General features: G+C 44.0%; 1 protein-coding gene across 1 annotated transcript; it reads right to left on the bottom strand.

Annotated features, from left to right (window-relative positions):
* Nucleotides 1-22665: 22665 nt before the first annotated feature.
* Nucleotides 22666-100480, bottom strand: CCDC50 (coiled-coil domain containing 50). Its single transcript, XM_043997599.1, is given in 13 exon segments — nucleotides 22666-23445; nucleotides 25386-25492; nucleotides 31502-31565; nucleotides 31568-31580; nucleotides 34855-34959; nucleotides 35056-35100; nucleotides 35649-35764; nucleotides 38399-38935; nucleotides 42410-42527; nucleotides 52490-52580; nucleotides 57073-57202; nucleotides 57949-58011; nucleotides 99937-100480. Coding segments are annotated over 13 exon segments (1458 nt in total). The 5' UTR covers nucleotides 99986-100480; the 3' UTR covers nucleotides 22666-23425.
* Between the last annotated feature and the right edge of the window lie 43699 nt (nucleotides 100481-144179).

The raw sequence follows: 144179 nt of genomic DNA on the forward strand, positions 1-144179 counted from the left end.
TGATTCTCCCCTTGTCATTAGAATCTTCTCATTTTTCTTCATTACTTCCTTTTCTAATGACTTTTTATCATCTCAGCTGAGTTCCTTTGCTACATTCTAGTCCATAAAATCTTAATTAACCTTTCTCTAAAACACCCTTTGTAACAAATTGTCCTAACACTTGGGTTGCTTGGCAAACATTACTTTCTTCTCCTCCTCTATCATGAAGTGGATATTTACCTGAAATATTGCTATTGTTTCTACTTTACCAACTAATTCTTTCTTATTAGTCAATACTTGGTCAGCTAAAAAGTCAGTCAACAAGAATTTACTAAGCACTGACTAGGTGCTAAGCAACAAAGAATACTAAAAACATCGTCTCTGCTCTCAATGAGCTAGTTATACAGACGGAGACAAAATGCAAATAACTATGTGTGTATATGATATGTTCATGATATATACAGTGTAAACAGGTTATCAAAGGAAGAAGGCAATTGGTCTGCAGGTGAAGAAAGGCTTCTAGCAGAAGGTGAGATTTGAGCTGAGTTCACGGAATCCAAGGAAACCAGGAGATAGAGAGGAGGAGAAAGAGCATCCCAGGCTTAAATGAAAATTCACAGATTCTGCAAATGGAGTGTTCTATGTGAAAAGCAGCAAGGATGCCAGTGCTACAGGATTGCACAGTGTGTAGAGGGAAGCGAGATACAAGAATACTGGGAATGTATGAGAGGCTAACTTCTGAGTTGTTTTAAAAGCTGAAGAGAAGACTTTCTATTTAATACTGCAAGTAAGAGGGAGCCACTGAAGTCTGTTGAGTAGGAGGGAGATTGGCATTGTTAGTCCTGCACTTCAGGGAAAATTTTGTGGCAGCTGAGTGGAAGATGATGTGGAGTGGGCAGAGATTGAGTCAAGGAGACTGATCAGAAGGCTATCCCAGTAGTCCAGGCAAGAAGTGTTGAGGACATCAGGGAGAGGGCAATGTGAGTGGAAAGAAGTAGATTAATATGTGAGAAGTAATGAAGCTAGACACCAAGGTTGTGAGCCTGGGTGACTGGAAAGATGGTAATCATGCCCATGACAGTGATAGTGAGGTTTGGACAAAAAGAGATCATGGAGGGAAAGTGCCTTTGATTCTAGACATGAACTATGACATCTGAGAGTCATCTGTACCCAGCTGATCACTGAAAACTTGAGAGCTGTTGAGATCATCAAGTGAGAGAGTATAGAAGCACAAGAGATGATGCCTCTGGACAGAGGCTTAGGGGGCACCAATTAGTGGACATGACCTGTATGAGGGTCCAGCACAGGTGACTGAGGAGGAACAGTCAATCAGGCAGGAGAAGAAAGAGGAAAGAGCTGTGACCCAACCTATAGAGGAGAGAGTATCCAGGGGAAGAGTGTGATTGACAGTCTCAGGTTACAGATAGGTCAAGAAGTATGAACACACTGCCAAGTCTCCAGTTCCATGCTTATGAAGTCAAATGAATCTTCTTGTATTGACAATGCTAGATGAACACATTTAAACTGATACTTTATACACATGTATCTAGTTAGTAATAATGATATGATGCTAATAGTAATAATCATAAAGACAATTAACATTTATACAGTACTTTAATGTTTGCAAAGCACTTTCATATATAATATTATTTCAGCCTCACAACAACCCTATGGTGTAGCTGCAAATATTATCCCTAGTGTAGAGATAAGGAAACTAAGGCAGATAGAAGTTAAGTGGCATGCGCAGGGTGACATAGATGGTAAATGTTTCAGGCAGTAGTCAAACTCAGTTTTGCTGACCCCAAGTCCAATAATGCAGTATGTCATTACCAGCTCTCATTATAATTCCCTGTGAATTTCTGATTTTTTGCTTCTTCTTTTCTTTTTCTTCTGTTGTCTACCTTGCTCTTTGTTTTTAGGCTTGTCAAATATTTGGGGGTAGCTTTTTCCTCCCCTCTCCATTTGCATTTTAGATATGCATTGACTACCTATACAAGACTCCAGGCAACAACATTTTATGGGTCTTTAGTGGATTCCTTCCTACCCTGTCCAATAACTCAACATTCCATTTAGCAGGGATTCAGAAAGTCTTATCCTCAGATCATCTTCACAGGCAGTGGGTTAACTCCCCTCATATGCATTTCTCTTGTATCCCTTAACTTCAAGTAGAAGTAGTGATGAAAATACCACATCTAAAACAGACTCTTCTGGTTTTGGTGTTTGGTTTCTTTCCGCATGTTTTCCCCATGAATTTGAAACACTCAGCCATATTTCACCGTTCTTTTTCTTGACATTTTTTGTCCACCTCTCCTCCCACTAATCACCAGAGGTAGGTAGTGGCTATGACTAGTCTTGGAAGGCTTTTGGCCATTTTCCACATCCATGCCAGAAGAATATGGTCATCTTGCCTGTCTTTCCATCAGGTTGCTTGTCTCTTCTTCTGACCATTCTCTTACCTAATGGCAACTTGGTTCACACTATCAGTTCTTGAAGCAAAGACATGGTTGATCCAGAGTTTATCCAGTACAGAAAGAGCCTTAGACCTAGAGACATGTAAGACACGCCTACTTGCATGTCCCATGTCTCTGCATGCCTATATTTATACATTTCATACATGTCTTTCTTCCTTTCCCTCTTGAAGTTCCATTCTTTACTCTCCAGGCTGATGACACTATTGATGATTCTCCTACTGCTTCACATTCCTTTTCCTTTCTTCCTCCTTGAAGTGTCCTTTCTATTTAACCCCCCAAAAAACTTTCTCCCCAAAAATCTGGAGAGAAGAAATGTGTTCCTTATACTTTGTGTAATCTTAGTTATTGTGTGTTACCAGCAGAGACTCAAATATAGCACACTCTCTTCAGGTCATTACTGAAAATACTCCTGGTTTTTCTTAAGTTTCTCCATCACTGCCCCATCCCCTAGCAAAAGCCATGATCCATTAACAAAATTTGTAGTAGTTCTCTTTGGTTAAACTTTGTGACTAAGTGTTTTGGTAAACTGCCTTTTTTGAAAGATGTGAAACACAAATATAACAAGACTCATTCACATTTTTTTTTCACTTTAACACTGTTCTCCATATACTACTTTTTATTTCCTTGGAAGCTGGACTTTCCCATAAGCAGACCAGGCAGAAGTATACCAAACAATATGAAATGCAATTGGGTAACAGCTATTCCTAACTCATTCCCCCTACCCTTTAACTACCTCCCTTTACTTCCCTAAATACTAGACTTCCTCAGGCCAGTAGTCTACTGAGTAGGTGGACCCAGGATACAGTGACTCATGTCAGACTAGAGTAAGAAGCTTGTAGGAACCAGAGTCGCATAATCTTAGAACTGAAAGCAACCTCAGGAGCCATAATCCAACCATTATCTGACCCAAAGTCCCAGGTAGAGTGAATAAATGAAAACAAGTAACCAGTTTGCAACATGAAGGTGAAGTGCACACTAATGGGGGCTCTTCTGGAGGATTCTTGGACCCAGAACTAACAACAATAACAATAAAGCCAAAACAACAACGTTAACAATGACAACAACCCATTCACAGAATATTGTGCAATGTGCTGTGGAGATCAAGCATTTGTAATTTTACCCTCCAAAGTGCCATTTAATAAATTTGAGACAGGTTTAATTACCCCTACTTGAAAGATCAGGAAATCAAGTCTAAGAGTCATGAAATCATTTGCCTATGGTCACACATCCATAATTGACAAAGCTAGACTGGAAATCCATAGCTTTTCATTATAAATATAGTGCTATTCCCAATGTATCTGGCTGCATTTCTAAATAAAATGTATCTGATTTCATATCCTATGACAGCTTTTTACTTAGACCTTGCAGCTGCAAGCCATTAATCACAAATATTTTGTAACTTTCCTTATGGGTTTCCTTAAAAACCACACATTTATTTTACTGTTTGTAATGATCTCCTCCCTTTTACTGAATGATGCAATTATAGTAAGGATTACATTGAAAATTTTCCTCCAATACCCAAATGTTCTTGTAAAATTCAGCTGGAAGGCTGTGATAACTATATCCTACAACTTTTCGGAAGACAGTACTATCTTCTCCAAGTTACTTCACAGTCATGGGCCAAAGGAAAGGGCCAGGCCTCCCTAGCTAACCTCCCCCATAGTAACTGGAATATGTAGCCCATTTAGGTCCATCCAACTTTAGCATAGTTTGTCCCCGCAGTTGTGAAATGACACCAAAAAACCCCAATAAAAATGCTTTCCCCCTTAGGTACACTTTTAACTGATCACTTTTTCTCTGTAGTCTAAACCAAACTCTGATGCTCCCATTCATAAGAGGCTCCCAGTTACATAAGGAGAACTCCAGTTAATGCTATCTGGCTATGGGGTGCCTGGAGCCCACATCTCTACACCAGTCCATAGACCCATAGAGTTAGAAGGAGACTGCAAGGGCAATTTGCCCAATTTTCCAACAACAATGGCAGAATCTGCTTCTTATTAGTCCTAGAAGGTGGCCATCCTGCCTCTATTTGAACATTTCTGATGGTTTGTAATTCACTACCTCATGACGCAGCAATCTATTCTGGCTTTTGATAGCTAGGATTGTTTAAAAGTCCTTTATTGTAATAAGCAAAAAAGAACTCCCTTTGAGTTGAATCCATTCATCCAATGTTGTTCAAGAGAAAGAACACTGAATTTAAAGTCATAGAATCTGAGTTCAAATTCCAGATTTTCTAATTACTGCCACATAAAATCTTAGACAAGTCACTTAACTTCTCTGGGCCTGTTTGCCCACCTGTAAAATGAAAGGGTTGGACTAGGTGACCTTTCATATCTCCTTGAGCTCCACATTTCTGGTCCTCTGATGCAGTTCTGCCCCCCACCCCCAAGCTATACAGGAGAAGTCAAATTTTTCACATGATAGTTTTTCAAATAATTGAAGGACTTGTTCAGTCATTTTTTCTTTGTGTCACATATGCACCTTTTTCCAGCTGTCCTTGTGCCATGCTTTACAGATTTCTCAGCATCCTTGCTGGCCTCCTCTGGAGGTATAACAGTTTGTGCAAGTGGTATCCAGAATGGCTTGAAATACTCTGACTTGGTCTGAAAAAGGATTTTCTGTAGTTTCTCGACCCAGAGCCCAGAGAGGTATCAAATTAGAGATCCTAGAAGAAACAATCTGTGTTTGCCTTTCTTTGTATCTGTGATGCTTAGCTCAGTGCTTGGAATTTGGCAAGAACTAAATGTGTTATTATTGATATTGATTGTAGGTATGGACTGAAGTGAATCCCGAGACTTAGTTTCAACCAGCTCTTCAAATGAACTAAAGTAAGATGGATAGAATGATTCTGAATTCCTTCTAGGAATGCTAGTCCCATTAGGAAGATTTCAGATAGCTTTTCCATTTCGGTCCAGGCACATTCAGGTTCAATTACTCTTCATGAAGTCAGTAGTATCCATTTTAACACACCCATTTTACACATGGGGGAGATGGCATACTACCCAGATTCATGCAGTTAGCAGGCATCCAAAGATAAACTCAAACCAAACTCAAATTTGTGTGGACTTTAAGCAGTTCTGGGCATGACTGGTTTGGCCCTAGGACACCTCTGAAACTAGCAAAAGGCAGACCTGTACTTTAGGAAAATCACCTTGGTTGGTTTTGAGGAGGATTGAAGTGATAAGTCTGAAGTCATTGAGAACAATTAGGAAGCTATTGTAACAGTCCAGGTGAGAAGGGATGAGGCCCTGAGACAAGATGGAGGCTGTGTGAGTGGAGAGGAGGGAACAAAGAGGAGATAAGGAAAAGGGCAGCGTAGAAAAGGAATAATTAAAACAAAAAAACTGAACACTGACTGGATAGTTAGGAGGGAGGGAGAGAGGAAAGAGAAAAATAAAAAAGATTGAGGACTTAGGAGGACCTTGATATTGTGAAACTGGGTGACTGAAAGGATTGTGGAGCCATAGCAGCAGCAGCAGCAGCAAAAACAACAACACAAAATACTGAATGTAAATGTCTCTCATTTTTTCCCAACTACTGTGTCCTGGCAACCCACCAGGGCTCTCTTCAGGATCCTTGATTTCTAAAATCTAGCTCCTCCATCCCTGCCTCCTGAAAGTTTCCAGAAAGTGTCCAGCACACTAGAGATTCTGAGAATTGTTAGCTACCAGGGAGGGAAGTAACCAATGCTCCATGAAGACATCTGGAGGAATCCAACTGGACTTTTTTTCCTCAGCCTATTGATTTGATTTTCTTTGGACTTGGGGTGTGTTTGTCTTTAAGGATGGGCTTTGGGTATACCATGAGGTCTTATCTCAAGTGTTTTTATTTAATTCTCATTTGATGGCAAGGAGTCACTTTTCCTTGGCCTGCTCCAAACCAAGAAAGATGGAAAAGGTTCAAGAGAAGCAAAAACTTTCCATGTCTCTTGTCTGGGATTTCATTTCCCTTTGATTCCCTGATGCAGCACCATTCATTCATTCATTCATTCATTCATTCATTCATTCATTCATTCATTCATTCATTTTACTCTTTCACTGATCCATTCATTCAATACTTAAGCAATTATCAAACATCTACTAGGTCCCAGATGTGCTGTTAGGTGTCCTCAATGTCCTTATCTATCCAGATAAAAGATCTTGGAGACAACAAGGTTAAGGCATCATGTACAAAGGAATGTTTAAGCTGAACTTCAAAGGAAGCTGGGAACAAGATGGAGACAACAAGGAAACCAGGAAGAAGCCTGTGCAAGGTCACAGAGAGGGAAATGGAATGTCTTATTGAGGAATAGAACAAAAAGGCTCCTTTGTTTGTTCCATAGAGTTTGTGCAAACTGAGACCTGGGAAAGATGCTAGCTTAAAAAGGTCAAGGCCTCCCATTCCATCCAAGGCCATCTCCAGTCATCCTGATGTATATCATGCCACTGGACCCAGATGGCTCTGGAGGAGAGAGTAAGGCTGGTGACTTCCCTCAGCCCCACCTCACTTCAATCCAATTCAGTGCAAGTCATGACATCACCTCCATGCCACAGTCCTCTTAGAGAAAGAACAAATAACAGAGTCTGTGACATGCAATCATGGATTGAAAATCTGAAAAGGTAGGCTAGAGTAATTTGTGAATTGGTCCAGAGACTTGACAGAGGAATTTGTAGGGGCAACAGCGAGTCCCTGAAGCTTCTTGTCCCAGAAAGAGACATGACAAGAGCTGTGCTTTAGGAATGTCATTTTGGCAGGGGTGGAAAAGATGGATTGAAGTCTTGTCCATGTACTCCATAAATGCCATCTTTTGCCCTGCTTTAGTTGGCCAACTAGCTCAAGTCCATTTGGAAGTAGGTGGGTCCAAACCATAAAGAATTTCCTAGGGCGTTCAGGGATTGTGCCATTGGTGCTTTCATTATCATCATTATCATCCCATCTACATTTTCTTTGTCAATTAAGAGTGCATTTGGCATCAGTCCTTGGATGAGCCTACCGCAAGGGAGAAACCCAAGCTTCAGACAATCTTGTGTTGGTTCTAGCTGGAAACTCAAATAACAGACCTGAGACTTTGGTGAGGATGGTGAATGAAATCAATGCTCAATTTTCCTCATGTGTATCATGGGCTTTGTTGATCACCATGCAACTTGGCACCTAGACAGCCATCCTCCCTGGTATCTAACACACCTTGGGGTCATTTCCCCTAAGAGAACATACTCCTAGGAATGTTCTTCCACTAGCTGACCTACTGCTCCAACTCCCCTAAAATAAATTGTCAGTGATATGAGAGAAACAGAGATAGACAGGGGGAGAGGGAGGAGAGTGAGAGAAGGGGAGGGGGGAGGAAGGAAGGGAGAAAGAGAGAGGAAAAAGAGGAGGGAGAGGGACATATGGATGTTTGGTCACTTAAAATAAAGGGGAGCACAGAATCATTATAGCAAAATCCTTCATTTAGTAGATAGTTAACTGAAGTTCACAACAAGAAAATGCCTTGCCCCAAATCGGCACCAGATTAAATAGTAATGCCAGGATTCAGAATGCACGTACTATCCCCCTGCATCAAGATAAACAGATTATTCAGAGTCATAATGTATGCACAGTATTTCCTTGGGGGGTAGAATAGGGTAACATCCATCATACAATACTAATACTTTGTTTGCAGGAGCTAGGTGGCACAGTGGATAGAGGACCAGGTCTGGAGTCAGCAAAATCTGAGTCCATATCCAGCCTCAGACACTTACTTGCTGCGTTACCCTGGACAAGTCACTTAACCTCGTTTGCTTCAACTTTCTCATCTCTAATATGAACTGGAGGTGAAAATGGCAAGCCACTACAGTATCTTTGCCAAGAAAACTCCAGATGGGATAAGGAAGGGTTGGACATGATTGAACAACAACAACAAGTATACATTGTTTCTTCTAGAATTCTAGATTTTCATGTTCTAGAATTTTGTGAAATCACAGACTCACACATATTAAACTTACAGGCCACTTTAAATCCCAAAATGTGTTCTTTTTTAAAATAAAAGTATTTTATTATTTTCAGTTACATGTAGAGATAGTTTTCAACATTTGTTTATATATGATTTCCAATTTCAAATTTTTCTCCCCCCCTTCCCTAGACAGCAGGTAATCTGATATAGGTTATATATACACATAATAACATTAAACATATTTCTGCATTAGTCATGTTATAAGAGAAGAATCAGAGCAAAAAGGAAAAATCTCAAAACAGAAAAACACTACCACCAAAAACAAAAGAAATAGTATGGTCCAATCAGCATCCATATTCCACAGTTCCTTTTTTTTTCTGGATTTGGAGAGCCTTTTCCATCATGAGACCTTTGGAACTTTCCTGTACAGTTGGATTGGTGAGAAGAATCTAGTCTATCACAGTTGATCAACACATAATGTTGATGATACTGTATATAATGTTCTGTTTCTGCTCATCTCACTCAACATCAGTTGATGCAAGTCCTTACAGGTTTCGCTGAACTCCTCCTGCTCATTGTTTCTTGCAGCACAATAGAATTCCATTACATTCATATACCACAACTTGTTCAGCCATTCCCCAATTGATGGACATCCCCTCAATTTCCAATTTCTTTCCAAAATGTGTTCTTAACTTGTAATAGCTACCCCATTCTATACTTATGGAGCTGATTTTTTAAAAAAATCCATTTGTAGGGCTTTTTTACTCTGATCGTTCCCTGAGAGATATTCAAATAAATAATTGGGTTTTATTTCACATTGGAAGCACAGTATCACCTGATGAGCCCAAGTGAAGTTTGCTGTCTGAAGGAAATACTAGAATCTCCATGAAGGTCCCCCTCCCCAAGTGCTTGACATCCAAATACCAGAGACAAGATGTCAAATGCAAATTCATTTCCATATGCTTGAAGTAAAGGAAACCAAAATGTGATTCATTTTTATTCCTCATCCATCACAGATAGACACCTTTATATAGAATCAAACCCAACCTAGAAATGGAATAAGATCAGCTGGTGCCCAACAGAGAGGGCATAACAATGAATTACAGAACATCTATAGGATGTGTAACTTTCAGGATGGATTATTATCGATACAGAACTTTCATAGCCCTCACTGCTCTTTTAGTTAATCATTACAATACCCAATCAGGTTTTTTGTTTTTTTTTTTGGAGGGGTGACAATGAAGATTAAGTGACTTGCCCATGGTTATGCAGCTAGTAAGTGTCAAGTGTGTTTTTCTTTTTTTTTTTTTTTAACACTTTTCAATTTAAGTAGGAAACACTACTCCCTCCACAATGTAGCTTTCAGTGTTAGCTATATGTATATGTAGGTAGATGGGCATAGATACAGGTAACACTGAAAGATGCATGTGCATGTGTGTGTGTGTGTGAATGATATATTTATATATACATACATATACATATACATACACATGTACATACACATACATATATACATATGTGTGAGTGTATATATATATATATATATATATATATATATATATTCTTAGTATAGTTAAAGACTTCATTTCTCTTCCCTATCACTGCTTACTTCAAAATCCAGTTTGATGTTTAAAAGCTAAATGAACTCATCAGCATGGTGTGTTGTCCAGCATTTTTTTGTTTTTTTGGGACTAGACTTGTGATTTCTTTAGTTGAAGAAACTCCAGAGGGTAAAAAGAAAAAGAGACTCAATTCCTCTCCTGGACAAATGTAGATCAGCATGTGCTCTGCACCTAAAACCTTATCAAGTTATTTGAGACACAGAGAAGGGAATCAGCTTGACCAGATCCCAACAAGTACCAAGTGACAGCAGATCTGGGATTAGAATTAGCATTTGGTGGCTCCCATTCTAGTCTGTTTTCCAGTGCACTATAAAACCACATCACTGTAAATTTGAATTTTTCAACTTTCTAGAACTTTTTCTCACTTCCCCCACAAAAGCAAACAATGTCCTAAGACAGGTATCTAAGCTGCATGCATTTAGAGATGATGGTGATTTTCCAGTGAACCAGGGGTACATAAAAAAATTACATAAATAACATAAGGCAGAAGCATGTTTGACTTTCCATTCTGTGTGGTCCAGATTCAGAGAATTATAAGAAATCGAGTCTCCTCTATTTCCAAACCTGGTATCCACCCAATCCCAGTTGAGCTTCTTCTTGCCAATCTTCCAATAGACTGTGCTTTACTGACCTGGTTCAGAAACCTAGTTACTTCTCATTATTGGCATTTGGGAAAAACTCAAGGAATCTGAGAAACTTCCAACTTCATATAAGATGGATGATAGCCTAACCAAATCATCTCAAAATATTCCTCCTTAGTGACCATAAATAAGAAGCTGACATTTACAGAATCTTTTACATTTTCCTTTTTAACTGGCAAACACGTCAATGGCTGATATTTATAACTACAAGCTGTGCGATTTCTACCCATTTTTCTGTCTCTATGTAACCATTTCATAAGGTCTGTATTTCTGTTTTTCTTAGCATTCAGGTAAATTTCTGCACAACTCTCCCAGTGACCTTGGTAGAAAAGGAAACCCAAAAAAGAAACATCCATCTCACTGGGAAATGTAATATTTACATCCCTGCCACCAGGACTCTTTGTCTAAGATCCCTGCCTATAAATATATTTGTAGTGGCTCTTGTAGACTTGAGACTTTGAACAAAGGTCCAAAAGAGGGAAGAGCTATTTGTGTTGTAACAATATAGTAATGATAAATACAGGGAAAAGAAGAAGGAAGTAGCTCCTCCAAGCCACAAGAGAGCTCCGGCAGCCCTAACAGGTCACTTCTGTTAGGCAAAGAAGTGTCAAGGACTTTGATGGATGGTGGTGACCTTTTTTTTTCCATGCCAAGGAAGCATAGGACAGATTATCTGCTTGGCTTGATGCCTTAAGGGAACGAATTAAATTCCCTGTTGCTCCCAGAGTTTCACTGGAAAAAATGCCTTTTCTGTATTAATAACTAGTGGTTCCAATACTTAATTGGAGCTATGGTTTATGACCATCAATCAATGGTGCATCACTTTTCCAGGCACTTATTGATCAAATGAAGGATAGTTTTGGGTAGAAATATGGAATGTATGAGTTTGGGAGGGATATAAAGACTGTCCACTCCAACTCTCATATTTTTATAGGTCAGGATTCTCAGGCACTAAGGGGATGTGAGATGTCCAAAGCCAGGCAGCTGCTTAGTAGAAGAGCCAGTTTTCCTGACTCTAGTCTAATAGACTTTCCATCAAAACATGTTGTTTCTTGCACCATTAGTTAATATTTTGAACTGATTCACATTTTCTTTTTTTTCCTTTTTTTTTAGTGAGGCAATTGGGGTTAAGTGACTTGCCCAGGGTCACACAGTTAGTAAGTGTTAAGTGTCTGAGGCCAGATTTGAACTCAGGTCCTCCTGACTCCAGGGCTGGTGCTCTATCCACTGCAACACCTAGCTGCCCCTGATTCACCTTTTCAACAATTATCTTCCTTTTTTCTCAATTCTTATAATTCTTGGATTTTTTGTTTTATGTGACACTGCCAGTTACCCCCTCCTCCTGGATGCTCTCTTTTCTTTGGGATTGTGTGACACAGTTCCCACCTGCTTCTCCTCCTACCCATCTGTACAGCCACTCCTTTGATTCACCATCCATATTGAAGTCTGTCACTCTGAGTAGACTCGAATGCTCTGCTTGGGGTCTTCTTTTTTTGCTCATGCTATTTGTCTTGGTGATCTTATTGGCCCTCATAGACTCAGTTATGAGCTTTATTCAAATAACTGCCAGATCTCAAAGTCTAGGTCTAATCTCTCTTCTAAACTGCAATTCAATACTACCAGCTATCTATCAGGCATTTTGAACTCCTCTCCTACAGATATGTAAACTCAAATTGTTGAAAACAAGAACTCATTGTCTTTTCATTCAAATATTTTCCTTCCTGATTTCCCTGATTCTGTAGAGTGTAAGTGGCAGCTCTTGAAACCTGAGTCATTATTCAATTCTTCATTTTCCTTCATTCCCAAAATCCAGTTAGTTGCCAAATCTTGTTGATTCTATCCCAGAGTAGCTCTCATTTTTTTTCTCTTCTCTCTGCTGACACAATCATTGCTCTAGTACAAACCCTTATCATCTCTCTCTGGACTATCCAAAAGTCTTTTAATCGGGCTCTCTGCTCCAGTCTCTGTCCTCTTTGATTCATTCCTCTACAGAGATGCCAGTGTAATGCTCCTAAAATACAAGTCTGATCCTGCATTTCATCTACTCAAGACAGACCAGTAACTCTCTCTTGCCTCTAGGAAAACAAAACAAAACAAAACAAAACAAAACAAAACAAAACAAAACAACACATCCTCTCTTTATCTGTTTAAGGTACTTCTCAACCCATCCTCACATTGCTAGCTTAATATAGGTTATTGTCTTCCACACATGCTAGTACCCAATTAAATTGACTTGCTATTTTCTAAACATAGTCTATCTCAGATCTTTATGCCTTTGCACAGCCACGGCCATGCCTGGTAATTCTCTTTCTTCTCACTTTCACTTTTCACCTTTCCAAGGGTCCTTCCCTTCCTAATTCATTCACTAACCCTCTCACCATAGCATCTCTTCTAAAACTTTTCATCCTTCTCAAAGCTCCCATCACTCCCTCTTCCATTTTCCTCTCAGCTGAAAATTTTGACTTATATTTCATTGGGAAATAAATGAAGTATTTGCTGAAACTTTTGTTTTCTTCCCGCCTTTGTCAACTCACATGTCCCAGATGACTGCTTCTGCTATCTCTTCTTTTCATTCATTGGGATCATATGATGAGGTTGCTCTTCTCCTTGACAAAGCAAACCTTTTTGCACACTGCAAGTGATTCCATTCTATCCCATATTATCTGTACCTTCCATTGTTTCCCTGTCTATTGGCTGCTTCCTTACTGAATAGAAACATGTCTGTGTCTCTCATCCTCAAGAAACCTTCTTTTCATCCAATTCATCCCTGCTGAATATCATTTTTCTATTTCTCTTGTCTTTGTGACAAATACTCAAGAAGCAGGTCTCTGAAATAGTGTTCTCCACTTTGTTTGCTTTCAATCTGTACTTGTCTCTCTACAGTCTGGCTTCTGACCTCATCATTCATATAGAACTGTTCTCTCTAAAGTCATTAATTATCAAATGCATTGACCTTTTCTAAATCCTCATCTTTCTTGACAGCACTTCAACCTTTGACACTATTAAGGCCATCTTTCTAAAGTGCCACCATGACCATATCTCCCACCACGCCCTTTGGGATAAACCCCAGCATCTGTTTATCATCTCATGAGCACATATACAATCCTGTGACATCTAAAGCCCTTCATAGCTTGAGCCGCTCCTCCTCTTCCCCTTCCCCCCGCCCCCGTCCCTTCCTTGACAACCCAGTGAAATTGACTTCCATTCTGGTTCCCTACCGAGATGTTCCATCTCCTGACTGGAGATTTTCACTGGCTCTCCTGCATTCCAGGAGTTCTCTCCCTCATCTCTGCTTCCCTGGATTCCTTTGAGCACTAACTAAAATCTTATCTGCTACAGGAACCCTTTCTGGACGTGAATTCATTCTAGTGCCTTCCATCTGTTGCCCTTTCTATAGCTTGTTTGTAGAGTTATTTACTTGTTGTCTCCCCGACTGCATTGCAAGTTACTAGAGGGCAAAAACTGTTTTTTGTTTTGTTTTGTTGTTTTTTTGCCCTTTTTTGTGTTTCCAGTGATTGCTACTTTGTTAGGAATATAGCAGGGGCTTAATAAATGTTTATTGAGCAATTGACCTTCTTTCCAAGATGAGCAGAATTGTTATATCTGCTTGAGGTTTTCCTATGTCCTTTCAGCTAATTTTATCTCCCCCTGTCTATTTTCTTTGTATATTTATTTACCTACTTGTAATTGTTGTATTTATTTCTATGTGTACATATTATTGGCCCAACCAGAATACAAGATTCTCGAACAAAGGACTTGTTTCAGTTTTTTTTGAGCCCCGAACAAAGAGGGCCTTCATTTTTTTTTTTTTGGCTTTTTTTTCCCCCTAGGGCCCAACACTGAGTCTGGCACATTGAGACTGATAAATGTGTATTGATTGATTCATTTATAATTCATATCATTGCTTTGGACCAATCTACACAAAAACATCCCATAAGATTTTCGTAAATTTAGACACACACACACACACACACACACACACACACACACCATCCCCAAAGAGAAGTCTAACACTCCAGTATAATAACCAAAATAGCAATATTTGATTGGGTGCATCCTATGTTCTTGGTGATAGGATATAATTATATGGTTCTTTACTCGAAGGCAGATAGTGAGTATGGCATGGTGGATGGAAAAGTGGACTTGATGACAAGAAAGCCTGGATTCAAATCTCTTTTGTCACTAGTTATGTGTTCCTGGGCAAGTCACTTAGCCTATCAATTTTCTCCTTTTTAAAATGGGGATAACAACATTTAATTCTTAGGATTGTTATAAAATGGTGCTTATTATAATAGGGATATGGGGGCTCTTGCCAAAAGAAAGGTGGTCTGCCAAACACACTTTCTCCCCTAGATTCAATTGTCTGCATCTGCATCTGAATCCTTGGGCATAAGTCTTTCAGGGGGCAGTCTCCAATAAGATATTCCAATCTCCAGTCTTAATACTTTGGATTCAATATAAACAAGAAAAAAAATAAGTAAAGAGGATGATTCGAACTTGAAGTCAACTGGTTTGGATCATTTTAAACACCATGCAATGTAAGTCAGTTTGATGAGATCTGAGTTAAACACAACCATAACTTTTAATCAAGTTTTCACGCAAAAGGTGAAATTTTCCTTCTTTAAAGTGATGGTTAGGTCAAAAATGGCTAATGTTCCTAACACTACTTTGCTGTTGGATCTTAGTTCATGCCTTGAATGCCAGATAAGCTCATCTTGGGATGTGGTAGGAACATTACTCCAAAGGGGGAAAAACAAAACAAAACAAACAAAACCAAAACTTTACAAAGATGTTTGATCATCATTGTCCCCCTCTATGTTAAAGGAACTCATTTTAACATGAAATGAAAAGGAGATAATATAACAAATATCCTGCAAGTCTTAAATTCTGGCGGTTTTTCAAACAATGCTACCTGCTTGCTTACCCTGACCATCATAAAACTCTGATGCCATGGCCCTCGACTCATCTAGGAAAGCTTTAATGTTATCTTAGCCAGAACCAAGTTTCACACCAGTTCCTCTCAATGTCTGAAATGCATGTCCCCTCCCTTTCCACCTCTAGTTTCCTGAGATTGTCTCCCCTTATTCACTATATACTTCTTGAGAACAAGGACAATATTACTTCTAGTACTTGTATCCCCTGTACTTAGCACATTGTCTGGCACATGGTAAGTAGTTGAATGTTTTGACATTAGGTTAGTTATGACTCATGAAAAGTAAATGAATCAGAAATATTTGACATTTTAATTGACTCAGAACAATTGTTGGCATCACTAGGTCAGCATGATTGATATTATCATTCCTCCATAACAGTCTTATCTTTATCAAAACAAAGGCATAAAACAATTATTATATAAAGAAAAGTCAAACAAAACTTTGATAGTAATCTCTGCATCCTTGAACAATTATTGCAGATGAATTATGATCTGATCTGATGAGAGGAGGGCAGACTTGGTTGAATTTGGGGAAACTGTACAGAACTTCCAGGGGTCCCTGATTCTTCCTAATTAGCAACCATGCTTAAAAAATAAAGGGGTGTGTGTGTGCGTGTGTGTGTGTGTGTGCCGGTGATATGACTGGGGAATATGATATAACACCAACTATGAAACTTGAAAAATCTCAGATGACCCAAAGGAAAATGGCAAGGTGTGTGATGGGCACAAATAGGCTAGCAGTGTTACTAATAATGCTGCTTGCACAAAATGGATTTTAAGGGATACCATTTGAGAGGTATGAGGGTTAGCTGACTCTTCCTGTGGCCAATGAGAATTACACAGCTATCTCACGTGACACTGGTACCATGCAATGATGAGACCTAGAAGACTTACTGCCTGTTGTATGGATCATATTGGGAGGATCTATAGGAGGACATGATATGAAAAGGCATGGATAGCTCTTAATCTACACTAATGTAGGGAGGACTATGTAGATGAAATGATGGATCCATTGAAGTGTAGAATATCAAGTCTCCTACTACGTTCATCCCAAGTCTTCTACTTCTGCAATACTCATGAATAAACAAAGGAAATATGGAGACCAGTGCAGTGGCTAATGAAAAGGACAACTTTATTGAGAGGAGCGCAAGACTGTTCACCCCAGGAAACAAAGCAGGCTGGTCTACATACATATGACCCTTTGGTTCAAAACATTATTCATTAAATTCAATGTCAGACTTCATTTTTTTTTTTTAAAGACGTGACCGGTTGAGAGAGATTGCATAGATGAGTTATTGTAAGTGTGCAATTTACAGTGAGTGAAGCCCCAAATTCAAACAAAGATAAAATAGGATGTTGAACAAAACTTTGTCACCCAGCCATCCAGGAGACATCTGGTCAGAGTTACAAATACAACAGCAAGAATTTTCCTGTTAACATCTCAGCAAGGAAATGGCCAGTATGTGGTATAGGACAACCAGCTTGCTGGTCACAGTCCTATGCAGGAGTGAATGGAAGGAGGTGAATCCATACCTGCCAGCAGGTAAAAAGACAACTCAAAGCCAGTCACTCATCGCTGCTTCTCTGAAAGATACCCATATGTGTCAATAAAAGACAAATTTTACCTATAGGTAAAAATATAGTTTGGGATAACTCTATTGAACATCCCTAACATAGTTCCTGCATATTCCCTGTGGCCCTGCTAAGGACTAGCAAATCTATTATACAATGCTGCCCATTGTGTTGGTGCTTAGAGTGACTACTGAGGCCTCAGGGTACCACGTCATCAGATTTTAAATATTTCAACATCCTAAAATTTCATGGAGGACCTTTAACATCACCAAACTATTTATAAACATCTTTTCACAGTGTCTATAGTGAGTCGTTTCAGGTCAAGGTGCTTGTGGGCCTGAGAAGACACAAATCTGAGTAATAGATGAGCATCACAGTTTCTAAGAATGCCTGCCCAGTGCTTCCCCATTCCCCCATTTACAATACCTCAGAGCTAAAACTTACAGTTACTCCATGAGGGAACAACTTTTCAATAGAAGGCATTAGACCCATGCTCATCTCCAAACCCCCTCTCTAGGAATCTTTATTTGAAAAAGCTGTTCCCTGTGGCATTTCCAACACCCCTTCAAGGCTTCGGATTTTGGAAATGAAAACTTATTCAAAAGTTTCACCAGCAGGCAATAAGCTTTAACTAATGCCATGTGGGATGTGCTGTGATTACCGAAATAGGTAATTTGGCTTCTGCTTTCAAAGGGCCAAAGTGACAGCTTCAGGAGTCTGGGAGAACCAGGTCATGAGGAATAGGGAAAGAAGTCTGCAGTTAAAAGTCCCCTCTGAGGATGCTGGGCAACTGAAATCCTGATATTCCATGCAGTAACAAAATCACTCCTACAGGCTGTGTCAAAACGTCTCCTTCCTAATATGCATCCCCTTCGTGCCACTTTTGTCTTTCTAGAAATGTGGCAGCTCTGAAAACCTCCATGATTAGCCCATCTAGTCATTCAATGCATCTGCCCACCACAAAAAAAAAAAAAATCCAGATTACCAGGAGACAATGTTCAATGTGCATTACCTTAAGTGAGCTCCTTAATAGCAGTCACATGTCAAGGTGAGACTAGGGGCATGGATACTCCTTGCCTTACATGGTTTAGGGCTAAGACCTGTGTAAAGCAAAGCTCCAGATGGTTTTCCAAACTGCTCTATGAGTTCCCAATCATTCAACCACAATGATGATTCTGGCCAGGCAATGCTACTGGGTGGCATTCATAGAACACTGAGGTGAGCAGTACTTATTACACACATTTTACTGGGTGAAAGTGATTATTTACATAGTTGTATTTTTGGTGGAACCAATAGAACCTTTCCCAACAAACTCAGGTTCACTGGATCTGAGAAAAAGTTTGGCTAGTTTTTGCCTATGGAGAATAATGGTTGGGGCCTTCTTTATATTCACAATTCTTCCATTTGAAATAAAATGAGTTCATTCATTCCCATCTCCCTGGGGTAAGTAAGAAGTCAACAAAAAGGACAAAAGTAAACTAAAGAGAGTCCAATCAAAACTTAATTATTCAGGGGCCAATTGTCTGGACTGTGAGAGACTCAGGCCACTGAACCAATGTAACTCTTGAAGGTATCACTGCATTCATTCATTTTATATTTTCTTACTGTGTACATGTATTTCCTCAGTGGAACATAAACCCCTCAAGGGCAGGGGCTGTTTTACTTTTACCTTTGAATCCTCAGTGCCAAGAACAATGACCACTACCTATGAGCCCCTTAATAATTATGTATCCAATGTGATTGAATTACTCCCTCTAAGGGATCTTTGTTCATTGGACAAATAATTCAAGAGATCAACAAATGAAATGAATGGGGATGAACTACACAACAGTACAATTTGTAACATGCTTGCAGCTCCAAGGAGGAAGAAGATGTCCTAAGTAATGGAGGGGCTGGCCCCTCTGCCCTCCAAGAGCATGGATGATGGAGAGCTGGCTGGGGCTCACAGTTAAGAAGCTAAGTTTGACTGAGAAGTCAAACGAATTTAAGGCAATACTGCTCTTCAGAGACACCGCTCTTTCTTTGTCTTAAAGTGCAACTTTCGTCAGAAAAGTGACTCTTTTGAAGAGTGTCTTGGTTTCCTCTCCCTGGTTGACTTCTCTAGACCTCTATTTGACCATTTCAGAGGACTAGACTTGATTGGCAGTACCAAGGAGAGCCTTAGATTTAAACATTTCTCTATATCTCTAACAGTTTCCCATGACATCAGAAAGAGGAATTTAGCTGACACTCTGCTTGTTGCAGCATTAACAGGACAGGGCCCCGTCAAGCTCCCCTTTGGCATAGGGCCCAGAGGAAGAAAGAAATATGCTGGTGTCAATAAAAGGGAAGCAAATATGGCTTCATGACCTGCAGGCACCACTGGAGACACAGGAAAGGAGAATCACTTTCCATAGTCACTTTTCTGACACTAAGTAGACAAAATAAAGAAATAAAAGTCATCTGGTCCTAAATGGGTTTACTCGTTTTGTAGGGACACCAGTTAATTATCTGTGTATAAATAAAAAAAGGCATTAAGATAAAAGAGCAGCATCCAAGGAAACTCAACATCACCCTTTCCCTTGTTCTATTTCCTGTATGTTTGCTGCCCAGAATTGACCCATTTCCTTCTTGGACTTCATCCTGCTTTGTTTCTCAATTGAAAAAAAAGAGAGAGAAAAAACAAAAAACATCGAGAGACCCCTGTATAATGGGGTTTCACTATAGTACACTGGGGACTTTAAACAGCCATTACTAGTGGGATTTCCCTTTTTATAAATTATCATGGAAACAGGAATAACCTTCCCAAAGCCAAGTGACATAGAGGCAACAGTGGGGAAAAATCAAGCCCCTAAATATAAAACATAAACACAGAAAGGAGAATACCTCCATAAGCAGGTTCTGAAATAAAACATTTGGCACAGGATTCAATGTACAGGAGGTCTTCCAATACTATTTTTTTAAAAAAAGGATGAGGAGGAGGAGGAAGAAGAGGAGGAAGAGGAGGATGAGGAAGAAGAGGAAGGAGAGGAGGAGGAAGAGGAAGAGGAGAAGGAAGAGGAAGAAGAAGACGACGACGATGACGATGATGTCAACAATGACTGGCTACTTGGCTATTTTGGTTCCTGGTGAAACATCCCAAACTGGCAAATCCCTAAATGTGGGAAGCTATGAACAATCATCAGTAGCCAGTATTCGGAAGCCATTGGGAGTTTTCTCCACTGCCATAGAGATGCCACAACTGATGGCAGACCAAGATGGTAGCTGTGATCCAGGAGAGGGAGCTCTTCCTGGACTATCTTGGGGGCCCTTCCTTTTCCACAGAATAACATATGTATGTGCACCACAGAGAAAGGAACCTCAGAATTCAAGGTCTAAATTTCTAATTTCCTTCCCATTGATTGTGCAGCAATTCTTTGGCCCCAGAACAGGGGGGAACAGTATTGAGAAGGATATCATTTCTTTCTTTCTTTATTTTAAGACCTAAATGGTGAACTCCCTGCTTTTCTATCCCAGGAACCATCCTCCTAGTTAATATGCAGGGCTTACAATGATTCACTAGAATGAGGTCTCATTTAGCAGGAAGAATGTTAACAGTAAGCCCAGTACTTCACCATAAACCCTACCCCGACCCTGGACACACACTTACATTTGGGGAGAACCAGCAAGCCAAGTTCCTGCACCAAGAAGACAGGAAATCAGAGGGAAGCAATATTCAAAGCTCCCGAGACCAAGGGACAAAAGTGGAGGGGCTCCAGTTTAGAGCACTCCACTTGAATCACAGAATTAAAGCATAAAATTATTTGCCTATAGAAGTTAGCTTTTCAAATGTCCCAGGGAGGGGCAGCAGAGCAAAAGAAATACTTGCTATCTCATGATAAAATACTTTACAACAAAAGGCTGATGGACTGACTCACTGCCCTGGGTTTGGAACAGAGCACAGAAGCTTTTGGTGGTTCTTAACATCACAAGGAGTCTAGCCTACAGGGGAAAGGGGGTGAGTGGGTAGGATTTAACTGGATGGGCTTTAGTATTTAATTCATTTCTTGAAAGAAAAATGAAAAGCCCCTCCTTTAAACAGTTACATATAACAGGCAAAGAGGTTAATGTGTGTTTAAAACGCCTAGCATTGTACATTGCTCTAAAGAGATGCTAAACTGGTCAGCCACCAAAGGGAAAACTGTACTTTGGGTCCAATCCCCGTTTCCAACAGCTGAGCCATGAGCAGAATCCCTGGGGTGTCCGAGGTGCTGAGTTCTTCATGACACAAGCCTCCCCTGCTGACACTTCATGAAACTAAATACAACTGGAGGATATAAGACAGAGGCCAAAGAAAAAGATTTTCCTCAGGAAAATGTGACTCTTCCATAAGGTGATAAAAATAAACATTCATAAATTTTAAAAAATGCAGCTGATATAATTTGCCAAATTATGAATGGAAAAAAAAAAACAAAAAAAATATTGCATATTTTGTCCTTTAAAATCACTGTGACTAGCTGCTTCCAGAACATGGACATGAACCACTGGATAGGTAAAATAACATGTAGATAGCTAGAGCTTGACAGTTTCTATGTTTAGGGAGCAGCAGCCTCACTGCAGGTAACTCAGAACTTGGCAGGTTCCATTTTCCTTTTTGCCTTCAAATTCTTTCTCTGCTAATTCATTGATGTTATCTCCAAAGACATCAACTTTCTCCTAGTTCCATAAGTAATCACCCTTCTTGCTTCTCTACTTTCAGTATAGGTTTTTCCTCCCTGTCCACCAATCGCCCAACTGGGCCTCAAACTTAGGACTTATTGACACTTTTGACCTTCATGTAGAATGAAAGACTGCTCTGACTGGGGGAGAAAGCACCAAATTACTGTGGCCTCCAAGTTATATTTCATCCAGTGACTTCTCTGGTGTGTCTGGAGAGCACTTGATAACATACAGGGTCCATACCACCAAGAGAAAAACGCCCAAACAACCAGGACTGATGAGCAACTAAACATTTGGCCATTTTCCATTTCCACTAAACAAGCGTGGAAGGAAGATAGGAGCTTCCACGAGAGTAGTGTCAAGTCTGGAAGACTGGCTTTCTCTAGGGCATCAATTAGTTTCTTTTTTCTGAGGAAGAGGTATCCTAAGAGGGTTGTTTTTGAGTAGTTAGTTTATCCAGACTATTTCCTTAGGTACTGACAAGACTTAGAAGCCAACATGAGTGGGAAGGTTGGACTGGTCTTGATCATCTTTGAGCACATGTGGAAAGCAGCCACTGTTGCCCAAAGAGGGCAATGAGGAAGGCCCCTGTTACAGAGATAGAGCTACCTCTCACTAGCTAAGGAAGATTGCATTCCTGAGATAAGAAGAAAGCACGTGCCACTTTAATCAACTTATGTTAAGTTGATCCAGGAGGAGGAAAAAATAAACAGAAAAGTATTTGGGGGGGGTTGATGGAGCTTCCCCCCATCTCTCCTCTTCCGATTTACCACACTTGGTTTATTAGGAAACAGCAAATTTATGTGGTACTAGGTGATATACATCAATTTTTCATTGCTTCTGTGTTTAATATGGCCCAAAATAATGCATGGTTTGTACGGTCTGTGTAAGGGCTAGCAAATCCAAGGGGCTTGAGCTCTGCCCACAAAGAATACACCAAGCTCAATTCTTTAGGAAGTGATGTCCCGGGAACCCGGGTTAGGATTGGAGCTCTGTGGATTTTTCCTATTGGGCTAGAACTGGGGTTATATACATAGCATGAATTTCTCTGCTTTCTGTTATTCCAGAGGGAAAGATTCCGATTGTGCCATTAGACAATTCATTTGTCCTTTTGTCCCTTTGGATGTTATGCTTTTTTGGTTTGTTCTATACTTCATGAAGGAGATGCAGCTTCTTGCAGACCAGAGTAAAACATCATCTCTCACAATGTCATCCAGTGCAAAAATAACTGAAATGATTTCTTCAGGAGTTTTATCTGTGTGGCTGCAGCCAAGGCCTCCTTCAATAAAATTTTGGGGCATCAAAGCCTACTCTTCCCTCTGCTAGTGTGGACCCAAATGGGATTTCAAGGATCTCTGAAACTGACCCCTCGCCCCCAGGACGCAGCTGCATTGAGGCAGTAGCACAGCTCTTCAGATTATCATACTGCCCAAGCGAGTTGGGAATTAGAACCTTTGAAATGAACAAATACTTTGAATGGCTAGAGGGGCATTGAGAGGAGAAAGTCTGGCAATGTGAATTAGAAAAAAAACCAAAACAAAACAAAACAAAATAAGGAAGGCATCGATAGAATCCAGTAACATTTGACTACAGGAGTCACATTCAACGTCCATTCTCTGTCTTTACTGCTTGGAACGGTGACCTAGAAAGAGAAATGGAAGAAAAAAGTAGTGACAAATCCTTGGGCTACAACCTTCCAGACAGTTCATTATTTAGGTCCTGAGCTAATGAGAACATTTATTACTTTCTGATTTTTAGTTGATCTGTTCATGAGCCTTTAATAAGTAACCAAAGAGGGTCAGCTAGGTGGCACAGTGATAAAGCACTGGCCCTGGATTCAGGACGTACCTGAGTTTAAATTGGCACAGACACTGGGACACTTACTAACTGTGTGACTCTGGGCTCATTGCCCTGTGAAAAGAAAAGAAAAGCAGGGGCAGCTGGGTGGTGCAGTGGATATAGCACTGGCCCTTGGAGTCAGTAGGACCTGAGTTCAAAATCTGGCCTCAGACACTTTACACTTACTGGCTGTGTGACCCTGGGCAAGTCACTTAAACCCCTATTGCCTCACCAAAAAAGAAAAAGAAAAAAAAAAAGAAGAGAAGAGAAAAGACAAGACAAGACAAGACAAGAAAAGAAAAGAAAATGAAGAAAAAAAGTAGCAACCAAAGGACCATTGATTTAGAACTAGAAGGAACCTTAATGGTCATTTGGTCCACCCCCCCCAACCCCCACCCCAGTTTTCAAATGGAGGAAACTGAGACTCAGAAAGGGTAAGTTATTTGCTTAAGATCACACAAATAGTAAGTGGCAAAGCCAGCATGTGAGCCCAGAGTCTTTCACTTAGGTCCTTCATAATTCTTTTAATGACTTTAAATGTCTCTTTTGAAACCAATGTCCCTTGCCCTCTTTTGGGGGAGGGGGATTACTCTGGTGACACCTATGACTCTGAGTGCTGAAATGCTACCACCCTCAAAGTCTTGAGATCTCTCAAAATATTCTGGGCAGGTGAGTGTCAACTGCAACACATCACACTCAATGAACCAATGGTGATGAAGGTCAAGCTGTCATAAATAGAGGATTTGGGTGAAAAGATGGGCTGGAACAATCCTCAGAATGTCAGAAGGAAATGAAGAAGACCCACTACTCTCCCTCTTGGGGAGAAGCCTGGTGGAACTGATGGGAGGACAGACATGGACAAGCTGTACAATGTACCTGGGTCCCCATGGGTGTGAATGGAGATCTCCTGATGGGCAAGTAGGAAAAAGTCAAGGCCTGCATCATTTGAGGCCATCTTGACACTGCTGAGCTTATGGGGACACTGACTTAGGGAAAGCTTATGGGAAATAATCACAAGTAGAATGGGGAGAGAGGTGGGGAAGGAAGCCGGCCCATTGCCGGAAGACTCTAAGGGGAGCCTGGATGGATCCTTGTGCAGGGATGGGCTGGACAATTTTGTCTCTGGGCTCCCTTTCCATACTGTGATCCTGGCTTCTATTGAACAGATTTACTTTGTGTTAAATACTCAAGTAGCCAGTGTAGACGAGAGAGGTCTATGTGAATAAATGGGAAAAATAAGACACTCTCCACCCCCCCCCCGCCCCTGCCCCCCCCCCCCCGCCCCCAAAGTCCAGGGTCCCCTAGTTTTTCACCACTCCCCACAGGTAGCTAGATGGTGTGGTTGGATTTGAGGGCTTGGTCAGAAAGACCTGGCTTCAAATCCAGCCTCGGATATTTACTCGCTGTGTGACCTTAAACAAGTCACTTCAGCTCTGTTTGCCTCAGTTACATCAACCGTCAAATGAGAGTAATACTAGCACTACCTCTCAGAGTTCTTGTTAGGGTCTTGTAAAGCACTTAGCATGATGGCTGGCACATAGTAGGTACTATAAAAATGCTTATTCCCTTCCCCCAAAGGACACTAGCACTAAAAAGTTCCATTGCAAACTTCAGAATGCTGAGCTAGGCTATGATCTTAGGTGGAAAATCGCCCCTGACAACCCAGCTGCCTCACCGCCGATGGCTTCCCAGGGTCTAGAGTTACTGGGGGCACCGCAAAGTAGCCTTACTTCCTGCTCATACCTTTATGAGATGACTCAGATTTGGAAAATGGCCGTGCGGAACTATGCTGGTTTGTGAAATGCGTGTAGTCGGAGTCCTCAGCGTCCATCAAGGTTGGGGGTGGAGGCCTGAAAGAGAAACCATGATTACACATGGCCAGGGGTCCAGTGGGGATGGAAGCTCCAAGCCTTATGGGAGATCACACGGCTGTGTGCAGCCATGTGGGAGCCAAGCCAGGGACCGAGGTTTTATTCTCAGCTCTGTCCCTAAGTGGTCATGGAGGGAGCCAGAAACAGTTACTCTACCACACTAGGAATGAAGGAAGTGGGAGATAAAGACAACGTACTAGGCCACAGGCTCCTGGGGCCTTCAGACCAACTCATCTCCATTTCCCAAGGTGGAGCACTCTCCTTGGCTGTCCTCCTCCCTGTTTGCAACACTCTCCTCCCTCATCTCGGCCTCCTCGCTTCCTTCACGTCCCAGCTAAACTCCCACTTTCCAGAAGAAGCTCTTTGGAATTCCTTGAATTTCTAGAGCCTTCTCTGATTATTACAAGTCCATATGGCACATACTTTGGACGTGGCTGTACGCGTGTTGTCACCCCCATTAGACCCTGAGTTGCTTGGGGCAGGGCTTGGCTTTTGCCTTTCTTTGCATTCCCAGTTCTTCCTACAGTTCTTGGTGCATACATACTGCCATGCTTGGTCCATGTTTATTAACGGATCTGAATTGGAAACCTGAGGGGCCTAGAGAAAAGAACGAGGGAGTTCTAAGCTGAAATTATTTTCTGGGGATTATGCCTATGGTGTATTCTGAGTAGATGGCTTTCCAAATGTCCATCACAATGTTCCAATGTACTTTCCCCTTCCAGCTCCTCAGCATTTTAAAAAAAAAGAGGGGGCAGCTAGGGGGTGCAATAGATAAAGCACCAGCCCTGGATTCAGGAAGACCTGAGTTCAAATCTGGCCTCAGATATTTGACATTTACTAGCTGTGGGACCCTGTGCAGGGTAGGACAATGAATATTACCAGTGATGTCAGCAAAAACTAATGGGGATGGGCAGCTAGATGGCACAGTGGATAAAGCACTGGCCTTGGATTCAGGAGGACCTGAGTTCAAATTCGGCCTCAGACACTTGACATTTACTAGCTGTGTGACCCTGGGCAAGTCACTTAACTCCCTTTGCCCTGCAAAACAAACAAACACACAAACAAACAAAAATACCTAATGGGGATGTCCAATATGTCACCTGTTTGGGATTGTCCACATGGCTGGTACTAAAATAATGTGAGCATGGGGCGAATTAGGAAATATGTCTCACAGGAACCACCGCCTTACTCTGGCCCAACCAGGGCCTCTGTTTTTGAAAGGATTTTATAACTTAGAAAGAGAATAATATTTTAGCAAGAAGGATTAAATGTGGCAAGTTCAAATCTAGAGAATGAAGGAGACAAAGAAGGGGACGAGGAAAAGGATGGGAGAAAAGAAGGGAAGAAAGTGGAGTGGAGGAGAGAAAGAAAAGAAGATATGAACGTGGAAAGGAGAAAATTAGGAGAAATGAAGGATCGGAGGAAGCAAGCCCAATCTTGGTGGACAAGATGAGTGCGCCGTGTTGTCCACTAGGTGGCAGTGCAGGGCTTTAATTCAAGGAAGGCAGCGCGTCCTTGACATACATTAGAAAGTTTCCTTTTCTCCCCTTTCCTTGACCGCCTGCTGTGATTTTAATGAGTTCCCGTGGAGGGTCTTCGGTAGCCGACTAAAACTGAAGCCCAATCTCAGGGTCAAAGCATGCCCCCGCTGTGATCTGTGTCACGCATTTGCCATCCAGGACAAGGCACTGAGGCAGCCATAAAAGAAACCCGATGTGGGCTCCTTTCCTGGACCTCCTGGAAATGGCCCTTTGGGGGCAAACACTTTCCGCATCAGTTTCTCAAATGTCCATTTTTCTTAATGAACCATTTCTGCACCATTCTAACCTTTAAAAATGCCACAGCACAAACAGCAAAAATACTGGAGAAGGAGGCCAGGGGTGAGCCCACGGATGGATGCCTGTGCGCTGGGGCTCCTCATTCTTTCCCAGGCTCACTTTAGACCCGGAAGGGGAATATTTAACTTCAAGAAAGGTTCTGCACGCATCAGAAATACCGATCCTTTAATTCCTTAAAGGGCCGTGCAAAGAAGCCTGGATGTGGGGGCAGCTAGATGGCGCAGTGGTTAAAGCACCGGCCCTGGATTCAGGAGGACCTGAGTTCAAATCCGGCCTCAGACACTTGACATTTACAAGCTGTGTGACCGTGGGCAAGTCACTTAACCCCCATTGCCTAAAAAAATAAAATAAAAAAATAAAAGAAGCCTGGATGCAACATCTTAGGCCTGAGTCGAAGTTGCCTGTGTTAGCCTTGGCCACATCACTCTACTTTCTCTTGGCGTCCCCAGTTTCCTTATCCGTAAAATGAGAGGCTTGGACTAGGTGACCTCCAAGGTGTTTTTCAGCACCTTTAGACCCCTATGAAAATACAGCCATTGGCTTCACTCTGGGAGGATTCCTTCAACGGCAAAGGCCGGCACAATACATTTCTTAGGAATATTGTGGGAGCATGAAAGCTAATGAGAGGAGGGGATGGCCCAGGAGCTCAGATGAAAGGCTTCTTGTTACTGTTGTTTTCCTAATTACTGAGTTTGGGGGATTTATTCAACTTTCCAAAGAGGTTGTTTTGTTAATTTCCTGAGAAAGAGTGGGAAGCGCTGAACCAGATGGAAGAATTGGATTTGTGACCCAAGAAGTCCCCAGCCTGATTCCTTCCCAGATGGAAGAAAAAAATGGGGAGGGAGGCAAGCCCAGATCTTTCCAACCATTGCTTGGCACTAGTGTTTCTACCCATAAGGCCTCACAATCTTTTGTTGACAGGATAATGGTGCAAGCGTGCACTTCAGCCACCGGCCAGAAGCTGGAAACCCTGGTGCTGATTCCCCAAAAGCTTCACTGGAAACAGTGCAGAAAGTTCATTGTCATTTGAAGTCCTTGATAACTCAGACTGGACACATGGAGGTTTAGAGATGGCATTTCAGAGATGCCATGCTCTCTGTGCTGGGAAGGTGAACTTTAATTCAGGATCACCGTACATTTGACCTGGACCATTGCAAGAGTCTCCGATCAGTCTCGAGTCTCTCCTCTGACCAGTCCATTGTGCCTGACTGTTCTGAGGCAGAGGCCTCGCCATGCCCTTGCCCTACTCAGCAATCCTCACTGGCGCCCTCTCACTCCTAGGAGAGTGGCTTCTTTGGTCTGGTTCCCATCTACATGTCTATGTTTGTTTCACGTAGTCTGAATTCTGACTAACCTGCCTGATGGCCTGTCCTTCACATGTGATAGTTCACCTTTCATCACTGCACCTTTGCCCAGGCTGCCCTAGTGCCCAGAATGTGCTCCCTTCTCCCCTCCACCTCCTGGCTTCCTTCAAGTTTCAGCTGAGGTGCCACGCCCAAGGGAAGCCTGTTGTGTGGCCCCCAGTTGTTCTTGTTCTCCTTCCAGCTCTCCCAGGAAATATCTGTGTGGACTTGTCCCTGGAGATGTTTCCAAATTTAACCTCCATGAGGTTTCTCCTCCACTTCTGCCACTGCCCTGGCATCGATTTCATTGTTTCTGGACATTCCTGGATAACGCCCGGTCCCATCTTCCAGTGCTCACAAGCACTGCCCAGGCCCCGAGAGGGTCATGAAACCAGGGTGTGGCAGCTGGGACACCTAGAACCCGGGCCAGGTCTATTCACAAGGCCCTGGGGGTTTGCTGAATCGTTATCACTGGCCAGAGGTTTTACTTTCTTCATCTACTCAAACTTGGTTTACTTTTATCTCTGGTTTCTGAAATGAGGACACCCCAACATGATAAGAACGTAGCTGCCTTCGATGTCTACATACAACGCTGATATGCGTAACATAAATATGGGGCAGAGTAGATAGGGCCAGTCTCTTGGGCAGGAGGCCCTGAGTTCAAGACCCAACACCTGACCAGAGGTAAGCCATGGAACCTATTGTTGAGGTGAATGGCTCCCAAGGTTCTAGGTACAGGACATTTCCTGTATGAGACAAGGGGAGATGAAAATCAGGGTCAGGAGCAGGACAATTCAGGTGAGTGCTGGCTCATCTACCCCCTGTGGTGGAGCTGCCTTTAAACAAACACTCCTGGGCCATGGCCCAACCTCTGCTCTCAAACAGAAGGTTTTCATCAAGACCCTGAGGAGCCAACATCCCTTCTCTTTGGTACTGCTCATGTCTTACAGATTTCAAGATGTGTCATTAACACCGTATTAACTCAGTCCAGGATTTGCATTATTCAGAGTATTTCAGAGTATGATTTGTGTCACTTTGGGTCTCATTTCTCCTTAATACCTTGCCTTCACCCATCCCAGTCCCTATTTTTTTTTCCTTCCAGAAGGCAACAGAAAGCGTTACAGAGAGTCTGAATACAGATCACTTCACTGACTCCTGAAAAGCGCGGTCCCTCCATCCCTGCTCCCATCCACTCTGGCCCTCATAGAAAGAAAGGCAGTTCAGAACAGCCAGAAGTGAGGAAGAAAAACCCATCCTTTTAAGACAGAAAGACTTGTCAGCCACTGAGCCTTGGGCAGACAGATGGATACAGACACTTGAGCCCAAATGCCAGGAAACTCGAGAACACACAAGAGATTTGATGCTCTGGGGGATATCCCTGGGGAAAACAGTTTGGTTTCTTTCCCCAGGGCTCTACTGTCAATTCAGTTCACCTTACTGGAAGGTCAAAGGCACAACCTTTCCCACATCAAATTTTCAGAGATCTGAAATGTCCCTGCTTTGGCCTGATACTCCAAACCCAGAATGCTGCCTATTTAAGCTATAATGCTTCAAGACTGAAGCTGAGACAGATGGCCCATCCTCAGCAGCTCCCAAACTAACAGATGTGATTTGCCGAGTCATCATCTGGGATCTGTGAATGATGTCAGAGAAAAAAGAGATGTACAGAAAGCTGGGGAACTTTAAGTAGATTGACCTTCAAAAAATGGGAAGACAATGGAGGGCTGTGAGCTTGACTGAGATGCCTGGCAAAGTTCTCAAAGGCATCATTAAAGGAAGGGTCAGAGAAGATTTAGGAAAGGAAACAGTAATCACAAGGAGACCTGAGGGCTCCCTCTGGAATGGGTCAGGCCGACTACAACCAATTTCCCTTTTAGACCAGAATTTCTAAGCTGGTAGCTCAGGGATTGACAGCTCTAGCTAAAATTTTAGCAATGGGCATGATGAAGGCTTGGCTGATATTCTTAAGCAAAAGAGGCCTGTACTTAACAGTAACTTCAACTTAGAAGGAGCTGCATAGGCAGAGTCATATAGATCCACATTTGCTCCTAAGCTGATTCAAAAGCTGGCAAAGGTGGGGCACTAGGTGGCGCAGTGGATAGAGCACCAGCCCTGGAGTCAGGAGAACCTGAGTTCAAATCCGGCCTCAGACACTTTGACACTTACTAGCTGTGTGACCCTGGGCAAGTCACTTAACCTCATTGCCCTACAAAAAAAAAAGATACAAGCCAGAGTTGTTTAATGAAGGGTATAAAAATTGGGGGTAATTTAGGGGGAATTTGGTGGTAGCTAGGTGGTACAATGAATAGAGTGCCAGGAAGACTCATCTTAGGGTTTGAATCTGATCTCAGAAACTTACTAGCTGTGTGACCCTGAGCAAGTCACTTACTCTGTTTGCCTCAGTTTCCTCATCTGTAAAATGAGTTAGAGAAAGAATGGCAAAGTGCTCCAGTATCTTTGCCAAGAAATACTCGAAAACGTAGTCACAAAGAGTCAGATGTGACTGCAAAACAACTGAACATCACAACAAAAGGAGGATTTTGTAGCCTCTTGCCCAAGCTATCTGCATCCTTATATTCAGCGCACACATACACATTCTGGCTAGAGCACATGACACTACCCCTAACCCCCTCATGTAAAGTGTATGTGTGATTTCCCCAAACTGTGTTTTCAACCACAAGCCTTTTCCTCTCCTTTCTCAGGGCCACCTCTCCAGACTCCAGACAACATCTTCCCACTGTAAACACTTCCAAAGCCAAGGTCGAAACCCCTACTTTCCCATCCTGTATTCACGCAGTCATCTTAACCGGGCTGGCTTCTCACTCTTAGACCAGGGAGTTTCATGGGTCTCTCTTGACTTTGCCTTGTTGCTTCTGTTGTTTTGGACTAGGGAAAAAAAAAAGGCAAAAGTTAGCTTTGCTTAAGAAAATTACATGATGATAGAATGTATTTTTTTCAAAATAGTCTGACATGAGTAATATGGAAATAGGTTTAATGTGATTGTGCATATATAGCCTATATTAGATTGCTTGCTCTCTTGGGGAGGGAGAAACTTCCTAAAACTTGTAAAAAAAAAAATCCCAGTCTTTTGATGATAAAATTTCATAGTCAAAAAGGGATCTTAGGCATTTAGGCACACAAACAGACTAGACTTGGAGTCAGGAAGATATGGAGTTTGAATTCACCCTTAGATACTTACTAGCCTTTGACCTTGAACAAATTACTTAATCTCTCTGCGTCTCAGTTTCCTTAACTGTAAAATATGTTCCCCACTTTCCTGTGCTGTTTGAAAGGATAAAATGAGACATGTGTGAAGTGCTTCACTAACCTTGCATCACTATATCAGTGATAGCGACCATTTCTAGAGAGCTAAGATTCTTGAAGCACTTTACATATACTACCTTATTTGATCCTCAGAAACTTACTAGCTGTGTGACCCTGAGCAAGTCACACAGAGAGAGCTGCTATTATTCCCATTTTTTGTGTTGTTGAGTTGTTTCAGTCATGTCTGAATCTTTGTGACTCCATTTTGGACTTTTGTTGGCAAAGATACCAGTTCAAATTACAGATGGATAAACTAAGGCAAACAGGGTTAAGTGACTTGGCCAGGGTCACATAACTTTTAAGTGTCTGAGGCTGGTTTGAACTCAGGTTTTGCTGACTCTAGGTCTAATATTTTGTCCACAAAATCAATTAGCAGCAGATATGAGAGGACAGCAAAGGAAGGAAGAAGGGGTTATGAAGAACTTTTAAAAGGTAAAGAACTTTAAATTTTTTTTTTTTTTTAGTGAGGCAATTGGGGGTTTAGTGACTTGCCCAGAGTCACACAGCTAGTAAGTGTTAAGTGTCTGAGGCTGGACTTGAACTCAGGTACTCCTGACTCCAGGGCCGGTGCTCTATCCACTGCGCCACCCTAGCTGCCCCAAGAACTTTAAATTTGATCAAGAGGTATTGAAGTTTACTGAACAGGGTCAGGGTGGGGGTTGACTTGGTCTAACCCACACTTTAGAGGAAAGACTTGAGGCCAAGAGACCCAGTCCAGGTGTGAAGGGATAAAGGCCTACACTGGGGCAATTGTAGCATCCGAGGAGAGAAGGGTCCTACACAGAAAAGGCTACAAAGGTAGGAATGACAGGCCTTGACAAGGGACTGGATGTGGGTGGGAAAGAGTGAAGAGCCAATAATGACTTCTAGGTTTCAAGCCCGAGTACTTGGGAAGATGGTGGCACCCTCAAAATCCACAGGGAAATGAGGGAGAGGAGAGACTTTGAGGGGAAAGAACGTGACTTCGGTTTGGAATTGGTGATGTCTTTGGGATGCCCGCTTGTAGCGACCCTCTGAAGACATGAACCTGAAGGTCAGGAGAAAGGCGAGGGTTGGCCAAGTGGCTAGTGAGAAAGTCATCTGCCTAGAGATGATGGGAGCTGATGAAATCCCCAAGGGAAACTGTGCCTAGGAACAAGAGAAGACGGTCTAGGACAGAGGGTCCATAGCCACAGATGAATGTCCTACAAAGCAGTTGGAGAAGGAGCTGTCAGACAGGTATGAAGAGAGCCAAAAGGAGCCTGATTGAAACCTAGACCTTCGAGGAGGTCAACTTGGTTCAACTGTGAAAATGGCTAAAATTTACTAAGAAGGGAGTCAGCCAAAGGAAATACAACTACTTAGCCCAGAAATGCCTTGTTTGTTTGTAATGATCCCGTGACTTTTTTTTTTTTTTTTGCTGGGCAATTGGGGTTAAGTGACTTGCCCAGGGTCATACAGCTAGTAACTGTCAAGTGTCTGAGGCCGGATTTGAACTCAGGTCCTCCTGACTCCAGGGCCAGTGCTCTATCTACTGTGCCACCTAGCTGCCCCAGGAACAACACATTGTAAGACACGTCATTCGCAAGCAAATTAAATAGAGGGGCTGGAGGAGAGAGACCCTCTTCACTCTGGCACCTTCTCCCTGTGAATCAGCCCTTGTTAACTGTGTACACAGCTCACTTGTCTGCATGGTGCCTCCTTGATTGGACTGTGAGCTCCTTGGAGGTACGGACTCTTTTGCACACCCCCCCCCCCCCCCCGCCGCCTTTTTGTATCCCCAGTGCTTATCACAGCACCTGGCATACAGTAGGCACTAAATAAATGTTTATTGAGTGACTGTGTCTCTTTAAGGTTGCCTTCAACAAGATACAATGTATAACTGAACAGCTGCCTGTTCTTTCTCTTCCTGTGACTGGACTAAGAGAAGAATGGAAGGTCCTAGAGAGAGGAAGCATGGGATCATGGGTGGGCCAAGAACTGGCCTTGGGATAGGAAGCCCTGTCCTGGAATCCTTCCTGATGCCTCTGGATGCCTGGGCAAGTCACCTCCCTCCTCCAAGTCTACTTCCTCATCTGCAGAATGGGGTTCAGCCTGGCTGAGCTGCATCTCCCCAAGTTTGGAGGATCACATCAGAGAAACGATATGAAGAACTAGATATGGGGGGTCCTCTTATCAACAGGAGATACCCCCTGATCCCACAGCTCCCAGCAGCCCTCCCTCCACGCTGGTACTCCTTTTGTGCAGTTATCTATACACAGGTTCTTTCCCCCCTGAGGACAGGAGTCATTTCCTGGCCTCTTTGTATCCCCATGCCTAACACAGAATCGTGGCTACACAGGTGGATGAGTTGATTGGTTGATGAATGCATTGTCTGCCATAACAGCATAGAAGGTCCTTGGGGGTGAGGAATGTTTCACTTTTAATTCTTGTGCTTAGAACATTGCCTGGCCCACAGTAGGTACTTATTGTGATGTGTGTGTGTGTGTGTGTGTGTGTGTGTGTGTGTGTGTGTGTGTGTGTTTGGTTTGGTTTTTTTTGTTTGTTTGGGTTGTTTTGTTTTGTGGGGAAATGAATAACTTGCCCGGGGTCACACATCTAGTAAGTGTCAAGTGTCTGAAGCAGGATTTGAACTCAGGTTCTCCTGAATCCAGGGCCAATGCTTTATCCACTGCACTGCCATCTAGCTGCCCCACAAAGTAGGTACTTATTGATCAAGTAGCCATTGATCCTTTGATAACTTTGGTCCCCAGGATATGAATGTGAAGAGCTTGTGTCTCAAAAGGGCCCTGTTCTTTTGACGGAAGGAAGCCCCTTTGGGGTGGTGGCTCTACTGAAGAACACTGGGTAAAGTTACCTTCCAGTCTGGGTCCTGCTTCCTCTTTTCCAAGGAGGACTTCTCACGTTCCTTTGCCTTCTTGTAGGCTTTCTTCTCTTCAGCCATGAGCATTCGGGCAATCTCCTAGAAGACAAAGTCAGGCATGGCTGGGAGAGGCCACCCCAGCCCGAGTCAGGGCCAGGCATCTCTTAGTTCTCACTGGAGCCTTGAGTACCTTACCTCATCCTGTGCTACTTGGGCTGCTCTCTTGTCCACCTGATTAGCCTGAAAGGGAAGGAAATGTGAAAGTGAAGTGATACTGGGCAGCCGCATGGCTCAGGGAGGACTCCAGAGGACGAAAGACTCCCTGGCCAGATTTGGAGAAGTTGAGGTTTCAGAGGATTGAGGTCAGTATCTAAGGTCCCTACAGTCACAGGGAGAATTGGATGGATAACTTTCCCTGTCCTAGAATCTATTATCAAATCAGAAACATGGGATAACGGTGTGTAAGTGACAGCAGGATGCTGCTGTAATCGGGAAATGGAGCAAGGGAGGGCACCTGGGGGAGGGAGGGGCCACCACCTTTAATGCTCATCTTCTATTGACTTACCCAGATGTAAGAAGAAAGCAAGTGTCTCCCCTCCCCCACAATGCACACTTGCAAGCATGAGCGCGCGCGCGCGTGCGCACGCACACACACACACACACACACACACACACACACAAGCACGCCACCCACCTCCACCCCCATTACAACATGGGACATCTCATTTCACTGAGGTTAGGCAAAGATAGAGTGCACCCAGTGCTTGTCAGTCTCTGTTTCTGCTCACCATGAGTTCTTCTTCCTGAAGCTTCCTGGCAATTTCTGCATCATACAATTCCTGGTCCCTGTGGGTCACGCGCGCCTGTGTATGGATGGCTTCTTTTGTTCCCCTCGGCTTCATTCCTAGAAAAACTCAATGCAGTCAGTCAGTCTGCTCATTTCCCAAGCAGTGTGCAAAGTGAAGATGAGGACATCTCCCCAGAGCACCTGGTATTCCTGGCACTGTCTACAATGCCTGTCTTTTCTCAGCACTAGCACCAGGCCAGTTCTAGCTGGTTGCTCCAAACAAGCACGTAGAAGGGCAGACCCACATCATATTCATATTTACAGAATGCCCATAGACCTGCCTGGAACTACTTGCAAGGGGCCCACTTGGAAAATCCCCCTCTCACATTCTTTCTTAATGAGCTTGAAAGCTGCTGACAGTCACAACTGGGACATTCATTCTAGCCATTATAACCCATCTAGAAATGGGAAGTGAGGAAAGAAGTGGAAAAAATGAAAGCGATCATAAGAAGAGGGAGTTAGGGAAGAGAAACTTAGTAGAATATTTCCAAACTTCCAAAAGACCAGGGGAATTTATTTAATCTACCATGCCTCAGGGGAAAATAGTGAATCCCTGTTAGACGGGAAGTTTCCAATGTAGGCAACACAAAGTGCTTCAGACAGAAGTGAAAAACCAAATGGTTGATTAGGCTACGAAATCTGGACCCTTCTTAAGTATGACACAGCTAAGGACACCTCCTCCTTGTTAGGCTTTGCTCAAGTGCCCCTTCTCCAAGAGGCTTTTCCTAATCCCATTCCCAGCCCTGGGTTGCTATTGTTCTTCCTCCAAATTACTTTGTATCTGCTTTCTATATGTAGTATGCAATGTGCTGCATCTTCCTTCTTTTCTTGGTCACTGGACTAGAAGAAGAATGGAAGCTCTTGGAAAGAGGGAGAATGGAATTGCCAATGGCTGAAGGGCTGGCCCTCAAACAAGAAACCCTGGGTTCTTTTCTGTGTACATGTAAAATGTAACCTCTTCGTGTACAGGGCCTATTTTGGTTTTGGTTTTTGTATTCCCAGAACCTTTTAGAGGCAGCTTGGAATACTGGAGAGAGCTGACCTGAGAGGCAGGAAGAGTTATCTGGGTTCAAATCTTCCTTCTGACACTTTGTGGACTATGTGATCCAGAGTAAGTCACTTAACTCTTTGGTTCCTGGAACCAACTTTGAACTCTCCATTATAGAAGTATAACTCATCTGCCCTGGTGAAGGAAGTCAACTCTTCCTCTTTTTCTTCCTCCTCCTCCTCCTCACATATAGTGAGATAACAGATTTGAGCAAAGATTTCAGAATGAAAGTCCCCAGTCCCTAGCATGGTACCGGGCACCTAGGTGGCACTTCATCACTTCTTGAATGGTATAAATTCACTTATGTTGCAATGTCAAAAGGGATCATGAGCCAAAGCACTTTTCAGGCCATCCTTCAATCCTGCCCTGGACATTGGGAGCTCCTTCAGCAGGTCACTGCCCCTTCCACCAGAGGCAGGGAGGGCAACCCCCAGTATCTTTCCCCTATGAGATTTCTGCTCAGGTTTGACAATAGGCTTAGGCTAGTGCACACCATTGGGGTTAGAGATGGCAGAGACTTGGGTTCAAATCACACCTCTGATACTTATTGGCAAGTCACTCGGCTGTTTCCTCTTTTTTAAAAAATATGCTAAGCCATCTCCAGTAAAGTTAAGGGGGAGGTCCGCAATGGACTATTTGACCAAGTGCATTTCTGGGGCCCAGAACTCACCAAAACAAAATCAATGGATGCCAAGAGGAAGGTGATTTAATCACAGTAAATACTACTACAGTGAAACAACATGGCAGCCAAGGCTGCCCCACTAGAGCAATGAGCTCTCTATCCACTATACCACACTGCCTCTCCTAAGCTATAATATCCTACTTTGGTATCTTAAGTCATTTCACCAATAACCTTCCAACTTCAGCTCTTTTTCTTTCCTCTCCTACATGACATAAACCTGCACACACCTAATTCCTGTTAGGAAAAGGCCCCTCCCAGATATATCCACCCCCAGTGGAATACAGACTTGATTGATGCCACTGGCACAGGAACAATACCCGAATGCCAGGTGCATGTAGGTTACTGGATCCAGAGCCTTGCCCAGCCCCAGCATCAGCTCTAGTCCCTGGCCAGCCTAGAGTCCATCAGCTGATGCCAACAAGCTAGAATTCTAATAGCCTCACAGACTCTCAGAGGCGAATGGTGCCTCCTAGACCATCCAAGATGCCATGCTGGGCTCCTGCTCCTGGGCACTAGTCCTAGTTTGACCATCTCTGTGAGGTTATCTCCGTCTGAAGCCAAGAAAGGAGAAACACAAAGGGTTTATTTGTTTGTTCTGGGGAAGAAGGGGTTTAACCTCACACAAGAATCCACTGAACAGCTCCAGAAGTGCCCCTGGCATAGGCCCCTCCCAGGCTGTGCCCTTGGCATGGTGTCCCAAGCAAGATATCGGGGCTTCTTCTGTGGAAGGAGAAGGTAAAAGACAGAAATCCTTTCTAGCTCCTCTTTCCCCATCTAAGTTCACTTCTAAGACAAGAAAGGTCAGTGTGATGATATAAGTAACCTTAAAATGAATTTGATCCCAGCAATGCTTTCAAAGCCAGGACCGTACAAACATAGAAACCTCTGCCATAGTCACCTACTCCCTATATCAGCTAATGTCAGGGTAAACTGAGGCTTCCAGTTTCTACTCCTCCATTACCTGTTTCATTGAAATAGTGCCTGTCCTCACTCTGGGAAGAGAGAGGCATCCTGGTCCTGTGACCTTCCCCTTTATCTCTCGATTCCCCCATCCCATGGTCTCTCTTATGCCTTTCTTCTTTCCTATGAGACCCTGGCTTCTGGGACCACTTAGGCGAGAGTCGGTCTTGGTGTTGGGTTCGAGGGCCGTCAGCATGCCTCACAGAGCCATGGCCAACGTTGTAGTCCCAATCATCAGACTCGGTGCTCAGAAAAACCTCCCCACTGATCTTGGGAAGGGGAGATTTGGGGAGTCTCTCATGGCCAGAGGGCTTCCTTTCCTGGGGTTCCCAGCTAGGCTGGGATTCGTCCCTTGTCTTGCTAAGCCTGAGGGATGACACAGAATTCTCCACGAAGTACTGTTGCTTGCATTCCTCCATGTCTTCTGAGGGCCTGTTAGGTCGGTCCTTCCTGCGCCTCACAGGCCTGTCTTCTGGGTGCCTTCGAGACTTTGGGGGTTCAGAACCCAGCTCCCTGTTCCTCCTTGACCTTGGAGGGTCTGAGTGTGGAGGAGGGAGGTATGACAAAGAGAGAAGCAAGTTAGCTCAATGTTAGCACACTGGAGCAGCCTACACCATGTCACACAATAGGGTGGGGAGGGTCCCTACTTCACATGCGACAGAAGGGAGGAGATGCTTCACTGAGGTGACACATCAACCAAAAGCTCGCAAGGCTATCGGGGCAGAATGAAGGCCATGAGCATTTGCAGTTTGCAGATAGAAGGTCGGAGAACAATGTGGGGAAAGCACACGGGACAGTGATGCGAGAATGAGTGACAGAGCCAGGGGCTCCGCTGGGGCTTTGGAGAGCAGACTGGGGTGGACTAAGCTGTCGGATTTTTTTTTTTTCTGTTGGCTCTGACTTGTGGTTTCATTGCTTTAGAAAACAACCAATGAGGAAACACCCTCCAGCAAGGCAGGGAACACCTGCCCTGTCCAGTAAAGAGCTAAAGAGTTGCCGACGGCACAGTCACAGGGCCAGTATGGGGGAATCTCCGCCATTGGGGCACCAACATGTGCTCTGTATCCACTATACCACACTGCCCCTCCTAAATTATACTATACGACTTCGGTAACTTTCTCCAAAGTCCATTTACCAATAACCTTCCAACTTCATCTCTTTGTCTCTCTTCTCCTACATGCACATAAAGCTGCACACACCTAATCCCTGTTAGGAAAAGGACCCTCATAGGTACATCCACCCTTCATTGGTCATTCCAATGCACAACTCATCCTAGGCCAGATGAGAATAGATCTACTCACAGAGCCCTCCAACAGGGAGGAGGCTACATTCTGTGCCCCAAAGAGGGCATATTTTCTGTGCTTCCAACACATGAGAGAAGGGCTAGAGAAATGAGGATGAACTGAGGAGGAGTATGGAATTCTGGGAGTAGGGCTGATGGGATAGGAAATCCCAACCAGACTTACTGGGAATGTCAGAGGAAACATCATTGTAATTGACTAAAAGCTAATAAAAGTTTCCTAGATTAAACGTGTCTCTTAAGCATGTGCATATTTAAAAGTCTTGTCAATATTCTCAGTATTTTTTCTCTTCAAACTCACACCACTGATAGAATTTGAATGATGCTTGATCACATATTAATTTTACAAATCATATTTCCTTTTCCTAAACAGGCTGAGAAGGTAGTGTGGGATGGTGGATAAAGAAAGCCTCAGTCAGGACCATGTTGGATGGCTTTTTGAGTCCTGCCTGACACACACGTCCATGCATATATACACATCTTTATATTTGCATTTGGAAATTTGAGATGCATGTCATTTGGGCATCAATATGTGTGTATGCATATACATACGCAAGTGCAAAGATGTATCACTGTTAATGTATCCACACATGTGACAACTCCTTGGGAGCTAGCCTCCCCAAGGAATAGTCTAGGAGTGGATCCCAAACTAAGCACTCTATAATTGGTGTCAATTGGGCAGATGGTGTCTGGACAATTCCCAATTCGAATACAATCTGCAAATGCTCATTGTGGAAGGAGGCTGATGCATTCCTTGTAATATGCTGATCCAGCGGAAGGAAAAGGCATCTTGGGAGATGGTTAGTCAATTAACCAAGCAAGGCGCAAATCAAACTAAGCCAAGAAGCCAGAGAAAGCAGCCAGGGGAGCTGGGGAGGTGTTGGAAAGGGCTGATCCCAAGGAAGTAAAGAGATCTTGGTGGGAAGATGAGCTCCCTCCCAGGAAGGCGGGCTGGCCTTGATCTAAGGCCAGGAAATTAGGACACCACGATCAGAGACAGGGTCTCATTTCCTGAGCAGGAACATGGCTGAGGACAGAATGCCTGGGAGACCAGTGGAATCAAAAATGTCCCAGATTTGCAGAGAGAGGACCTGGATTCCAATGTCAGCTGTGCTCACTAGCTGCATGACCCTAATGAGCCACTTAGCATCCCTAGGCCAGGGTTCTCTCTCTCTCTCTCTCTCTGTCTCTCTGTCTCTCTGTCTCTGTCTCTCTCTCTCTCTCTCTCTCACACACACACACACACACACACACACACACACACACACACACACACACACACACACACACACACACACACTGAGAGGATTAGACCCAATGGTCTCTGGACCCAGCTCTCTTACTTCCTCTCTCAATGTTATCTCACTGTTCATTTTCTTCAGGTTTCCCTTCTGCACAAGGGGATCTGAGAGGCAGCAGCACCTAGGGGATGGACTTTTGGTTTATTTTCAGGAAGACCTGGATCTCGACCCTATGCCAAGGCCCCTCTGGCCTGTGTGCTCCTGGGTAAGGGGTTCGATGCCCCAGCTCTCAGTCTTCCCCTCTGTAAAAAGAGGAGGTTGGATAAGATGGGCTCAAAGGTTCCTTCCAGCTCCAGAGACAGAATCATATGATGCTCACTATCAACTCAGGGAGTCAGGTCACTTTTCTGGGCCTCAGTTCCACATCTGAAAAACAGGGGCATTAATGGGCCGAACCTCACAAGGCTGTGTGTGAATCTCAAGGGAGGATGGATTAAGTGCAATGAGCACTTTAAAGCATCATATACATGAACACTATCATTATCATTAAAGAAAGATGTTTGATGTGCATTTGCAAAGCCCTCAGGGATCCTTAGACATAAGCCTTATTAAGTACCATCTGTGTGCTTGCATTCTCTGGGTGCCCAGTGCTTGCCACCCCACAGTAGAGGAAGGGACTTTCCCAGCAGGAACTCAAGGAAGTCTGTTCCTGGGGACGGACGGAGCCCTGCAGGTCCACCTGGAAGTGCTGGACCATTCCAACCTCTCCTTCCCCAACACGCATGTCAGAGAAAGAGAGTCCCACCACCAGCACACGACAAGGAAGAAAGTAAGCACCCTCGGGTGCCTCAGCTCCCTCCACCAGAAAACTGCTTATTTTTGATTAAACATCAGAGATCATCAGAAATGAAAAAAGATCGCCGACTGGATCTCACAGGAAATCATCAAACCAGATCCATCTAATGCATCGGTATTATAGAGGAAGCTGCTGCCCTCCACATGCTAGTGCACGCCTCATTAATTCCATCTTGGTGTTTAATCAGCATGGAGCACATGGGAGAAAGCTTCTGGAAAGGTCAACCCCCCCCCCCTCCACACACACACACAACTCACCATTCCCGGTCCAGGCCCTATGTAACATGCTCAAAATAGGAGTCATATCCAAGGAGGGAGGAGGGGGAGGGGGAGGGAAGGAGGGCAGGAATGAAGGATGGACAATGGTCAGCATCCAGCCCACCGAAGGCTGCTGTGGGCAAAGTCTCATCTAGTGCTCTGGTCAACCACTAGGAGCACTGGTCCAGTCATTGGATTCAGACCAAATGCAGCCTTACAGCTCTGGGGAACCCAGGGCAGGGGAGGGACAGGCCTTTCCCAGGTCCTGAGGCCCCTTTACAGGCCGCCCAAACAAGAAGGGGTAGCTGCTGGTCATGCCCCTAGGAGGAGGAATCACCCGTCCCCTGGGGACCATTACCTCCATTGGCCAGGTAGTAGTTGTCATCATAAGCGTTGGGCCCTGAGGACTCTGGGGAGCGCTTCTTTCGCCTTTTCTCTTCTTGTAACTCTCTCTCTTGCAACAGACGCGCAATGTCCTGGAGAAGGGAGGGAAAGAAAAGAGAAAGCTGCTGTCACCCCAACTCTTCTTGTTTACAGGGTACCCAGAGGTGCTCCCAGGCCTGTCCGGTATAGAGGGTTCAAGTATTATTCCCATTTTTTAGATGAGAAAACTGAGGACAATAAAGTGAAATAGCAAAAAGGGGCATTTATCTAGAGCTTCAATTCTGAAACACACACAAAACCACACATATATGTACATATATGTACTATGTGTATGCATGCACGCATGTACATAGACATAGATTTGTGTATATACACACATATGTCTGTATATAATCTCATTCGAGCCTTGCAATCCCAATGGTAGGTAGGCCTAGCCCATGTTACAGGTGAAGATGCTGGAGATCAGCAGAAACATCAACTTTATTGAGAGCTTTCATATTTGCAAAGCACTTTACACATATTATCCCTGCTGCCCATCATCACAACCCCAAATTACAGGCTTGGATTGTGAGGTTCAGAGAGGTCCAAGGTCCGAAGTTCTGTCAGTAGGAATCTGAGCCAGCTCTTCCTGTCTCCAAGAGAACATGACAGCTGCTGTCCTACGCGGCTTCCTCTCCCTAGTCACGCAAGCCCACAATCTGGCACGGAGGAGGCACAGTGCCAGGTGGGGGAGATGCCAATACAAGGAAAGAAGCGGTCTCTCTTGGCAGGGAGTGATGTTGCAGGGGAGCTGTTATTCAGCCCCTTCACTCACACCTGACTCTCCATGACCCTAGATGGAATGTTCTTATCAAAGATGCTGGAGGGGTTTGCCATTTCCTTCTGCAGCTCGTTTCACAGATGAAGAAACTGAGGTAAACAGGATTAAGTGACTTGCCCAGGGTCACCCAGCTCATAAATGTCTGAGGCCGAATTTGAACTGTGGTCTTCCTGACTCCAGGCCTGGTGTTCTATTCACTGCACCACCCAGCTGCCCTTAAAGGAGAGACAAGTATATCTGGCCTAAATACCAAGTCAATAAGTACAAACAGAGAGGGCACAGGCATTGGGAGGGGGGGTCAGGAAAGGTTTCCTAGCAGAGACAGGCCAGAGCTCCATCTGAAAGGAAGGGAGGACTCTGTAAGATAGAAGGGAGGAGAGAGCATCTTCCAGGAAGCGGGATGCCCAAGACAAAGGTGTGGCAGTGGGACCTGGGGAGTCCCATATACAAAGCAGAGAAGGTAACAAGAGGGACAATGCCCATTGAGGAAGGAAAGAGAGCTTGGAATCGGGTTGTGTGAAGCTGCAGCTGTTATAAAGGAGTTTCCATTTTAACCCAGAGGCAACTGTCTGAGCCGGGGAGTCCCATGATCTGGCCTTGGCAGCAATGAGCACAATGGCCTGGGACAGAGGAGACTCGGGCAAGGAGAACAGGACGGGAGACGATGAGGCCTTGAACCAAAGCGGTGGCTGCAAGGGGAGACGTGGCCGGGTGTCACATGACGTGGAAGGAGAAAGGGCAGATGCGACACCTGACATGAAGAAGAATGAGAATCAAGGACAGAAAACACTGCGATTCTGAGGGAGGAGGGGACGGGCGGGCGGGGGGCAGAGGACGAGTTCTGCTTTCACCATGTTGGCTTTGGGATGTCCATGGGACATCTACAGTGCCGTGTACCATCGGTAGTCGGCAATCTGGAGAGGAAGCTCAGGGGAGCCCATTACAAAGTCCATCATCTGTACAAACATCTGTGCTGTGTTCCATCCCTTCACCCGGGTCTCCTCCTTCACTCTCGCTGGAGTTTGGCGGCCACCATTGCATTCTACATGTCCATTTTTTTTCCTGTAGGCCTTTCCTGTAGCCACCATCTTATAAACAAGAGCTCTGTCACTCTCCACCTGTGTTCCAGGCACAAGCAGAATGCCTCGTCTGCCATGGATGCTTTATCAATCTTGTTGAGCTGAATTCTTATAATATCTCCATGGGAGGAAAAATGGGGAAAATGATGAAAATGATACGATGGTCATTGTGCCCACACCGGCCTCTCTGTCATGGACACTTCCCAGGGCTCCTGGTCCTATCCTTTGGGGCCAAGAAAAACAAATGAAAGTTCCTTTTCCTGGGACAGCCCATGAAAGACTTGGACATGGTTAGCACACCCTCCTCACCCCTTTCCCCAAACATACACAATTCTTTGAACCAACCCTCCTGTGGGATAGTCCAGGCCCTCTGGTGTATTCCCAAGAGTCATGGCGTCACAGGTCTAGAGGGCATTTGGTCCAACTACTCTATTTTACAAATGAAGAAATGGACAGAAGGAAGGTGAGTGACTTGACCAAGGTCCCACAACTAGTGAGTGGCAAAGGGAAGATCTGAAATTGAGTCCCAGTGGGAATCCGCTAAAACTTTTTGCTAGTCACATGACTGTAATGGAGTCCTTTAGCTTTTCTCAGCCTTATTCTTCCCCTCTGTTAAATGGGAATATAATTGATGTAGTCAGCCGGCATACACCCCCTCAGCCAGAGAAAGCTCTGCCTTCAGGGTGTCACGACTGGCACGGACTTGGCCAGACCTCAAGTCCTCTGCCCAGTCACACTGAAAAGATTCGAGGGCTCAGGAACTGAGGGAAATTTTGTACAAATGGTTTTTGTTTCTCTAAGCGAAACCAGGGCTTAATTCAACAAAGAAACAGAAATGTGTGTGAGTGAGATAGCAAAAACAAGGGAGAAAATCCCGACACTTTGCCAAAATAAGCAAATCTAAACCATGGGAAAAGGTCACGGGGAAACTGAAGGATTTGGTGCCTCCAGCTCGGCTCTGCTGCCCTCTTTGCTCCTCCTGAGGCTGTGCCAATGTGGCCAGCTCACCTCCTGGCTACTGAGAATAACTGGGCCAAGGACCCAGAGCTGCCAGTGAAGCCCAGCCATCACAGTGCTGGTGCAGGGGCAGTACAAGAGAGGCATTTCAACAGGACACAGCTGCTGGATGACTAGCTGTCCTAGCTCAAGCATCCCAGACCTTCACAAGACCTTTCTTCATACCTCAGCTGACAGCCCTCCCCCCCAAAAAAAACAAAAAATATCTCACTTAGATGTTTATATCCTTGTAATTCTCCAGGGCATCTCCTCTCAGAGACTGTGAGTCTCCAATGGTGGTGGGGACTCTTTTCTTTCCAAGTGCCTAGCACAGGGTCTGGCATAGAATGGGTAATTTACAAATGTTTCTTGATTTAAATGGCAGATTGGTTTCATGACCAGTGGCTGAATGATTGGGGAGAAAGGTAAAGAATCTCTGAAAGAAGAGATGCCCCAAGGCCTTGGGCTTTCTGGAGATGCCAGTTCTCTCAGAAGCTCAGAGGAAAAGAGTCCAACACAGGACAGTGCCTGGCACATCAGAAGGCCCTGACAGGGGCTTTTTTGCCTGCTGACAAACATGTCCATGACATCTGTGACGCCCAACATTGTCTTCCACCATGGCTTAGGGAGATCTCTGCAGTAGATCTGACCCACTGGGCTTCCTCAGCCGTGGCCAGGGAATATCTGATTTGGAAGGAAGAACATCTGTGGCTAAGGCAGTCCTTGAACAGAGATGCAGCCCTGACAAGCGGTCGCTCAGTCTCTAACGGAAGCCCTCCTGTGAAAGGGAGCTCGTTACCTGGAGAGGCAGCCCCGATCCTTAGCAAGTCTTTACTCCAACAACAATGAAATATCTCAGCCCTTTGACTGATGCAGCCAGTGAGCAATGGTAACTTCCAAAGACTCCTGCTGAGACTCACTTACTGACTTTCAGGAGAGGAATAGAGCAAAGCAAACCTTCTCAGTTATGGACAATGTTCTGGCTGGGAGAGATTCATGGAAAGAAGGATGGGATCTAACGTGGGAGTTAGCAAGAGCTAACAATTATGTCCAAACAAGGAAACAATATTGAGAATCTTTTAAAATGTTTTCATGATCATTGGAGGAGAAATGGAGTAGCCAATAAAAGAGAGTATGCCTCAAAACCAGGAAGACCCTATTTCTCTTACTCATGCTGGGGGTGAGACCCTGGGCAAATCACTGCATAGGAGCTGCTACTCTTCATTGGTAGATGGAGTTTACTTGTCTGGGAGTTCCCAAGACCAGTGGAATCACAGGTCTGTCCTCGTGTTCCCTATATCAAAATGAAATTTCCCTTCCAATATGTCACCCACAGATCCTTGGTATGATCTTTGGGGACCCATAGAACAAATAGAATGCTTTTTTCCCCATGAAAACCCACACATGCTCAGAGACGGCTATCAGATTCCATTTCTCCCCTCCCCCCCAAAAAAAGAGCCAAGTTTTCTCTTCTCCACATTGAACAGATCCATTTCCTTCCAGCTCTCTTCACAGAACAATGAGGTTGGGAAGACAGAGGATAAAGAAAGCCATGTCGAGATTCAGGAGGAGTTGGGTTCGAATCTAACTTCTAACACATACAAGATGTAGGAACCAGAAAAATCCCTTAGCCCCTTGGAATCTCAATTTCTTCATCTTTAAAAGGGAGACATAATCCCAAGTACTACTTAGAGATTCAAATGAACTAACAATGTACGTCAAGTGCTTTGTCCACCTTAAGCCACTAAAGAAAGACAAGTTACAATTACTATCACCCTGGCTTCTCTCCTCTGGACACTTTCCAGCCCCAAAATCATGGGATCCAGAAGTGAACTCTGGCTGAGGTCAGCCCAGGCCATCACCTCCCTGGGCTCCAATTGGTGCTGCTGATTATAGAGCAAGGAGAAGTGAAACAGCCTGGTGCTTGTGGAATGGAGTGTCTGGGTATTATGGGAGGAATCAATGGGTAAGGAATCCTGATGGGAGCTTGGGGTGGGGGGTGGGGATGTGGAGCAATGGGAAAAGTTTCTTAGATTTTCTGTGCTTTTTTTAAAGAAAGAATAAGTACATTGAAACCATTGGGGGGTGGGCAACCTTTAATCAAACTAACCAATAACTGAGGGGGGCACCTGGTGTGGAAGAGCCCCGCCCTTTTCTTCCTGGTCCCCAAGCTCTTCAGGTGTTGTTTTTGTTTTGGTGAATCAGGGCCAGCTGGGGTGTTACTGCCAAGGACAGAGCAAGGGGATGCTGGCTGGCTCCTTCTGAATGGCAGAAAAAACATTCGGGAGCTTCTCTGTGACCTGGCTCATGAGTCAGCTTTCCTCTGCCCTACTCCCAGCAATCTGTTCACAGCCAGAGTCTTGCATTATATTTCACAAAGGAGTCAGGAGGGAAGCATACATGTGCACGTACATACATGTATGCACATGCACGCACACACACACAGCCTTTGGGCCATTCTGTATGATGTGTGCTCCGTACTTGTGTAGGTGTGTGTATGTGTATATATAGGCATATGTAGATCCTGTTAATTCCTGCGGACTTCCACATTACCCCCTTGTAACAAATACCTCCTGCTCAGAACCCCCCCCCCCCCCAGCACATTGGCTAGGCCTACATACCCCCTTCCACACACATACACACATCAGGTGTCCCAAAGGCCTTACTGAAGTTTTTTAAACTTTAATCATTTCAAAAGGGCAAATGCTACAGAAGTACAACAAACACCCGAGAGGCTCATTATTAAAATGTTTAAAAGATTCCGTTCTTATCACAATTCCACAGAAGCTCCACCTTGTGATATACATCTCTACTCCATTTTCAAGCACCCTAGAAACTTTCCCAGCTGCTGCTCAGGGATCTAAAAGATGGCCTTCAGATCCTGCAGATGGACACGGGAGCATTCGGACTTGACACCACAAGAAAGCACCTGCCAGTGACAGATCGAGTGCCTGAGGTGCCAAGCAAGGAGCCCCCTCCTCTACCAAGCCACTCGTCTGAGGAGATGTCATCCAGAAGCTGTCACAAACATGTCGCGTTGTAACAGTGTCCAGTCTTCTTCAAATGAAGACTAAATGTTTATTATTCCAAATTCACAAAAGTGCTTAAGTTAAAAGGAAATGAAAGTAGATGTTCAAATGATATTTTAAGTTTGTAGCACTTAGAGCTCTGAAGTGATTAAAGCTTCCATCTGCACTAAGTCTTTGGGGATAGAAATAGTGCATGTAGATGGCTGTGTGTGCATGCACAAAGGTATGTGTAGCCCAGCATGGCTGCTTACTGACAGTACTTTCTCCAAACTAAGCGAGCTCCACAGAATTTGTTCCTTCATCGGTTGAGTTCAGAGGGTTGTGCCACATAACCATTCATTTCCCTTGGGGCTCCAAGTAGCTCTAACTTAGCTTGCTCATACATGCAGACTAGGGCTGCCAGGGCCCAGGAAGTGCGCTGTTCTCCAGACAGTGGCCTTCCCAACACTGGTCCCGTGCTGCAGTAGCTGTCTTCCTTTCATGTACTTCTGAGACAATGACCCACTCTGGGGATGATAAGGGGCCAGAACAGATGCTTCTAGAATACTGGCTGGGGGTGGGGGGCGGGGCTGTGCTAAGAGGTCTGGGAGGGTCATCAGTCTGGCCAGAAAGACACCAAGGTTTGGGACCCAAGCACCAGGCCCAGTGTTGTGAAGGACACGGTCTCTCTCCCAGATCAAGAAAATCAACAGGCATTGGTTAAAACACCTACTGTGTGCTAAGTGCTAGGGGGCCAAAGAGCAAGACCACACCCATCTCCACACACTCAAGGAGCTTCCCTTCTAACAAGTGAGATGAGAGAGCAGTGGTTCGAAGCCAGGGACCCTGTTGGTGAGCCGGTGCAACCTAATGGATCCCTTCTGAAAATATGGTTGTTAAGAGCAGAAAATGTGAATCAGAGGGTAACAAAGGAAAATTGGATTAAAATGTCGGTGTATCTACATCTATATGTGCATATCGAGGCATGTGCACTCATATACTGACATACACACACATAGACATATGTGTGCACACATACCCCCTAGCACAGCCTGCCAGAGTCGATCTCAGTTGTGTGCCCCCAGGAGGAACACTGTAAGTGCTAATTAGGTGAATGCATGTTTCCAGGGCTCAGCGTCTGTCCCCTCACCACGGGCAGTGTGACCGCAGGACTCAGCCCAGGGCATTAGGAACCCATAGGTCTTTGCCTCCCATCCCCTCTTCCAGACCCATGACAGGAGTGACCTCACTGTCAGGACAGGATATCCAGGAGATGAACCAGCTGTGGGGGATTTCTAAAACCGCTTGCCATGATGATCCTCCTTTCTCTGAGCTTAGGGCATAGGTTAGACACAAAGTGCATGTGATGCACCAACCTAAGCCAGGTCATTGTGGACATAGGAAGGATGAAACTGAGACTCAGGAAAGAGGAGGCTGGCCCTGGGTGGGGGTGGGGGCTCAATTTCCACCTCCCTTTCGAGTCTTCACCCTGGGCTCGCCTCCATGCATTTCAGGATTCAATTCCATTGGCTTCCTTGCTGTCCTTTGTACAAAGCACGCTATCCCTCATCTCCAACCCTCACGCTTGGGACGCTCTTCCTCCTCACCCCCATCTCCTGGCTTCCTTGGCTCCCCTGATTGTCCTTGTGCAGTGTCCTTCCCATGCCCCAGCCCTCTGAGCCTGCCTGCCATTTAGGCTGCATGTAGCTTCTATGTACAGTGACGCACATATTGTCTCCTCCAGGAGAATCTGGGCTCCTCAGGTTCAGGGATCAGGTTTGTGCCTTTTTGTTTTTTTTAATATATCTCCAAAGCTTAGTATAGCCCCTGGCATACAGGCAGCAGTTAATAGATGCTTGTTGAATGACTTAGCTAATGACCTTAAAAGGTGACAAGAGCATTAGCACTTAGCTGGTCCAAGGTTGCACCTTTTCTAATTCTATCTCCTAAGTCCTCTCACATCCATTTCTTCCTCCTCACTCCTGCCATAAGCCCTGACATTCACCTACATTATTGCATCAGCCTGGAAAAAGCTCTGGCTCTCCAGAGGACCCGAGTTCAAATCCTGCCTGCGAGACCAGAGAGTTTACAAGGCCATAGATAGAGACTGATCCAAACAAAAGTCTTCAGGCCCAAGTTCCTCATGCACCCCTCTGGGGGAGAAAAGGGGGGGGGGATTGAGGAGGGAACAGGATTGGTGGGAGGGAGGGCCTGATGGGGGGGAGGATTGATGGGGGAGGGGGATTGAGGTAGAAGGAAGCTGATGGGGGAAATCAATGGCTGAGGGGAAAGGGGGGGTGAGCTGCTTATTTCATGCCAAGTTGTAAGGGATGACATGGGAATGGGGCAATGGTTGGGAGGAGCCAGGGCCTGTAGTAGGCATTAAGTCTCATCTCATTTATAGGCAGTGGTCAAGTGGGCTTCCTTCTCCCCCTCTCAGCCCAGTTAAGGGTCTACCAGCCGATGCACTCCCCCCGAAAAGGAGAGTAAGTGTGGATCTCTCCCATCCTCTTCCTGCTGAAATAATACACACAGCCCCTCCCCCCGCACATCACTAGGACACTGGGCGAATTGATGGAATCACGGCTTCTCGCCTGGTATTTTGAATGACTGGCCTTCCTGTCTCCCAAACACAACCACTTCTTTCACTGCCAGGCTGAGGCCCGGGTACAATCTCAGGAGAAGGAAGGCCACACTTCCTTTCACAGAAAGCTGCCTTGTACTGATAAAAGAAAGGAGCCAGAATAATGCAGAGCATCTAAAGAAGCACCTCCCAGTCACCAGCACATGAACAGCCTAACTCACTTCATCCCTAAAAGCCAAGCGTGTCGTCCTACTGGCTGCGCTGCTGACCTCCAGCCTCCTATGGGCATACGGACCCAAGGGGCATCCTTCAAGGGGAGAGGTGAGGGGAGCTGCCTGGGCAACACAGGGACTGAAGAAATAAAGGAGCCACCACAAAGCCCAGGCCAGTCAGGAGGAGAGGGAGGCCTCAGACATCCTCTGGTCCAGAAAGATCGACCTTGAGGAAAATGAGCAGCAAGGCCCAGTGAGACCACAAGAGCAACATGGACCACAGCGATGATAGTGCAGAGTAGAAGCACAGAACTGCTAGACGGCTTTCATACAAAGATCGCATTTTATCCTCACAAGAGCCCTAGCAGGTGGGTATTATCATTACCCCATTCTACAGATGAGAAAACTGAAGCAGAGGGAGCTAATCTGTGTCTGAGGCAGGATTTGAACTCGGGTCTTTCTGACTCCAGGCCCAGTGTACTCCCCACTGAGCTGCCCTAGTAATGGAAGTCCTCATACAGTGACTGAATAACCCCTTTTCTGGAATGTTGTCACATTTGAAATAGAAAACCCCGGATTTCCCCTCTCTTCCATTGTTTGATTCATCTGATTTGCTTTCTCAGGTGGCACAGCAGAAGAGCCCTGAGTTCAAATGCTGCCTCTGCCACTTACAACCCGTGTGCCCTTGGCTGAAACCTCAGTTTCCTCCTGTGTAAAATGAGGTGCTTGCCCTCAAGGCTTCGAAGGTCCTTTCCAACTCCAGAAGCAGGAACCCCGCTCAGAGCAGGGGATGTGGGGGGCAGAAGGAACAGCTGCTGAGTGGCTACAAATGGGCACAGGGCCTCTGTGTGGGCAGATCTGCCTGGTAGCCAGCCTGAAGACAAGGGCAAAGAGAATCATGCCACGGGGCAGCTGGAGACCTCTTCCAGATCCAGAGCTAGCTCTGGGCTCTTTACGGTCATTTCACATTTCTAACAACCCTTCCACCCCCAAACAAACAGGGATCAGAGGCAGACTGTCTGCCTGCCTGGCTTGGGTTCTTCAGGATGGAAGCATGAAGGGACAGAGGAAATATTGGGGTGACCCCTACCCAGCCTGGCCTTGCCCAACGACTCCCCTCTGTGTCCCCTGAGAACAAGTCACAGGCACACAGTATGGCCCAAGAGCTGAGCTGCAGCAGCCCCCGGGAGCTGGGCAGAGGCGACTTCTTCATGCCTCCTCCCAAATTAGGAGAGGTGGCCGATCCTTCTGCCACTGCATAGGAGCCATCAGCCCCCGATTGCCACCTCACACCCCAGGCCATCAGTCCCCTGCCCCCATCGGCCCTCCGGCCTGCACCCCAGCCCTGGCAGTACCTCATCCTTCTCCTCTTGAAGGCGCCTGCGTTCAGCCTCAATGACCAGCTTCACTTGGATTTCCTGAGCAATTTCGCAGTCCTGCTGTTCCCTAAGATGCAGAACAGAGACAAAGCCACGTGACTCAGAAAGAGCCGAAGCACTTGACCCTCCTGGCCCTCTGCCCTCTGTCTGCCCAGGATGGGGGCCTGTTCTCCGGGGGCCCAGGCCTTTGCCAACCAGGCCCTGGAGATCAAGCCCCGGTGCGGGGGCTCTCCAACAACTGCGTTCTCCACACATGGCTAAGATCAGCGAGGGTCCCACGGGTTAGACGGCACGTAAGGTTTGAGAAACACTGTATAAACAGGACCTCCTTGTCCCTACAACGAGCCTATGGTGTAGGTGCTATTGTCGCCTTTTACAGAGGAGGAAACTGACGCAGAGCGGAGTTAGGTGACTGGCTCAGGGCGACACAGCCAGGAAGCATCTCAAGTGAAACTAGAGCATAGGCCTTCCTCACTCCCAGGCCAGCCCTCCATATACTGGGTGCCATCTGGCTGTCTAGGTGCTTACCCAAGGGACTGGGGGTGGGGAAACCAACCAACAGGAACAAGACGGGCATCTGTCTGAGCTCCCTGGCTGTGTGGCACCTGCGGTGGACACAAGAGGGAAAAGAGGCAGGCCCGGCCAATCCATTTCCTTCCTCTGCCTCACTCCCTGCCCCACCCTTAGCTATGTCTAAGAACCCAGACTGGTCATGGGCAAGAAGAGTGAGTCAAGTCTGAGCATCCTGTGGAAGGAGAGCCCAGGGCGGTACCGAGTGGTCAGCAGATGTACTGGCAGCCCAGGCCTCCAGGTGGGCTGAGAGGGGAGCCTCCCCATCTCTGGGAGGAGTGGCCTCTCCCCAGGGCTCCCACTCATAATGCCCACATGAGGCACAGATGGAAAAGAAAGCAGGAGCCAGACTCTGAAGGTTACACACCACAGTGACCAGCCCATCTGTACGTTGGGTTTTCATTCGGTTGGATCAGAAGATTTAAGAAATGCCTCCTTGGGGAGAAGGCACGAAGCAAAGGGAGTATGGGGGACACGGGGCGGGGGGGGCTGCTAGGGAGCCAAAGAGGCCTGCCCTCTGGTCCTGCCCCTGCCACCCTCCAGAGCATGTGCCAGTCTGCATCCCTGGAAGGAGTTTGCACCAAAAACTATAATGGAGACTCTCCTGGAGAAAGCACGACCAAAGGGACCCAGGGCCTTCCCTCAAGGGGATGCCATTCTCATGGGCCAGAACCCACAGAGGGGGGTAGGAGGAGATGGCAAGTGAAGACGTGAGGAATTTCAGGCAGGCGTTGCTGGGCCACACCAAGGGAGGGAGATGAGGAGGGAGCAGGGTGTAGGGAGAGCAGGCCCAAGAGGCACCAGAAACAAAGTGAGTTCTTAAAGGCTGGAGGGGAGAGGAGGGCTCCCAGGCCCGGGCACAGGCTGCAGAGATACAGAGCACTGAAAAATGCAGGGAAGGCCAGGTAGCAGCGGCTCCTACCGCCTGGCGGAGAGCACAAAGGCAAATGACCGGAAACAAGGCTAGGAAGCAAGTGTGACGCCTAATTAGGGTCACACTTGATCTGAGGGCTGAAGGCAGGCAGGGAAGTGGAGAAAACTTCATAGAGGTCGGAGAATTACACCTGGAACCTCAAAAGACATATCCCAAACACAGAGAACAATGTCTGCAAAGGCAGAGGGGGCGGTTGGGGGAAGTGGTCAGCGGATCAGATAGCAAGACCACACACCGCATGAGAAGCTGAAGTGGTCAAAGTTTGGCGAAGATCCGGGGGAGGGACTGAACACCAAGACAGGGTGATTATGCCAGTGTTCAAGGAGCCCATGGTGGACTGACCAGAGGACTGAGTTAATACGTGGATCAGTTGCCTAAGGCAACCAGAGCATTTCCCCCTTTTACTTTACAGAATGACAGCGTCCCAGAGGGAGCAGGGACCAAAGGGACCCAAGACGCTATTAGAGGATGTGGTGACTACCTGGGAGACCTTGGACCAGTCACTTAAACAAGCTGAGCCCCAGTTTCTTCATCTGTAAAATGAGGGAGTTGGCTTAGATGTCCTTTAAAGTCCCTTCAAGTTCCCAAGCTAGGATCTATGAAATGAAATACCTGAAAAAGTCTTTCTGACAAGAGGTCATCCCACCTTGAAAAGAGAGACCCCAGGGAGTGGAAGCCATTCATTCCTTCAGAAGCAGCCCATTGCACTCTGGTATAGCTTTAATTGGTAGATTTTTTTTCCCTTGAAACAAAGAATGACTTTTCCTTCTTCCCTCTTCCCCCACTGCTCTGACCCTGTCCTTTGGGGCCATGCACAAACAAGTTTCATCTCTATTCTAAGTGAGATTATAAAGCTAATTCATTTTTTTTAAACCAAGGCAGAGAAAAACTGAAAATTTCTATCACTGTGCGTTGGGTCCCTGCCTCTGCTCAATGGGTTTCCTAACAAGGAACGGATTGCTCAACCTCCAGGCAAAACGAGAGGGATGGAGCCGGGAGAGGCCTGGACGCCCAGACAGCCGGCCGCTGGAACTTGGCTGCTGAAAACAACCCATCTGGATTTGGACCTAGTTCATGTTCCAGCTGCTCTCAATTGGTTTCTTTGTCCCTCCCATAAGCTTGCAGGGAGCACGGGCAGGGAGCACAGGCTGGGTGTGTTGGCCTTCCCTGAGGGAAAAGGGTCATTGCAGGCCCCAGCTGGAGCAGCTCACTGACCTCAACTCTTGTGAATGACCATGGTTCCTACCCATGTCCCAGAAGAGACACAACACTCAGGGGATTAAGTGACAAATGATATATTTCGAAAGACCAGAAGTTAGCTGTGTTTCATGCAAACTTCAAGAGACCTGAAGTGAGCAGTATAGGTCCCTGAATCTGGGGTCTATATCCAGCCAGTCCCAGCTGCCCTGAAAGTGAGGCATCGGCATCCAGATAATGTCACCAATGAGCTCAGCTTCCAACTGGATTTTCTTCAGTGAATTATTTATAGAAGTCACAACAAATTCCACTTAAATAAAGGCATTTTATTTCTCAAATCTCTGTCTCCCTATTTACAATCTAGGAAAAGGGAGGATGAGCATCTTCATGGAAGAATGAGTGTTGATGGTCTTTTGTCCTCTTCTTAACAAAAGGAAAGGAAGGGAAGGGAAAGAAAGGAAAGGAAAAGAGAAAGGGGAAGGGGAAGCAGAAGGGAAGGGAAAAGGAAAAGGGAAAAAAAGAAAAGAAATGGAAAGGAAAAAGACAGAACCTTGCCTCGTGATTTGAGCACGAGTCTAGCCCAACAAGGACTTCATGGTCTTTGGTCTCCTATTCCCAAGTCATTCATGGGCAACAGTTTTGTCCTCCCAGAATCAGGGCACACCTCAGTGGGATGAGGAAGAGAATCCCCACAGTGACATCACAAGTGGAGGTCACTGAGTCTCTTCTAGAAGACTTCGAATTGCAAGAAGCCCAGCCCCTCCCAAGGTGGCCCATGAGCCCCCAGGGAACAGTTCTGTTGTCTGTTTGGTCGCCACTTCTGCCCCTGCTGAAATCAAGCTTTGCTGCTTCACCCTAATGCTCCTGGTCCTTTCTTGTAGGGCCAAATAAACCCATCTTAGCCCTCACCCACATATTAACCCTTCAAAATCTAGAGGCAGTTAAAATGCCCTCTCTATGCCTTCTATTTGATTCGTATTTGGAGGACTGCTGTGTACAAGGTGGAGCATCTCTGTACTGGATCTGCGAACCTGAACCCATGTGCAGAGCAGGGGAAATCCCCCAGCTCAGTTCTCATTCACTATGGGTCCTTGAACAAATAACTTCTAAATGCTTCCCTCATCTATAACATGGTTCGACTCAGAGGAGCCCTCCATTTCCTTCCAACACTAACATTCAGAGTCAACAGGCACGAGTTGCAAAGAGATAAATTCAAATGTCATGTAGAAAAAAAGCCTCCTAACAAGGAGAGATGTCCCAAAGAGAGATAGTGAGCTCCCCATTCTTGCAGGTCTTCCAGCAGAGGCGTAGAGTCCAAAGCATTCTTGTTTACGAACTAGATGGTTGCTGAACGCCCATCCAACTCTGTAGCCCTGTGGTCCAGACAAGGGGAATGTGGGTGCAAAGAGCTCCAGTTTAGACTCCTCCTGTTGGTCATTTCTAGGCTCAGAGCTCTGTAAGACCTGGGGTTTGAACATGACAGTGTCTCTAAGTTCCCTCTTGCTTGTGACATTCCAGGATTCTATAAATCCTGGAAAACTTGGGCTCCAGTCCAGCCTCTGGCATATACGAGCTGCTCTCTGTAAAGTGGGATAATAACTTGTACTGCCCACTTATGGGATGGGTGTGTGTGTGTGTGTGTGTGTGTGTGTGAAGCACTTCACAAATATCTAAGCACTAGGGAGTCAGTCATTTTTGTTGTTGTTTGTTGTTATTATTATTATTATTCCTCCTCTTAGGAAAACGATCCTAAGATGGCAGTAGCTGGAAAGGCTCAGGTTGGTGTCTGCAGGAGCTGGATGGAGGGGAAGGGACGGGGCAAAGGTCAGAGCCTGCAGGACTCAGGGACCCGACTCACAGGTCTTTGTAGCGTTTCTGGATCTGGGCTCGGGCCTTCAGGTCCTCCTCTTCCTGGAGCTGCTTGGCCACCTGCAGATCATACTGAACCAGGCGGTTTCGCTGCACGTTGGACGCCAAGTGATGTTCGACTGAAAGAAGACAGTGAGAGGTCAGGGGTCAGCGAGGCCCTGCCCACCCTAAACCGCATCATCAACTCTTTGCATTTCTGGTGGAATTTTATTTTTTATTTGGAGCAGACCTCGAATTTCATTGGTGTGGAGAACTCCCAGGGAGAAAAGAGCTTTTGCCAACTCAGACTTATGCATGCCCTACACTCTGTTCAGATACAAAACAATGAAGGATGGCAAATTCCAAGAAACTATTTAGGTCTATGAGACACCATTGCATTTGGGTAAGATTCTCTCTAGAATGACACTCATGGTCACACAAAAGTCAAGGAGACAGGAAAAGGACAATGAGGATAAAGCCAGTGTCCTTGGCAATAACCCATCAACATCTGCTCTGAGTGGGGGGCAGGGTCCCCCCAAAGCCTTGTACCCCCAGACCATCTTTACAGCCCCTATTCTTACAATACAGGGCCCATAAGGGGATATTCCAATTTTCTTTCTTTCTCCCCATTTATTCCCTACATAATGTTCCCCGCAAGGTCCCAGTGGGTCTCTTTGCTCCTAATCATTAACATCTTATTTCTTCTCTCCAAGGACTAGTTGGCCCCAAGGGTCAATATTCACACACACACACACACACACACACACACACACACCCCTTCCATGGCCCCATCTGTGAACTACCAGCACTGGGACGGTCTTGGGCTTCTGGAAGCGTGATTGACTGAAGGCCACAAAGACAGAAGGCGGCCTGTGCTACAACTCACTTTCTTGTTCTTGGAGATTGTGCGCCAGCGTGTGGTCCTCTAACACAGCAAAGTCCCGGCAAACTGTTGGAGAGAGAAACACAGGGAGAGAATGATCACTTGATGTGGTCAGAGGTCACGCAGAGGAATGAAGCCTTACATCCTTTATTAAAGATGGTGGGCAGCTGGCATCCTTGCCTGGTACACTGGATCCTAGAGCTGGAGATGGAAGGTCCCCAGAGGCCAATGGTCTAACCCCCTCACTTTACACATCAGCAGACAGGCCTTTAGAGGGGCAATGACTTGCCCACAGTCACTCATGCACCAAGAGGCCATGTGGGGATTCAGCCACATCCTTGGACACTTGAATGAGAACTCTTCCCACTTTGTCACTCAATGTCACCAATTATGGATTGTCAGCAGCCTTCTCTATTCTTAACAAAGGGATTTACCTAAGAGAGACATGTTGGCAGGCTTACAGTCCACGAATTACCGGCTCCAGAATCCCTAGCCCTTTGTCCAGCTCCTTCTTGCACTGCCCCCAGTGGTGGCAAACCCAAAGATGGATGGAAAAGCAGCCTGGAGCAGCATCCCACACACATTCTTGGTTCTAGAAAGCGCCTGCCCTTCCAGTATGGAAGGTCATTCCAATGTCAAGGATGTCACCACGGCAGAGGAAGCTACAAAGAAGATAGGGCACTGACAGCAGCAACTTGTGAGTGCTAGCAGTCTGACTTGCATCAAGAAAATGCTTCTGGTAGTCATTGTCCCTGCTAGCCAGCCAATGAGCATTTATTAAGCACCCACTTTGAGCCAAGCTACATGACAAACCCCAGGGATTAACCAAACAAAAATGAAGCATTTTAGAGGGAAGAAAACTCTGTGCTCATTTGTCCTTTGCACCGTCATTCCTATCATTCCCTTTTCCACTCATTGACCACCACCAACCTGCCTCAAACACTCTTCTCAGTCATGCTATTATGTGTCTTAATGGCAATCCCAACAAGGATAATGGTTGACATTGACCGGGAGTGTTGGGGTCCACAAAGCACCTGCCAGCCACCATCTCATGTGAACCTGGCCAACAGCCTTTGAAATCCAAGCTAGAGGCTTGATTATCCCTACTTTACAGATATGGAAACTGAGGCTCAGCAAGATGAGGTGATTCTCTCTTGGCCACACAGGCAGCAAGCATCATTGACAGTATTGAAAGCCAGGACTCTCTTGATATCATGAGTGTCCTTGCCATGAGCACATCTCTCCGACCTACAAAGCCTGTAAGCACCAACGAAGCAGGTCCAGCTGCTTGCCAGCTCGGAGCATAAGCACGGGACCCCTTCCTCCTCTCATATAAATGTAACCAGGCAATTTTGTTAGCCTGCAGGTGGCAGAGAAGGTGGCATTGGTGAAGGGAGCTTCATCATCTAGAGAGTTTGCTACAGGAAATCGCCCACCGAGTCTTCTTTCTATTTACATGTATATGCATGTAATGTGTTTGTATTTACTACATGTGTGCCTGCATGTTGAGTGTACATGTGTGCATTGTGTGAATATGCATATCACCATGTGTGTGTAGGTGTGTAGGTGTGTGCGTGTGAATGTATATGTGTGTATGTTTATGGTATATGTGTTTGCATATGTGTGAGTACATGCAAGTGTATTTGTGTGTGAATTATGGGTGTGCACACATGCATATATGTATGTGTGAGTTTGGGTATGTGAATGTGTGTATATTTGTGTCTGTGTGCATATGTGTAAAATTTATAAAGGCCCAGTTGAAAGGCCAGGCAGCTTATAAAAAAATGGCTATCTTCATATTCTAAGCAGATTCTGATCAAATGAAAATGTCCTCCAAATGTCACAGAACCAGGAAGGAGAGTCAATCTCAGATTTGAAAATGACTCAGTGGTAACATTTAGAACCCTTAAGAGATAATTTCATGTTTTATAGAAATGCCCCCCTTTTTTCAACCATGTATCCCAGCCCACCACCCCCACCCCAGCCTAGGCTTCCCCCTCCTCCCTTCTTCCTCCTCTTCCCTGTTCCATCCTTTCTTCCTTTCCTTTGCTCAACTACACACATTTGTAAACCTCAAGCATCATACAGAGATTGGGGTTCTCTGAAACTCTATCAGAGGTACCAGAACTTACTCACCAAACACCACAAGCCTTCCCTGGGTTAACAATGAGGCCAAACCACAATCAGCACTGGTTCCTTCACAACTGATGCACAGAGAGATCACACTATGGCAGGAGCTCATGGCTCAGAGACTGAGATTGAAGGGAGGTCATCACAACTAACTCTTTCACTTGGAAAAGAATAATCATCTCACATGCAAAGCTCTGACAGTTAATCTACTAGATGCACTGCAAAATATGTTCTTCCCTTGTCCCATATAAACAGAGGTCAAAGTCTTAAGATTTTGAGAAGCAGAGAAAAAGAAGGAAATGACAGATTTCAATGGAATTAGAACAGAAATCACCTTACAGACCCCACTTAATTCCATGGTGTGAATAAATGATTTCCTAAAACCCAGTATAGATAAAACGGGTGTCTTACTGGGTTTGAGACACTATATTTAAAAATAACTGTGATACAGAAGTGAAAAGATATCAAGGTTTTTAAGTCCATGAGGGGATTATTTTTTTGTTTTGTTTTGTTTTTGTTTTTTGTTTTTTCCTGTAGACTGAATCCATATTGCCAGGTGTCCGATAATCCATCTGGTGTAAAAGTCAAAGTCAAGTCAGAGAATGATGCCCTGAGACAGAGAAGCACCTGGACCTTCCCAAGTTTAGGGTGTGTATCTGTGTGTGTGCATGTATGTGTATGCATGTGCATATATGTGCATGCACACACACACCTCTAATTCAGAAAGCTCTGTACCCTATCCCCCACATTCCTCTCTAAATCTGATAAAACATGGGAGGCAGGGCAAGGCTACAATTGGGTCTAGATATTTTGAATGATGCCCTGACATTATCTGTGGGAAGGTGGTCCCCAGGAGCCCAAGAGAACAGCATGTGGCACCTAAAAGTCCCTCTGGGAACAGGTGACACGTGGGGACATCCAGGGAACAGAAGTTGATCACTTCATGTTACATATGTGAGAATCGGAACACCACCACCTTGCTGAGAAAGACATCCTGAAAAGAAAACATGTGACTTAGCATCCAGAAGCTGCCTGGCATCCAGTATTCACTGCCTGTTAGTCATGCCAATCAATGCTATCAGCCAATTAGCTTGGAGCTGTGGAGGACGGCCCTGCTTCCTGTTTCACAGGGGGCTTCTGGAAGAAGCCGAAGGGGATCACTCCTCTTTTGGTTTGGGAACTGGCTGGCAGGGGGAGACAGATTCTCTCTCTTAGATAGCTAGGTGAAGGCGGCTTTTCCTCTCTCTCTCTCTCTCTCTCTCTCTCTCTCTCTCTCTCTCTCTCTCTCTCTCTCTCTCTCTCTCTCTCTCTCCTAACCCCTAATATATTTTAACAAATGTTTAATGCCCGAAGACTGGTGCTAAAGCTTCTAATTTAAGGCAACCACTCATTAGATTGTAAACACAGTCAGAATTTTAGGCTTGACACAGAGGAGGAAAAGAAGGACCAGAGAGGTTCCCGTTGTGTTCACTTGTCCCCCGGTAGATTGTAAGCTCCTTGAAAGCAGGGGCTGCCTTTCATATTTTTACTCCCAGACCTGAGAATAGTGGCTGGCACACAGCAGAGCTTTCATAAATGCTTACTGACTTTTCTCAATCACATAAATAAGTAGAAGAGATAAGATTCAAGTGCCGGTCATCTAACTCCAAATCCAAAAGCCTAATTCCATTATAAACCCAATAAGGAGGAAGGCGTAAGTTGGGTAACTGGCCCAAAGTCCTTCTGAAAGACTTGTAAGCATTGCTCTTCTGAGTCGGCCATTAGGATGGAGCTAAGGTCAAGGTGGAAGAGAGTTGTTGGACAAGAGTGAGGAGGGGCAGCAGCACTGGAGTAGAGGGAAGGAAGGGTGCGGGGCCAGCCCAGAGAGTCAGGTTCACCAAGCAGACACTTTGGAAGCACCAAGTCTGAGGATATAAAGTCCTTGTCACTGAATTCTGGTGGCTTACAAGCTCATAGTAAGCCTGAGCTAGACTGAGATTAAAGGGCCAGATGGAAGCCGCAAGATCCCAAAGATTAGCCATGTCAGGGGAAGATGCATTGGGGTGAGGAGAAGCTTAGGGCAGGGAGACCAAGAAGGAGGCTATTGCAATGGATCAGCCAAGAGACAGTGAAGAGCCTGAACTCGGGGGGAGGCCCTGAGAGGAGAGGCAAGGAGAGAGGTGAGAATGCTGTGGAGGCAGAAACAAGCTCTGGTGATTGTCTGGGTAAGGGAAAGAAAGAAGTTTGGAGTGACGACGAGATTGACCGACTGCCTGAGTGACTGATGGTACAAGGGTGGTGGCACCCTAAGCAACAATGGGGAGGTTCAAAAGAGGGATGAGTTGGCTGCAGAGAGGGTTTTTCTTTGGACCTGCTGATTGTGGGATGGCTACAGGACAGGCCCATGCAAACTGTCCAGAAGACCATTGGTGATGTGACGTGGGAGCTGGGGAGACAGAATAAAGATGGATGCCTGAATCTGCCAGTCATCTGCGTAGAGATGCAACCATGGGAGCAGATGATGTTAGAGGAAAAGTTCCTGCCTATGTGGGTGGTTGGAAAGAATGACCTTTAGGGTTCTTTCCATTTCAGCGGCTCATATTCTGCAAAACCACAAAAGCTACCATGAAGCTGGGCTTCACAACCTGGGTCAGAGTATCATTGGCTCATTCCCCAGCCCCCTCTGGGCCCAATCACAGGTCTGCATCTTTGTCTGTGGGCATGACTGATCTAATACAAGTGTGAGAAGATTCAGATAACCAGGCATATCTAACGATGGGGAACCCTCGACTAAAACTGCAGATAACACTCCCAAGAATGGCCCCGTCGGACCTTTGCTCCCCTTATCTGCCCTTCCCCATTCCAGACGGATACTTAGACTTCAGATGAAGGTGAGAGAGCTTGAGAGAGCATGCACGTGTGCACACACATTCTCAGACACACACACACCCCTTGCACATGAAAAGCAATGCACAATCATCGATCTCTGATTATTTCACATCTGACACAACACTGGCAGTATGGCTCACCCCATCCCATGACTCCCTGTCTCTCTGTATCTCTCTGTTTCTGCCTCGGTCTGTCTGTCTCTGTCTCTGTCTGTCTCTGTCTGTCTCTGTCTCTCTCTCTGTCTATCTCTGGCTCTCTGGCTCTCTGGCTCTCGCTCACTCTCCCTCTGTCTTTGTCTCTGTCTCTGTCTCTCTGTTTCTGCCTCTGTCTGTCTCTGTCTCTCTCTCTGCAGGCCATTCATGCCCTCCCAAGCGGGCTTGTGACTCAGCTAAATAACTGACTTCCACCCTGTTATTTACAGGCTTCAGTAACATGCTTCCCTCCCACCCAGAAAGCCCTTGAACCCTCAAAATATAAACAATGGGTTCTTCTTTTCCGGCCTTGAAAGCCAAAGTGACCAATGCATCACCGAGCATGGATCAGGACCTGCTGTGGGACAGGCCCCGGGTGGGTGCTAATCACCAAGTCATGGTGGACCAGCTCTGCCCTCCAGGGACTTCTTTTCTTTGGGGGAAAGAACATCCATGTAAAGACAGTCTCCCTACAAAGTCAATGACAGATGACCTGGTTAGCAGGTGAAGCCTCCACCGAAGCACCAAGACAGGAGAAGAAACAACAGAGAGGAGGGAAGGAGAGAGGACCAATAAATCGGTCAGTTTGGCTGGGCCACAGAACGAGGGGTCATGAGCCTGGAGAAGCTGGCTGAAGCTGGGCCTCATGAAGGACAGTAAATGTCAAACAGAAGAATCCAGAGGCCATAGGGAGCCACTAGTGGTGTATGAGCAGGGGAGGGCCAATTTCCTCCATGGCTGTGGGGAGGGTGAACTGGAAAGGGAGGTGATTGAAATAAAGAGCCCAAACCAGGAGGCTATCCCAGCGGTCTTTGTGAGAAGGGCTGAGAACCTGAATTAGGCCCTCCCCCACTGTGTGAGAGGAGAAGAGATGGATACTGGACATGGGATAGAGAGAGGCACAGCAACTGTTTTGGTTCTGGGAGTCAATGGAGAGGGGGGGGGAACAGGGGAAGGGAAGAGGGAGGGAAGGCTCTGAGGTTGGGAACTGGGGGGTGGGGATCACAGGGCCCTCAACAGGAAGAAAGAAGGGTGGTGCCTACTCTGCATAGCTCTGAGCTAGGCACTGGGGACTCAGAGCAATGCTACAGGGGCACAGATTCCAGAGGAAGAAGCCGCTACTGAGTAGGAACAGTGGGAGAGGCCTCGTGTGTGGCAGAGGTGGAGCCCAAGCTGGGCTTTGAAAGAAGCTGGGCCCCGAGGGGCACCAACGAGGATCCTGACCCTTAAAGCCAGGCTTGGGCCGCCTCTGCCTTCCTCTCCATTAGAACCTCTTGGGAGGTCTGGGAGCCTGTAAACTCTGCCTCAGCACACCTTCGCCTTTGCCGCTCTGGGCTGGATGAAAGGCTTCGCATCCACTCACTCAATCATGCTGCGGGCACGTGGTGCTCTGCAGAGCGCTCAGGGTTTAGCTATTTTTGTCTGAGTCTGAAGTGGGGAAGTAGGGGTGCACTGGGGGGGGGAGGACGAGGGGGAGCAGAGGGAGCTATGGAGCTCGAAGCCGAGGATGAAGTTTGGATCCCAGGTCGGTTCCTTCCATTGGCCTGACCTTGGGGTCAATCACACTGGGCCTTTCTGAGTCTCTACTTTCTTACCTACAGAACTAGAGACTGGCTGGGACCCTTGCTAAGGGGACTGCCCCCAAGCCGAGGCTAGGGCATGAAGGGGGGAGAAGAGGATGGTTGCTCCCCAAACTTCTGGAATGCAAGTCGGCTTTGCAGGGGCACCAGGAAGCAGGGCCAGAGGTCAAGTGGCCAGAGCTTGAGTTCTGTCTCTTTACAAATCTCTAATGCCATCACTTTTATTGGGTCTGAATGGGGAAAAGGCCACTTGAGCTGCTGGGGATGTACAAAGAAAAGCCAGAGGAAGCCTCAGAGCCTCCTAATAACAGGATCTTCAGCAGATTCAGAAAAAGGCAGAAAACGAGGTTCCGGGGAAGATCCCAGATAGACCCTGGGCCTGTCTGCTGTGCCAGATCCCCGCCTCCCTCCAGCAGAGAAGTCAAACCAGCCCATACCCCACAGGACGCACCTCGCCTCCCCTTCTGGTGCAGAGATCGGCTGGGAAGCCCAAGGGCCTAGGCCGGGCACACCAGGCTCACTAGAGGCCCAGGACAACCTTAACAAGAGATTACAGGACCCTCTCAGTGGACCTCCCAAGCTCAGTGATCTCTTCTGCTAACTGAATCAGACTGCAGGTTAGACAACCACAAGGCTCCTCTGCATCTTATGTGACCAGCTCCTGACAGAGGCAGAGGCAAAAACAGAGAAGATTTTCCTACTTTAGGTAGATGGGGAGGAAAAGGAGAGCAAACCAAGTACATCCAAACGCCTTTCTCTGAAAAGAACTTTCAAAACATATTGAATGGGGACAGCTAGGTGGTGCAGTGGATAGAGCACTGGCCCTGGAGTCAGGAGGACCTGAGTTCAAATCCAGCCTCATACAATTAACACTTACTAGCTGTGTGACCCTGGGCAAGTCACTTAACCCCGATTGCCTCACCAAAAAAACAAACAAAAAAACCAAAACAAAACACATATTGAGTGGATGAAAGCCTCTGGCACACTGGGGGTACTCCCTGCAATGGGCCCATGGGCTGACAAGGAGAGGAAGCACGCAGGATGGCAAGCTCGCAGGCAGAGCTGGGTCAGGAGCTCGAACTTAGAGAACATCCAGATGGAAGAGATGAAACAGCACCATTTGACTTGAGTTTGAGTTTTTTTAATTAGAGATTTAAGAAATCTCATGATTCTGTGAAGAAACAGGAAGAGGAGAACCTTGCTTTTCCTGACCTTTCCCCCTGCCCCCTCAGGCAGTCCCTGGGGCTCAACATTTAGTGACTAAAGTTTTGGACTTGGCCAATGGGAAATCCTTCCAATTCTACCAGGCAGATATAGCCCACAATAATCCCCTGCCTGATTGGCCAAGGGGGGCCCAAAAGAGGATGCTGCCCTTAGCCCAGCTCAGCCAATGCTTTCAAAACAGAAAAAAAAAAAAATGATGGGGAGGGGGAGGGGGAGAAGTGGGGCAGTGTCTATAGAATTTCTGTCAACAGGAAATTGTTAGAGAACACAGACCTCCCACAAATAACAATAGTGCCAGGAGGCCTCCAAGTGGAAGCGAAGAATACAGGGAAGAAGGAAAGGGGAGCAAGTTAAGGTACCCCGGATTTCTGCTAAGTAGCTAGATTATGCCTCCTGGGTCATCACAGCCCTAAAGCCTGATTGGTCAAAAAGCTCAGTCCAGAGTCACAGCACATGGGCTTGACACAGAGAGGGTAGTTTCAGACTGGTGTCCTTGCACTGGCTGTGTGACCTTGCTTAAGTCACTTTGTTTCACTGGACCTGTCTCCTCATCTGTAAGAGAGGTTTGGACTAAGTGACCCTTGAGATCCATCAAACTCCTTTATTTTAGAATCAGGGAATTCTAAGTTAGAAGGGTTATAGGCATTTGTAACAATCCTAAAAGGATCCCCCATCTCAGTATACCTGAGAGGTGGTCACCTGCCCTCAAATGAGAAGGAAGCCCTTTATCCCAGTGGGGACGTCTTCCTGGGGCCTGCATTTTGGCAAGCTTCCCAAGCAAGCCAAGCTTTATTCCCCTCATGGTTCTTCTGACTTTTCAGGCTTCAGCCCTCTCCTCCCCGCCCTCACTTCCCCATCACTCAGCTAGGAAGTGTCTAAGACCATGTTTGAAATCAGGCTCAGCCCTCTTGCCACTTCACCAGTGTCAAATGTTGCAAAGTCATGAAGGTAGGACCAGCCAGCAAGGCCAGGCTGGCTGGAAGAGAGTAGAGCCTTCAGTCTCACCTCTTGTCAGCTGTGCCCCTTCACAGCCCTGTGCCCCTTCACAGCCCTGTGCCCCTTCGCAGCCCTGTGCCCCTTCGCAGCCCTGTGCCCCTTCGCACCCCTGTGCCCCTTCACAGCCCTGTGCCCCTTCACAGCCCTGTGCCCCTTCACACCCCTGTACCCCTTCACACCCCTGTACCCCTTCACACCCCTGTGCCCCTTCACAGCCCTGTGCCCCTTCACACCCCTGTGCCCCTTCACACCCCTGTGCCCCTTCACACCCCTGTGCACCCGGAACATCCCTAGAGCTCATCTACGAGTCAGAAAAGCGTTGGTTGGCTTTGTAGAAGGAGTCTCCACACTGGGAGTCCCCCAAAGTCTTGAGGCCACAGGGCATCTTTGACTTTGAATGTGCTGGATCACTGGGCTCTGAAGTGTTTGGTGCTCAGGTCAAACAGACAACTACTTTAACAAACCACAAGATAATGTCTAGGAAGACAGAAGGCTGAGTCAAAGATCTCCTTGTTTCAGGGTAAAGCCCCATGGGATGGTGGGTAGGGGAAGAAAAAGGGGCAGGGGGGAAGGACACCATTGGGCTTCTCAGAAGCCTCGGATCAAGATAAAGCTTAGAAAGGAAACGGATGACGATCTCTGCCTGAATGACAACATGGAGGCTTCCAGCACAAAGAAGGGGAATGGGGGGTGGGGGGAAAGGCCAAGGGGAGCTCGGGGGCTACAGGCTTCCCTGAGACCTTCCCACCTAGAAGAGAAGGAGCCCATGCCCTTTGCTTGCTTTTTCTCAAAGGGTGGTCTGGTTGAGTCAGACCTTGGGTTCAAATCTTACCTATTTGGGCCCTCAGGAACTCGATTTCTTTTGTAAAATCGGGGGAGAGAGAGTTAATGGTATTTTAAGTCCCCCCCAGCTCTAAACTGATGATTCACATGAACTGTTGGGTTGTGTTTTTTTTTTTGGGGGGGGGGGAGTTGTGAGTTTGTCTTTCCTTCCATGAGAGCCCACACCTGAGGGTCAGAGGCCTCCAAGGCCTGCACAGAGGCAGCTCTGGGTCCAGTTTTTCACTGGCTGCCCGGCTTCCTCTTCCTGGCTCTGCCAGGGGCTAGGTTCCTACCTCACTTCAGGTGAGAAGTTAGACAGATCACATTAGATTAACAGAGCTAGGCCACAGGGCTGGAGGGTGAACGCTCAGCTCTCTCTAGCTTAATGAGCTGGAGGGGCCAAAGGCCTCCTTACCAAAGACATCAAACCAAGCATTAGCTACATGGAAAGGAATTCAGTCCCAGGAGAGGAGGCTGCTATTGGCTGAATCTGCTCCAGCTGGGGTGGTTTCATGGGCCTGTGAGCACAGAAACCTTCTCTAATGTGCTCCCCACCCCCTCCTTTCCTAAAGTCCTTGTTTGGTGCCTCAGTGGAGCTCGTGGGGGATGTCTTCAGCTCTTGGAGGTTCAGTCAGGGAAGAACTTTGGCCCCCAGTGAGGGGCCAGCCTGACAGAGCCTGGATGTCATCATTCTGAGGGGGGCTGCCATGGCCAGCTCAGCAAAATCATTGTCTGGGCTGGTAAGAAGACATCATTTCTGTTTGGTCCTCAGCTAAGAGAAAAATGTGCAGTTCATAGAACCTCAGTGAGCTCTAGGAGGACAGGGACTGATTGATTTCTGTTCTGATAAGACAACTAGCAAGTAGTGGTTGTGGTAGGAGCCACTGTAGAAGCTTAACAAGATTAGGAAGTCCTTTTTACATAGTCCTAGATTTAGAGCTGAAAGGGACCTTACAGGCCATTGGAATAGAATATAAACTATGACCAGATTTACTTTATTTATGTATTTCTTTATTTTTTCAGGGCAATGAGGGTTAAGTGACTTGCCCAGGGTCACACAGCTAGTAAGTGTCAAGTGTCTGAGGCTGCGTTGGAACTCAGGTCCTCCTGAATCCTGGACCAGTGCTTTATCCTCAGTGCCACCTAGCTGCCCCCAAGATTAGGAAGTCCTAACACACAGTGGCTGCATTGGGGTAATGAGTTTATTAGTGGGGCAGCTTTTAGGTGGCACAGTGGATAGAAGATCTGAGTTCAAATTTAGCCTCAGACACTTACTAGCTGTGTGATTCCTAAGCAAATCATTTAACCTCTGTTTGCCCCATTTTCCTCATCTTTAAGATGGGGATAAAGATAGCACCTATGGAGTTGTTGTGAAGATGAAATGAGCTAAGAATTGTAAAGTGCTTAAGCACAGAGACTGGCACAAAGTTTTGTTCAGTTGGTTTTTTTTGTTTGTTTGTTTGTTTTTTCAGTCTTAACCTCATTTGAGTTTTCTTGGCAAAGATACTGGAGTGGGTGATCTTTTTTCTTTTTTTCCCTGGCTCATTTTACAGAAAAGGAAACTGAGGCAAACAGTTAAGTGACTTGCCTGGGGTCACACAGTCAGTGTCTGAGACTGGATTTGAACTCATGAAGAGGAATCTTACTAATTCCAAACCCAGAATTATATCCCTTGCATCACTTAGTTGCCCCCCTACCCCCCAAAACCACCCCCTCCCACTGGCAAATTAGTAAGCACTAATTATTATTAGCCCTGAAAGAGGTCAAGAATAGGGATGACCAGGTGGCAGGGGCATATTTCATTTTACTTGTTTGTCTTTCAAAAGAGTTGGGGAACGTTGGACCGAATGTTCCTTTCCAGTTCTCAAATCCCAGGGTTCTAAGTAGACAATTGACAGCACACATTGACATGAATACAGAAAGAGCTGCATTCCCTTCATAAATGCTCTAATTCAGATCTGAGCTCTAAGAGGGATTCAGACCCCAGTTAATGGATAACTTAAGACTTGAGTCTTCATGAATACAAGTCAGGGCCTAGGTTCTCATACCCACATCAATCAGCACTGATAACAGGAACATAAAGAGGCAGGTCATGGAGCCCTTAACTATAACAATGATACACAGACAGGGGATAGAAATTCTAACTGATAAATGAAACCAGGCATGGGAATGAAAAGGTGACATGCGCAGAAAAGGCCAAATTTGTCCCCAGATTCACCTTATGACGTGTAAACCCCCCAAAACCACCTCCACGGAAAAAGGTACCCACTTTGGTGGTTGGCTTAGGACCCCAGGAACTCCCAATTAGGATAGGCCCTCCCCCGTATCTGCCTAGGGTGGAAATTATTATCATGAGGAGGACAGGCCTTCCCCGGTCCCTCCCTAGGGTTGAAATTATTATAATGAGGACAGGCCCTCCCCAGTACCTCCCTAGGGTGGAGATTATTATAGTGAGACTGGTAATCAATCTATCCATACTATAAATATAACAATCTTTTCTTTCCTTATTCAAGAGATACCTTTCCACTTTTCTGGTTCTCTCCCTGTGGTCACTCAGAGTATTGCAATAAAACTTGGGAAACCGAGTTACTGAGTCTTGTCATTGTTTTGAGATGACTCACGATCAATTTGACCCTAATTCCATTCCACATCAAGACCACAAAAGAAACCAAAGTTTAGTGACAATGAAGTTGCTTTTGTTTTTTCTCTGCAAGATTATGGGTCCCTGAAATCTATGCACAGACTCCCTTCCTGGAGCCCCTGCTCTAGCCCAACCCCTTCATTCCAAAGATAGAGACACTGACATTTAAAGGGAATAAATTCCTCACCCACACCTGCATGGGCTGGTAGCTAAGTAAACACTGAGTCCAGGCAATCTGCCTCCAGCCCCATGGTCTGTTCACCAAAACCTATAGATTCCTCATCTATTCAGGTTGCCCTCCTCTAAAAAGTCCTTGCGGGCTCCCCATGGCCTTTCAGAGAGAAAAGGGTATAAGGAAAAGCATCCATGGCACAAGATAGCTTTGGAATAGCTCATTAATGTATGAAATTATGAAATGAGAAGATGTGCCCAGTCCTTGGGTACTCACTGGGAAGAACATGGTGGCAGTGGGGAGTGAGGCTCCAATCACATTTTTTTAAGTTCATTCATTCATTCATTCATTTACTTATTTATCTATTTATTTAGTTAGTCTATTTAAAATTTTATTTTTCCAAATTACATGTAAAAAGAAATTTTGACATCAATTTCCCAATCACATTTTAATAAGGCATAGAGTGTATAGGGGTAAACAGGCACAGAAAGTGCAGAAAAGAGGTACAGAGGCAGATGATGTGAGGACATAGATGGGCTGGTGAAGGAAGACGGGCAGTGGGAGGAAAGAGGATGGGGAGAGGATGTCCCATGTCCCTGAGGATTAGAATTGGGAGCACTCAAGCAGCATAGACCCTTAGGAGATAGAAGAGGGCTAGGGAGAAGGGGTATGAGTTTGGGGTCACATTTTATATGGTTTGGGGGAGAAGAGACTAAATCTTCTCTGTGCCACCTTGGAGTTAGTTCATTAACATCCAAATCATGTCAAAGTTGTTAGTAGAACTTTAAAGTTAGCATGTCATCCCAAAGTTATTAGCAACAGTTGGTGTTCTGCTGGACACACTGTGGCTGACCAGAGCTTATCTGAGATTTACATATCATAGAACCAAAAGCCCCTGACAAGAAGGGCTTCCCCCGATTCAACACATAGTCTCAGGAAGTGATTTTTGGTTATATATGATACTGTTCGCAAATCATGTTCCTTTGATCTTGGAGATTGTAGGTAGGTGACTTTAGGGTTTTCATTGCCTGCTGTTGTTACTTTATTCTGGCTACTTATAAATGGCCTTAATATACCAACTAGGAGGGGGTGATGAAGCAGTGAAAAGGCTGCCCTAACAAAATACAATTTTTGAAAACAGTTAAGCAAGCCTGCCTAAAAGCAAAATTGCAATGGATAACAGAGGCCATTTCCTCCATTTTCAGCTTATAGATAGCTCAGAAGAAGAATGTGTGTTTTAATTTGATACTTTTAGAGCTCATCTGCCATATTGGAATCATTTGCTGCCTCTTAGCCCTGTCTTTATTAACATGATTGGAGTCTTGGTGTAGAATGTTCTCTTGGCTCTGCTTTCTTCACTTAGCATCATTCCATACCGAGCATGTTAAAACAAAACATAAGTCAACCCATGTTTTCCTGAAGTCTTCATATCTGCCATTCCATGCCCCGCAATAACCATCCATCACACATATGTTCACCCAGTCCCCAGTTGTCGGCCACATGCTTTGTCTGAAGCTCAGCAATTGCAAGTAGAACTGTCAGGAATGTCTGATCATGCAGACATAGGGGCCTTTTCTTGTCAGTCATTTTCCAGGCATAGAGTTTCAGTGGTGAGATCTCAGGGTCAAAGCAAATAAAGGGTTTTGATTTTCTTGCATGATTTAAAGTTGTTTTCAAGACCAGATCCAACAGTGAATTGCCTGCTTGTCTTCCCACTACCCTTCACATGCAGATTTTTCCATTAGAGATGGTGAGGTATAGTGGATAGACATGTGGTCTCAGAGTCCGAAAGACGCAGGTTCAAGGCTTATCTGGGATTCTTACTCATTATTCCTTTTTGGGAAATCGGTGGTCTAGCCATAGCAGTCAACACTCCATTTACCACCTCCATGCTTTTGCACCCTCTATCTGCCAAGTCTGGAATGCACTTGGCTCCTTTGAAGATGTATCCCATCTATGTATTACTTACATGCCTAGGATTGTTTGCTCCCTTAGTTAGAATGTGAATGCATTGAAAACAGGAACTTTTAAGAAAGAAACAACAACAACAAAAAACACACATTTGTTTGGTACTTTTTGCATTTAGCACAGACCCTGCCAGGAGGAAGTGCCTAATAAAGGCTGGTTGATTCCTTGATTGATACTGGCTGAGTGACTCTGGGCAAGTCATTTAACTACAGAATGGTCCAGGCAACTTTCTCAATCTCAGACTAAGAGAGCTCTGTAAACATGCTGATAGCATGCTGTGAACATGCATTCTATGTATAGGAAATCAAATAGTTTGGGACAGATGGACAGATAGACAGACAGATAAAAAGAGGAATAAACAAATTAGTAAATAAATGGATGAAATGAAGACTGAGAAAGTGGGTCTAAATCATAGATGAACAGAAACCAGCCTGTCTTTGTAATAGTTACATTTTCATAATGAGCATCTACACCTCAGAAATCTGCCAATGCTACATACACATCCCATCATGAATTTTTGGTCTGTTGATGTCTAGAATTTAGAAAGTCGGAGAGAGAGCCTGTTGTTAAACATTTACTGGCAAAAAAAAAAAAAAACCAACAACCCAAAACACACATTTACTGGCCCATGCCTTGTATAAATAGTTTTTTTTTTTTTTAATATCACCCTCTAGTTTTCCCAGTTATTGGACAAAAAGTCTCTTCCCAAGAGATATGATGAGGCCTTGCCCCTTCCTCTTCTTATCAGAGGTGGGGGACTATGGGTTTGGATCACCACACAGTATCTGAGGGAATGCATCCCTTTATGAGAGAGGATAGGTACAATTGGAAATAAAATTTAGAGGAGAAAAATATTGATTGCTCTCCAGCCATGTGTGGTCTTGGGTTGGGTGTAAACTAGTCTGCACAAGTTTTGATTTTATCTTACCTATTTGATTTTTTCCATTATGCAACATTTCCTTTTTGTTTTTAAAACAGTCCCACACAGCTTTAAAATATCATTTAAAATGTAATAATGACATACCTCCCATTGTTTTAAAAGTTCTATTATGTCACTCACTGTGTTGAACTGAAAGCCTTTTTTTTTTTTTTTGGTGAGGCAATTGGGGTTAAGTGACTTGCCCAGGGTCACACAGCTAGTAAGTGTTAAGTGTCTGAGGCCAGATTTGAACTCAGGTCCTCCTGACTCCAGGGCCGGCACTCTATCCACTGCACCACCTAGTTGCCCCATTTTTTAAAAAATACACTCACAAAAGGCATTGTGGATACCAAGCATTGGAAAGAATACATATAGAAAAAATACCTTTTATGCCCAAGGAGAATTAAGGAGAAAGGGAGGAAAGACCAGAAACACAATACATACTTTAACATCTCCAAAGTTCATCAATGTTTTGTTTTGTTTTGTTTTGTTTTTGTTTTTTTAAATAATACAAGAGGTTATCATGATGGAGAGTATTTTTGTTTGTTTGTTTTTCTCCAAAGGAACAGCTGGTCAAAACTGAGTGTCAATTTCAGGGAGATGCCAGTGTTGGAGGCATTAGCCACAGCCTCCTTCCTGATTGACATCAGCATTCCTAGAGGTGTCCCTTGGCTGTTATCCAGTCCCAGAAGAGCAGAGCCAAAGTCCAGATGATCAAGGATCTGGGTGTTTGAATGCTTTGAGCGGGAGTTTTCATGCAGCAGGACAAAGACTTGAGAATCCAGCGGCCACGCTTGAGTTGAATATACCTCCTAGAACATTGTAGAATGGCCTTCCCCCCTGAAACTCCAACATGGCCTCTAATGGTTTGGCAACTAGTGATTTGTTTGCCTTACCCAAAAGGGAAAACCGCCTCTCTCCTCTAATCCCAAAAGCTTCAACAGCAGCAGTGATCACAAAAACCCCAAAGACCACGGCCAGCCTAGTTCAGGCCCAAGTTTACAACACGAGTGGAAAACCATTCTGGTTTGTTGGATTCACATGGGAAGAGAATTGCTTCAAGCACTAATTGCCACAGGTTGTTTAGACACATTTTCCATTTTGTGTTTTCTCTGTAAATAAAGCCCTAACTTGTCCTTCCTGAATGAGTTCAGTTCTCTTTCGGAGGGCCTGTGGCCACTGTTGGAGCTTCAGAAGATTACTGGCATCACAGACTTAGGGGTGGGAAGGGATCATAAGGTCATCTAATCCAAAATTCTTTTTACAGAAGGGAGAAGTAGGAGCCAGAGCCGTTACCTGGCCAGGGTCCTTCAGGCATACAATGATTTGAACCTGGTGCTCTGACCCCTAATTTAGTACTGTCTCTATTGCCCACCAGGATGATAAGGAAAAGCAAAAAACTCTTTTTTTTTTTTTTTTGGCTTATCCCCAGAAAACCTGTTCTTGTGCTAAACTCTCATTCTGGCTCCCAGTTGCCTTCACCAAGATTCTGATTCGTTTTTTCCAGTGATCTCAGGCTACAATAATCCATATCCGAGGCCAGATGTCTGAAGTTCTTGGATCTACTACAAAAGGACTTTTGTCCCAGCTGCCCCTTCCCTTATCAGCACAGTCTCTCTCCCGAATTACAATGTATTTACTCTGTAACTACTCACAGAAAGACTCATCTTCCTGAATTCAAAGCTGGCTTCAGACACTTACTAGCCATGTAACTCTGGGAGCAACACAACCCTCTTTGACTCAGTTTCATCACCTCTAAAATGAACTGGAGAAGGAAATGGCAAATCACTCTAGTATCTTTGTCAGAAAAACCCCAAATGGAATCACAAAGAGTCAGACATGACTTAAACAACTGAACAACAAACACATATAGTCATATATCTAAAGTAGCTGTATACTTATATCCACAATATATCTCCTTTCTATCACCACCCCACCCCCACCATGTCAGATCACTGAGGGAAGGGACTCTTTCTTAATATTTATATCACTGGAACTTAATAGGCTGCCTTACCCCGTGCAGGAGCCTAATAAATTTAACTGTATGAGATAATATCACATGTCTTTAGTATAATGGTTATCCAATGATGGGAGCCTTCTAATTTGATAATGCCCTCCCTAAAATGCAGCACCTGAACTGAACACAATGGCCAGCACAGGATAAAGTGAAACTCCCCCCTCTTTTTTTGAGGAGGGGGTATTATACTTTTTGTAATGTACCCTCAGATATCACGAGTTCCTTGGCAGACACATCACAAGACTGACTCATCTTAAGCTGAAAATCAAATAAAATGCCTCATTGGTTTCCATATGTCTAGCCACCTGAAGAGCTATGAATATAATAATGAATACATTTCAGCACTAAACTCAAATATCTGCACTAATGGAGCAGATAATCCAAAAATTCTCTATGTTTAATCTTGGGAATAGAATTTTTTTTTTAAGTATAACTTGTATGTTTGCCTAGGAGATTTGTCTTTCTAGTTAAGTTTTAATTACATTGAAATTACAATGAGCTCCCATTCTGAATAAGTGGAAGGTAACATTAGAGTATGGGGGTAGTGGAGGGAAGGTAGCATGTGATTAAAAGTTAATCACATGTAATTCCCAGACAGATAACTAAGGGTTGCCTAGTTTTAAAGGAGTGAACCTAATAAATGCTCAACTTCAGTCACAACCAAAAAAATGTAAATAACACTGCCTCCTGTCCATCATATTAGCATCATCATCAACAAAAACAACTGACAACAATATGGGGGTAGAGGTATACAGAAAGTGATACACTTGTATTTTACTGGTCCGATTGCAAGTTTTAAGAATTCTCTTTGGAAGGCATTCTGACAGCAAACTGAAAAAGTGATTAAAAAATCATAATACCCATTGACTCCTAAAATCCAATTCTTAAAAATGTAAACAGAATTTACAAGGTAGAGTGTATATAGGAGAGTAAAAAGAAAAAAAAAAAGTCCAGTTCTTGCTATATGTAAGTGGATCAGTCCAGCAGACCTCTATGTAAAGCAATTTATATAATGAAAATTCGTTCATGGATGTGAGGGAGGGAAGCAAGAAAGGTGTTGGGTGGCCACATGGGTGTCTGGCCAAACCCAGACTAAGTACACAAATTGGGGGGGGGGGGAAAGGCACACAGCTAGGAGCCTGACACAGAGACAGGAAGAGATGGAAACATGCACCCAGGGAAACAGGGAAAGACATGTGTTACCCCAGCACAGACTGACAGAAGACAGACACTCAGGGGCCCAGTCAGGCGTAGTGGTAGCACCTGAACTGGACACAATGGCCAGCACAGGATAAAGTGAGCCACCATAGGTCTCTTCTCTCACTGCTGGAGGCCTTAGAGGTCTCTCTCCATGGTCTGATCTTTCTTCTGCTTTCACTTGCAGTGCTTTGAGGCTGGAGGTAGGGGAAGGAGGCCATAGAGCCTTGAGTTGAGGGCTGGGAGAAAGAGAAGAGTACCATAATTTAACATAGGTGTTTTGGGGGATGCAGATTTCTTTCATATTTCTTTATGTAAAGTCAAATTTGAATAATGTGAACTGGTATATAGGGAGAATTGTCTCTGTGTGTAGATAGATACAGATATAGATATAGATATAGATTATAGATATACTACTGCTCTTTCTTACCATACACACACTATATATGTTGTGTGCATACACATACGTATATGTTTAACACACAAGCACATGTATGTGTATACACACATATTAAAGGGAAGGAAGCTAGAGAAAGACACAGAGAGAAGCTTGAGAAAGAGAAGGATATCTAAGAGAGATGGGGGGGGGGAGAAAGGATGTAAGGATGAGGACAGGAAGAGGAAGGACAGGGATAGTGTGTAAGTCAAATAAGTGAGGCAGAGGTAGAACCAATTAGTGTTCAATTAATGTAAACAATGCACCTCAAAGTGTTTGTGTGATTCAAATTCATACTTGACTATTTCCATTGGGCTGGAAAGATTACCATATTTTATATTATTTTACATAAGTGTAACTTTGAATAGCATGAATTTGGATACATGGGACACTTTACATGGGACCATGGGATTCCTTTTCTGCATTATTTGGCCAGCTAGCCCTAACTGTCTGTGGTTCTCAGAAATGAGGAAAACAAAGCCATTAAGACTGAGAAATCCTTTAATGGATCTGCAATCTGGTTCTTGTAAATATTCCTTCCCCTGCTGCAAATATCAACCCACTGTGCCTCCTTATCCTAGGCAAGTCTTGTCTGTGGTTTTCTAGAGATGTTCTGCAGAGGGTCTACCCAGAATGCCACAGGCCTTTCTCTAGGTTTTCTTATATTTGATGAGCACTTATTACCAGTGAAATCCAGGGCTGTCCATGTGTTTTCCTATGTTCTTGCCACACAATTAGGCTTTTTTTTTTTCATTTCCTGGATCATGGTGGACACTTTATGCCACTTTTTAGACATAGGCCAACACAAGAAATACTCTACTGCTGACTTGAACACCCTATTTGATTCTCCATTGTCCTATGAGTCACACACATGCTTGAGTTTTCAAAGATGGAGGTTTTGTGTGTGTGTGTGTGTTTGTACATACACACATACATACATACACACACACACACAACCAGTGAATATTCATATTGAAAAGGTAAACTTCAGTGTCAGGAGAAGAGTTTAAAAGAAGGCAGAAACCCCCCAAATTTAATCAACCCCCTCCTTCCTCCTCTTCAATGTTTGTGTCCAACTCACTGTCCAGCATTTTTATTTGTCCCAGATAGATGCACTGATGAACTAGCTCACTGTACTTACCATCTAACTACATGAATGGGTCTATACAAAAGGCATTTTTCATCTCTATTCTTTTCCTGAGATAAGCATGAACAATATAAACTTAGAAACAATATAAAGTAAACAAAACTATTGACAAATGAATGAAAAAGATAAGAAATATAACTCTATAAATATCTGAAAGTTCTGTGATTTTGTCACTATGTGGAATTCCATGTGTGTACATATGTGTATGTATAGAGATATCCATGTGTATATGTTTGTATAAATACAGGCATACATGTATATAGAAACACACATATATGCACACGTGCCTATATTATACATGTGTATATGCACATGCATATGTGTGCATGTGTATATGTATACACATATGTGTGTGTGCTTTCTATCCAAATGTGGCATGAAGATCAATAAGTTCTTAGTTGATAAGCCCAAAACAATTGATAAGCTGAAGTCAAGTGACTTTCCCAGGGTTACACTGTACAATTAGCACCCAAGTTTGCTGGGCTCCAAGCCCAGTAGCATATACACAATGACAGGCTACTTCTACTAAGTACAGTTCTACAAAAGGGGGAAGGAGAAGAAATGAGATAAATCAATAACAAAACTTCAGGGGACTCAGGGGAGGTGACTAGAACGTGTCCAGAGCATTGTATTGATGGAAATCCATTTCTTCAGATGGAAAGAGCTCTAAGGCAGCATTAATTACTTTTGCCGAGGTTTCTAGTTAAATTTCTGTTAAATCACTTATCTAAAAAAGGAAGGGGGAGAAAGATTAAGAGCTGCATCTGGGCTCCTCATTTTGTTTATAGGGAACTTTTTTTTTTCTTTTTAAAAGAGAGAAGTTTTCTTGAAAACACCGAGAGTTCAGTTAACTTTGTCCTGCCTCCTGCAATGTTGGAAAGCCCAGTGGACATGCTGGTGGAAGTCACAATCTCTTGATCTAAGCCATGGGTGGGGCCCAGGCCCAAGCAAGAATACAGAAGCCTCTCAAAACCAACTGAGCCGAATAACTGGCTTGCCAACCACTTTCGCTTTCTCTGGACTGTTTAGGTTAATAACTAGTTAATGAATAATGTCGTGTTTCTGACCCAAATTCCTTTCCCAGCCCAACTTGAGAAAGTAGTCATGCCATTCTCCTTGGACACAGACACCCTCAAAGGGCTTCCAACCACAGAGGCCAGCACCCATTCCTCTTGATTCAGAATGCTGGGAAGTTCCATTTAAGGATCCCTCTCTTCAAGATTCCATTTGGAAGGGGAATCAGGAGCAGGAGTTCTAGGTGCCAGACTGGGCTTTGGCACCAGGCAGCTGTGACCCCGGCTAAGGTATGTGGACCTCTCCCACTTCCCCAAACAGAAAGTAGAGAAGCAGCTGGCCTCAGTTTCTTCATTCGTAAAACAGTAGTTGGGCAAGAAGGATGTTAAACTGTGTTCAATGCCTGACTCACAGAGCAGGAAGTAAACAGTCTGTCAGCAAGCATTTCATGAAAAGCTAAGTGCTGGGAATCCAAGGAGAAGGAAGTTGGCTCCTGGCCTTCTCCTAAGGAGCTCATGTTCTGTTGGAGGAAGCCTGCCAAGGGGCTGCGGGGGGAAGGACGCAAGAACTTAGATGGGGACGAGGGAGAGAAAGTCCCAAGCTTTAAGCAGGAGAAGTGGGACCTGGGACCTGGCAGGAGAGGCATAGAGGGCAGCCTGGAGAGAGGTGGGGAGCTCTTCATCTAGGACAAAGCTTCTTAAACCATGTGTGTGGGGGAGGGTGCCTGTAACTCAATGTGGGGGTCACAAAAATGTGGCAACGGTAAAAGATTCTGCAGCCCTATTTTATACACCTATATAGCTGGGATCCAGTAAAAATTTCTTGGTCACAAGTGGAAAACGTTTGAGAAGCCCTGATGCACAGAAGTCAACATACCTAGAAGCTCCCAGTCCCTCACCTTCCTCATTTCCCATTTCATTCTCCAGCCCACCTCAAGGAAGGCCTGGATCTTGTCCTTACCTCCAAATGCATAACATCCATGTTCAGGAGCCTGGAAATTCCCAAATCTGATCCCAATCTATTGCTATCCCAACTCTTCCTCTGCATTGCACACCCACACTCTGTTCTCCAACCACACCATGGTCTCCAATCCCATCAACTCCTCTGTTCTTCCGCAGGAGATTACTCTCACACTGGCTACAACCTCCTTCCACACCTTGACCACTTGGTTAATCACTTCTACTCTGTACTAAAACTTCTTAAACTGTGGGTCAAGACCTCATATAGGGTTGTGTAACCGAATGTGGGGGTTCTGAAAAAATCATTGACGTAAAATGTTATGTATAACTATTTTATATCCCTAAATACCTGGGGTAACATAAAAATTTCTCGAGCGAAAGGGGGTCGCGAATGGAAAAATTTTAAAAAGCCCTACTTTGTACTATCTTCTTTTTTCCCTGAAGTCCCTAACCCTCTTATTCTATCACAGATCTTTCTCTGTCAAGCCTGGAGAATTACAACTATCCACTGCTTTTGCTCCTGCTTACACACCACTAAATGAAGCTGGAGGAAAATCACAAAACTATGCCAATTGGATTCACCCCAAATGTATGTCACATAATTTCAACTGGGCCCTCACTGCAGTAAGGTATATGAGGAAATGGGTAATGATGTCCTCTCAATAGGATTTAACAGTCACCATTCAAATTACACTCCTCCAGACCTGTTTGAGGACAAAGGTCTCAGTCACCCTCCTTCCCTTCCAGCAAACAGATCATATGGTTCAAGGAGCCCTGAGCTGGTCTTAATATGCTCCTCTGCTGGGCTGTGTCTGTATAAGGGAAGATTGAAGAAATGTCCCTGTGTCGCCCTCCCATTTGGCTAAGAAGCCAAAGAATAATTGTGGAAATTAGGGTTAGAAATACTGCATTCCAGTTAGCTAATTTTTGGTCATAGATAGTAACCCTTGAGTAATCAACCAATGATGAAAAAGGGGAGGGTCCATTCATGTTAGGGACCAGGAGCTAAAACAGGGCCTGTGAGCCTCCATTCTTTGCAGCCACCAGCTGCACACTGGGTGACCATTCTCACAAGAATGACAATAAATGAGCCTTTGATACACCACCGATTCTCTGAGTTCCAGAGGATTATTGAGCAAGAGTCGTTTTCCTCTCAGGCATTATCCCTCTTGCCACTGAGGCATTTCCAAAACTTTGAATCCTTCCTCAAAACTCTCATTGCTCCCCACCCCTTACTGCTACCCTCTTAGTTGAAAATCTTGTCTTAAACTCCACATGAAAAAAAAAAAAAGGAAGCCATTAGCTTCCTTCAGTAGATCAGATGTCTTTGGCCAGGGGTCTAGAAAATGTGAAGCAGGGTGGAAGCTTTGTGATCCTCCATCTCATCAGAAAGAATAGAGCTGGTGACTGCTATCTCACCAAAGTGTGTGAGCAGTGAGGGCCAGTTCAGGAAAGGAAGAAAGAAGCAAACATTCATTAGGCACTTACCATGCGCCAGGCACTGAGTCAAGCGCTTTATAAATACGATCTCATTTGATCTTCACAACAACCCTAGGAAGCAGGTAGTATCATTGTCTCCATTTTACAACTGAGGAAACTAAGGCAAATGGTTAAGTGATTTGCCCAGGGTCTTAGAGCTAACAATCACCTGAGACTGGATTTGAACTCAGGTCTTCCTGGTTCCAGATATAGCACTTTATCTACTGTACCACCAAGCTACATTGGATAGTATGAAGACAAGATTCAAGAAGACAGGGTTCAAGTCTTGACTCTAATTCATCCTAGGGTAGAGGGTTGGGGGTGGGGGGAGGGGAAGAAGAACACTAGGAAAGAGCCTGGTTTTTCTCCAAGTGTTTGGAGGATTGGATTAGGCTTATTTGGCCTAAGGGCAGAACAAGGACAAGGAGAAGAGACTTTAGAATATCTGTGTTCAAAACTAGTAGGCTGCATTTACTGTACAATCAGGAAAAGATCAGTGAGCTCCTCAGACCCTTAATCTCTTCATAGAGAGATAATAATACTTGTCCTAAGAGGGGTTTCTGTAAAAGTCACTTTGCAAACCTTAAAACCCTAGCAAATAGTTAGGTCTGTTTTATTAAGAAACATAGTATCACATCATTACTCTATACAAATAACAGAAATATTATCGAGAGGCAGCACTGTATAGCAGATAGAATTGGTAGCCAAGTCAGGGAGAGCTGAGTTCAAATCCCCCTTCTGGTACATTCTGGCTGTATGGCCCTGGGCAAGTCATTGAACTGCTCAGCATCCCAGTCAACTCTCAAAGTTGTGGGGGGTCTTTTTTTTGGAGGGGAGGCTTCATGGATCCCTTTGGCAGCAGTTTGGGGAGGTCCCACAGACTCTTCTCAGAGTAATATTTTTGTTTTTGGTTTTGGTTTTGGTTTTTTTTTAGTGAGGCAATTGGGGTTAAGTGACTTGCCCAGGGTCACACAGCTAGTAAGTGTTAAGTGTCTGAGGCCGGATTTGACCTCAGGTACTCCTGACTCCAGGGCAGGCGCTCTATCCACTGCGCCACCTAGCTGCCCCTTCAGAGTAATATTTTTGTTTGTTTGGTTTTTTTAGTGAGGCAATTGGGGTTAAGTGACTTGCCTAGGGTCACACAGCTAGTAAGTGTTAAGTGTCTGAGGCCGGATTTGACCTCAGGTACTCCTGACTCCAGGGCAGGCGCTCTATCCACTGCGCCACCTAGCCGCCCCCAGAGTAATATTTTTAAACGCATAAAATAAAACCCACAGGATTATGAAGGACTATACCCCAATATCCACATCAACCTGCACAACAGCTCAAATGGAGCCTTGTTTAAAATCTGCCTGCCAATAGTATTGTGCTATAAGAAGTGACAAAAAGAATGATTTCAGAAAGTCCTCAAAAGACTTGTATGAACTGTTGTATAGTGAAGTGAGCAGAACCAGGAGAATGTTCACAATGACAGAGCTATGAATAACTTAATTTTTCTAAGCAATACAATGATCCAAGACAATCCCAAAAGACTAATGAAACATACTCTCCACCTCCAAAGAAAGAACTTGTATTGACTAAACACAGACTGAAGCATGCTGCTTTTCACTTTCTTTCATTTTTTATTCAAATTTTCTTATACAAAATGACTAATATGGTAATGTTTTACATAACTGCACACATATGACCTATACCTAATTGTTTACCACCTCAGGGAGTGGGAAGGATAGGGTGGGAAGGAGGGATAGAATTTGGGTCTCAAAACTTTAAATAAAAATTTTATTATTATTTTAAAAATTAATAAATGGAAAAAATCTATCTGCCGTTTATTTTCCTTAAGAAATAAATGAATAAATCAGTCAAACATCACTCCAATCCATGATATGTTTTACACATGCTGGATGCCAGGCATTTGCTTGACCCTTTATGGAGAAAACCTTTCATGGGTGATGATTCTTCCAATTGCCTCTCATTCCATGCAGAGTCTTAGAAAAAGCAATGGAGTTTCCCTTCCCACAAACTCCCCACGACAAGAGTCAATGCAGTCAGTTTCATTAAACTAGTGCTCTAGCACAGGGGTGGTGAGGTCTGGACCTGCTGCAGGTTTCTGAGAGGGGCTCCTGGGAATGAACCAGAAGCCCCACATCTTCGCATAGAGTGGGGAAGCCCAGTGCCCTAATGGCCCATGAGCATGCACAGCCTCTCCCCACCCCCACTGGGAACTTCTCCTAATGATTCCCTCAGCTCCATCAGCGTATGTTCTATGAGACCTGACTTCACTACTCGCTGGTATGAATTTCCAGGCCTTAAAATTAGGCCTGGAATTTCACCTGTGCTCTCCTGTAGTTTCCCCAGAGAGGAAGTGAGAATGTACCAGGAGCAGCTTGTCTCTGAACTGAGGAACAAGCTACCAAAACGCTTTTCTACTTTGAAAGATTCTCTTTCACTTTGTCACATGGTATTTGCAGAGTCAGGCACACATCCACACAGGTGTTTCTCATCTGTGTTGGGGGATATATATATGTGTGTGTGTGTGTGTGTGTGTGTGTGTGTGTGTAGTGTGTGTGTGTATGTGTGTGTGTAGTGTGTGTGTGTATGTGTGTGTGTATTTCTGCCCAGTACATACTCCTGCTCATTGCATCAATGACAGTTTCAGTTCAATGATGTGCTCTGACTAGAGAAATATAAATTGTTTTTATCCTTCAGCTTCAAATGATATAACTCAGCTCTGTCCATTCCTATGTGCTCACACACATATAGATAGATTTTACATCTATATATTTACATCAATGGAAAGGAAGGACAGGAAGTTGATGGGGTAGGGGGCTGACCTTAAGATCACACCTTGACTTCTTGGCAGATTCAACACTAACCCTAATTCCCCAAGGGAGAGGAGAGCAGGGCAGGGAGTAGAGATCTGGCTCTATAGTGTTCTTTTCCTAGGAAAATGCTCTGGCATCTCATCCCATAATTCCTCTATCAACACTTTTGGTAGATTGCTACTACCATCAGATCACATCTAAACACCTGAGCTAGGCACTGAAAAACCTCCACAACTGGATGCTAGTCTAACTTTCTCCTTTCCAGGTGTTCTCTGGACTCTTCACTATGGCCAAAATGCCCTCCCACATTCCAACCTGTAAACAATTCTAAGATCCATCCAAATTTTGTTCATGGGCTGCTTTGTCAGAAAAGCTTTACCTTTCCAGCTCTGTTGTTGAGAAATGGTCTTTCCTTTCACAGAACTCATGAATCTTTGGGCATGCTATGCATTGCCATTCTGTGTTGTTGTTGTTGTTGTTGAAGTTATTATTTTGAACAGTACATATCAAATCATCTCTTCCTGAAGGGCAGAGGCCAGGCCTCCTTTGTTCTGAACCCATGGTAGCCAACACCACGCTTTGCTCTTTATCTATGACTTGCATTTTATGTATTGCTTGCATGAGCCATTTTAAAAGCAAATATGTAGGGGCATCTAGGTGGCACAGTGGATAAAGCACCAGCCCTGGATTCAGGAGGACCTGAGTTCAAATCCGGTCTCAGTCACTTAACAATTACTAGCTGTGTGACCCTAGGCAAGTCACTTAACCCCAATTGCCTCACCAAAAAAAAAAAATTAAAAAAAAAAAGCAAATATGTTTTGGAAGAAAAGTATAGCAACCCAAAATATCATGTGTACCTGTCCTCTATCCTTGATTCTATCTGTGGTTTCTCTTCTGTTCCACTAACCCATTTTTCTAATTTTTTTTTCCACTCAGTAGCAGAAAGTTGTCATTAGAACAGCTTTATCACTCAGGTTAACAGGCTCTTAGAATTGTAAAGCCCTTCAGTGGTTCAGTGGCAACTTAACCCCACCCATGTCTTAACTAAAATCCAATCACCAAGTGGTTATTTCTCCTGTGCTTGAGAGGGAAACCACCACCCCAGCACCCTGAGGTAACCCATTCTACTTGTGTGAGAGACCTTTCCTGGTATCAAGTGTAAATCTGTCCTTTATAACATCAACCTCTTGCTCCAAGTTCTGCCCTCTGGAACCCAGGAATATAAGACTAACCCCTTCTCCACATAAAGGACCCTCAAACACTTGAAGACAGCAACTGATCTCCTCCTCTTCCTCCCCAAACCTTCCCTTCTCTGAGCTAAACACCGTCAGCTCCTTCAATTGGTATCATAAGACAAAGGTATCAAACTCAGAGCAGGCCCGCAAAACCCCCGAGTTTATCCCAAAGCAGATGGAAAAAAGAAATAAAAATATAATAAAACCTAGATATTATTCATCTTTGGCTTTTTCGGTCAATATGCAGCCACAGGGATTCATTTCTATTGAACACATAACACTATTTCACTGCAGGACTTCAAGAACATCTAAGAAACTGTAACTCTCTATTCTGGGGTAAGAGTGACAAAGTAGCACATTACTGCACCTGCCCCCCCCCCACCCTAAAAAAAAAGAATCTTAGGTAAACACACATGTATCCTTTTGTGTATCCTAAGAATCTAAATTTAAATAAGACACTGTTGACAGATCCTGAATCAGTGTCAGCAACCTTGGTAAATGTGGGTTGTGTCCTGCAAAATCAGCTTCAGAGAGGAAAGAATATGTTAAGAATTCCAAACAATATGCATTTGTTAAGTACCTACTAGATGACAACCACTGTGTTAGGTGATGGAAAATAAAGATATTTCTGGCCCTCAAGGAGTTTAACAGTCATGAGAATGGGGAAGGAGGAAGGGAGAGATTAGTCCCAGATTCTCTGACCAAGGGATGGCTAGATATTGCAGTGGACAGAGTGCTGGTCCTGAACTCAGGAAGACTCTTCTTTCTGAGTTTAAATCTGGCTTCAGAGACTTACTAACTGTGTGACCCTGTTTGCTTCAGTTTCTTCATCTGTAAATGATCTGGAGAAAGAAAGAGCAAACCATCTTTGTCAAGAAAACCCCAAACAGGATCATGAAAAGTCAGATGTTACTCAAAATGGCTGAATAACAACAGCAGCAGCAACAACAACAACATCTCTAATCAAGATCAACAGTTCCTGGGAGATTATCCTGAGGTGCTTGAGAAGAGCAAAGTTTTTCATGGGGCTGTTATGAAGAAAGCCTTGGTAAATTGTAATTTGATATACTCATTCAAGTTCTTTTTAGTAGCCTTCTTATTATTGGCAGATGATCAGACTAGTGCCCACCCTGATACATCCACAAATGAGGCTTTCTTCTTTTTTTTTTTTTTTTTGGTCAGGGTAATGAAGGTTAAGTAACTTGCCCAGGGTCACACAGCTAGTACGTGTCAAGTGTCTGAGGCCAGATTTGAACTCAGGTCCTCCTGAATCCAGGGCTGGTGCTTTATCCAGTGTGCCACCTAGCTGCCCCAAGGCTTCTTTTCAAAAACAATCACCGGTACTTAGATGGCACTTTAAAATTTTCAAAGTTCTGCATAAATGTTGTCTCAAGTTATCATCATCACAACAACCCAGGGAGGTAGGTGATTTTATTATCCCAATTTTACAAATAAGGAAACAGAGGCAGGAAGTCTAGCTAGGAAGTATGTGAGGCTGTATTTGAATTCAGGTCTTCTTGAATCCAAGCCCATTGCTTTAGACCTTGGACCTAGCTGCCAGTGCAGCCAGCTGTATAACATTAGGGCACCAAGTGATCACCATGGAGGAAGGAGAAATAAAATGAGCAACCAATCTGTCCTTCCTGCCCACTTTATAAAGACACTGCTTGGGGCAGCTAGGAGGCACAGCAGATAGAGCACTGGCCCTGGATTCAGGAGGGCCTGAGTCCAAATCTGGCCTCAAACACTTGACACTTACTAGCTGTGTGACCCTGGGCAAGTCTCTTAACCCTCAGTGCCCCACAAAAAATGAAATACAATAACATAAAATAACACAAGAAAGGTGCTGGTTGTGGTGTCTATTGGGTTGCACTTGTATTCTTTAAAACCTGGTTTCAAACCCTGCTGATTCTTCCTGTTTGGCCCTGGGTGGCTGATTTAGCTTCTTCCCGCTACAGCTGCCTCTTTCCTAAAATGGAGGGAGGAGGAGGATGAGGGTGGTGATGATGACTACCATTTCTAGAGCTCTCTAAGGCTAGCAAACAACTTAACCCAATCACCTCTCCGATTCCCTGTGAGCATCAAAGGAGATAATGTGTCTATATCCCATGCCTCACAAACACATACTTAGGGATTGTCAATGCCCTCTGAATATGAGCTCTCCCAGAGAATATGAAAGCCTAGCTGTGTCTCTTGTGCTAAGATTCGAACCTTTCAGGCTTGGCTTTTGTCCAGTTCCTCTACCCTCTTCCTCTCAAAAGGGGAATACTTCCAATTCCTAAATAGGGAAGTCCCTGAACAGTTCCAAGCCGGCACTAGACCCTGGGTGCTAAGCAGGGAACAAACAGGCATCCCCTGGTACTGCCCTTTGAAATGAAAATGATGAAAATTACAATGAGGCTGTCAGCTCCATTCGGTTGGCTTGGGCCAGAAGAAGGCTTGGCCCTGGGTGCCTTTCTCACTCTGCTCACATCCATCTGTTCAGCAGCTGTTTCCTACATTTCTTGGGAGCCCAAGAGCTCAGAGTAAGAAAAAGAAAGCCCCATTGACTCTGCTTGCTTGGGGGCTGGGGGGAGGGGAGGAGCAGTGGCAGGAAAGGGAGAGATGGTTTCAAAAAGGAAAAAGAAAGAAAGAAAAGAAGGTCAATGAAACATTTAAAAATGCACAGTAGTACAGAAGGGCATTGAAATAGGACCATGGAGGAGTGACTACCATGTGAAATTGAACTGATATGTTTTTTAAACAAACGAAATCTTCTTTCTGTGCTCTTTACATATGGGATTTTTATGATGGTTTTTGTTTGTTGACTTTGTGACTGAAAAGGAAGGTAGGAAGGAAGGAAGGAAGGAAGGAAGGAAGGAAGGAAGGAAGGAAGGAAGGAAGGAAGGAAGGAAGGAAGGAAGGAAGGAAGGAAGGAAGGGAGGGAGGGAGGAAGGAAGGGAGGGAGGAAGGAAGGAAAGAAAGAAGGAAGAAAGAAAAGAAAAGAAAAGAAAAGAAGAGAAAAGAAAAGAAAAGAAAAGGAAGAAAGAAGGCATATAGAAGGCCCTTGGAGGGGGAGGTCCAGCCCTGGTGGCATTAGGAATCTCCTGATAGTCAGGCCTATCACTCCTGGCCAGTGGAATGGGACCAAGTGGATGACTAGACGGTCAGTGAGAAGAATCAACACTTTGAACAGCAGGATGCCCTCAGGGAGGCACTGAGGTACCACAAAATGGTGGCTGGGTCAGTGGCCAGGGGCTCCTCAGGCCCAGGACAGTCAAGGTGCCCAGAACACCAGATGTGTCCGAGACAGAAAAAGGCCACAATGTGTGTGTATCCTGAGTCTGAACATCATATCCAGCTTCCTGGTGCCCCTGGTGGGTCACCCATGTATTGGAGGGAACAATAAGTGATGATCCAAGAGACAGGGCCAGGGGCCAATCATTGTACACACAGCTGCAGGGAGAACGGCCACACACAGCATGGACAGAAGAAATGTGTTAGGGACACACAATGAAGCCTGAGTTGAACAAGGAGACTAAGTTGTGGGAAGATGGGATCAGATGAAGGAGCCCCACAGAGCTGGTCCTATGAGGAGTGGAAGTGGAGCTCTGTGGGAACAGAAAACAGATGAGACAAACTAAAGCCAGGTGCACGATGGAAGAATGGCTGTGGTCAGTCAATCAACCAATAAGCATTAGTAAGTGCCCCAGACATGCCAAACACTGTACTAAGTGGTATAGGAACTTGGGAAGTTTCAAGCACGCAGCAGTTAAACTCCAAACTAGTCATTCAATTCACCACATATTTATTAAACATAAATAATGTCTGCGGCCCAGTGCCGTGTGCTGGGGATCAAAGACGAAAGCACCATGTCCTGCCCTCCTGCAGTCCCCATTCTATTGGGCCTTTCTAGGAGAGCAACATGGTTTTTAAGGTTCTCTAACTTGAAGCTTGATCTAGAACACGCTCCATGAGATGCACAATGATGTTTAACTCAGTGCGTTGGGGGCATCATTGGAAAACATTCAGGAGACAGATCGATTCTGTCTCGGCAAAGAGAAATTTAATATGTGCTCAAAACAAAGCAAAATTACCCAGTAAAACTTCATAGTTTTACATTCAATTCCCTTTTTTGCTTTTCTTTGATTATTGAAATACTCATGTTTATTGATGCCTGTTAATTTCACAATAAAAATGAAAACAACTCCCCTAAAAAACAAACAAAAAACCTTTAGAATTATCGGTGGCAGCTAGGTGGCGCAGTGGATAGAGCACCGGCCATGGATTCAGGAGGACCAAAGTTCAAATCCGGCCTCAGACACTTAACACTTACTAGCTGTGTGACCCTAGGCAAGTCGCTTAACCCCAACTGCCTCGCAAAAAAGAAAGAAAGGAAGAAAGAAAGGAAGAAAGAAAGGAAGAAAGAAAGAAAGGAAGGAAGGAAGGAAGGAAGGAAGGAAGGAAGGAAGGAAGGAAGGAAGGAAGGAAGGAAGGAAGGAAGAAAGAAAGAAAGAAAGAAAGAAAGAAAGAAAGAAAGAAAGAAAGAAAGAAAGAAAGAAAGAAAGAAAGAAAGAAAGAAAGAAAGAAAGAAAGAAAGAAAGAAAGAAAGAAAGAAAGAAAGGAAGAAAGGAAGAAAGAAAGAAAAAGAAAAAGAAAAGAATACAGACCTTCAGCCCAGAGCTATATGGATGGAAAATCAAGAATCCAGGTTTCCGTGCTAGCTCTGCCTACCACCTGTGGGGCCCCTAGGAAGGACTTTCTGTAGGCCTCACCTACAGAATAGAATGAAAGGGCACCGAACTCAGTGATCCCCTGACAGCTCCAAAGTTTATGACCTACTTACTGAGAACGAAAACACCATAGAACACGGAGTAAGCTTTCCTCATGGTCTTTTCTTCACACTTCTGTGAATCCTGACTGAAGACTGGAGCAAAAGGTAGGAGAGACCAATGATGACTCCCATCACATTTGTCTGGTAAGGAGTTTTATGATCTGCAACGGCTGGGATTTGGCTGGCACCAGTGATCCCTATAAAGGGTGCCAGGAAAATGCAATGACCTCTCACCTACGCAGTCACCTGATTATGGAAAATAACAGAAATCCAAGGACTAAAAAAAAAAACCAGGCTCTTGAGCAGGTGACAGATGGTCCAAAGTATATGCACTAACTTCATGTACTGCCTATATTAGAATTGTTCTCTGTCAGTGTCTAGTTGCTCTTACTTGACTCACAATTATATATTATTATTCTTGGGGAGTTCATCCCATCATTAATTATCTCTATAGAGATGATATCTAAATTTATATATCCAGCCCTAACCTCTCTCTTTGACTCTGATGCTACAATTTCAAATGTTTGCTTACCATCCATGCTTGGAAATCCTAGTAACACCTCAAATTCATCATATCCAAAATCAATCCCCTTAAATTCATTCTTCTTAGAAAATCTTCTATGTAGTTCAAGGGCCCCACCAACTCCCCAGGGACCCAAGTTCACAAAGTCCAAAGGAGGCCTGACTTTTCCATTGTATTGATTCTTTATCTACCATGGCTCTCATGTCTGGCCCTTCTCTCCACTCACCTGGGAATCACATCTTTCTAGACATTCATGAATTCTCTCCTTATCTCCTATAAGAACCAACTAGTGGGCCTCTCTGTTTTCTAGTCCATTCCCTTTAATCCCTTTTTTATGCAGTTTCTAAAACATTCCTCTGAAAAAATTGGACAAACCACCTCACTCCCTTGTTTCATAAACTCCTTGGCCTGGCTTTTAATGGCCTCCACTATCTTGCCCCAAACTAATTTTTCAACCTTATTTCAAAATACTATACTGCCTTGGCTTGAATCTTGGTTCTGAACATATAGAGCATATGACCTTAGACAAGTAGGTTAACTGCTCAGGACCTCAGTTTCTCTGCCTGTTCAATGAGGGGGCACATTCAAGGCCCTCTAAGTTCTCTTTCCATCACTGAAGATGGGATTTTAGGACACTTTTATGTGGGCCATGTTTCAGTCAAACAGGACTATTGGAACATCTCCAAACCTGAATCCACCATCTCTCTCCTCTTGCTGCCTGAAGTTGTCTCCAGGCCATCTTGCAGATGTGCCATCCCTTTCCTCCTCACCTCTACCTTCCAAAATTCTTTATCTTGCTTCAAGGTTCTAGCAAGGGTTCATCTTTTCCAAGGAAATCCCCACCCCCCGCCCTCCATCACACACACACACCCCACCCCCAGCACCTCCAGCTGTTAGGGCTCTTGTCCTTCTCAAACTGTCTTTACTGATTTGTGATCATGTCATGCTCCCATTCCAATGAAATGCAAGCTCCTTGAGGCCAGGTAAATGTATCTTTAAAAGCCTGACTCCTAGCAGAGTTCCTAGCACATAGTAGGTATCATAAAAGCTTATTACCACCTATCTTTGTAAGCCCAGATTCTAGCACAGTACCTGGTGCATAATAAGTGCTATATAAATGCTTATCCCCTCCCTAGCTCCTAGTGCAGGGCCTAGAATGCCAGAAGACCTTTGAGTGTTTGTTTAATTGAGTTACAGAAGCTTGTGGGTCCCTGGTCCCCAGCTCATTAAAAGTAGCTCATCTGAAGGAGGAAAGGGATTATTAGAAATATTGGAAGGCATACAGAGTGACAAATGACATCCTGCAAGAAAACCTATAAACTGACACACCAAGCCTATGATGATCCAAGAAATGATCCCATGAGCACCCCACCCCCCCTGGGGATAGTACACAGCCTCCTCAGAGCTCCCAGTAATTACCCAAGGAAGTCATCAGGCCAAGTTGGAACCACATCCCATCACTTGAGTTTAAGAAGGCAGAGAAGGAAGCAGGCTAGACTTGGGAGGACTCCCTCCCTTAACATGGTCACAGTAGAGCAAAGGTATGAGCTTGAAGCATCAGAAAGGGGTCATTGTGGGGAAAAACAAACAAACAAACAAAACCTTTTTATCTTAAAATGCTACAGGAAGCCAGGGCTAATAAAGTCCCAAGACCAGGCCAGGGAGGCCTCCTGCACTAAGAGAGCACTGACTCTTCTCCATCCTTCATTCATTCAGTCAGGATGGATTCATGAAGGATTGGCTAAGTGCAGAACTTTGACACCCCTTCCCATTCGAAAGTTCTAAGGGAAGCTAAGGTCCTTCGAGCGATCTACTCCAGGGGGAACAAGGCTAAGACGAGCCCTCAATGGGCAGGGGATCCTTTCTTAAGGACCATCATCAGGAAGAAGCAGAGATGAGCTCCTGTTTTGATGAAGAGGATGAGGAGACACGCACACACCTGAAGTTCATTCTCCCACTTCCTTCTGTAATACACAAGAGGTCACTGACCAAATATGGAATCCTGTGCACAGGTGAAATCTTGGGAGAGGCTGCCAGGATAAAGAAATCCTACCCTTCTGGCTCCTTTTATTTCTCTCAAACACTGTTCCTTCCAAATGCCTTCCTTAAGAAGCTAAGAGATCTTCAATACTATGCCCTTCATTCTCCATGATCATTTTTCCAAATGGAGAAATTGAGGCAGGGTGTGACTTACTAAATAGTTCACAGGCCGTCAGCTGCTGAGACAAAAATAAAACCTGAGTACACCAAGTCCTCCCAAAAAGCCATGGACACCTTCTATATTTAATTACCTGGGTATTAGAGTTAAATGCTATTTTAATGCTACTGAAAATGTAACAGAATGAATCACAGTTATTTGTTCTACAATGAAAGTGTAAGTAAAAAAAAATCAGGAGGGATGGTCAGCTCTAAAACTCACAGGGGTAAATGGGGCCCAAACTCTAGCACCTAGTATGGAGAGGCAAGCAGAGCTCAGTGGAGAGAGCAGCAGTCCCTGATCCAGGAAGACGTGAGTTCAAGTTCAGCCCCTGATACCCCTGACTCTGAGATCCTTGGGCAAATCTTTGAAATTTCTGGTGCCCTCAAAGAGCTCCCTAAGATTCAGTTGCTGCACCAGTAAGAGAAATGTTTTCACCCAGATTTTCCTACACTGATTAGTCATCCCAGATGTGGCCGCCCCACCCCTCACCCATAAAAGTTCCTCAAACCCTTCTGCCTCCTGTCCTTGCATGACAGCTCCACTCCAAGTGTGTTCATCTCTCCTCCTGGGGAGCAGTGAGTACCTTGTCTTAAGGTTATCTTCTAAACAGAGATATTCTTTTGTTGGTATTTTGTGTGGCTGTGAGTACTGGGATGCAATGGAAGACAACCTTTGGAGAAGTAAAGCTGACCCCAGCCGAGAATTGTGGGAGAAAACTGGCATCAGTGATGCCGACAGAGGTGGGTGCTTAGAAAAGAAGGTGAGTCCGTCATGTTTGACCACGAGAGGCCCCATTGAGAATTCAAAGAAAGCCCTCAGCTCATTGGGCAGATACACAGACTCCCTGAGGTGAGGGCTGAGGAAGGCAGGATCAAGAGCCATAGGGGATGAAAGGATGCAGTGGGTTGTGGTCTGCCTCCCCGGAGGGAGCAGTTGCACGGTCTAGACCATGCATCCAAAGCATGCTCCCAGGCATCCTGTGACCTCACCTGTGCAATGCAGCGCAATAATCACAACAGCTCCTGCTTGTAGTTCACTTTAAGGTGATCCGCACAACCTTGGAAAGGAACTGCTAGTATTACTCCCATTTTACAGATGACAAAACAGAGGCTGAGAGATGTTTGATAATTTGCTTTGGATGACAGGACTACTAAATGTCTGAGGCAGGAGTAAAATCTATCCTCACTGACTCCAAGGCCAACACTCCAACCTCTAGCCCATCCAGCTGTCTCTGTCCCCACTGTCACCTGATCCATAATGGCTAAATGAACACTAGTCACTTTTCTATCTTGACTTCACAGAATCACTTGCAATCAAGACATAGAAACTGCCATTTGTCCTCTGCTGAGAAGTTAAATGGGCTAATCCGGACCAAACAGGGGCCTCTGCACAAACCTGAGATGCGCTCGCTCTCATCTGCTCCATAAGCATTATTATGATTCCCAAACAGATCCTTCTTTCTTCACGGGGCCTTTAGAATTCTACCCCAGTATCAGGACTCCCCCACTTACCACTCTTGAAATACTTTGATTCACAAGAACAAACTGTAAGCGGCTGCCTCTAGCTCAACTTCCTCATTTAGTACATAAGAGGCTTAACGTGGTATGGGGACTTACCCAAAGTCACAGGGCTAGGACCCAAAAGATCTGGGATTTGAATCCAGGCCCTTTACCTCCTCATCTTCCCCTCTTCCTATAGCACCACACAATCTCCTATTGCTTTCCATTGCTTTGCATATATTCTCACATTGTTGATTTCCATGTAGAGTGTAAGCTCTTTGAAGACAGAAAGTTTGTTTTTTGGTTTGGTTTTTCCCCTTTCCTTTCTTTCCCTAGGCCCTAGCACAGGCCCTGCAAAAAGGGTATGTTTAAGTAATAATTCGTGAGCTCACAGATTGAGAGCCAGAAGAATCTAGTATAACTCCCTCATTTAAAAAAAATATATTTTTTTATTTATTTTGTTAAATATATCCCAATTACATGTAAAAACATTTAAAATGTGTTTTTTTTCTTTTCAGTTTCAAATTTTCTCCTTCCCTCCCACCCCTTTCCCCACCTTGAAAAGGCAAACACTTTGATCTTAATTATACACATGAGGTCATGCCAAACATTTCCATGTTGGCCACATTGCAAAACACACAACACACACGCATGCGCACACACACACATACAAACATGCACAATACAACAATAAAAATAAAGAAAGCTTTAAAAAGTCTCCTTCGGTTTGCATACAGAGTTCATGAGTTCCCTCCCAGGTGGCAGAGGGCATTTTTCCTCCTGATCCTTTGAATCTTTGATCATTGCCTTGCTCAGGGGAGTGAAGTCTTTCACAACTTGTCAACATGAGAATATTGCAGGTACTCTGGACCACGTTCTCCTGAGTCTCTGTTCAGTTCACTTTTCCTGAGTTCCCAAATTTTTCTGAAATCATCCTGCTCCCCATTCCTTAGAGCACAGCACTATTCCGTCACAATCATAGACCACAGCTTGTTTGGCCATTGCCGGATGGATGGGCATCCCCCTACATTCGAATTCTTTGCCACCACAAAAGGAGCTGCTATCTTTGTATGTGTGGGTCCTTTTTTTCCCTTTACTTGGCTCTCTTTGGGATACAGACCAATAGTGGTATTACTGGGTCAAAGGGCACGACCAGTTTGATAGGCCTTTGGGCAGGCTTCCAAATTCTCTCCAGAATGCCAACCCCTTCATTTTATAGAGAAGGAAACTAAAGTGAAGTCATTTGCTCAAGGTCACTCGGGGTAGGAAATAGCAAAGCCACAGTGTGAAGCAAGCCCTGTGTCCTACATCCAGCACGATCTCTCAGGGCCTTCCCCAAGGGCCCTCCAACGCTCCAAGCAATGGAGGGTGAACTGTCTTCACATGCTCAGGGTTCACCTGGGGCCAACAGGTAATTCATATGAAAAGACAAAGACTGACTGAACCTGGTCCTGGAGGAATGAGGGAAGGAACATCTTCATAGAGAGCCACATCAGGATGCCAGCCCAGGTCAGCCCAGGTCAGGGAAGACTCCATCAGCCTTTCAAAGAAAAGATCCAGGACTCATTTAGGGGTGCTGGGAGCTTGTGAGGCATGCCCGGGGTCCCTGAGTATCGAACTAGCTTTTAGGGTAAACCAAAAGCTGTTTGTTATTTGCAAAGAAGGCACCACAAGATGCCAGGAAAGGCTGCTGTGAGCAACCCTATTAATAACACTATGTCCAAGGGGGCAGCTAGGTGGCACAGTGGATAAAGCACTGGCCTTGGATTCAGGAGGACTTGAGTTCAAATCCAGCCTCAGACACTTGACACTTACTAGCTGTGTGACCCTGGGCAAGTCACTTAACCCCCATTGCCCTGAAAACAAAACAAAACAAAACAAAATAACACTATGTCCAAACAATGAATGCTTTTCACTCTCCCGAAAAGGTCCACTGAGGCAGAGACCAAACTTCAGCTAAGGAAAGAAAAGAGAGCCTCTCTGTCCTCGGCTCCTGCTGCTGTCATTATGTAAATAATTGAGGGCACAGAACTGTGGTCCCTCAAAAGAAAGGTGACAGATGGCCAGAGTCCTTGCCTCCCACCCCCCCATCCCAGCCATAACTGCCAGTGTAACCTTACAGAGAAACCTGCACAACAGTGGCCACTTTGGGCTAAAAAGCCCCACAAAGACTCCAAGAGGAGTGGGGGTGGGAGGAGTGTGCCTTTATCTCTAAGAGGCTCAGAAGCCTTTTCAGCTGCCTTACTGTTAAAAGAATGGCTAAATATCTCTCCCAAACTGGGTTAGAACGTCCCTTGTCAGAGCAGCCCCAGCATTGCTTCCCAGGGCATGTGTTCCCCAGATGCTAGGCACCTACTTTTATTCTTTCAGTCAAAAGAGACTGTTAGGGCAGGACAGGCCACAATGAAAGGTGATCCTGGACCCTCCTCAGAAGGGCTGAGTGTGAATCTGACACCAATCACAACCATCCATGCGCTAGGCTGCTCCTCCCAAAGTGTCCATTCTTTGATCTTGTGAAGCAACTAAAATGGGCTACTTAAGGTAAATGCTGATTTTAAAAAATCGATTAAACACCAGCAGCATTTGATTAAACATCTCTACCAGTTTTCAAATGAAATGAAATGTCCAGCACATAGTTCGAAGACCATTTAATCAGCAATCCTTTGTTAAACACCTGCTATCTGCTAGGTCCTGTCTGTCTCTCTATCAACGTTTCTCTCTTTCAGTTTGGGCAAATCACTTCCTTTTATGGGCCTCGATGTTTTCTGGAAAATTAAGAGAGCCAGTGTGGTAAAGTAGATAGATCAGTCAATGGGGAGTCAGAAAGAAGTGTCTCTGGGAGACCTTGTACAAGTCATAGAACCTCTCTGAGTCTCAGTTTCCCCATCTTTAAAAGGGGGGGGTGATGTCTGTGATCTCTAAAGTTGTCTCTTGTTCTAGATTTATGATTCGATGACCATTTAGATGCCCTCCAAATAGAGCTCAAGGGGCTTACTTTGTACATGGGAAACATAGACAGATAAGTACAAAAGCAATATGCAGGAAAGCTTGTGTGTGACACATGATGTATGTGTGACCCAGGGTAAGGCACTGCATCTCTCAATGTGCTAGGTAACTCTCTAAAGGCTCAGACACAGAAGGATGTTGACCCACACCTCCCTTATTTGGGGGTGCCCAGTATCAGAGATATTACAGGTCCATTCCTTTAGCAGGAGACACAAAGCAATTTAGGTGGCTCTATAGTGGATAAAGCCCTGGGCCTGGAGTCAGAAGGTTCATGTTTGTGAGTTCAAATCCAGCCTCAGACACTTACTGTCAGTGTAACCCCGGGCAAGTCACTTCACCCCGTTTGTGTCAGTTTCCTCATCTGTAAAATGAGCTGGAGAAGTAAATGGCAAACCACTCCTGTATCTTTGCCAAGAAAACTCCAAGTGGAGTCACGATGTGTGGGGTCAGACTGAAATGACTGGAAACATTAATGCAAATGCCCCTGGCACTAAGAGCTGGGGGGAATCAGGAAAAGCCTCATGAAAGAGTAAGAGTGGCAGAGCTGACCTTTCACATGAGGCAGAGATTCTAAGAGAGAAAGAAGGAGCCAACCTAACTTCACAGAAAGCTGGGACAGAGAAAAGGGGCATCTTGAATGTGACATGCTGGGCACTAAATGTCTCCTGAGGCTGGGTGTGAACACACAATGCCCTGGGCTAAGTGCCCCCACTTTGGCATCAGTCACTGGATGGGGGGAGGGGGGAGGCAGTGTGAAAGTGAGCCAAAGAAAAGTCCTAAGACTTTAAAAGCAACCCAGAGCCCAAGGCCCTTCTCCTGAGGACACAGGAGCACCAAGGGAGAAACAAGCCAGGTTAGCAAGGTGGGAGCCCAGGAGGCTGTGCCCAGCTGCGTGCCCACAATCAGTGAGTCTACAAGCTCCTCTCGCTCTGTGGCCCAAGTCTAGCCAAGGCAGCAAAGGGAGAATTTGCAAGTCAAAGGCCAGAGTCCTCCCCAGGCCCCGCAGGGGCCAGCCTCGGAAGCCAAAGGTCCCAGACAGCTGGGCCAGATGCTCCCAAACCTTTTCCAAACAATGGTCTGCCCAGACCCCACTGAAGGAACTTCTCAGAGAGACCCCTGTTCATCCCCTCTCTCCCAAGGCTGAGGGCACAGCTGCTCCGTTTCTCTGGCCCCTCAGGCAAAGCCTCAGACCCCAGGAGCCTGCGTTGCCAAGGCTTTGTGCATAAATGACAGAGCGAACAAAGGGGCCTTAGCTTCCAGCCCACCTCCCCAAGACACTTCGGTCCACCCCAAACATCTGGCGCCAGTCAGAGGGAAGGGCTTCTCCCGAGTAATGGCCTGGCCGGCCTCCCCAGCTGGGGGATCTGGGGGCTTAGGATCTGCTTGGGGGAGGCGGCATTTCTCTGGATTTTCACACACACACACACACACACACACACACACACACACACACACACACACACACACACACACACACACAGAGTCCACCCCCTCCCCCTGGGCTCAGCTCCCCGCCCAGCCAGGCGCTCGCCCCCTGGCCCGGGGCAGTGGGTGAAACTGGGTGAACTCGCGGGCGAGAGTCCCAGGTGGATTTCCCTAAGGCCAAAGCAAAGCAAACCGGCCTAGGGGGTGCGAGTGGCTGCGCAGCTCTGCCCTTGTATGGGCCTGGGGAGCCTTTCCAGTCAATTTCGCCGCCACTGCTTGCCCGGCCTCCGGGAGGGGCCCCGGGGTGGGGAGGGGGGAGAGTGACAGCCTCTCTGCTCTTCAGGCCAGGACGTCCCAAGTGTCAACTTTGTGAAAAACTTGGAGCCCTGGGGAGGGGTCTTCAGCAGGCCCCACCTCTGCTGCCAGCCACGGGATACCGGGCAGCAAGGGGCTGGGCAGACCCCCAGTGCCGGGGCCGGCCCCCCGCCCGCCACTTCTCTGGGATCCGGGGGAGCAAAGCCGGAGCCGGATTTCAAGGGAGGGTGGCGAGTCCTAGGGACTCCGAGCCTTCCCGCACCCCCTTCCCTGGCTGGCTGCGGGAGGCAGGGGGGGAGAAGGCGGCGCCCGCGGGAGCCTCGCTGGGCTAGCACCCCGGAACGCGGAGGGCAGAGGAGGAGAGGGGGGACCCTTGGACCCTAGGGGCCTTACCTTCTTTCACTCCGGGAAGCTTGGACTGGTCGATGCTGATTTCAGCCATGTTGGTAGCGCTGCCTCCTCTCCCCCGCTCCTGGTTCTGCCTTTACCGGGGCTCACGGCGGGGAGCCCGGAGAGCCGCCCAGCCAGGCTCGCGGAAGGAGGAGGAGCGGGCAGCTGGGACTCGAGTGCAGCCCGGGGCAGTGGTTGGGAAACAAAAGCGGGCAGAGAGCAGGCAGGCGAGCAGGCTGGGCGCCCCAACCTTCTTCTTCCACCTCTTCCTCCCAGTCCCCCCTCGCCCTCCCTCCGCTCGCCTTTGGGCGCTAGCAAAGCCGCAGCCACCTGGACCACCTGCTCATCCTCTCCTACTGCTCAGCTCCCCATTGACACAAAAGTAACTGAAGCCAGGAAATTGACACAAAGCGTCCGCTACGGCGAGAGAGAGGGGACAGAAAGCTGGCCGGGAAAGCCGGAGACGAAGGAGGCGGGGAGAGCTGCAGGTTTTAACCGCAATTGCCGGTCTGGCCGGGAGGACCATGAGAATGGCCGCAGCCTCCCGACCGAGCCTCCCCTGCAGGCCCTTTGGTGCTACTGCACCCCCAGTCTAGAACCGGCCAGAGAGCTACCCTGACACTGCGCTTGGCAGCACGAGGGGCTGGGGGCGTACTAGAGGGACTGGGACTTACTAGAGGGGCTGGGGGCGTACTAGAGGGATGGGATGGAGAAGGGATGGAAAAGAGGAGAGGGAGGAGGGGTTGAAGGTGAGGGTGGGGGTAGGGAGGTGGGGTGTACACCCCTCCTTGATCTCCCCTTCCCCAGGGACTAGTCGCTTCTCCCCTCCCAGAGATACCTCACGGTAGGAGTGGGATCACCACCCTACTGAAAGGAGAGCAGCCAAGGGCCCACGGAGAGGCCCAAAGGGGATTCCTATAACCCAGAAGATAACTTGGAATTAGTCGCTTTATAAATGGAGAAACTGAGGTATGGCTAGATTAGAAAAAGAAGGGAGGGAAGGAAGGAAGGAAGGAAGGAAGGAAGGAAGGAAGGAAGGAAGGAAGGAAGGAAGGAAGGAAGGAAGGAAGGAAGGAAGGAAGGAAGGAAGGAAGGAAGGAAGGAAGGAAGGAAGGAAGGAAGGAAGGAAGGGAGGAAAAAAAAGGAAGGAAGGAAGGGAGGAAAAGAAAGGAAAGACTCTCAGTCGCCCCCTGTGTTCCAGGGACTGGGAAAAGTTATAGGGATGAAGTCCCTTGGCCCAGGTTAAGGGGCTGGGCCTAGCCTTCAAACCTAACTCTGCCTCTAACTGTGTGCAATACTGGGTTTGAACATAATGATTTCTAAAGGATGCTCTTCTATGAGTTTCCCAAAGGAAACAGTCTCTCTAAGGAGCTTAATTGTTCCTGCCAGGTCATATTTCATTTGTGGCATTCACTCTATAGGTCCCATGAACAGAGTTCAAAAGAGCTCAGAGGTGGTAGGAAGTCTCTCTGTTTCTCCATGTCTCTGTCTCTGTCTCTGTCTCTGACTCTCTCTTTGTCTCTGTCTCTCTCTGTCTCTGTCTGTCTCCCTTCCCCCCCCACGCCCCCCCCAGACACATGTGCCTTGGAACACCCTTCTGTGTTTGTTTAGCTCTCTGGTACCCTTACCTTTAGCTCTGTGCTTTCTACCTCCTGAGGAGCAACCCACGGTAAGAGGCCCTGCTTCTGCTGTTTGCTTTCACCTGTTTACTCTCCGTATGAAAAAAACAGCTACAGAGTAAATGCAAAGTAAGCATAGGGTTGGGCCAGCAAAGTTCTTTCCCTAAAGCCCAGGAAAGACTGGGGGAAGAGAAGCTAGGATAGATCATAAAGATCACTGTGGGGACCTGAGAACTAGTCCTGGCTCTGTCCTAGACTATCACCAAGAGACTCAGTTTCCTGATGTGTAAAATGAGTTAAGTGGACAGAGTTCTAAAGTCATGCCTTGCACTATGATCATAGATCTCTGGCTAGATGGGCCTCTAAGGCTACGAAGTCCAACCTTTCCAAGTGAGCCATAAGGAAACTGAGGCCCAAGTCACATGGAGAAGTGTCAGAGGCAACATGTGGACCCAGGTCTTCTGGCTTCTGAGCCTATCCAGCCTCATTTCTTAACTTTGACCCAATTTAGTTTATTTTCTTCTATTACTATTTTAGTAGACAGAGCTTGTCATGGTTGAGTGTGAGGAGACCTGGATTCTAGTCTTTTCTGTAGCTTTTCTGTCCCATGTTGTGAATAGAATAGAATATATTCTAGGCCACCTTATTTCACATTATTCTCATTCTCTCTATTCAGCCAAACCTTAATATTAGTTGGTCTCTGAGTTCAACATGCCATCTCCCATCTCCATGCCTTTGCAAACTCTCCCCTATTCTGGACATGCACTTCCTCTGCGTGCTTGGCTGGACTGTCCTCCCTTGCTAGGATCTAAGATGCCTGAGGCAAGAGCCTGAGTTCTTGCTTATTACCTTTGTGCCTGACCACTTCTTTGCATATGTTTCTATCTGTGCATATGTAGTAATATAGTGATACTACATTGTAGTGTTTGTAATATAGCATTATATAATATAAACATGTATTGTGCTACATGGATCATATGGTACAGACAATTAGCTGACAACTGCTTTGACATTTAACTCACCCTGTAGATTCATAAGATCTATCAAATCTTGCCTCAACTCCCATCTCTTAATACTCTTGTGACCATAAGCAAATAAATCCATTGGCCTTTGGGACTCAATTTCCTCCTGTTATAATATAAGGTTGGTGGAACATCCAGGAACCTGTGTGATTTCATCACTGCAGGGAGACTCCTGGATTCAAAACCCCCTCGAAAGTAGATCTGTGACTTATCAAAAGTCTTCAAAGGGAGCCTTGGATGCTATGAGACTGTCACTCACCTAGGGTCAGACCATTTCTATGCACCCTTGGAATCCAGGGCTTCCTCAGTTAAGGTTAGCATTCTTTCAAATTTGCTTGGCTGCCTTTCTCATTAGAACCTTGCAAATGCTGTAACAGGTCCCTAACTAATGTTTTTTGGATGAGAGGCAGTGTTGTTGAGTGAGAAGTGCATTGCATTCTGAGCCAGGAGAACTGGTCTCAAATCTCACTGTTCTTACTCTCTTTGTGACCTTAAGTAATCCCTGAAGATCTAGATGACAATTTCTTCACACATCAAATGAGGTTTGTCTCCATGTCCACTAAGGTCTCTCCCATTTCTAATTCTGTGTGCAACCCTTGGCTCAAAAAACCTGGGCTATGACCCTTGGTCCTCTTTGGTGGAGACAGATTACACAAGGCTTCATGGCTGTGAGGGGCAGCCAGAGTTGGTAAGAGAAAAGAGATAGCTTAAGGCTCTTCTGGCTTTCAGCTTCAAGAAAGATGGGAAAGAAGATTCCAACCTTGCTTCTGGTCACTGAAAGGAGAAAAAGACTCCAGAAAGAAGCCAACATGAGAGAAAATGGCAGTCTCTATTTATTTCACTATTCCCAGCTTGCTACATTAAAGACTTTGGGGAATTTCCCCTTGAAGGAGATCTGGGACCCATTCATATTCTCTCTCTCTCTCTCTCTCTCTCTCTCTCTCTCTCTCTCTCTCTCTCTCTCTCTCTCTCTCTCTCTCTCTCCTTTCCCCTCTCTTCTCTCTCCTCTCCTCTCCTCTCCTCTGCTCTCCTCTCCTCTCCTCTCCTCTCCTCTCCTCTCCTCTCCTCTCCTCTCCTCTCCTCTCCTCTCCTCTCCTCTCCTCTCCTCTCCTCTCCTCTCCTCTCCTCTCCTCTCCTCTCCTCTCCTCTCCTCTCCTCTCCTTTCTCCTCTCTCTTCTCTCTCTTTATCTCATCTCACTCCCAAAGGGAGAGCTCATTCAATCAGCTTACCTGGTATACATTCTCATACACACTTTCTCTGATTTCTGTTTTGCCATTGACTTGGATAAATGGGTTTCTTTGTTATTTGCTATGTGCATCCATTGTTGAGCTGGCATCTGCTGGGAAGGGAGTTAAGCCTTGGAGATAGATAGATAGATAGATAGATAGATAGATAGATAGATAGATAGATAGATAGATGGATGGATGGATGGATGGATAGATAGATGATAGATCTATCGATCGATCAATCTTGGTATATTCCTTTCCTGTTAAGAAATAAAGATCAGGGATTTCTCTTAAACTTAAAAATTAACATCCTCTAGACTAATAATATTTAAAGGAACAGATAGCTACAACGGTAGCTTGGTACCCCCTTGCTCTGAGGAGGGGAGAGTAGCCAGCCTCCGGCCCAAATCTTTTGTTTCAATTCCTGGCAGAAATTAAAGTCACCCTTGGATGAAGGTGGAGAAGGAGTTGCTAGAGATGTCTGTTCTTGCTTCGCGGAGAGTCACCTCTAGACACATCCACGTGGACATCTATAACTTTCATATGCAAAATAAAATGTCACCCATACAAACCTGTCAATTGCATGTGTTACTGGGAATGTCTCAGTGAGAGTTAAAAGTGGAAGAGACCTCGGTGATTAACCAGGCCACTCCCATGATTCTTTTGGAAAAGGAAACTCAGGCCCAAGGGTCTCCAGGGTCATAAGACTTACAAATGAAAGAATGAGACCCGTAAGACTAGAATCCAGGTCTCCTCACACTCAACCATGACAAGCTCTGTCTCCTAAAATAGTAATAGAAGAAAATAAACTAAATTGGGTCAAAGTTAAGAAATGAGGCTGGATAGGTCCAGAAGCCAGAAAAGAGACAATATTGAGGTATTTAAATGAGTTTAGGTGATGGGGTGGAGAGAGAGAGGGAGGGAGAAAGAATAGAAAAGCAAGTCAGAGAGTGCCAGACAGTATTTGTACATGTGCAATCCCAGACTCAGATGACCTATATCTTGAGGAATTTGGGCCTGGACTGCCCCAAGAGAGAAGCACATTTGGGCATGAACACTCTTGAAGCCTGACATCTCAGTCCAAGCCAGGAATGGCAAATACTCCTTAGGAAAACATGAGCGCCTTAGCAGGATAGGGGCTGAAAAAAGCAGGTTTTGTTGCTGGTTTGTTTCTAAGTGATCAGCCTCACAGAACAGGGGCCGATGGCCTCACTGAGACAGAGCCTTCCTCTTTGAGGGGCATACTCCATCATCAAGTTTACCTTTGTTGCCCCCAAATGGCCTCTGTGCTGGGACTGTTAGAGGTCACTCCTATTCTTGCCCTTCCTTTCCAAGACGTCAGTAAAAGGGCCCATAACTTACCTAGCATCGTAGAAGTGGCCATTAAATCACCTGACTGGGTTAATCAGATAGCCAAATGGTACCTTGAATTAGTGGAATATAAACAACTTGAGGTCAAGGACTATTTTTAATTTTGTTTTTGTCTCCTCAAAACCCCACTCTGTACCTGGTCCATAGCGCAGTCAATGGTGCTTAATACATTTGTGTTGAATTGGAATGGGCCAAAGAGCAAGTAGGCTCAAAGGGATAGGGAAGCAAGACACCTAATGGGAGAAGACAGAAAAAGCATTGATCTGAAGATGGTGGTTGCAAATGAGGAGATGTCTTGAATAGGGGTGGCATCATAGCCATGAATCTTGGGCAGTTGCAGATAGCAGGAATTTGGGAAAAGCGAACTTCGTTGAAAGATGGAAATAGCATGAGTCTCAAAAAGGAAAGAGATCTTAGCAACAACAGTCATCCAGTCCCATCGACTCCCAATAAAACTACAATGACCCCTGACAAGTTCTCATTCAACTTGTTCTTGAAAGCTCCCAATGAGGGCAAATACACAAAATCCTACAGCCGTTCATTCTTCTTCAGGATATTTCTTTTAAAGAAAGTTTTTGCCATTGTTATTTCTGTCATGGTTTGCATAATAGATATAATGACTTCTAGACAAAATCTGAGGCTTTTCTATTTCCACATACCTTTCCTATCATCAAAACCTTTTAAGTTTAATCAATTAACGAGTCTTCAAGCATTTAGTGAACACCTGCTGTATATTAGTCACTGTACTCAGTACTGGGGATAAAAAACTGTTCTTAAGGAGTGGCAATATATACACAAATGGATTTATAAACTCTGTGTGATTAGGGCCATGCACCATAAAGGTCAATCTGGACAGATGTAAAATCTGGACTCTGACGCACCCCTCCCCGCCCCCAAGAGAAGCTGCACTTTCTACCTCTGCATAGAGTAGGAGAAGAGCTCTTCTGGAACCACCAGTTTTTCAGGGAAGGGCCAGGCAGGATCCAGGACAGCTATGGCTTGGGTAATCTCTCCTTCAGCCTCTGATATCAGAGAGAGATATGGGGCTAGCCTTGTGTCACTCAATGACACATCAAATACCTGTATGATGTGGGGGGACCAGAGACCTGATAGCCTTTTCCTTTCCACAAGTAGAGTATAACACTTACCTTAGTATCCCCAGCAAAGTCCCCTCCTGCCCAACACATTACACAAAGGAAGGACCATTAGAAATAGCTGATGAACAGTTTTTCCAAGTAAGCCATAAACGGCAATCAGGGAAGTTGTGGAGATTAGAAAAGCCTAAAGAATACATGAGTGAATTATCTCGGGGGCAGCTAGGTGGTGCAGTGGATATTGCACCAGCCCTGGATTCAGGAGGACCTGAGGTCAAATCCAGCTTCAGACACTTGACACTTAACTAGCTGTGTGACCCCGGGCAAGTCACTTAACCCTCATTGCCCCATGGGAAAAAAAAGAGTAAATGATCTCCTTAGGAGTAAGATCTTACCAGGGGAGTCTACTTTTGTGAGGCTCTAGGATCGCAAGCACCAGAAACAAGGGTCATGGTTTAGGACAGCTTCTCCTCATGTCTGCACCTCAGGGAAGATTTCCTGCCTACCACTCAAAAATCTATACTAACCCCCATTAACTACCTCTACTGGAGTCCTACAAGAAGCCAAAGTCACATGTCCCTCAGGAATACCACACTTAGCACTGATGTTGCAGAGAGATCTCAACTGATCAGTAGCCACATGCTCTGCTATTTATGCAGCCTAAAAAGGTGCTTCACAGTGTTGACCTTCGGGGCAACTGACCCACACTAGAGGAGATGTTCAAATACACAAATATATACAGATACCAATGAGATTGGGGGGCAGGGGGAGGAATGCACTGGTAACTATGGGGATCAAGAAAAAGCATTATGTAGAAGGCAGCAGTTGAACAGTTTTCAAACAAACTAGAAATTCTATAAGGGAGTGATAAGGAAGAAGTACATTCTGTCATAGGGGACAACCTGGACGAAAGCAAAAAGGCAGGAAATAAAATAAATGTCAGGAACAGCAACACCAGATAAACTGCCTGGTATATTGGGCAATGAAGAGAAGTGCACAAAAAATCTAGGAAGGAAGGCTAAAGTCAAATTGGGAAGGGTTTTAAATGTCAAAAGTTTTATTTGATCCTTGAAGCAAGAAGGAGACACTGGAGCTTATAGAGTAAGAAGGTGAAGTAGTCAGACCTATGCTTTATGGGAACAATGGCACCATTTAGATATTTGTTAGAGAAGGCAGAGACAGGAAGCAGAGAGATCAATTAGGAGGCTATTCCAATAGTAGAGGAGAGAGGTGATGAGCGATTGACCTGAAGTGGTGGTGATGAGAATAGAGAAGAATGGACCTCTGGGAAATGTTCTTTGAAAGTAGAATCAATAAGACTTGATAATGGATTTTTTATGTGAGGAGAAAAATAGTGAGGAATGGAAAATAAATCCTTGCTTTTGAGCCTGGGATACTGGAAGGATGGTGGTGCCCCCCAACAAAAATAGAGAAGTTGGGAAGAAGGGTGATTGTAATAGAAAGATAATGAATTAGTTTTGAACCAGCTGAAGTTGAGATGTCTCAAGGACATGTAATTTGGGCCCTTGGTGATATGTTCCTGGATGGCAATATACAAATGTATGTATACACTATTTGTGATTAGGCTACATAATAGCCTAGGCTTCGATATATAGATCTAGGTATTGAGATGGGAGCAGAAACCATGGAAGTTGATGACATCACCAGATGAGGAAGTATAGATAGAAAAGAGGACCCATGATAGAGACTTGGAGGGGGAGCAGAGTGTGGAACATGAATTCTAATGATACTGATGATCAATTGAATAGGAAAGGATAATCAAGAGAAAGTCACTTCACAAAAGTTGAGAAACAAGAATAGGAAGAGGAAATGGTGCAAAAATAACATTTCCTGAAGAGAGGTCAAGAAAAATGAAGACTGAGGTCAGGCCACTGGTAACTATGGAGAGAGCACTCTCAGTTGAATGGATTGAGGAATGAGTAAGAGGAGAGGAAGTGGCAAAAATGACTAAAGACAGCTTTTCCTTTGAATTTCAACAAGAAAGGAGCTTTCACTGTTCCTCAGTCTTCTTTACTGGTTCATAAACCACACTCTTTCTTGTGGAAGTCAGCTGAGCTTTGGAGCTGAAGACAGCTCTATTCTCTCTCTTTATTTTAACATTTGGCGATTTCATCAGCATCCATTGGTTTATTCATCATATTTAGACAGGGAACCCATAGATCTCTCTATGGTTTATAGATGGGGATACTGAGGCAGACAAATATTAAATGACTTGCCCAGAGTCATAAAGCTAGTGCCCGAGGGCAGATTGGAACACACATCTTCCTGACACTAGGTTCATACTCTATCTATTGCATCACCTGGCTGTGTAACTTCTCATGGAGAAAAGCAACCTGGCTGACTCCAACGTGAAACAATATGCTATGAAATAATACATTATGTTATTGTATAGTGTAATGTAATGTGACATAAGACATGATAAGATGTGATGTTATATGAGACAGCATGACATAACAAAATAATATAACACGATGTGACATGATTTATAAAACAGCACAGCACAACACAACCCAATACTAACAATATAATGTGGTGGTGCCTAATTTCTAATCTCAACTTTTACTAATGTGTACAGAAAGTCTGTAAAATTGGGAATGACCCTAAGTCTGTAGTTCATATATACAGACTCCTTTTACCTAGAACATGAGAGCTTGTATTAGATGACTTGAATATTTTACTTTGGTTAAATGTTCAAACAGTCCCTTCATTTGCCAAGTCTTTGAATTCCCAAAGACATCAGAGACTTTTTGAATCCTCCTCCCCAAAAGAATCATGGACATACCTGGAATTCTCCTTATGCCCTAGGGTCTCTGAGCAGAACTAAGAACCGAAGTTGCACTGAATGATAAATGCAGATACACTAGAAAGAATTGGTTGTTTAACCTCAGACCCTAAGGCCCATGAAGTTTCTATTTTGGAAGCAAGAAAGCCTGATAAAATACAGGAGCCTGGGTCACAGAGATGTTTTCGCATCTACAATAGAAGAAAACTGGGAGACCATGCTGGCTGGTGGGCAAGAAGGTTGTACTTTACATGGGCTGGATCACCTGTCAATAGTATATGGAAACCCGGGGGCAACTAGGTGGCACAGTGGATAGAGCACCGACCCTGGAGTCAGGAGGACCTGAGTTCAAATCCGGCCTCAGACACTTAACACTTACTAGCTCTGTGACCCTGAGCAAGTAACTTAACTCCAATTGCCTCACCAAAAAAAAATAGTATATGGAAACCCTTCAATATCAGCAAAGACATCACTGTGGGAAGGAAGCAGCAGCCCCCATGGCCTGGGTGTTCGTGAGACCATGGGTGCTCTGATAAGTGTGTTTTCACGTGCCAGGTTTGGGCTCTGTACTGTCTTTCAGGAAATAGTTTTTACTAAATGGTAGGGAGAGTGAAAAGCCTCCTGATTTCTTGTTTCTCCTGAGCCACCATGAACCAAAACCAAGCCTCTGTTTCCATCATCTCTGCCTCAGATGGCACAAGCTGTTTGTCTTGTCATAGCACGATGTTGACTCATCTTGACTTTATTTTTCCTCCAAAATCTTCAAGATCTTATTTTTTCCTCACAAAACTTGCTGAATCCAGTTTTTCCAGCCTGGAAATAGGCAGTTGATTTTTTTTTAAGTCCAAGTGTAGGATTCTACTTGTATCTTAAATAAACTTCACTGTATATGATTTGGCTGCTGATTCAGGCATGCCGAGATGCTGGGGGAAGGAGACAGTTACTAATTGTGTCAGCCATTGGGGGATATAATTCACAATGTCCTGGACTCCTGGCTCAGTGCTGCAGGATATCCCCAGCAGCTTTGGCATCAGGGCCGCTCCCAGACCAGCAAAAACATTACAGCCATTCCAGGGTCACGCCAGCTCATTGACTTGCAGGAGAGATGTCTTGCTCAGGATGGAATGATTGCCTTGTCACTCCCTGAGGTCACAGGCAGGCTGATATGAACCAGTGAGGAAACTGGCAGCTTTCAGCCTGTAATATTTTGAGTTGAGAAGTTTCCAGATGTTTGTGTGTGTGTGTGCGGGGGAGGGGCAGTGGAGAAGAGTCAGGCGAGAAGGATGGGAATGTCAGGTTGGAGCAGGGGTCATGATGGAGGAATAAAATCTGTAGAGAATTTGGACAAAGAAAGACTAAGCCAGGAAAGAGAGAAAGAAGGGAAGAGAGGGAGAGAGAAAGAGAGAGAGAGAGAGAGAGAGAGAGAGAGAGAGAGAGAGAGAGAGACAGAGAGAGACAGAGACAGAGAGAGAGAGACAGAGAGAGAGAGAGAGACAGAGAGAGACAGAGAGACAGAGAGAGACAGAGACAGAGACAGAAAGAGAGAGAGAAAGAGGGAGGAGGACAGAGAAAGAAGAGAAAGGGGGAGAGATGAGAGAGAAAGACATGAAGGAGAGAGACAGAGAGAGAGAAGAAGGGGGAGGAGGATGAGGAGGAGAGACAGAAACAGAGAGAGAAAAGGAGGGAAGGGGAAGAGGGGGCAGAGGGGAGCAAAGGGAGGGAGGGAGAGAGAGGGAGAAAGGGGAGGGAGAGAGGAAGAGAGGGAGAGAAGGAGGAGGTGGAGGAGGAGAAGGAAGGAAGAGGAGGAGGAAGGAGAGAGAAGAGGAGGAGAAGGAGGAGGAGGGAGAGAGAAGAGAGAATATTTTTTTCTGAACTGTGAGTCCTTTTTTCATATCTCCAACTATTTGTGCTCTCCCCCTGAAATTATTTTGCATTTATGTCTGTGTTTACATTTTGCCAGCTTAGGGCGTAGCAAATTTCCTTGCATAGTATATTTTGTTAATTAATGCTTGTTGCATTTCAGTGCGTTGCATTTTCTTAGTTTAACCCCCAGATTGCGCTTCTGACCAAGTTCCTGATCCTCTTCAGACATAAAAATCAAGTGCTATTAATTGTACTCTTTCCCCCACCCCAGTTATTCTCCTCTGCCCCCACAGTTAGGAATTCTCCCTCTTAAAAGAAGACTCCCTGGGGTAATGGTAAATAAGATCTCTAAGGCTCTCACTGAGCCAGCTACCTCTTTTCATTCAAGATGGGACTTTTGTGGGAAGAAAAGATGGTCATGTTAGTTTAAGGGCATACTGTGAATTTATCCAATCAAGATGTGGTTCAAGCAACATTGTTCAATAATCAACTATGACAGACTTAGCTCTTCTCAGCAATACAATGATTCAAGACAATTCCAAAAGACTCATGTTGGAAAATCGCCTCCAAGTCCAGAAAACAAAGCAGAAACAAACAAAAAACTATGGAGTCTGAATGTAGATTGAGGCATACTATGTTCAATTTTTTTTGTTTTCTGTGGCTATCCATTTTTAATCTGTTTCTTCTTTCAGAACATAACTAATGTGGAAATATGTTTACATGATGGACAAGTATAACCTATATCAGATTGTCTTGGTGAGGGAGTGAGAAAAATTGGGAACTCAAAATCTTATAAAAAGTGAATGTTGAAAATTACCTACATGTAATTGGAAAAAAGACTATTTACAAAAAAAAAGAAAAAATCAAATAAAAAAGATGTGGTTCAATTGTCACCTGTTGGAGACTCCGTCTTTTTTCTCTCTCTTCTAACTTGAAGTGGCATTCCCTTGCACAAGCATGGCAAAACTATATTGCATCATGTACAACAGCTTGAATGGATAGAGAAATAACTGCATGCAGTCATGCCAGCTCTTTGTAGTACAAAGAATGAAACCAAATGTATTAAACAGATGCTTCAGTCACCTCCCTTCTCCTCTCTGTGCACCCCCCCTCCAAGCTCAGGCATCTCTCAAACCCTTAAACTTGAGGAAAAATAAAACCAACCAAGTAACCAAACGAAACACTTCAAACAAAAACAACTTCAAACAAACTTCAAAGAAAGTCAGTAGGTGCTTAGACTTCTCCTTCTCCACAATCAACCAGGATTAGACTATGATTTCCTTGTATAAGAAAAAAAATGTATGATTTCAATTTTATTGATGTATTTTGTCAAATCAAAAAATATTTACAGATTACTACCACTTTATGAGAGCTCTTTTATAATGAAGTAAAACAGTTCAATGAAACTAATAATACAGTGACTGTCTGAAAATTCATGATGCATTTCATATCAGTGGCAACCATTCCTCTTCACTATTTTTTTTAATTAACAGAAATTTGTTATTTTTTCCATCCACCCTCCACCACACTGGAAAAAAAGACAACAGCAAGTTTGTTGTAAGAAATATGCATAGTAAAGTATACAACAAATTCTCCTAGTTGTGGATAACCACACACAAATAACTTCTCCTGACAAATCCATCATCTCCCTGAAGGGCTCACATGTTTTGGTCATGGCTCCATTGGAGTCATAGGTACTCTTTTTATTGGTCAGAATTTTCACAGCTTTCAACATTGTTTGTTTTCCATTGTTGTCATTTAAAAAAATTGTTCTCCTGGTTCTTCTCGATTCATTCATTAAGAGTTTATACAAAGTTTCCCAAATAGATCGATCAGTTTTAGAATATTGATGTTATAATATACAGTGTCTTTCTGGCTCAGCCACTAAAACATTTGCTATAAATGTTTCTCCATAAAGGACCTTTTTCTCTTTCTATGATCTCCTTGTTGTATTGACTGAGTTGTGCCATAGCTGGGTCAAAAGCTATTCACTGTTTAGTAACCTCATGGGTATAATTCCAAATTGCTTTCCAGGATGGCTATACCCATTCAAGGCTCCCACCAATGGTGCATCAATGTGCCTACAATATTCATAATTTCCCTTTTTTCCTCTTTGCCACTTCGATGGGTATGAGGTTGAATCTCAGAATTGCTCTAATTTGCATTTCTCTGATTAATAGAGTTTTGGAGCATTTCTTTTTCTTTATGTTTATCAATAGCCTACATGATACAGTGGATAGTACAGTAAATCTAAAGTTATTAAGACCTGAGTTAAAATATATCATCAGATACTTAATAGCTATGTGATGCTGGGTAAGTCACTTAACTTCTGTCTGCCTCAGTTTCCTCATTTCTAAAGTGGAGACAAGAATAACACTTACCTTACAGAATTATTGTGAAAATCTAATGAGATAATATTTGTTAAGTGATATGCAGACTTAAAATATCACACAAATGCTAGCTATTATTATTTGGAGGAGGAGGAAGAGTATGTGATGTTTAAAAAGTTCAAAAGATAATTAATCTTGAGGTAATTAGTCATTCTGTTAATACTTTTGGCATTTTAATAAAAGGTCAGTGGCATTTTTGAATGCCAAAGACCCTCATGACAGTGGGTTCCTGGATTATATGCCCTAGGAAGAAAGGTGTTGCTGAGGTTGACAATCAATTTTGATTAGCTAACAACTAATGAGAGAATGGATATTACAATGAGAAGCTAGTCTTATTATAATGAACTTTGATTATGTTATTTTCTTATAAATTGCCTAGCCTTAGGGAATCTAGTGAAATAATTTATTCCAACCCAAATATAAGTAGAAGGTTGGGTAAAATCTGGCCAAGATTGAGGAGAGTTCATGTAATTTCAGTATCTACAATGTCCTTCCAAAGACTGAACTTGGAAATGAGGACTATGGAAAAAGGAGGGACTCTGGATCTCCCCAAATCATTGGTTTTTAATAATTATTTCTCTCAAGTAGTGGTAGTATTGGTAGTATTTCTTCTTTTGGAACTTTCTGGCAATCTCCTCAGACCATATATCAACTGGGACATGGCTCTTATTCTTCTAAGCTCAAATAAATTCATTTTATATATATATATATATATATATATATATATATATATATATATATATATATATATATATACATATATATAGTGTGGCGAGGCATTTGGGTTAAGTGACTTGCCTAGGGTCACACAGCTAGTAAGTGTTAAGTGTCTGAGGCTGGATTTGAACTCAGCTCCTCCTGAATCCAGGGCTGGTGCTCTATCCACTGTGCCACCTAGCTGCCCCCCATTATATATTTTTTTAAATATGATCTTTATCAAAGAAACTTTTACTGCTGGGATTTTTTCTAGTTATTTTTCCTCCTTTAATCTTAGCTTTGTTATGTTTATTTGTACAAAAATCTGTAAATTTTCTGTAAACATAATAATCCATTTTATCTTTTGTGACTTCCCCAACATCACTGAGCCTGTTAGCTATTCAGCAGTGGCCAATCCTCCAACTTCTGACTTCCATATGCCATCATTCCTTATCTCTGGTGTGTCCTGATCGGGAAACACTGGTCTTACCATAAAAATGAAGCTGGAAGGCCAGAGGCAGTCCACCTTCTTTCTAATCATTGTTTTGTCTCCATTATTCTTCTAAAAAAATTGCAATGAGTTCTACATCCTCCAGGCCAAACTCCCCAAATTTCTGGTGTGATAATAAATGTATAAACCTATCAAAAATAAATTCTATAAGCTTATTATAATCTTTCACAATAAACCTGAAGACATAAGAAAAGGGGGGCAGCTAGGTGGCACAGTGGATAGAGCACTGGCCCTGGATTCAGGAGTACCTGAGTTCAAATCTGGCCTCAGACACTTGACACTTACTAGCTGTGTGACCCTGGCCAAGTCATTTAACCCCCATTGCCCAGCAAAAAAAAAAAAATAGTTAAATCATCAGCTCTTAGTCTCTGAACCTTGGTGGACAAGGGTAATGACCCTATTGACTGGGTTTGCTCCCCCTTTCTCTCCATCCTTCTCCAATTGCAGCAGGGAGGGACTAGAGCAGTATGAGGAAGACAGCAACCAAAATTTTGCTAAAATTTGTAATCATTGTCTCTGAATCATTTACCTGGGGAATGACTTTAGTAACCATGTTAGAAGAGGGAATGACCTTCAGTTGGCTCATAGGAGCAGCAACAGGAAGCAGAAATCACCTTGGATTTGGAGTTGGGAGACCTACATTGAAATAATGCTTGTTTTTAAACATTTCCCAGCATACTACTGGAATAGGGCATCTTCTGGGGTTTTACAGAGTTTGATGTGGTCCTGCTGAAGGTGGGTAGAGCTGACTGATGTTCTACTTCTGAAGTCACATATGGGAAAGCACAGGTTGGCTAAGAAATTGGACATTCTAGCCTGGACGTTTTGTTACTTAGATGATTCAGTCATGAGGTTTCAAGAAAAGTGACAGTACAAGGTGTCAAAAGCCACAGCCAGGAAGGAAGAAGGGGCGGGCCAGAGCATGGACGACTTGTTAGACTAAGAAAGGCCAGATCTGAAAGTTCAAAGGTATTTGGGGAATACAACAACCACTGAAGCTCTACATCAACAAAACTTCTCATTTTTTATTAGAATCAGTTCAAGCTTTAAAGTTTCTTTCCTTTGTCACTTCCTCATCCTTTTGAAACTTGGTTTATTATTGATAAAAGTCAAGACTTTATCCCTTACTCTGATTGGGGGGGGGATAGATGTGTGTGTGTGTGTGTGTGTGTGTGTGCGCGCGCGCGCGCGCGTGTGTGTGTGCGTGCATGTGTGTGTGTGTGTGTGTGTGTGTGTGTGTGTGTGAGAGAGAGAGAGAGAGAGAGAGAGAGAGAGAGAGAGAGAGAGAGAGAGAGAGTTTGAAGTCCCTCACCATTAGCATATTCTTGTTTCCCATAGTCTTCATCCAATTCATCCTTCTATCCATCTGGTCTGTAGTATATTCTGATTAAATCACTTCTATTTCTACCTCTTAAAAATTAATAGTATTTTATTTTTCCAATTACATGTAAAGATAGTTTTCAACATTCATTTTGTAAGATTTTGAATTCCAAATTTTTCTCTCCCTTCCCTTTCTCTAAGACATCAATCAATCTGCTATAGCGTATACAGTACAATCATGTTAAACACATTTCCATTCTAGTCATGCTGTGAAAGAATAAGAAGAAAAAGAAAAAAAGCATAAGAAAGAAGAAACAAAGAAACAACAAAAGAGAAAATAGTATACTTTGATCTGTATTCAGACTCCATAGTTCTTTTCCTGGATGTGGAGAACATTTTCCATCTTGAGTCTTGGAATTGTCTTGAATCATAGCATTGATAAGAAGAGCTAAGCCCTTCATAGTTATTCATTACACAATGTTGCTGTTATTGTGTACAATATACTCCTGATTCTGCTCACTTCACTCTGCATCAGTTCATGCAAGTTTGTCCAAGTTTATCTGAAATCCACCTAATCATCATTTTTTATAGCGCAATTTCATTACATTCATCTACTAACTGTTCAGCCATTCCCCAATTGAATGGCATTCCCTCAAGTTCCAATTCTTTACCACCACAAAAAGAACTGATATAAATATTTTTGTACATGTGAGTCCTTTTCCCCTTTTTTAAATGATCTCTTTGGGATACAGTACTAATAGGGTGATATTACTGGATCAAAGGATATGCACATTTTTATAGCCCTTTGGGCATAGTTCCAAATTGTTCTCCAGTATGGTTGGATCAGTTCCCAATTACACCAATAATACATTAGTGTTCAAATTTTTCAACATCTTCTCCAACATTTGTCATTTTCCTTTTTTTTTTGTCACATTAGCCAATCTGATAGGTATGAGGTGGTACCTCAGAATGGTTTTAATTTGCATTTCTCTAATCAACAGAGATTGAGAACATTTTTTTCATATGACTATAGATAGCTTTAATTTCTTCATCTGAAAATTGCATGTTCAGATCCTTTGACCATTTCTCAATTGGGAATGACTTATATTCCTAAAAATATGATTCAGTTCTCTACATATGTGAAAAGTGAGGCCTTTTTAAGAAACATTGGCTGTAAAAATTGTTTCCTAGTTTTCTGTTTTCCTTCTAATCTTGGTTGCATTGGTTTTGTTTATTCAAAACCTTTTTAATTTAATGTAATCAAATTAATGCATTTTCTATTTCATAATGTACTCTATCTCATCTTTGGTCATAAATTCCTCCCCTCTCTATAAATATGACAAAGAAATTATTTTTTTCATCTCTTAATTTGCCTAGGGTATCACCATTTATGTCTAAAGCACGTTCTAGTTTTAAACTTATTTTTCTATATGGTGTGAGAAGTTGGTCTAGTTTCTGCCATACTATTTTTTTCCAGTTTTCCCAGCATTTTTTGTCAAATAGTGAATTCTTATCCCAGAAGCTAATCTTTGGGTTTACCAAACAATAGATTATCATAGTCATTTACTACTGTGTCTTGTGTACTTAACCTTTTCCATTGATCCACCACTCTATTTATTAGTCAGTACCAAATAGTTTAAGATTTGTTATAGCTAGCCCACCTTCCTGTACATTCCCCCCCGCCATTAGTTCCTTTGATATTCTTGATCTTTTGTTCTTGCAGATTAATTTTGTTTTTATTTTTTTTCTGGCTCAATAAAATGTTTTTGGTAGTTTGATTTCCATGGCACTGAATAAGTCAATTAATTTAGGTAGAGCTGTCATTTTCCATATATTAGCTTGGCCTAACTATGAGCAATAGATATTTTTCCATTGTTCAGATCTGTTTTTATTTGTGTGAAAAGTACTTTGTAATTTTGTTCATATAGTCACTGTGTTTGTCTTGGCAGGTACATTTCTATCTTTTTTGATCCTTTCTGTTATACTTTCTAATATGCTCTAGCCTCTTGCTAATCCACCTTCCACATGGCTAACAAACTGATATTCAAAAAGTACAAGTCTGTGCATGTCTCTTTCCTGCTCTTTTGTCCCTCTAGTGACTCCCTACTGGCTCTATGATCAAACATAATATCTTTATTTGTCATTTAACATAATATCCTGATTCCGGTCTGTCTTTCCAGACATCCTGCATAGTATTTCCCTTCATGTAAACTACGGTCTAGTCAAATTGACCCCTTATTTTTCTCCATACATGGCATTTCTTCTCCCATACCTTTGTCCTGGTTCTTCCTCGTGCCTGGAATGAATTTCCTCCTCACTCTGGCCTGTTAAAACCCCTACTTTCCTTGAAGGTTTAGCTCCCTTGCCACTTCTTACATACAATGTTTCCTGACATCCTCCTGCCCGTAACTTATTCAATCCCTTCTCACCAGAATATGATTGCCTAGATCATTTGTAACATTAACTGTGTCCCTATTGCCTCCTCCTCCACCAGTACACAGAATATAAGCTTCTTGAAGTCAAGGACTCCTTCTTTTAGTGTGTGTTTGAATATTCAGTGCTTAACACAGTGCCTGGTATACAGTAGGGGGTCAGTAAGTGTTAGCTGTTGACTTCATGAGTGAACTTGCCAACATCTCCTACCTAGCCAGTATCCAAGGCAGATTGGAGGCCAGGCCTTCCTGACTTTATGTTCAGTACTTACGATAATGGTAATGATGATAATGAGTACGAGGAGAAGGGTGGTGATCTTTATTATTAGTATTGTATTAAAATGGAGAAAGAAAATTTCAAAAGAACCCCAAAGTAATGTCAAGGTCAAAAGGCCATTGGGCTCAAAACCAAATCAGTATTATAAGAGGTGGGAGTTCAAATGATGCAATTCCTGAGAGACCACCTCCAGAATTGCCTTATTCATATTTCACTATCCAGATGATTAAGACAAATTGCAATGAAACTGGAAGAGGTATATTTACAAATGAAAGAATAATTTATGCAGGATAATTCAGGGATATGGATACTCCTAAGAATAGACTGGGTAAACAATGGTAAATGGGTTTTAAAATTTAAGTCCTAAGTAGGCAGCAAGTAAAAAGAAAAGGAGGGGGCTAGAATTCAGAAAGTAATAAATGGAAAAATATGAAATGCTAATAATTTGCAAAAAAAAAACTATAGCTATGACCACAAAAACCCATGACCCAATTTCAGTTAATTGATCTTCAAAAAATTGAATAAATCTTTCCTGTTGCATTGTTGACTACCACAAGTTCTACCCATTATTGCCAAAAAAGAAAATAAAAACTAATCCCAAATAAGATGAGTGGGCTGGTACACTAATATAAGGTGGGGTTTCCATGGTGGCCACCAGAGAGCAGGCAGAGACAAGGGTGAAGAATACTAGAAAGGCCGTCTGAAGACTTGGTTAGGAAGTCAGTGGGGAGCCAAGTGACTTGGCAGAGAATATGGAAGGATGTTAGTAATAGGTTTCTTGTCCCATGGCACTCATCAGCAGCAGGCACTTGTATGCACTGAAGGTAAAACCCATGAGCAAAGCAGCTAGCGGCAAAGTAGGCAACATTCTTAGTAAGATGTGGCATAGTGAATAGCCACATAAACAATACTGTAATTTGTTGAGAAACAACTTGGGAAGAGGGGGAATAAATCATCATCCCTACTAGCCAAAGGAGGATGCTTTTGCCCTGCTTCTGGTGAATCCAGTCTTTCCCATGTTGGCCAAGGGTTTATGAGGCCCTCCTTGGACTGGAGCCAGTTAAGGGTGTTTTGTTTGAGTTCAACCAACCACTTGTCTGTGGGTTCATATTCCCAAGTCATTACTCATGGTCAGTTATGGATCATCCACAGATAGTAAAATGTCACTTTTGGGATAGTAATGGGAAGGCTGAAAAGTCAATTCCTTTGCCCAAAGACTAGACTTACAGAGTAACTCCTAAGGACTTCAGTTCCTATTGCTCTGCTGAAAATGCTTCTATGACCAGGGACAAGACATGTACCATCCCTGGGCCTCAGTTCAGACTAAATGACCTCTGCAATCTCTTCCAAATCTAGCTTCATTATTTGGTGATCTAAGCACTCATTTGAGAGATGCCTATGCTAATTTTGTGGTTCATCATACATTTCTTAAGCAGACCTCTGTGGAATGCCTATGGAATCAGAAATGTTACTTATTATGTATGATGGAAAGATGCATAAGAAATGGGTTCTGCCCTCAAAGGACTTACCGTTGTGTTGTTTGAAATTATATGGGGGGTGCCTATTTCTGTCCCAAGTTTCAGGGAACTTAGCTAGGTTTTGCTTCTTATAAATTAGAGGCTTTAGCATCAGTTTGGGGCACTAAAGCATTTATTTTTATTTTTATTTTTATTTATTTATTTATTTTTTGCAGAGCAATGGGGGTTAAGTGACTTGCCTGGGGTCACACAGCTAGTAAGTGTCAAGTGTCTGAGGCCGGATTTGAACTCAGGTACGCCTGAATCCAGGGCTGGTGCTTTATCCACTGCGCCACCTAGCTGCCCCCATTAAGCATTTATTAAAGCATATTAAATGTCAGTAAAGAGAGAGCACATGGCTCCAAAAGTTCAGAAGTCCCACATTGCCTAGGATAGAGAGAGAATGAGGGGGCCAAGTGATTGCCTCCTCCAGCATACCAGGCCAAGGGAGTGAGTCAGAGAGCATTAGCTGCCTGCTGTCCAGAGGAGATGTGGTCCTTACACACTACTCAAAGCTAACTGGCTAACATCAGTCAAATATTTTGGTTTACTGGACTTAAGGGTGGTCCATATTAAAATGAGCAGTATGTACTGAGGTCAGAGTCCAGAGGACAGACCGTCTGAGGGGAAAGGCTTTCAAGTAGGTGTGATTTTAATCTCTACTGTCTCTATTCAGACTCCGAAGTCCAACTTTATTGATTCTGGGCTGGCCTTCAAAGAAGTCAAGCAGTTAGGCCCTAGAGTGGGAGGGCCTCTGGGACCCCCCAAACCCATTATTTTCTCTCACAGTCTAGTAGTAAAACAAGATATGAACATAACTATGTAGTTAGAATAAAGACATTATGAGAAAGGCAAAAAAATGTCCTAGTGTTTGGAGAAGGAAGGAATCCTGTGACTGGCATAATTAGAGTTTGGCTTCATGAAATAGATGGTCGCTGAACTGAACCTTAATGATGAGTGACATTTTACTACATGAAGATTACAGGAAGGGTATTCCAATGAGGCAGCCTGGGGGAGTGGACCGAAGACTATATTTAGGGACCTATCACTACCCTTTACTAGGTGATGACCATGAGTCAACAGCTTCCCCTCTCAGAGCTTCAGTTTCCTCATCTGTAAAATGGGGAAAAAGCACAGTACCTATTAGTACTTAATGCAAAGGGTTGTTATAAGATGAAGTGTGCTAATAAAAGTAGTGGACTTTGCAAACAACAAAGTACTCTATAAATGTTTATTGTTGTTGTTGTTGTTGTTATTATTATAGTAACTCTTTTTTCTCCATCAGAGAATATTTATTTCATATCTAAATAGTTCCAGGCACTGTGCTAAGCCATGGGGTTACAAAAAGAGGCAAAAGAAACTTTCTGTCCTTAAGTAATTAAATGAGATAATAGGAGAGACAACATCCCATATACAAGATAAAACTGAAATAATTAAGAGAGGGAAGACACTAGAATCAAGAGGGGATGTGAAAGGTTTCCTTTAAAAGATAGTATTTCAGTTGGTACTTGAAGAAGTTAGGGAAGTGAGTAGGAGGGAGATCATTCCAAGAATGGGGAGCAGTTAAAAAAATATCTGAGAGATGGAGTATGTGATCAGGGAAATCCAGGAGGCCACTGAACTCATGTCACTGGATTGGAAAGTATATAGCAGGCAGTAGGGTAGAAAGAGGCTGGAAAGGTGGGAGGCGCCTAGGTCATGAAGGACTTTAAATGCCAAATGGAGCATTTTGGATTCAAACCTCTAGGCTATAGGGAGTCACTGGTGTTTAATGAATAGGGAGGTAACATGGTCAAAACACTTTGGTGGTTTAATTTAGGGCTGAATTGGAGTGGGGAGAACCTTGAGGGAGGCAGACCCACTAGCAGCTGTTGCAGTAATCCATACATGAGGTGATGTGAGTCTGCATTAGACTGATGATAGGATCAGTGAAGAGGAGACTTATTATTGTTTCTTCTTCTTCTTCTTCTTCTTCTTCTTCTTCTTCTTCTTCTTCTTCTTCTTCTTCCTCTTCTTCTTCTTCTACTTCTTCTACAACTACTACCACCACCATCACCACCACCACCACCTCTATTACCACTGCCACCAGAACAATTGGACTAGGGATGAATGGGATAGATAGAACTTAGGAGGTCTAGGATAGGGGAGCAATGGGAGAGAAGACTGAAAAAAGGGCTGGACCCTGGATGGTCATCCTGGAGTTCAGAGCTGTATTGACATTAATAGTACTAGTTATAGGATTCTAATAAGCATTGATAACTTTAGGATGGAGAGAAAATAGACAAGGGGAACTTGGTCAGGGAAAAGGAAGGGCTTCCTTATTCCTTTGTCACTATGTCAAAATTAAGACTATAAGGGAGTTTGTGTCTTTTAAGGTTCTCCTCCTGACTGCCCTAATTCCCTTTTCAAGATCTCATTGTGGCATTTTATTTCTTTCTTTTCATAATTTTAAGTTTATTTTGTAAAGTAATAAACATTTTTATTTATAGCTTTGGGTTCCAATTTGTATCCCTCATTCCCTCCTTCCCCTCCCCCTTCCCTGAGGTGGTAAGCAATAAGATATCGGTTATACATGGATGATTATGTAAAACATTACCATATCAATAATTTTGTATAAGAAAACTTGAATATAAAACATGAAAGTGAAAATAGCATTCTTTAGTCTGTGTTGCATTAATATCAGTTGTTTCTTTGGAGGTGGATAGTATGTTTCATCAATTGTCTTTTGGGATTGTCTTGGATCACTATATTGTTGAGAATAGTTAAGTCTTTCATAGTTCTTCATCAAAAAATATTGCTGTCCATGTGCACAATGTTCTCTTGGTTCTGCTCACTTCACTATAAATCAGTTCATACAAGTCTTTTCAGGCCTTTCTGAAAGCATCCTGCTTGTTATTTCTTTTAGCACAGTAATATTCTATCACCATCTTATACCACAGTTTGATTAGCCATTCCCCAATTGATGGATATTCCTTTGATTTCCAATTCTTGGCCACCACAAAAAAACCTGCTATAAACATTTTGGGGGATGTCTTCGGGATATAAATCTAGCAATGTATATCATGCCCCCAAAATACCTCAACCTCAAAAAGTCACTGAGCCAAATGGACCAAGTTTCCATTTGCTAATTATGCTGGGTTGGGAAGAGAGAGGTTAGATCCTCTTATTAAGTTAAGTGGATTGTCCCTTTCACTATTCTCCTAGAACATATTTAATTGAATGACTTGGGCCAAAACTGTGCCTGGTTCCCCTCATTCAGCACTCGGTGCCCTTCAGAGAGGATCTTTGCCATAGGTTAATCAAGTATCTGTATTGAATTAGGGCATATGAAATCAGCAGTAACTCTGCATATGAGTTCTTCCTCTTTTTGGTCTTCAGGCAGCTCAGGGAGACTTTCTAAGGTCGCCAGTGTAACTTGATCTAGCAGGAATACTGGAATAAAATGGTCATGAAGCCCGAGTTGTACTCACCAACCAACCAACCAACCAACAAGCCAACTAACCGCTCAGTTAATTGCCAAGAATTTCTTCAGCACTCACTGCTGCATTTGCTAAGCTGAGTCACTGAGATTCTAAGTGCAAAAGTGAGACAGTGCCTGCCCTTAAGAAGCTCTCTTAGGAGCTTTGTGACTGGCACATCACTTAGTTTTTAGAAGCTCCAGTTTTCTCATTTGCAAAGTGCAGATAAGGATCTTCATCTATAAAATGGGAATAACAACAGCTCCTACATTCCTGAGTTGTTGTGAGAATCAAATGAGATAATATTTATTAAATGCTAAGCACAGTAGCTAGCATGTAGTAATTGCTATATGAATGTTAGCCATTACATTATTATTAGTAGTAGTGGTAGTAGTGGTGGTAGTAGTAGTAGTAGCAGCAGCAGTTGTTTCTGGTGGTGGTGGCGGTAGTAGTAGTAGCAGTGTCAGCAGCAGTTGTAGTAGTAGCAGCAGTAGCAGCAACAGTAGCAGTAGTGGTTTGTGATGGTGGTGGTGGTGGTGGTAGTGGTAGTAGTAGTAGTAGTAGTAGTAGTAGTAGTAGTAGTAGTAGTAGTAGTAGTAGTAGTAGTAATAGTAGTAGCAGCAGCAGCAATATGTCACCAAGAATTTGTTAAGCATCTACTATGTGTCAGGCACCATGCTAAACACTGGGTAGAAGGATAGGCAAAGTTTACTTTATAGGATTTGTATGAGGTTCAAATGAATCGGAGAGACCTGAATTCAAATCTGACCACAGAAACTTAATAAATTGTGTGACTCTGAGCAAGTCACTTAATCTCTTATTGCCTCAGTTTCCTCAAATATTAAATTAGGATTAAAAAAAAATTTCCAGGATTGTGGTTAGGCTTGTCATGTAATTTATTTTTTATAATTTACACAATGTACCTAGCAAGCTTTAAAATCCTCTGAAAATGGCAGCAAGTGTCATCGTTACCATTACATACTGATTATTTAATATACTAGAGTGAAGGTTCAAAGTTTAAGACCTTGATGTATAATTGATAACAAGAGCTGATCCAGGTAACCTTTTAATGTGTTCTTATAGTATCACAAACTTGTATCCAGAAGGGGCTTAATGAGCCCTTCAGTCATTTTACTCATGAGGAAGCAGAAACCTTCCTTCCTCTTGGGGTTCCTCTCCTGATTCTTCCTTCTCCACAAATAGAGACTTAGGAATTTACCAAGGATCCATGGCGAGGATATGGCAGAGGCAGCATCTGAGTCTGAGCTATGCAGAGCCCCCTTCCCTCCCTGCCTACCTGCATGGAGCATCTATGAACTCCACCAAGTTACCTCTCTATGATGATCACTTCTCATTTAAAGACAGAAGAACCATGATCAATTCCATGGCATATCAACTATTACAAAACTATTGCTGCTGCTGCTAATCATAACAGAACAGATTCTTTATAACCTAAGATAAGTATAGTTCTGTAATGTGGCAAGTGTATGGTGTTAGACCTACAAAATGGGGCATAAATGCCCACTCGTGACACAGAATATGTATGTATACATGTATTCACCCTCCCGTGTGTGTGTGTGTGTGTGTGTGTGTGTGTGTGTGTGTGTTTAGGATGTGTTGAATAAAAGATTTTGCTCATTCCAACCTGAGATCCCAGAGATCCACCATCTTCACACAGTAACATTCAAATGCTTTTAGGTTCCTAGGGTTTATCTGGAAAACCTGCTTTTTCTAACCACTCTAGATCTTGAGCTCCCATCCAAAGTATTTCTCTGTACATGCTCAGTCATTCAACAAGTAACACATGGCATAATATATATATACATCTAGCCTCCTAGGATAATGACACTTTAAGATCTTAAACAGAATTTTAACAAAAACAGAAAATAAATAATGATATTATAGATATTGAAATATTAAAGCAAATATAGAAATAATTAAACAATATACATATAAATGAATATTATATTCTCCCACCAATGTATTCCATATCAGTGGTGAAGAGTGAGCCCATTTATAGGAACCTGGCAGGGAAACACATAAAGGAGGAAAATTCATGGCTGAGGCAACTCACAGCCCTGGCCTGCAGGTTTCAGTGTTAATGGTCCATTCAGAAGTACCTGGCCCTCAGGAATTTGCTTTTCAGCTTCTTGTTCACTCATTTATTCTCACCATTGTTCAGATGTGACAATCCCCTTTCCCCCACTTTTTCCTGTTTTTCCTCCTCCTCCTCCTTCCCCATGTCTACTCATGCTGGAAATGGGCCAATGAAGTGGGTTTGCAGGCCACACACCATCCTTCTCAAGTGATCTCCCAGTCCTATTTCTAGGAGATGGTGTCTTTTGATGAAGACTCAGGAATTCTAGACCCTGACCTGGGCTACTCCAGTGGTTCAGTGCATATTGTACATTGAAATTCTGATGCCTGATTCTTTTCCATTTTCTAACCTGTTGCTGGTAGAGACACATTCTTCTTGATGAATCTAGCTATTATTTGTGGAACATGTGGTATGAACTCAATACCAGACTCTGGCAAGGAAAGGCCTGAGGCTATTCTACCCTATTGTCTTTTCTGACCCTTCAGTGAATATTTTTTTGGGTGAGGCAATTGGGGTTAAGTGACTTACCTAGGGTCACACAGCTAGTAAGTGTTAAGTGTATGAGGTCAGATTTGAACTCAAGTCCTCCTGACCCCAGGGCCAGTACTCTATCCACTGCACCACGTAGGTGCCCCCCTTCAGTGAACTTTTGATCATGGCTGACAACCAGTACCCACTTTCTATGGTCTCTCTATGTCTGATGTCTTGTGCACAGTCCTTCCCCCTCCCATTTGCACCCTGCTCTCTCCCCAATCTCCCCACAGCCAAAGTCAGCCTCTGCAAAGCAAGAGGGTACCATCTATAAACATGAACTTAACTGTCGGTCTGCCAGAGGTAGAAGTTGACTAACAACTGTATTAAGTAAATCGCCTTCGTCTTGGCATCATTCTGATACAACCAAAAGCTAGAGAAGCTTCAGAGAGAGGGAAGGATGGCCCAATAATCTAGGCTTCCATAGTTGGCTTTTTCAGACATGAAAGGTAACTGGAAATCCCATCTCATGGGACACTTGGTCCTCTTGCCATCCATGGTTTATGATAAATGCATAGCTGAGAGGTCCTCATCACAGATGTGTCAGTATCTGTTGTGGAAGAAAAAGAAGCCATGGGAGGCTGTCAAGACTTCAGTAGGTCATGGAAAGCAAGACCACACTCCCCCTGGGAAAAGGGGGTTATGACATGAAGGTGCTTGGGGTAGAATGGGATCTGGTAGCTTTAGCTACTGAGCTTCCTGGAACGTACTGGTGAGAGACATGAGCCCTAGGATCTCATTGATCTCTCCAGGGTGGGCACCCATGCCCCTGTGCTGTTTTCTGTTCTTCTTTGTGTCTGGCAGGGCTCCCCCAATTTGGCTGCTCTCACTTCTCTTATCATCTAGTAAGAAATTCACCCTCTTAGGCCACTCTGGTTTCTCTTACCCACCCTTTTCTGTCATTCAAACACACACACCTGCAGGCCAATCTCACTATAACCACAGGATTCACAGCTGTGAAGCTGTAATCTCAGCCCTCAGTCTGAGATTCCCAGGCTCAGTTACTTTCTTTCTTTTTAAAATTTTTTTTTGGTGAGGCAGTTGGGGCTAAGTGACTTGCCCAGGGTCACACAGCTAGTAAGTGTCAAGTGTCTGAGGCAGGATTTGAACTCAGGTCCTCCTGAATCCAGAGTCAGTGCTTTATCCACTGCACCACCTAGCTGCCTCTCAGTTACTTTCTATTGTGCCCAAGACCCCATCGCTGGAGCGCCAGCATTAGTATGCAAGATCTCCTCCCCCCCCCCCCTGGAAGGCCAGCACTTCTTGGACTTTTCTCAACATTTAGCATTCCCAAGGATACAACATAATGATCACCATAAACTTGTATTTTCAACCATGCCCCAAAATAGATGATGAAGAGGAAATGTTTCCACAGAACAAGCAGTACCTCTATTTGTCTTCTTTACCTGCTCTTCCCTGAAATCCTCAGCCCTATATAATTTGTTTCTGTTCATTCTAATGGAGACAGCCCATGGGCAGGGAACCCCTTTGGAGAGCTGAATGAAGCTGGGAGAGCAGCATGAATTTATATCAGTGCAGGGAGGGGGAAAGACACCAAGTGGGCACCTGATCTTCCCCAAACCCCATAAAGGGGCCCCATCTCCCTTTTATTGGTTGTTTTCCTCCATTAGAATAAAGGCTTTTTGAGGTAGGAGACTGTCTTTTTACTTGGATTTATATTCACAGCACAGATTTACATGCATAGTGTCAGGCATGGAGTAAGGCTTAATAAATTATTATTGAATGAATATGCTGAGTGCTTCAGCTAATATTGTTGATTATGGTGAAGAGGTAGCCAGGCAAGCTTTGCACTTCCTGACTCCCAATTTATCTATTCCCTCCCTTCTGCCAAACATTGTCTGTATGCTCATATTGACCTCTAGTCTTGACTGCTCTCTGATTTCCTATTCTGTCTCCACTCCATCATCATCTCTCTCCATCCCAACCCTGAACACTAGAGTCAGCTCCCATAGCCCCAGCTCCCAAGCCATCTCACCCCAGCCTAACCCTCCATTCATCTTGTTTTCTCCCTTAGTAATAAGCATGATGATCATTAAATCAAAGCATTCTAGATTGTAGAACAGAGAGGGGCCTTAGCAGTCAGACTTGAACCAACAGCTTTATTTTACACATGATCAAACGGAGGCCCCTTTAGGTATTATCTCCACAGAGATCACTCCCAAATATAGATATGTACCCTTCCCCAGAGCACCAGGCCTGACTTCCAGCTATCTTCAGAATGTCTCTCAGGTTGTCCCAACAGCAAAATTTCTACCACCAAAGATGATTTTATTAACTCTTCTTAATTTTCTCTCTTCTTACTGCACATTTCTTTGACTAGTTCTGTCAGTTTCAGGCAGCTAGGTGATGCAGTGGGCTGAGCACTGCGTGTATTTTCAGGAAGAAAGACCTGAGCTAAAATATAACCTCAGACACTTATTAGATGTGAGACCTTGGGCATGTTACTTAATATCTTGTCTCACTTTTCTCCTCTATAAAATAGGAATAACAACAGCTCCTATATGCCCGAGTTTTTGTGAGAATCAAATGAGATAATATTTGTTAAATGATAAGAACAGTAGCCAGCATGTATTTAATGCTATATAAATGTTAGTCAGTAATATTAGCAGTAGCAGTAGCAGTAGTGGTAGTGGTGGTGGTAGTGGTAGTAGTAGTAGTAGTAGTAGTAGAAGAAGAAGAAGAAGAAGAAGAAGAAGAAGAAGAAGAAGAAGAAGAAGAAGAAGAAGAAGAAGAAGAAGAAGAAGAAGAAGAAGAAATATGCCAACAAACATTTATTAAGCATCTACTATGTGTCAGGTACCATGCTAAGCACTGGGTAGAAGGAAAGGCAAAAACCCAGTTCCATCCTTCAAGGAGCTCACTGTGTAATGAGGGAAACAACATGCAAATTACTCTATGCAAACAACTATGTAAAACCAAGCTATGCACGGGGAAGTTGGAGATCCTTACAGATGGAAGTCACTAATATGAAGAGGGATGGGAGAAGGGCGGATTTTAGGTAGGACTTGAAGGAAGCCAGAGTGAGCAGCTCTCTGTTCTTCTTAGGTGTAAAACATCTGTGACTTGTGGACTCCCCTTCTCTTCTCTTTCCCCTCCATTGCATCACTCCAGAAGCAGTAGCCAGGTCCTATCAACGCTCCCTCCACTTTCTTTGTTGCCCCTGCTGAGATGCTACATCTCTACTGCTTTTATAATCTTTACACCCTCCCATAGTTTTGTGAGCTCATCGAGCCACTGGTTTTCTAAAATGATGACCTTGTTGCCTATCCCTGGATACTCTTGTCCTTTCAGATGTTTGCCACACAAGGTCCATTCAATCTGTTGAGAAGCTTCATTGCTTCTTTCAATTCCAGGAGGCTGCCAGACTAACACATGGCCAAGTGGTCAGCAGTTGTCTCTTACCCTTTGCACTAGCTTTCTCCATTTTCCTTTTTGATTATGCATTTCCTTGATGCCATTTTCTATTGTTGTTATTAATTATTATCATTTTTGTTCTCCTTCTAAAATACAAACTCTATGAGACCAAGAGCTCTGTGTTTTATATCAATACCTCATCATATGCCTAGAACAGTGTTCAGGCTACAGTTAAGGTTTCATTTGTATTCTTCAAATTGTACCTTCTCTGTGACTTAGGCCAAGGAAAGCCATATCAAGTAATGAGATGTTTCAGTTCTGTGAATGGGGGAACTCTTTGTAGTGGCTTCCACTGGGTCTTTCCTGGAAAGTCTTCCCCAGCCCCTTTTCCTCTGTTAACTATGTATGCATGCATGTATACACATGTTGTATCTGTGTATGCGTGCCTACACATACACATATATACACACACGCACGCATATGTATACACACCCATGCATACATACATACATATGTATGTATGTATGTGTATATATATATATATATATATATATATATATATATATATATAGTTTGTACATAGTTGGTTGCATGTCTCCCCCATTAAACTGTGAGCTCCTTGAATGTAGTCTTTTGCCTCTTTAGTGTCTTGAGTGCTTAGCCCAGTGCCTGACACATAGTAGCAATTTTTTTTTTAGTGAGGCAATTGGGCTTAAGTGACTTGCCCAGGGTCACACAGCTAGTAAGTGTTAAGTGTCTGAGGCCGGATTTGAACTCAGGTACTCCTGACTCCAGGGCCGGTGCTCTATCCACTGCACCACCTAGTTGCCCCCACATAGTAGCAATTTAATGTATGTTTATTGATTGACTGATTTAGATCCCAAAAGACCTGAGTTCAAATCCTACCCAATATATTCACAAGCTGGACTCCTCTCTACTCCCTCACCCAAGACACATAATCTCTCTGAGCTTTGGTTTTCTCCTGTATAATGTGGACATGACACTAACTTCCTCCTTAGCATGTTATCATACAGGTCAAATGAGATGATGAATGTCAAGTGCTTTGAAACTTTCCAGGACCATAGATACGTGAGCAGTCATTTTCACTCCAATTCCCATCCACAACCAGCAGCAGCCAATCAATGTCATCATGATCAACCACTTGGCTAGTCCTGCATGCTTATCTCCACCCCACCAATATGGCAATCCCTTAAGAATGAGGAAGGGCTACTTATTTAGATATAAGTTAAATAAGATGAGCCCTGAGGTCCCTTACAACTTTCCATTCTTTTTTATGTTACCATAGCTTTCCTTCTTTCTGAAATATTCCCTCACTTTTATGATACTAATTACTCTCTTCCTTCTCTGGGTTTCTCCTGGATGTTGTTGCTTGGCTCTTCCTGCCACCTCTATTATATATTCTCTTAGAATATCCAGTTTTCTGAGCTGAATGGGACCTAGAGTTAATCTTATCCTACCTTTAATTTTACAGATGATGAAACACCTCTATTAGGGCATTAACTTCTAGATACCGGGATTGCTGCATTTGTCTTTCTATCTTTGTATCTTCCAGGGCTACAGGAGTGTCTGGCACATAGTAGGTGTTTAATAAATACCTCTTAATAAATTGGATGGTCAAGACAGAGTAGTGAAATGACTGTTCAAGGACACAGGAAGACATGATTCAGATCTAATGTTCTTGTCTTTTATTCCAGGACTTTCCCACTAGTACTGATGGTTTTTGACTTCCATCTCTTTCCCGTATCTTTAATGCCATCTCCCTTTAGAAAGACTGAAGTTTCTTCAAAGGCAAGGTCCATTTCCATATAGCTCTTCTGTCTCTCACCATATTTGCTCAGTGAATCTTCCTTGATTATTTGATGGCGGTTTCTTTGGAGGAATATAGCTCCTGAAATCACTTCTTTCCAATGCTTGGCAATGACTCTCCAGCATGATATCTCACCCTGGGCCTGGGGGTATTGGGTGCCTTGGGAAGAGCCCCATGTATAGAGATGTTCTTTGACCACTTAGCCCCCTGGTTGCTAACTTTTAAATGATCCTTTTCCATCTCTCTGAGTGCAACTTACAACAAGGCTATTAAATCTCAGCCCATAATTTTAGAGCAGTTAATGGGCCTGAAGACAGCTGAGCCCTGAACATAGACCCAGGCAGGAGTTACAAATTACAGAAGTCAGACTAAAAGCTTCATAAATATTGACTCCATTTAATGTTTCCCTGTGGAAGAGGAAATCTCACTCAGAAATGCCATCTTTCTCTCAAATGCTGTCCTGAGGTCTGAGGTTAAATGTCTGTGGAAAGACCTTTGTTCCCCCATGAACTTATGCCCAAATGCTCTGAGATCTTCAGAATTGAACTCAATGAATTGTGCATTTTAAATGGATGAAAGAAATCACACTTCCTTCCAAAAATATCTTCCTCTTCCCGTTTTTTAAAAAGATTTGTTTTGGGGGGGTTCCCACTTCCCATTTTGTTTCTTCATGATCCCCTTTCAAGGGTGCTTTTGCTAAAGGTTTGGGGAATAGTCCTTTAAATGAAATGAAAAGAAATCTCGTGTGCCAAACCCAGGAAGTGACAGTCTTACTGTATCCTGACATCCTGTCCCAGACAGTCCCAGGGCCAACAAATTCTGTTCTGGATATAACATTTTAGAAAGGGCATAAAGAAGCTGGACTACATCTAAGAGAGGGTAGCCATCATGATGACTACACTACACAGAAGTAAACCCCAGTTGAAGGAATAATTCCATGCCAACAACAACAACAACAACAGCAACAGCAGCAACAACAAACAGAACCAAAAGAAACAACAGGAACACACAAACCAACCAACCAAGCAAACAAACACTGCAAGGGTTTCTTCTTGCTTCTAGGATCCAATCCTGCTGGCTCTGTCAGAGACTCAGAGCCCTTCCCACTCTGGCTAGGGGCTACCTTCTCAATCTTACATGGACCTCCATGTTCCAGCCCAACTGGCCACCTTGCTGTTTCTCATGTACAAGATTTCACTGTCCATCAGCATGATGTACACTGGCTTCTCGCCATACCTCTCCTATCTCCTTCTCACAGAATATCCAGTTCCTTTCAAAGCACATCTTGAATGTGCTTTCCTCTTCCATGAAGTGCTTTTTTTCCTTTGCCCTAAGATGTCCCCTCCCCAACTACCAGCTGATAGAAAATACTGAAATTGCTGTGTCTATATTTGGGATGACATTTGCCCATTGCTCAGATTTAAACCTACATTTGGATGTATGACCTCCAGGGCTTATCCAACAGAGTACAAGGATATCTGGGATAGTTTGTATACATGGAGAATTAGTTAGTCACAGGGCAGAAAAAGAAGAGAAGAGCTTGTTTCCTGACACTAAGCTTCCCAAGGAAAGCCCAACTGTTAAATCTAAATGTCTTAACCGACATTGCTCTATATCTGTGAGATAGAGAACTGTGGGCAATAGAGAGGCACCTGGTGGGCATAAGCAGGCCACCACATATACTCAACAGGAAGCTCTATAGAAGAGTAAGCTAGGCTCTCAAAGAAGCAGATGACCAAAGGAGAACATAGGATGGTTATGTGGCAGCTAGTGGATGGCCATGTTGCTCTACTAGTCCCTCTGCAATATCAGGAGAACACAAGGAAGGTCTTCAGAACAATGGTTGGATCACCACTGATAAAATCTGGGGAGAAAGGGACCAAGAGTCCCACAGCATGGGTCAGCATGGCCCATTTTGTCATCTGAACTGTCACAGGCCCATTTGATTACCTGAGAGTTTATTTTGTATTTGCCTATGGGATTGTTGCCTAAGGGATTACCTGACCACTGCTTGCTTACTAAATGTCAGCTGAATATGAACATACCTCTAGATCGGTCCTACAGGCTGCTGACCAAGGCAGAACCTATCTATTGAAAGATGCACTTGCCAAGGGGACAGTGGGCACATCTTCACTGCTATTTCTGCTTGGTGTCTGCCTGGACCTTCTGACCAGGATTTTCTCCTGTATAGTGAGTCTCACATTCACCATGCCTCCTGTTCCAAGGGAAGCTTTCCCTGCATCTGGGGAGGGGGATGAAGGCTATTGGGTGGAGTGACCCCTTCCCTCTTATTTCTGTCAGGGCAGGGACTAAGGCAGCAACCCCACCTCCCTGCTGCAAATGGGTACCAAGAAGGGTAGGGGATGGATCTACCAAAGACTACACTACAGAGAAGTAATCCTGTTTTTTGCTCCCAAATACCATAGCACTTGTATTTTCTCTGTTTTTTATTTGTTTTATCAGTTGAAGTAATGAACGATAGGAAATCAAGTCAGAGCAATTGGATGCTAAAACAGATCTGATTCCTGGTGATGTTTTCAGCAGTCAAAATCCAGAGGCCAATTCTCCCAACCCGTCACTCCAACCCTTTCATTTTTTATTTTCTTCCATTCCCTGGAAATTGTGGGCTTTGCTGCTTGCCAGACAATTCACAAAGAGGAGGCAGGGACATAGCAAGACAAGAAGGAATCTGTCACTTCTTCTAGTTATGGGTTTATCTGCCTGTCCTTTGTTCCCAAAGAGGACCATGACATTAGGGTGAAGCCATGACTTGGACTGAATTAGATTTAAGTGAGAGAGGGCTGTACAAGGTTACCAACCTCACTTTCTCCTCCTGAGCCATCTGGGTTCAGTGGCAAGATATATATCAGGACAACTGGAGATATCTCTGAATGTTTAAGGCAATTGGAGTTAAGTGGTTTGCCCAGGGTCATGCAGGTAGTAAGTGTCTGAGATGATATTTGAACTCAGGTCCTCCCAACTTCAGGGCCAGTGCTCTATCCACTGTTCCACCTAGCTGCCCTACTTATGAGTTTAAGAAAAGAATCAGATTGCTAATGTCACCAAAAATAGAGATTAGATTTGTTTTGCTTGGCCATGAGAGTAGAACAAAGAACACGGTGGGGACAATATGGGGGTGGGGGAGACATTTCAAAGAGGGAAATGACCAATATAAGGAAAACCATCTTAAGAATGAAAGCTTCCCAGCTTGACTAAGCTGCCTCTGGAGGTGTGATTTCCCCCACCCTGGCAGTCTGCCCACCAAGTCTGGGCACACATTGATTCAGTATGCTGTGCGCATGATGCTTTTCAGGTTATGGCTTGAAGTAGATGGCCTTTGAAGTTACTTCGAATTCTAAAATACGTTTTCTCCGGGGGGGGGGTAAATGAATTTGGGCATAGATGCAAATGTGTTGATAACAACACATGTATTGGAGCAAACCTTGGAATCAGTGGAAATGGTCATCACTTGGGAGGTGGCTGAACAAATGATGAACGAGTAGAAGGGAAAATTATTGTGCCCTAAGAAATGACGAAAAAGAAAGCTTCCCAGAAAACTGCAGAGCCTTATATGAACTGATATGTAGTGAGGGGATCAAGACCAAAGAAGAGTTGACATGAGGAGGAAAGCTTAGCAAAGGAACCCAACTGGGGAGAAGCTCAAACTGACCAGGGCAAAGGGCAGTCATGAATCAATCAGGAGCAACAATGATTATATGCACTTCCACTCTCTTTCCAATGAGGTAAGGCCCAGGAGGTCAGCAAGAGCTGAATAATTTCAGAGGTGTTTGAAGTGGAGCTTTCTTTTACTGGACTATGTTTGCCACAAGGGAGGGCTTTGAGTTTTTGTTTGGGAGATAGATATTGGACAGTTGGAAGGTGGTGATAATGAGGGCAAAACAAAAAAGAGAGAAAAAGAAAAAAAAGTACCATTAACAAATTAAAAGAAGAGAAAAGAAGAGATGAGAAGAGAAAAGAAAAAAGGAAAGTTTGAAAGGGGACACACACGAGCAAAGCAATGTTGCTACTACTATGTTAATGTTAATACATAAAAATCAACCAAGAAATAGAAATTCATGAATTCACATATGGACCTCTTGGTTCTTTGTGTAAGAAAATAATCAAATTGTTTGATATTTGTTAGGTTCACAATAAGAAAAGACACTTTCAAAAAAGACTTTGGGCTTTCTCTATGGTCACCTCCATCGCTATCCCCATCTTTCCTTAAAAGTGAACATGAAGAGCTCAGTTAACAAAAGAATCCTCTCTTACTTAAGAGATTGACTCAATTTGAGAGTTTCTGACTCAGACATGGGAAGAATAAATTGCACTGCTCATACAGGGGGGCTGTGGTTGCCACCCAAGCAAGTCATTGGCCCTTTCCAAGCTCAAGAAGGGCCACTTCTTAGTGTCATTGCTGCTATTATAAATTACTTTACATTCCATATCAGTTATGAGAGGCATCATAGGTATAGTATATAAAAAAAACTGGCTACAGAGCCAGGAAGCCCTGGTTCAAGTATCACCTCTGACAAATAGAGGCTGGGGAACCCTGGAAAAGTCACATTTTCAGAGCTGTCAGGCAACTCTATAAATGATAAAATTTTATGTGACAATTAAAAATATGAGAGACATAGCTGCTGGGCAATTAGGCCAGCAGGTTATGAAACAAAGGCAGTCTATTGATTGTCTCTCTCAGACCAAAGACCCTTAATGGCCATGGGGTTACAGTTCACATACCCTTCCAACTGTAGGAGGCCCATCACATAGCAATAAGTTCTAATTGGTTAGCAACAATAAAATCTAATTGGTTAACATGATTGCAGGTGGGTTATCTTAAAATGAAGTCCAGGGATACGTGACTCAGGTGACTCAAATCTTGGTAAGATGGCATCAGAGAAAAAATGTAGACCTCTCCCCACCCTGACTTAAGCTGATCAGGGCAAAATAGTTTCCCTCTAGATGTAGTTTAATCTCTTGAGTAAAGTTATTTAGACAAAAGAATCTGTCTCTACCCAAGACTCCCTTGTGAGATTCAGTCTGGTTTGACCCAGATGAATCTTACTTTCAAAGAGAACTAATTAGATATTGCATTTGGGGAGAGGACTAAGAAAGAAGGGGAGATTGCTGGGTCCTCTAGATATCAATTAGTAAGAATTATTTCTCACAATTCTCATCTGAAGAATAGGCGGCAACATAGATCGGTAGAGGAAGTTGCCTCACTGTGGAGTTCACTATACTAGTAAAACAATAATTTTAAATGGATAATATATAATATGCAATATTATATGTGTATTTAAGTATATATGTATCAATATATGCATATATACACATACATACTGTATTTACATTTATGTATACATATATACACACATATACATATATACCCATACATACATATTTTTCAGAGGTAAATATCTATAAATATATGTTTGTGTATCCAAATATATCCAATATATACATATATTTGGATACACACACACACACACATATATTGTTTGTCTGTCTTCCTATATGTATATGCCTTTTCCAAATCAAAGTGTTAAATGTGGGTTTCACAATGAAGGTAAAGGAAATGAGGTCATGGAATTCTAAATCTAGAATCAGAAAGAAGTCAGAAGCCAAGTAGCCCAACTCCGTGACTCTACAGCTGAAGCCACCAAGGCCATGGTGGGTTAAGTGACTTGCCCAAGGTCGCATGTACAATTTTGGATCTTGCATTGGAAGGGAATTCAGAGGCCTCTCTGGTTCAGCTTTTTTCATTTTACAGTTGAGCCACTGGAGGTCCAGGGAAGTTAAATGACTTGCCCAGGTGCCCGTTGCAGAAGCAGACTCAAACCCAAGGTTCTTTCCCTTACAGAAGGCTACCTCTCTCCTCCTGAGGCAGTAAGTCAGTTCAGTGTGTCAATTTGATTAGCTTTCGGGATCAGCTTCCAAAGGAGTTGCGGTATTGTTTCCAGGCCTGGCAGACTCATATTTTTTTTAGGTTCAGGGGAAATTAGAACATAACGAATTTCCTTCAGAGCTTCTCCCTAATGCAGTGGAGCAGGGGATAGAAGTCAGGCATTGGCCTCCAACAGTTCATTACAAGACTTTCCAAGTTATTATTGGTGTGGAAATTGGACTGAATGAGTAAGGCTCAAAACACGGGTCTCATAACCGACACACACTCAGAGAGCTGAGGCCCGAGTCCTGGCCTTGGAGGCAGACCTGACTGGCAGCCCCAGCTGGGCTCTGACCTAGCTGGGGGCCTTGGGGCAGTCATTCCCCGGATCTGGGTGTGCAATGGGAGGAGGGCTGTTAGAGCGCTGCAGGCCTTTGCCACCGAGAGTGTACAGGTTGGGGATTTTGTGGATGCCCTGATGGGGCGCTTCAGCTTCATCTCTTGGATAGGAGGACGTCTCATTGAAGTGGGGGCCAAGATCGCTTGGGAGAAGAAATAGAAGCTGATGCCAAAGACCAACATCACATTTTCTTTGGACTCATAAAATTGGAATGGAAGGTGCGCCTTCGCAGCAGAAAGAGGTTTAAAAAAAGACTCAACAAGATTCAGCCAAGTCACTGAGAAAAGCATTGAGGGGACCCTGCCAACTCAGGATGAATTCACTTCTTTCCTTTTGTGAAGTGCTTGTATAGACCCATCAAACCCATTCTTCTTTAACACTTATGGACCATCATGTCCCCAACTAAGGTTGATTTGCAACCTGAGCCTCTCCCTACCTGGATCTGCTTTCATAAAAATGATGAATAGAAGAAGCCTCGAACTTCAAGAATTGTATCAGGGAGAGTGGATCATTCCTTCTTTGGCTTTCTTCATGCAATCTTCCATTTTGGAATTAATTCAGTAGGAGGCTAATTCATCCAGGCCTGAGGAAATTCAATGATGAATTCAGAAAGTCCACCTATTCCCTTCATTGTTCAGACTGCCCATCCATGCTTAAATCCATGAGCTTCTATGTGCACATAGGGACAAGTGCTTTCATTTGTGGGATTTTGATAAGTATCAGTTGTGTTCTTCCTGTCCCTGGCCACGGAGTAGACCTGACATTTCTCCAGATGGTCAAGCCTATCCACATGTGTTGCAGCACTTTTACAAGGTGCTTTTTTTCTTTCTACACAACATTACTTCTTGATTCTCATTTGTTGACTTTGGAAAGTGAACTAACTTGTCACCTAGAGACATAGAAACAATCCCTTCAACTTAAAACATGGCTTTCCCTCCTAGCTAGGTAGATTGTAGATTGGGAAATGTGTCTAACTGGACAGAGGCTGTCCAGTTCATTTGTCCTTCAAAGGCTCCTAACCCTTTTCCATGATGTTGCTCCTGTAGTCTGTACAAGGGAAGCCACACTCACTACAGGTAAATTCAACTGAACCTATCCTTGTAAAGGTGAACAAAGAACTCCTCCTTGTTTCCTGGCTGTATTAGCTTTAAGAACACAGCATGATAAAGTAGAAGGAGTGATAGTTTGATGTCCTGGGTTCAAATCCATCTCTGATGCTTATTACCTGTTGACATTGAGCAAGTCTCTTAACTCCCCCTGTGTCTCCATTTAAACCTGTCCTTGGCCACAGATTTTAACTCAATTTCAATATGACGTTGGTCTCAAATGAATCAAATTAGATTGGATTTAGCCATCCTCTATTTTGACTAAGAGCCTTCAGAAATACCATTGCTGGTGTGAATTGGCTCATGTTATGCTCCCAAATATGTAGTGATTTTATGATGGTTCTGGCCTGTACTGCTTCCCCTCAATTCACCAACAATTTTGTATTAAGAACCCACTATGTTTCATGGACTGTGTTAGGTAATCTGGTAATGAGGGGAAGTTACTTGAATCTGGGCAAATCAAGCGAGGTCTCATTATATGGACCTTTCCCCCATAAAACATTGGTCAACTTCAGACATCTCTAAACTTAGCTTCATCCATAACAGAAGAAGGCAACAGAGGCAAAAAAGACGGGACAGGAATTTGTTCCCATCTTACAGATGGGGTAATTAAGGCCAAAAGCTATTGGAAAACTTATGCAAAACAGGGACAGGAAGCCAGCTTTCCAGTTTTGAACTGCATTCAATTCCCCGGACCACATGGCTTCAAACTAAAGTAACTGCAGTTTAGGAAACTCAAGCAAGTATTAGGATAGATGCTCCAATGACCCGTGTGCCAAGAGACAGGATTTTGAAAGTGCAAATGAGGACAGTGGAAATAAATTATACTGACCCAAGTCACTTTGCTAATGACTCTTTCCACTGGAAAGGAAACTGGAGGCAGTGTGGATTTGTCCCAGGATAAAGACTCAATACCTGGGCTCAGAAGCCAGCTCTACTACTTTGTGGTTGTTTGACCCTGGATAATCATGTCACCTCTCTGAGACTCAATTTCCCTTTCTGTAAGATAGGGGATTTCCCTTGCTAACCTTTTAGGTGTTTTTTTCCCCAGCTACATATCTATGATGCTTCTTTTCTTCCCACCCTCTCTAAGGTCTCTCCAAGACCTAAATACCACAATTTTAATATCAACATGTCTATTTCCAGGAAATTAGTTGAACTCTCAACATGTCTGTAGGCACACTTGTGAATAACCATTACAAAGAATAGGAAGAAAACTCTCTCTCTCTCTCTTTCTCTTTGAAGGGCAATGAGTGTTAAGTGACTTGCCCAGGGTCACACAGGTAGTGTCAAGGGTCTGAGGCCGGATTTAAACTCAGGTCCTCCTGAATCCATGGCCGGTGCTTTATCCACTGTGCCACCTAGCTGCCCCCTAAACACTTCTCTTTTGAAAATGTACACTTAAAATGCACTAAATGGCTTGTTTGGAAACCAGCCAGTTCTGGGAATAGAACATTTCAAAAAAAGACGTAACCCAATGGTGTCTATAATTGGAAATGTTTTAGCAAATGGAAAGCCAGCAGGATGTTGGTGTGAGCACCAATGCTGTCTTGGACATCTTCACTGAATCAGGGAAGGAGAATCAGAGGCCTTAGTGTAGAAACTGGGTAAATAGCAGATGCATAATTGGAAGGGAAGGCTATTAACCCTAGTCAAGGAGACATGCCATTCCTTTTTTTCCTCTAGAAGAGTGTGAGTCTGTATGCACATTCCCAGTTTCCCAGTTCTCAGAAAGAAAGATTCTCTCCTGTAAGGTGGAGAGAGAGCCCACACCTGGGAATGCAGAGAATAGAAAGCCAGGGGGCCAGTGTAACCTTTGACTAAAAAGTCTCTGCCCTCTAAAGTTGTGTGTGTGTGTGTGTGTGCACACCCATATACACATATGTTACATATGTCTATATACACAACTTTAGAGCCCAGAAATATATATAGATGCATATTCATATGTGTATACACACTATGTATTATGTAGTATTTCTATGTATATGGACATGATTAGAGCACCAACACCCTCCCCACTCCCCAGCTAAGTTATCCTGGAATCCTTTAACATAAAAGATACCTTATAAGTGAGCCCTTTATTTATTTCCACATTGGTGTTCACTATTAATATAAGATTGAAACCTTTGGAATGACTGGGCTGTTATTGCTAAAATAAAAATAAAAATAAATATTTCCAGCATTTGAGAGAATGTCTTATATAAAGGAAACCAAACAACTTGCACTTGGGAGCACTCAGAACTTCTTCAGAATATTTTTTAATCCCCCTCTTCAATCTAAAATCCAGTCACATTTCCTGTTTAATCTCAGTCGTTGCCTACCCCCTGGAACGTCAGCAGGAACCTGATTTTCTTACTAGATACTGTTAGAAAGTTCTGAGAAAAAGAAATAGCATTTGTTGGTAGAGCTGGTTATCATAAAACTGAGAGAGCAGTCATACAATATGTAGCCCCTCCTTAGTTATCTGCATATTTAAGCCAAAGGTGTATCTATAAAGAGAAGAGGGTCAATTGTCTAGATCAATGGCTGCTCTCCACGGGCTGGGGAACTTTCACACAGAGATGACTCTTACAGTAGAGAATTGTGTATTCTTTACTGTTGGTTCAGAACAAATTTAGAGCTCTCAGAATAGAGCATTACTTCCTGCTATGGCAAACACGCCTCATGCTCGAGTTTAGAAAGAATATTTAAAGAATGATACTTTGACGTGGTGAGGAGCACTTCTCTTTGATTTTAAGTGACAGAGGAGTTGTTCATCTGTCCTGGTGGGAGGAATTTCCCCATGGCAGTTACCTGTGAGATGAAATTGTAGGTCAGGACAAAAAAAAAGGCAAAATAGAAGAAAGATGATAAATGATCCCTTTATGACTTGAGGTCTTTGTCTGCTTGGGGTAAACAACTGTTAGGTCTTTGGAACAGATACCAGCCAAGTTCCTGTCTTGAAGACATGATGATTTTAAAAACACCGAGGGCAAAGTATCAAGTTATTGTTCAGTGAGTTTGATCAGGCTAGAAAAACCTAGAGAAGGTAGGCCCCATCATCCTCTTCTCCTTCCAAATGGTGGATGTCTTTGCCTGAATACTGCACATAATTGTTTTTCTTGATGCAATGAAAGATAGCATATAAACAAGCTAATGAAGAAAGACCATAAGGCAAGGCTAAACATGTGGCCATGGGGAGTCTCCCTCCTTCCCTATTCTCCCCTCCCCCACTCAGCCTCTGCTCCTGCCTGCACACAATCCATCCCCCCTTCCCCCAATCAGAACTTGAAGAAAGCTAGATAATGATTGACTTCTATTAGCACTGACCTTGATCCTGAGCTCATCTCCATTTCCACGGGATTGCAGAATCTCATCACTGTCTAGACTGAAACTCTCTGCTCTATTAGCTAAGTGACAAAGAGAAGGGTGTGAAGGGCCTTAAAGATGATTGAGGAGTCTCTGTCTTGGCAGTTGGTATCAACACGAGAACAGTTTCCAAGAAGCAGTCACTTTAGGAAAAGAGGAAAGATACAATTCTTTTTCATCCCCAAATTAAAGTATTTGAAGGGAGGAAATACATTTTTATTAAGTACATACTATGTGCCAGGAACCATGCTAAATGCTCCTATTTGGTTCTTATGACAACCCTCAGCAATAGGTGCTATCTGAATCCTTTTTTTTTTCTTTTTTTTTTTTTTTACAGATGAGAAAACCAGCAGACAGAGATAAAGTGACTTGAGTAGGGTCCTGCAGCTAGTAAGCATCTGAGGCTATAATGCAACCCAGGTCTTCCTGACTCCATGGGAGATATTCCCTCCACTGTCCCACCCCCAGCTTCCCATTTGGTTAGATAGTTACAGAATCAGAGGCTGTGGGAGTTCACGTCAGTGTAGCTATGTTCCTTGGATAAGTCACTGAGCCTTAATTTCCTGACTTGAAAAATGGGCATAACATTTGTAATATCTACCTTAATGGCATGTCATGGAGCAAACACTCATTTAAAACACAAAATGCTGGAGAAATATTGATTTACTAAAATTCTTATGTGTGATCACCATTGGGTAAATGGGGGGGCGGTGAGTAGAGAGAACATTGGTGTTGGAATTAGAACTACCTGAGTTTCAATCTCACCTATGACATGTTAGCTGTGTGTCTACAAGGAAGGCCCTTGATTGCTCTGACCCTGGTTTTCTAGAAAAAGCTTGTACCCATGGCAAAAAGCTGTCATAAGGATTTGGTGAGATGATGTAGGTAACTGGCAAACTTTGAAGTGATCTATTAATGGGAGCTGATATTAATATTGTTGTATTTGTTGTTATGTTTGACTTTTCATGACATCATTTAGGGTTTTCTTGGAAACCTACTGGTGTGGTTTGTCATTTCCTTCTCCAGATCATTTTATAGAGGAGGAAATGGAAACAAACAAGGTTAAGTGACTTGCTCAGGGTGACACAGCTAGTGTTTGAGACAAGATTTGAACTCAGGAAGATGAGACTTCCTGACTTCAGGCCAAGCACTCTATGCACTGTGTCACTTAACTGCCCTGAGATTAAAAATCTAAATCCCTTATATATGTAATGCTTCTTCTAGGGCAGGGGCTTTTAACTCTGAGGTTGTTAACTTTACTTTTATGTGTATATAAGGATACTTTAAACCTTTACATATGAGTAAATGTACATACATAGCACATGTGTTTAATGCAAATATGAATATAATATATGCATGTACATACATGTGTGCACACATGAATATATTTGCACATGAGTATATATACATATTGGTTGTATACCCATATAGATATACATATATACACATATATACACATGTATGTATGTGTATATATATAAATGTATATATATGGAGAGAGAGATCTTTTTCTTTTGTACTTTATTTGATGCATTAAAATCAACAAGAGCAACATTGTTCTGAGCAGGGGTTCAAGGGGTTCACCAGACATCGTTTTTTGGTGTGGGGCAATGAAGGTTAAGTGACTTGCCCAAGGTCACACAGCTAGTTATTGTCAAGTGTCTGAGGCTCGATTTGAACTCAGGTCTTCATGAATCCAGAGCTGGTGCTTTATACACTGTGACACCTAGCTGACCACCTCACCAGACTTCTGATTGGACCCACGTTTTTATAAGTTGAACCTTCCATGGCCAAAGGAATCCCCACTCCTTCCATTATCCTTCTCTCTACAGCCTCTTCTCCCTTTGGAGTGCTGGCCTTTTTGGACAAAAGCAGGTGTTTCCATGAAGAAATGCTTTCTGCAATCAGCATGCCATGTTGTGTTGAGTATTTAGGGAGAAGCCCCTCATCTAATTACTTTCTTCCTCAAGTAATATTTGTTCACTTTCATGGATAGTCTATAAACAGCCCTTTACAAAGGATGTTTGAAGCTTGAAAGTACCTGATAGTTCATCTGTTCCCGAGAGAGTCCCTTTG

The sequence above is a fragment of the Dromiciops gliroides genome, chromosome 3 (genome assembly GCF_019393635.1).
Source record: "Dromiciops gliroides isolate mDroGli1 chromosome 3, mDroGli1.pri, whole genome shotgun sequence".
In the NCBI taxonomy this organism is placed as follows: domain Eukaryota; kingdom Metazoa; phylum Chordata; class Mammalia; order Microbiotheria; family Microbiotheriidae; genus Dromiciops; species Dromiciops gliroides.